The sequence below is a fragment of the Saccopteryx leptura genome, chromosome 13, assembly GCF_036850995.1.
Source record: "Saccopteryx leptura isolate mSacLep1 chromosome 13, mSacLep1_pri_phased_curated, whole genome shotgun sequence".
NCBI classification, from domain to species: domain Eukaryota; kingdom Metazoa; phylum Chordata; class Mammalia; order Chiroptera; family Emballonuridae; genus Saccopteryx; species Saccopteryx leptura.
The window spans coordinates 42,104,326-42,226,221 of record NC_089515.1 but is presented as its reverse complement, the minus strand read 5'-3'; the positions used below and the strand labels follow the sequence as shown (position 1 = coordinate 42,226,221).

The 121,896-nt window shown below is 52.9% G+C and overlaps 1 protein-coding gene and 1 non-coding gene across 8 annotated transcripts; one reads left to right on the top strand and one right to left on the bottom strand.

Annotated features, from left to right (window-relative positions):
- Positions 1–960: 960 nt before the first annotated feature.
- Positions 961–108,916, top strand: ARNT2 (aryl hydrocarbon receptor nuclear translocator 2). Of its 7 annotated transcripts, none has more exons than XM_066355530.1 (19): positions 961–1,445; positions 24,070–24,184; positions 31,229–31,276; positions 34,623–34,836; positions 37,215–37,428; positions 62,564–62,666; positions 65,054–65,119; positions 65,453–65,538; positions 80,422–80,498; positions 82,333–82,467; positions 85,293–85,367; positions 89,316–89,467; positions 92,751–92,823; positions 93,592–93,715; positions 96,945–97,044; positions 99,213–99,351; positions 99,809–99,959; positions 104,542–104,704; positions 106,243–108,916. In XM_066355530.1, the coding sequence occupies exons 1-19, from the start codon at positions 1,415–1,417 to the stop codon at positions 106,547–106,549; spliced, it is 2,373 nt and encodes a 790-aa protein (XP_066211627.1). In that variant the 5' UTR covers positions 961–1,414; the 3' UTR covers positions 106,550–108,916. The 7 variants fall into 7 exon arrangements, with proteins under 7 accessions (XP_066211627.1, XP_066211631.1, XP_066211625.1 ...); XM_066355534.1 differs by having other exon boundaries at positions 104,542–104,708; positions 106,243–106,342; XM_066355528.1 differs by having other exon boundaries at positions 962–1,445; positions 34,635–34,836; positions 99,794–99,959.
- On the bottom strand, positions 87,447–87,522 carry TRNAT-GGU (transfer RNA threonine (anticodon GGU)). Its single transcript has one exon. It is a non-coding gene; the product is annotated as a tRNA-Thr (tRNA).
- Positions 108,917–121,896: the final 12,980 nt, after the last annotated feature.

Below are 121,896 nucleotides of genomic sequence, written 5' to 3'. Positions count from 1 at the left end.
TCTCAACATCCTGTCTATTTCTTCAAAGCCTCGTGCTCATTTCCCCTGATCATGCCAGCTCTCTGCCCTCATTCATTCAGCAGTGACTACAGTGCCCTAAGGCAGCTGTGTGCTTCTTCAGTCCAAGTTCCATATTTGGCTCTTCTCCTCCCCACCCCCAGACTAGAAGCCCAGGGAGGGCTGAGCCAGTAGTTTTCTTTTCCTGGTCCCCCAACACCTAGTTTTGTGCGTGGTACACAGTCTGTCCAATCAATAAAGAAATGAATATCATTAAGCGCCCATTAGTCAGATCAATAATGACAAATGCTGCCCAAAGACAATGCTTATTTGAAAATATATCCCAAGCTTTGTGTTTCTACCCCTCAAAATGCTTCTTTGGAAGGATTTATGACAGCCTGATGTTTTTATATGAAGGTTTACATTAGGGGCCATCTTGTCCTTCTGGGATCCATCTGGGATGTACTCATTCTTCCAGGTAACCTTCTTGGGACACCCACTGTGGTGATGTTTTCTGCCTAAGAGTCATGAATTCTCAAAAAGATTCCCGTGTCTGGCATAAAAACACCCCCTCCAAGCTCTCTGCAGGCCAATATTAGCAAAATTTGCAGATAAAACCATTTTACATGTCTTTTATTTTTTTTAAAAATTAGTTGACTTGAGAGAGACAGAGAGAGAGAGAGAGAGAGAGAGAGAGAGAGATTGAAAGAGAGGAGAAAGAAACGTTGATTTGTTATTCCACTTATTTATGCATTCACTGGTTGATTCTTGTGTGTGCCCAGACTGTAAATCAAACCCACAACCTTGGCATGAGGTCGACGCTCTAACTAACTGAGCTACCCAGCCAGGGCTACAATCTATTAAAATTTAAATTTAGGTGTGTTAATAAGGCAGTTGCAACAAGTATATAGTCCATGGCAGTCCCCAAAGCGAGGAGAGAGCAGCTGAGTGCCTTCCCCCAGGTCCCGGGCCGCTGCCTGTGCGGGCTGGTCTCAGGCGCCCGGGGCCTTAGGGATCCCGCCTGGAGCCGCGGGCCCGGAGGGGCAGTGAGCGCATCCTCAGGGCGAGTCCCCACGATACGCCCCGGACGCAGGCGGGGGACAGCGCCCCAGTGAATACGGGACCCAACCCCCTGGCGTGGGCGTGTGGTGGGCTGAGCAGCGCGTGCGCGAGGGGGCGCCGTGGTCCCGCGCGCAGCACCTGCGCCTCCCCGCAGCCCGGCCCCCAGCGCTGGGGGCCCGCCGCCCGCGGCTCCAAGTCTCGCGGTGCTACGGCCGGACCGGCGCCCCCCGGCGCGCGACAAAGGCGGGACCCGGCGAGGCGGCGGCGCGAGGCCGGGGAGCTGCCGGCCTTTGTGTGGCGCGCCGGCCGCGCCCGCCCGGGCTCCGCGCGCAGGGCCTCCGCGTCCTCCCGCGACATGGCCACCCCAGCGGCCGTCAACCCTCCGGGTGAGTAGCGGGGCCGGAGCGCGGAGCCGGGCGGCGGGGGGCGGCTGTCACCGCGCGGAGCCTCGGCTCGGGCACCGCGTCTCCATCCCCACCGCTGCCCGGTCCGGGCGGCGACCCGGCCTCGCGTACCCGGACCCTGCAAGCTCGGAAAATGCCACCTCCTTCCCCGCCCAGGAGTTCGTTTCGGGCCCCAGCCTCTGCCCTCGAGTGCGCGGACGCGGGGAGGCGCCGGGCGAGGGAAAGTTTGGAGTTGGGACCCAGCAGGGCGGCTCCATTCTCCCCGTCCGCCCGGTCCTGGGCGCCCTCACTACCCGCCGCTGTGTGTCCCCGTCTTCCGCGCGCACAGACCGGAGCGCGCAGCGTCCCGGCCGCCGAGTCACACCCTCGGCCTCCTGGGCGCCTGGCCTCGGATCCACAGGTCTGTGATCACCGCTTCGTTCCCGCAGACTTCGAGAATGGAAAGAGGTCGTGAGCGGGTGGAAATGACCACCTGTTTTGCAGTTGTCCCCGGAAATCCCTTTTCATTTGGGAAATGCCCTGCCTGTGAGGAGGACTGCCGAAACGGGACGGAGAATGGGAGGGGGACACCTAGGCTGACTGATCCAAAGTTTTGAATGCTGTGCGGTGACTGCTGTGGGCATGGCTGGTATCGGGTCCCTGAGGAGGGTGCAGGCCAGCCCTCAGCGTGGGGCGGGGCGGGGTGAACAGCGTGGTCAGAGTCAGGAGTGAAGGATCCATTTCAGCCAGAGTGGTGGGGGAGGCTTTGGGGACTGCACCTGTTAGAACTGGGCTTTGAAGAAAGGGAAGGTGTGAGTATGCGGAGCCAGGGCTGAGGGGGCTTGCGGGTGGAAGGGACGGGAAAATGCAGATGGACCTGCTCTGAGCAGGGATGTCAGGGAGGGGTTGGGGCACTGGGGAGAGGAGAGGGGACAGCTGGGTTCCAGGGACTTGTGTGGCTGTGGCCTGGCTGCAGAGGGCTTGGACGGACCCTGGAAGCATCCTCAGTGGTATTGAACAGGAAGGCGCAGGACCATGGTTCTGGAAGATGACCTTGTCAGCGGTGTGTAGGTAAGGAAGACCAGAGGCAGGTGAGACCTAGCGGCCCTGCGTGGAACAGAAAGGAGAAGCTCAGATGTGGTACTGCTGAGATTGGGGGCAAGGGTTAAGGGGGAGCCCAAGGGAGCACAGAGGTGAGGTGTTCATGGAAACACAAAGGTGGGGTGTCAACAGCGGCACGGAAGTGAGGTGTCCAGGGAGGCACAGAGGTGAGGCGCCTGAGTGGTTCCAAGGAAGAAGCTTCCATAACGGAAATGAATGTCGTGAGAACAGTGTCTAGAACACTGAGTTGGAGCATGACAGGTTTGAAAGCACAGCTGTGCCAGTTTGCATTCAACACCAGCCTACAATTTCAACCTGTTTAGCTGCTTAAAAGTTAATAATAAAAAAAAAAAAGTCAGATTTAAGTGTTGTGGCATTAAGAAAAAGTAAAGCAACTTAATTGAAGATATTTTATATTTTAGTCCAGTACAGGCTTATCTTGGAAATAGGAATCAAGTCAGAGAGTTTCCATAACATGTATACATATATACACCATTCCACCTGTTCAAAGCCATTTTGTCCACTTGGTTGTCCTGTGAACTACAGAATAAATATTGAGTGGCTACTGGCTTGGTGGTACTGTGGGAGACCTGAGCAGTACAGTGCAGGGTGGGATTGTTTTTTGTTTGTTTGTTTTCTTTAAGTCTTTAGGTGAGAGGAGATGAGATAGAGAGATAGACTCTGGCATGTTCCCTGGCCAGGCTCCACCAGCAGCCCTGGTCCGGAGCTGATGCTTGAATCAGCCAAGCTATTCTCAGTGCCTGGGGCCAATGCTAGAACCAGTTGAGCCACTGGCTGCGATAGAAGAGAGATAGAAGGGGAGAGGGAGGGACAGAGAAGCAGATAGTCACTTCTCATGTGTGCTTTGACCAGGGATCGAACCTGGGTCTTCCGCACGCCGGGCTAATGCTCTATCCATTGAGCCAACCAGCCAGGGCTGAGATTCTTTTTATTTATTGGTAAACACCCAGCCTGATTGACAGGCACTGATGTCTGTGTCTTTTCTCTGTTGGCAGAAGTACCAGAGATCTTGAGCTTGGTGACAGCTCCTCCAGTGGAAATCCTTGAGGTGTTGTCACCTTTTCTCTTGTCCATCATCTTCTCTTTGACCAGTCCCCTGTGGTCACACTCAGATCTCGCCGCATAGGAATCTCTCACTTCTTTGGGGAAATGGTAGGGTCTCAAGGGACATGGCTACAGGTTTGTACCCGAGAGAGATTTCAGATTCAGCTGCGGTCAGGGCACCCAAGCTTGTCACCTGAGGCCACGATGTGATTGCCTCTGTGAGCGTGGCCTCCTCTCTCCCCAGATGTTTCCTTACAGAGAACGAGAGCTTGGTAAACACAGGCAAATGGACAGAGAGGCACCAAGATTTGTTTCTGTGATGATTCTGTGCCAGGTACAAAGGTCACAGCCTGTCATCTCTCCACCCCACCCCACCCACTGGTCCCTTTTTCCCCTACTGACTGTCACACACCGGCACTCTGGGTCTCGCTAAGGACACATGAGATTGGAGTTGTCACATTCTCGCGTTGTTCAGCTGATGTGAGCCAGGTTTACACCTAATCTGCCCCTTCTAGGTCCCTGTTTGGGTCTTAGTTTAGGATCCACTGCTTACCCTGGGGAAGGAGAGGCAATTTGGAAAAAGAAGGATTTGGCTTCTAGATGTTTTCCTCATGGCACCTGCCACAGGGTCCTGGGAGTGGGTCCCATCTCCTGGGCCTCTGACATCTTCCTCCTTCCAGGTACATTGGTCATTGATACTGTCGTAGGGGCTGATTTTCTCAGTTCTCTCTTGTTGGGGACCATATATGTCTTCTAGACCAGTGGTCCCCAACCTTTTTTGGGCCACGGACCGGCCTTTAGGGTGGGACAGATAAATGTATCACGTGACTGAGACAAGCGTCTAGAGTGAGTCTTAGATGGATGTAACAGAGGGAATCTGGTCATTTTTTAAATATAAAACATCGTTCAAGGCCCTGGCTGGTTGGCTCAGTGGTAGAGCGTCAGCCTGGCGTGCAGAAGTCCTGGGTTCGATTCCCGGCCAGGGCACACAGGAGAAGCGCCCATCTGCTTCTCCACCCCTCCCCCTCTCCTTCCTCTCTGTCTCTCTCTTCCCCTCCCGCAGCGAGGCTCCATTGGAGCAAAGATGGCCCGGGTGCTGGGGATGGCTCCTTGGCCTCTGCCCCAGGCACTGGAGTGGCTCTGGTCGAAACAGAGCGAAGCCCCGGAGGGGCAGAGCATCGCCCCCTGGTGGGCAGAGCGTCGCCCCCTGGTGGGCGTGCCAGGTGGATCCCGGTCGGGCGCATGCGGGAGTCTGTCTGACTGTCTCTCCCGTTTCCAGCTTCAGAAACACACACACACACACACACACACACACACACACACACAAATAAATAAAACATCGTTCAGACTTAAATATAAATAAGACGGAAATAATGTAAGTTATTTATTCTTTCTCTGTGGACCGGTACCAAATGGCCCACAGACCAGTACCGGTCTGCGGCCCAGGGGTTGGGGACCACTGTTCTAGACCAGTGTTTTTCAACTGCCGGTCCGCAAAAGAGTTGACCGCCCTGATGCTGTATGAAGATAGACCCAATGGCCCGATGATTCTTCATACAACATCAGAGTGGTCAACTCTTTCGCGGACCAGCAGGAGATTTCTGGCAGACCGGCAATTGAAAAACACTGCTCTGGACTAGAGAATGGAGTCGTCAACATTTCCTGTTCTGAGTCTGTGTTACTTATTTCACCTCCTTTTTGGGTGAACTGTAAGCATTTCTGACTTACATGAAATGCTGAAGGTTTGAACTTGAAAGTCAATGTGTGCGGGAGTGTCTGCAGCTGGAGTGACAGCACGGGAGGGGACCACGGTGTTTCCAGTGCCCGGGCTACCTCAGGCTTTTGGGATTCATGCGTGAGGGGATCAGGCACTTCAGACCACTGGCCATTAGGAATTTTGTGTTATCTAGGCGTTCTCTGAAAGGAGTACTTGCTGAGTAATTAACTAGGCTTGCATATTTTAAAGAATTCAAAGGTATGTTTTAAGAGATTTAGAATTTCTACTTTACAGTTTCTAGCTATTAGACTTTTCTGTTTTTTGGCACTTTGATTTGGAATTGGTTGTATAGGACAGGGAGGTTCTCTGGGCACATTGCCTTAGATGGAAGGACATTTGGGTCAGTTCAGCAAATACTGAGCAGGACGGGTAGGCAGCGAGAAGAGGGGGAAGAATGTGCCTTGTCCTCAGGGAGATTGGAGTCTAGCAGGAGGCGTCAGTGCACTGACTTTGTAACAGAAGGTGGAATGAATGAACATTGACTGGGTCTGTGTATATGGTGACAGGAACCCAGAGGAAACCTTTGCAGGAGGCAGCTTCTGAAGAGACAGCGTTCGGCCTGTAAAAATTTAGGAAGGGCCATTTCACGCCGGGGCCATGCGGGCAGACTATGCAAGTTTGAGGACCTCAGTGCACTTGGGGACCCAGATGGCCACCCCAGAACATAGGCTGGGTTTGGAGCTTTGGAGAGATGCTCGCTGTGCTCACAAGGGCCCCCAGGCAGCACTGCTTTGAGTGGAGGTGGAACACCCACCCCAGCTGAACACACAGGTCCAGTTTCCTCACACATCCCATTTCACGGAACCTTGAGGCCATCCATCACAAAACACATTTCTCAGAAAAACTGCTGCTGAGGCAACTCTGCCGTACTATCAAATTATAAAATGCGCCTCCATTTCAGGGAAGCCAGAAAAAACAACAAAAAAATGTTCATTTAGAGTCAGTAAAATACTGCACTTTAAGAAAAAAGTCAACTTTGCTGCCTGATCACCTGTATCTAAAACAGTTGGTCTCCTTTTCTTTTCTTTTCTTTTTATTCATTATAGAGAGGAGAGAGAGAGAGAGAGAGAGAGAGAGAGAGAGAGAGAAAAGGGGGAGGAGCAGGAAGCATCAACTCCCATATGTGCCTTGAGCAGGCAAGCCCAGGGTTTTGAACCAGCAACCTCAGCGTTTCCAGGTTGACACTTTATCCACTGCGCCACCGCAGGTCAGGCCTGGTCTCCTTTTCAATAAAAAACTATAAAATTTTCCCTTTAGGCATGTGCCAGGGAGCCCAATGGTGAACCTTTTGGCTTCTGCCAAAAGAAAAGAATGATATCTGAAAAAAGGTTTTATTTGTTCCTTAGCCATTATTTATTGAGCAACTACTGGGGGGCAGCTACTGAGCGAGGTTCTGGAGATAGTGTGGTGAGGAAAAGAAATCCAGCCCCTGCCGTGAGGCTGCTTGCAGCCTAGTGGCGCAAATAATCATAAGAAATCATACCAACCTGACCAGGCAGTGGCGCAGTGGATAGAAGTCGACTGGGACGTGGAGGACCCAGGTTTGAAACCCCAAGATTGCTGGCTTGAGTGTGGGATCATAGACATGACCCCATGGTTGCTGGTTTGAGTCCAAAGGTCACTGGCTTGAAGCCCAAGGTCGCTGGCTTGAGCAAGAAGGAGTCACTCGCTCTGCTGTGTAGCCCTGTGGTCAAGACACATATGAGAAAGCAATCAATGAACAATTAAGGTGCCTCAATGAAGAATTGATGCTTTTCATCTCACTCCCTTCCTGTCTGTCTGTCCCTACCTGTCCCTCTCTCTCTCAAAAAAAAATATATATGTATATCACACCAATATGTTAGCTATAAGATGTGTAAATGCTATGAAGAAATGAAGGCCCCTTTGAGGAGGCAGCCTTTAATAAAGTAGAGGTCTGAGGAATGGAGAGGAACATGCGAGGAGCAGCATGCCACACGCAGGGAACAACGTCCACGAACGCCCAGAGGTTGGGGAGAGCCAGGTGGTTCCAGGGACCAGGAAAGGCCTGAGTGGGTGGGGCACGTTGAGCAAGGGGAAGGCAGTGTAGGAGCTGAGGTGTGGGCGGAGCCTGCTCTCAGAGGCCAGGGGCTTGGGTAGGGGTACAGGTTTAATTCCAAGAGCGATGGAGAGCTCCTGAGGGGTCTTGAGCGCTGCAGAGAGGTGGTCCCATCTGAACGTGATGATGCTCCTCTGGCTGCAGTTTGGGGAGCAGGTTGGAAGGAAGCAAGAGGAGAAGCAGGACCCCGGTGAGGTGTTGCTGACGTGGCTGGAGGGGGCAGTGGAGATGGGGAGAAGTAAACGGAGCTGAAGTATATTTCGGCGCTGGGATGCCATGCTGAACAGCTCCAGGGGCACCAGTTGCATCCTTGTCCTTTCTTGCAAGTGGGCAAGGCACCTCCTGCATGGTCCCACGCAGCACTCTTTTTTTGAGGGTAGAACCATCAGGACTTCCATGGCAGGGGGTGCAGAGAGGGTGTCAGGAGAAGAAAGAGTAAGTAGGACCCAGCTTTCTGTCCTGACACCCGGGTGATTGGAGGGGATGCGTAGAGAAGGAGGCACACATGGCGGGGGGTGTGCCGGGGCCTCAGCCCGGGACAGCTAGGTGCTTGCCTGTGAGACGTGGAGGAGGGGTCAGCAGGAAGGCAGCGGGCCATGTGGGCTACAGGGGTCTGAGCTGGAGAAATACATGAAGAGGATGCTACCGGCCTCTCGCCAGGTTTCCTGGGGGACAGTGAGATCTCAGAGAGCGGGATGCCGACGCCATTATGGCTTTATTGTCAGTCTTTGCCAAGATTCACTCAGATGCATAGCACTATCATTTCTGCATGTCTGTCACTCAGTTCTCTGTGTGTGCATGCATGTATGTGTGTGTATATACTATACATGTCAGAACTTTGCTGGGCTGTAGTGTGAGAAAGGAAGGGCCAGCAGAGTTGCCCAGTAACAGAAGACGCTGTGTGGGGAGGGGTGAGGTATCCACGCAGAAGCTGGTAGGAGCTGATGCTAGGCAGGCTGTGGGGCTCGTTCACCCCACGGACCTTTTTGTTCAGTGACTAAAAATGGTTTCCCCCTCGCAGTCAAGCTGCTTCCCACTTGAGGGCTTTCACTTTTGCTGGGGGCCCGTTCTTAGAAGGGTTACTAGCTCCCCTGTCCCTCCTTCCCCGTCCACTCCTTCTGTTCCCTTCTGTCTTGGCTTGCATTCTTGACCATTTTCCAGGCAAATCCACCAACAAGCAACAGTGTGTCCAAGTAGGTAGCTCCTGCTTTTGTGTATGGGATGAAACACAGGGCATCTGTCCTGCTTTGCTTGTGTCGTGAGAGGCACCCGGCAGAGCTCGGGGTCCCTCAGCCCCTGCTTCTTCCTCCGGGAACCTCTTTCCCCCTGAACACAACAGGAAAAAACACACGTTGACTAGAAGAAAACTTGGAAATATGGAAAACTGCTAGTTCTACCATCAACTGTTAACATTTTTGCATACATTGTTACTAAAATTTGTCTACATGTCTAGAATGTTCTGAACATATTTTGTGACTTTTCCCTTCATTAATAGTAACAATGGGTCCTCCCAGGGTGACTCTCTCTGTTTCACAGTCATTGTCATAAGTTACTGACTCAGGCTCTTCTCTTTGGGCATGTCACATTTGGGATGCTTTTCCATTTGTCGGAATTATACACAACATTGTAGTGAACATGCTTGTATGAAAATATGTAATTAGGTGATTTTCCCCCTTACCGTAACTTCCCAGAAGTGGAGTTGAACAGTCAGCTGGGTTTACGTGCCTTTATGTTACTTTCTACAGAAGTGAGTCTGGAGGCTTCATTTACCTGGAGTCCCCAGTGTGTAAGTAGGTGACAAGGTGACAAGGGCACGAGCCCAGACGTTCCTCCCTTAGTACCCGGGCTCTGTATGCGCCCATGCTTGTCCCTCCACCCTCCCTTACCAGCTCACCCCATGCATGTGGCGTTCCCCACTGCAGGTGCCACTGACTGTCCCAGACACCTTGGACCTCTGTCCATTGTGCACACATCCTCCTTGGACCGAGGACACATTTCCAAGCGGAGCCCTGGGTTGACCAGTCCCCAGGGCTGTGGTACTTCATGCCTGTGTTCTGCGGCCACAGACAGGTGATGGTGGTTATTCCTGCCGCAGACGCAGTGCCAGGAGGGTGGGTCTGCTTCTGGTCATGTGGGCCCTGGCTCTCTCCCACAGCTCTGAAAGCAGAGTGCCGTGGCAGGGGGCACTCCAGGCTCAGGTGACAAAGGACAGACTCGGGTGTAGAGCAGCCGGGGAGGGTCCGGGGGTGCGTGTACAGGTGGGGAGGAGAGTCCAGGGGAGTCGGCTGGCGCTGAAACCAAGCTCCGTGGGTGGACCCAGGGCCTCCACGAGGAGGACCAGGGCTCAGCGGAGGGCCTGGTGGGAGCTGAGCCGGGGCCCCAGGAGAGGAGGGTCATCTTCATACACCAGACACTCCCTGGGGCCCCGCAGTGACCCGGTCTGGCCTGCAGAGTCTCTGCCTGTTGAATAAGGCCACTTCCTGCCTGTGTTTGCCTGGCCCGCCAGCCTGCACGCACAGCATCTAAGGAAAAAGCCACTGAAATTGATAAGTAACTGAAGGGAGGCCCAGACTCTGAGGCAACAGGAAGTCCAAAGTTAAGTTAGGCCTCACTGTCTTGTGTTCATAGCTACACCCAGAGGGTGCTTGCTTTCTTACCTCGGGAGACCGCTGAGTCGGAGGCGGAGCACCTGAGAACCTGGCGCAGGTGGGTGGCCTCTTGGAGGTGGAGACAGCGGCAGGGTGGCTGCTGAGCATCTCCGTGCACACGGCAGCCCCACCACAGACTCCTCCGCCCTGGCATCACTAGGGCCCCAGTCTGCGGGATGAGGACTTCTTGACCTCTGGGTTGTGGCAGCTAGACAGGAGCTCTCTGGGGGGGTGGTGGCTGGCAGAGAATGAAGGGGTGACCCCCTTGACCATCAACCACTTCAGAAAGCCACCTGGTGGCTTTAAAAACAAGATGAGACTTGCCCGACCAGGTAGTAGCATAGTGGATAGAACACTGACTCAGGATGCTGAGGACCCAGGTTTGAAACCCCGAGGTTGCCCGCTTGAGTGTGCAGGTTCATCCGGTTTGAGCGGCACAGGCTCACCAGTTTGAGCACGGGGTGGCCAGCTTGAGCGTGGGATTGTAGACACGACCCCAAGGTCGCCGGGTTGAATGTAGGATCATAGACATGACCTCATGGTTGCTGGCTTGAGCCTAAAGGTCGCTGGCTTGCGCCCAAGGTCCCTGGCTCGGCTTGAGCTCCTTGGTCAACAACTAAGGTGCCACAACGAAGAATTGATGCTTCTCATCTCTGTCCTTTCCTTTCTCTCTGTCCTTGTCTGTCCCTCTCTTCCTCCCTCCCTCGCTCCCTCTCTCTCTCATTAAAAAATAAATAAAATATAAAATAAAATAAAAACAAGATGAGACTTTACAGATAATTATGATATCCGTGATGGAAGTTCATTTGGATGTGATAGAACTGTGAGTTCTTTTTTATTATTATTTTTAGAGCAGCGTTGATGTTTCTTTCACATCAGCAGTTTGAAATGAGGCCGAGTCTGGAATCATTTGCCATCATTTGCTATGCTTGATGGATTACAAGTCCCGCAAAGAATAAAATGAATGAATGTGATCAAGGCTCACAGCTGCGTTCTCCTTTTCTGAAACTGTTTCACACCGGAGAACTTCTGATTGAGTTCAGCCACCCTTCCTGAGCACCCCCTGGGCCCACCGTCCTGACAGAGCTGCCGTGCTCAGTGCTGGGGGTTAGGAGGATGCTGAGTAGCTGAGTCGATAGGTGGGTTCAGCCAGTGTGTGACGCAGGCAGTGTGGGGACAACTTTATGCAGATGACTGCTACAGAGAGGACAACAGTGTAGACCCCCACCAGTTCTTTCTGATAGGCAGAGCAAGGGTGCAGAAGGAATGGTTCAGGTCCTACAGCGCATTTCAGGACAAGCCAGCCTCACAAAACATGGCTCTCCATCTCCAGCTGCTGCCGGGCACATGTGTGTCCCCCCACACCCCTGCCCCGTGTCCCACAGATTCTGCAAAGCCACGCCTCCTGCTCTTCCTCCTCCCCGTCGGTCCCTGTGGCAGTGAGTGGCACCACTCCATTCATTGGCCCAAGCCAGACATTAATTATTTTAATTGCTTATCCACCTAATTAAACAAATATTAATTGAATGCCGACTGTGTGCACAGTGGTGTGCAAAGCCAGGCGGGGTTTCTGCTTTCAGGGCGCTTGCTATGTGGCTGGAGAGTCAGCCATTTACTAAATAATCACGTGTGTGAGGGTATCCTCCGAGTAAGTGTTATGGAAGAAAGGAGTCTTTGTTTCCAAATGCAACAGGACGCCATTGAAGTGTTGGAAGCAGGAGTGTGATGTGAGGGGAGGCGGGTTTTGAAAAGCTCTCTGGCTGCTGTGTGAGGCCAGCCAGGCACGGACAGTGGGCGCAGAGAGAAGAACAGGAGTCCCTGAGCTGGTCAGGAGGTAAAGCCAGCGCATCCAGCCGAGAGCTTGCACTTGGTAAATAGGAGGCGCAGTGGCACGGTCCGCGACTCAGTCACGGGGATTACAGTGCTGAGACCGAGCACTGATGAGGTCCGGGTTGTGGGAGGATTTGAGAGGAAGTGGTGGGAAGATTGTGATGAGTTTGGTCTTGGACATGTTGAGTTTAAGGCATCTTTGAGTTCAAGACGTCCCAGTGAGATGGGACCAGCAGCCTCTGAGCTACTGCATCTCTCCTCGAGCTGGGACGTTTATTTTCACTGTGGTATCCCCAGTACCTTCAGCGGTGCCTGGCTCATCACTAGTGCTTAGTAAATATCTATTGAGGCCTGACCTGTGGGGCGCAGTGGATAAAGCGTTGACCTAGAACACTGAGGTTGCCAGTTCGAAACCCTGGGCTTGCCCGGTCAAGGCACATATCAGAGTTGATGCTTCCTGCTCCTCCCCCCTTCTCTCTCTCTCTTTTCCCTCTTTAAAATGAGTAAATAAAATCTTAAAAAAAATCTATTGAAGGAGTGAATGAGTTGGACGGTGAGTCTCCAAACCGCAAACCAATGAAGAGGTTTGTCTGCCACAAGGTTATTATTTTGTTCTTGGTAACTTTTTATGCTGAAGTAATCTCAGGCTTACAGAAGAGTGGCAAGAACGTAGAAGCTCTCCTGTGGACCCGTCATCCAGGTTCCCAAGTGTTAACCCGAGCGCATGCGCCTTTTACCCATGCCGCCAGCTTTCTTCTCGGGAGGGACGGAGGATGAGTGGTGCACACGATGCCCCCGTTCATTCTAAACACTTGGCTGTGTGTTTCCTCAGAATAAGTACATTCTCCTACAAAACTGCAATTCATGACCCAAATCAGGAAGTGAGCATAAATAACATAGTATCAATTATTCTCAGAGCCAAAACCACTTTTTTTTCCCTTTTTTTTAATGCCTCTGGGTTTAATCCACGACTGCAAATTACATTTAGTTGTGATGCCTCTTTAATCCCTCTTAATTCTGAAATAATTTCTTGGTCTTTTTATTTTTCTTTTATGGCCTTAGCATTTTTGCCAAGTGTAGGCAAGTCATTTTGTAGAATATCTCTCAGTTTGGTTTTAATTGAAGTATAGCTGACATGCACAGTATATTAGTTTCAGGTGTACAACACAGTGGGTTGACATTTACCTGTCTTGCAGTGTGATCACCACGGTAAGTCTAGTCCTCACCGACCACTGTGCAGTCATTGTGATATTACTGACTCCATTCCCTGTGCTGTACTTACTTTATAACTGGAGGTTGGTGCCTCTGAATCCCTTCATGTCTCTCAGTTGGTTTCCTTTTTTGATTTTTGATGTTTCCTCATGATTACATGGGGACTGTGCTTTTTAATTTTCTCTTTGTCAAAAACACCACAAAAGTGATGTTAATCACAAGACCGCTTCTAGCAGCCGTTACTTCGGAGCGAGCGTCTCAGTCAGTGAGGTCAGGGTCCTGGGCCGACCCGGCTAAAGGGAGGTGGTGTGATTTCAGGACCCGTCCCCAGATGCTGGTAACCTCTCCCTGTGTTCAGTACGTCATGGTTAGCAGTGTTTTCAGCCACCGGTCTGTGGGCCGGTCCGCGAAAGAGTTAACCACCCTGGTGTTGCATGAAGATTATAGTTGCAGTGATTTTGGTTGAATTCGCTTATGCTCAGGGTGATTTCTGCCTTAGCGATCCTGAAATCTATTTTCACCCGTCCCCAAGTGTAAAAGGTGGAGACCCACTCACAGAGAGGTAGCTCAGATGTTCTTTGTCAACTATAGGTTTCAAGGGATTTTTGGTTTTTAAAGATGGTAAAGCTAACACTTTCCTAAACTAAACATCAACTTCATTTGATAAATAAGATAGTTATAATCCAGTTATGTAAGGATGATCATATCTTTAATAAAGCCAGTAGGGAGTTGAAGTGGCGAATTACCAACTTTCCTGACATACAGATCGAAGGTTTTCAGGAGTTGCTCACCGGGAATGCCAGCAGCGCACTGCAGGTAGCTCACTGGCCCTCCTCACAGCTCTGGGGAGCCCCCTCCCCCACCCTACTCGTGCAGGCTGCTTCCTCCTGCCCTGTTGTGACCCTCCTCACCACCCATCCCCATTCATGAGGCTTTCTGCACCGGTCCTGCCCTGGGTGCAGGCCGTGATGCCCTGTCACCATTCAGTCCTCTGTCTCCTGTCCTCACTGGCAGAGAGGGAGGGAAGGGTCCCATCACCCAAGGACAGTTCCCCATCCCAGATCCTCCTATCCTCTGGACAGACCAAGTGGGTCACCATTGATGGCCTAGGTCTGCTGCGATCTCGGGCACTGTGCTGGATGCGTGGACCTTGCCTCTCAGATGACAGCTCAGTGCCCCATCTCCTCCCTCTTTAGCTGACCCATTGGGCCTCAGGCTACGTCCCAAGACTGGACAGCATTGGAGTAAGGACATGTGCCTTCTCTGTTCAGAATCATTTATTTGGCTCTATCCATTCATCCATCCATCCACTCAACAAATGTTTACCACCTGTCTGCCCTCACTACTTACGGTCCTTGGTGCTGGGAATGCACTGGTTAGAAAGAACGGCACGGTCTGTGCTTCCTGCATTTATCTGAAGGGCAGCTTCTTCCCTAGGTCACCCAGGGTGGGAACAGAGAAGAAGTCTGTTAGGCCTGCTTACCACCAGGTGGCGCCCTCATACAGGTAGTTCAGCTGGTGAAACCTCACCTGCATCAGAATAACCAGGAGGGCTGTGTGTCCCAGAGGCTCCTTCAGCAGGTGTTCTGAGGGGACTGAGACTTGCATTTCTGACACATTCCCAGGTGACGCTAATGCCGCTGGTCCCTGGGCCACCCTTCAGATCCACAGAGGCAGCTAAGCAATCCTCTGCCCACTCACCTGGTTCAGGGCTTCTGGGCTCATGAACTCATTGTCTTCCTGATGGTTGGGCCTAGTAGCCCCATTTCACAGATGAGGAAATGGAGGCTTAAATGATCAGCAGGGGTGAGTGCCGAGCTGAGACCCCCCCATTCTCATCCTGGTGCCTCCTCTTTCCACTGTCCTGGGGAGACGTGAACCAGGTATTAATGAGACATCCCTATTCTACAAGGATGGCTCCCTAAATGGCTGTTAGTGTGAAATCCTAATGGGTTCGTTTCTCTGCCACTGTCTTCCATGAAGGTTGCTATTTCAGTGCGTCTTACAAGATAATCTTAGGGTCCTATCCATAATCAGGTTCCCGAGTCTGTGTACTGGGCTTGATGGAGTTAAGTACTGTTTAGAACTGGAGAAAAAAAAAAGAAAAAGACAAGAATACCATCTGTGGGGCACATGGATGAAAGAGAAAAGATACGTGATTTGTTGCCTAGCTCCGTCTGGGGCTGGTGGAGAAGATTTTTGTGATCTGTACTTGTGTTACAAATCACAATGTCAGTGTGATATGTAATAGCATAGATGCGGGCTATTGTTAGCTCCTCCACGAGATAAAGTAAGAGATGAAGGAGGTGAGAGTCTAGCAAAGAAATACTGCAAAAGTAGTTATTCAAGGTGGGGGGACCATGCCACCTGCTTGGAGGTGGGGGCAAAGGATGACAGCCAGAAGAACGTGCATGTTGGTTCCTCCTGAGGCGACCCTGTGTCTCTGCTCCCGTCTCATGACTGCTTGGTGCGAGCGGCCGGTGGGGAGCCAAGGCTCACGTCCCTCCAGAGAGGGGACTGTCTTCCACCAGGTGCTGGGCAGAGACCCAGCCTGGTCGGGACCTCCTCCTGCCTTCCTCTGCCTTCCTGTCCCCGCCGTCACCTAGCACTTCCCAGGTACCAGGCACAGAGGAGCCAGCTGAGGCCAGAGAAGAGGGGCTGGCACCATCCTGGTGGTTTACTGTAGCTCACCTCATACTTAATCACGGAGGTTCCCCTTGTGGGTTTTTGAGGTAGCAGAGCCAACAAAGTGGGTTATTAATTCATCCTGGTAAACATAGGAAAACTTGTCAATAAGACTTTCTCTTGCAAGTTGCTTTGCCTAAACAGAAATAAAAAAAAAAAATTTTAATCCCAGTGAGTTATTTTTACAAATGCCGGTATCACAAACAATGCCACCAAAATATTAACTGCAACATACTCTGATAATCTCTTTTATTCTGCTTGGTATTATTGTTTATGGTTCTGTACACATCTTGGTTCAAAAAGGATATAATGATCTTCCTAAAGGTAGCAAGCTCATGAATTCTCTCTTAATATTTGTATCATTTCCCCACTTCCTTTGACATTTAGATATATGAAACTTCTTAATAATTTGTTTTGCACATACAAGTAATAGCTTTTGCTGTATGGCCATGGCTTATCTCAGATTGCACTCCCACAATAATCTGTTTATATTAGTGGATCACTGATTGGGTGAATTGAGACCTATTATGCACAGAAGGAAGTTTTCAATCCGACCTCATCCAGAATGCGTGTTCACGTTGGAAAGGGAACGTTGAGACTTGAGCAGGAAGATCAATCACATGGCACATCTGATTTGTGGAGTTGACATTGACATTCTGTAGGTGTAGGTATAATGGTGTCCAGTGTGATCATACAGTCCAAGGGGGCCAAGAAACTATCTTATAAAAAAGAATTTCAAAATCAGTTTTATTGAAGTTCCATTTGCACACAGTAGAAGAGCAGCAGAAACAATCTTGAAATAGGTGTTTCCCAGCGTGTCGGACGAGGCCACACGTGAGCTCTGGGGTACGTACTGTGGCTACAGCTGGACAGATCCCAGAGGAAGATAGGCCTGCACGTGACTTTCATGTCTGGGATTTCGTGTCTTGCTCCGCCCATTTGCCCTCAGCATTTTCCTGTAATGTTATTCTATGAAATGGTGTTATTTAATGGCCCAGTGAGTCTCATCGCTGTGGGTTTTCCATAATTTATTGGCTTTTCTCTTCATGTCAGATATTTTCGTTTATTCGGTTCCTGCTCAACTTTAAACTGTATTTGGACCAACGACATACCTCTGAGTCATTCATTTCTTTCCTACTCTTCACTCCTTCACCGCCAGTCTGGCCTGTGGAGTGACCAAGAGCCGGCCTCCCCTGTCCGAGGAGGGCGCCCGCGGGGCGGCGTGTGCCGGCCTCCCGTGTCCGAGGAGGGCGCCCATGGGGCGGCGTGTGCCGGCCTCCCCTGTCCGAGGAGGGCGCCCACGGGGCGGCGTGTGCCGGCCTCCCCTGTCCGAGGAGGGCGCCCACGGGGCGGCGTGTGCCGGCCTCCCCTGTCCCAGGAGGGCGCCCACGGGGCGGCGTGTGCCGGCCTCCCCTGTCCGAGGAGGGCGCCCACGGGGTGGCGTGTGCCGGCCTCCCCTGTCCCAGGAGGGCGCCCACGGGGCGGCGTGTGCCGGCCTCCCCTGTCCGAGGAGGGCGCCCACGGGGCGGCGTGTGCCGGCCTCCCCTGTCCGAGGAGGGCGCCCACGGGGCGGCGTCTGCCGGCCTCCCCTGTCCGAGGAGGGCGCCCACGGGGCGGCGTGTGCCGGCCTCCCCTGTCCGAGGAGGGCGCTCACGGGGCGGCGTGTGCCGGCCTCCCCTGTCCCAGGAGGGCGCCCACGGGGCGGCGTGTGCCGGCCTCCCCTGTCCGAGGAGGGCGCTCACAGGGTGGCGTTTCCTCCCTGCTGCCGCAGGACTCTTCCAAGCAAATGCGTTTTGTGTCATCAGCAGGTTCTCAAGTGTTGCTTTCACTCTACCATCCTCTGTCCCCTTTTTTGTATTTTTAAAGGTGGAAAATTAGAGCTCTGAGCCCGTCGCTAGCTCTCGCACCAGCAGCCCACACCAGCACGTTCTCCTGCGAGGTCCACCCTGCTGCCGGTGGGCTTCTGATCGTGAAGCCGCAGGCGGTGAGGCCGGACAGACCCCGCGCTCCCAGCCCCGGGGCCCTGGCCTGTCATCTGTGTGGTTGAAGGAACCCACGGTGCTCAGACGGTCTCTGGCTGGTGGTGGCTTGGACTCAGGCAGGAGGCAGGTGGTGAGGGCATGGCCCACTGCCTGCTTAGCTGTGTCGGCTTCTTCGTCATCTCTCTCAGAGGGGCCAGGTCGAGTGTGGAGTTCATGCTTGTCCTGCCCCAGGTTCGTCACCTCAGCAGGAGCCTCTCTCCCTTCTTCTGCTGGAACAGCTGGTTGCCCATCTTCTTACAGGCTCTGCGTTTTCTTACCCTTTTTATACAGTTCAGTGCAGGGGTGCCGGGGCTTGAGATGAGTGGGAGTTTGGTGCCAGCACCGTAGTGGGCTCCGGTGTAGTGCCCATGTTCCAGAGGACACCGCACATGCCCCCTCGGGCCTGGGAGCCAGGGCTCTGCCGAAGCCAGCGTTGTTCACGGAGCTGGGTGGCCTCTGGTTCCAGTTCCCTATTGCCTGACCTGCTGGGGTAGCTCAGTGTCCAGGCTGGAGGCACCGGCTGGTGGAATCAGGACCTGGCCTCTTCCTCCTCCCCATGTCTGCCATCTCCTCCCTGCAGAGACCCCCCCCCACACACACACAGAGCCCAGCCTGCTGTACAGATGACACAGCCAGTTAGAGTCTAGCAAGGACCTGGTCAGAGCCCCCTGGCCCTCCATCTAATGGTTTTTCTGCACACTGTGCTACAGAAAGTCTTCCCCGCGGAGCGCCCTGGGGAACCCTGTACCCTGCTTTCCTTCCCGAGGGAAAGTGGCCCTCCCTCCCGTGCACGTCAGGAGGATTCCGATTCCTCTCCCACCGCTCCCTGAAGTGTTTTGATAATCTAGATAGTTCAAATGTGTATCGTGATTGCACCAAAAACCCAAGTCACCAATTTTTCAGAGCCTAAGCAGTTAACATTAGAAATTCTGCTGCAAATAAATTGATCAGTATGCAAGACAGTTGTCACGGCTGAATCATGGTCCACAGTTAAGGTAAACAGATCTGTGATGACATTTTCTGAGCTGAATACAAATGCAGCTTGTTTCCGCCCAGAGGTTCCTGACAGTTCTTCTACGGGGATAACAGATCCTACCAAGAAGGTGTTGGTCACAGGGAAGAAAGATCTCTCTTTAATCTCTCGGGAAAGGTAGGGCTGTGATATTTGATGGGCTTTCTGTAAAAGGAATGGTTGTAAGGGAGGGAATGTTTGAGGAGAGAGGGTTGTTGGGTTCCTGCCTCTTTCTCTCCTCCCACCCGGAGAGAACCTTTCCTTTTTTCCCCATTCATTTGAATCATCCTTAAAACACTCCATGTTATTGTATGTGAAAGTTTGCATGCCATTAATTGTTTTTTCCAATGAGGAGATAAAGGGATGTCTTTCTTATTTAGATTAGAGTGAGGGGATAGTATGTGTTTTCATTTCCTCCCGCTCCTTTCAGTCCCCTCAAGTTTCATGGTCCCCCCGGCTCGCTGCCTGTGCTGCTGTGTCATAGAAATTCTGCACAGTATGTCTGCATCCACTGTGTGAGGCCGCCCTAGCTGGGCGCTGCACCATAGCTGGATGTCTCCCGTTGTGTGAAGCTTTCAAAGCCCTCAGCTTGTAGTAAGGTTACAAGGAGCTGGAAACCTCATTGCAACTTTGTGGGGAGCCTGTGGCTCCTGGGGAGCTGTTTCCGGGGGCGTGGGGGGGGACATTTGCGTTTGGGGTTGGGCTGCTGTGGATGGAGAGATTTCAGTGCATTTGTCATTGGTTGTGATCAGGGCCCCTGAGCAGGGCTCTGAACAAGAGAGTGGCACTTGAGGTGGGGGATGCTTCTAGATCTTGTTGAGTTGCATTGAGGGTAAAAGGCCAGAAAGCTCCAGTGACTGGACGTGGACAAGAGAGCGTGAAGGGAGTCTACTCGGAAATCCTGGAGCCATCTGAGGAATACCTTTAGGAAAACGGCACCTTTAATATCATGCTGGGATCCTCCCAATGCATTTCTGCACTGCACTGCTAGGATAGCACAGGGTGGCCTCCTCCAGGAAGCCTTCTCGGATGCTCTCCGTGGTTCCCAGTCTCTGACACAGCTCTCAGTATGAAATTACACAGCCATGTGTCTCCATCACACTGAAGACTGAACCTGTCAAAGGCAGGATGGGGTCCTTTCACCTCTTGACTATCCAGTTTCTAGCACAACTCCCAACTCTAAACAAGAGCTTGCCAGTGTGCTGGTAATTGAAATGGCCCCATTTTTTTAGAGCAACCTCTCTGGGAGGAAGGAATGTCACAATTAGCCCGATTGGCCCCATTTCTTCCCTGCAGCACAGAGGGAGACACTGAGTCCCATAGTGATGAAGCCAGAACTAGCAGGAGGCTCCCGTGAGCTGCGGCCCTCTGAAGAAGCAGGGAGGGAGGGGTCCGTGCCCTGCCTCCGCTCTGCGGCAGTCCCCAGGATCAAGCACACGGTGTGGCAGATCTCATATGCAACCTACCCAACCATATTTTTCTTCCTCTTCTAGAATATTTTTGCCCCTGCAGTGTCAGTGTGGGAGGATCAGGTGACCAGGATTTTTAGTCTTCCCTTTTCGGCTCTGACGATGACACGTGGTGTGTTTGAGGCAGTGACATCATCTCTTTCCTCCTGAATGTCCTCTTTTCGGCTTTATTATTCAGGCCCTGTCATCTTCCTCCTGAACTGCTGTACCCTTCATTCATTCAGAGCAGACATACAGGTACAATACAAATGGATACCTGGGGGCCAGCCCTAGATGGGGTGGGGAAGGGGCTAGCCAGGGAGAGGCTTCTTTGGGACAGTGATGTTTGACCTGAATCTAATAGACTAAGAGTTAATTTGGTGAAGAGAGGGAAGGGAGCTTTATTGCCACAGGGCATAGCATGTGCAAAGGCCCTGGGGTGGGAGGGAATGTGGTGTGTCCAAGGGAGTGCAGCTGGAACTGGAGAGGTGGGCCGTAGTCTGATCACACAAGAGCTGTTTGATCATGGCAGGGAACTCCCCTTTGTGCTGACAGCAAATAGTAGTCATAGAACATCAGCAAGGGCCAACTGGTCAGATGTGGCTTCTGTGTGAGAATGAATGGAAGGGAAGTAGCGGATGCAGGGAGACCAGGGAGGCCCTGGGAATGGCCAGCAGCAGAAGCCAGAGGGTGGAAAGACCTTTAGGAGATGACAGTAGGATTTGGTGCTTGGGTTTGGGAATCAGCAAAGAAATGGTATTAATGCCAAGTTCCTGGATGAGATCACCAGCACAGAGACTAGATGGAGGAGAGGAAGCTGTAAGACGCCTGAGGTCTGGTGCAGTGGGAGCTGGCCTGGGGAGGCAGGGCCTGTGAGACGGGCGGGAGGGAGGGGCACTGCCCCTGGAAACCAGGAGAGGATGCTCAGGATGGGGCAGTGGGGGCTGCACCTACAGAGAGGGTGGGGGCCAAGAAGGGACTATTTGCCCTCATAAGAAGTGACCTCTGTGACAGTGGCAGCTTGCTGGTGGGGGGACGGGACAAAGGTCTGACGACAGACGGTTGTGGGGAGAATGGGAGGTGAGGAGACCTCGAGGTGAGATGGAGGGGGCACAGATGACATTGCCCCACGCAGCAGATGTTTTCTGACGGTTGGAAATTTCATACCTGTTTTGGAGACCGGTGTGTTCTTGCTCGGTGGTCTTCTTGTCAACAGAACCCCTCTCCTTTTTACGTGTGGTCAGCCCTCAGCTGCAAGGGGGTCAGGGTGAAGATCATGGACTCTCCTTACCAGGGGACAGCGTAAGATGCTGATGTGACGGGGCTGGGCCTGGCCCGGCCCGGCCCACGTGGGCACCTGCGCTTGTCACATAACCTCTTTGTCCCCCTTCCCTCCTCTGAGGAAAGGACGGGGCTTCCAGTACTCCTCAGCCCTTGCCCATAGCCCTGGTTTCTTAACTCATATCACAACACAATCTCTATCTTTGTTTTCTCCAAATAAAACTGGATGAGTATCATTTCTTCCTGACGACACATTCCCCTGCATTGGCCCTCTCCCTCTGAGCTGGAGGGAAATGGGGTGGTGCGGGGGACGGGGCAGCTTTCTAGGTCTGCATCCATGGCCGATCTCTGCCACCCTGAAATGTCCTTAACTCAAAGGCTGGCGTGAAGTAGTGGCTTTAAAATACTTAAATGTGTTGCATGGTCCATTATCTGTGCAGATAATAAATTTCACTCGCGTCCACACTGAGGCCCTCTATGCTGTGCCGGGTTCATCAGAGTTAAGGAACTTCCTTACCTAGGACTCCCAGGAGGTTTTTAGTGGACACTGGAATCCCCAACAGGAGGGCGGACTTGTTGACCACAGAACTCTTTCCTTGTAGCATCTTGAGAACGTTCTGTGGGACTTGTTTTGGGAAGTGGTGACTTTTGGGGGCTTAATGAACTTATTAACACGCTTTAGCTTACATTTCAGGAAAAAATACAGATTTCTTATCAGAAGGCAGCTGATGATAAGTTTATGAGTTCATCATGGTTATTTCTGTCTAGCTGTCTAGTACAGTAATTATCTAAGGGGGAGAGGATTACTTTAAGGATTTTTTTCTTGAATATTTTCAATGTGTACATTGGTTAAAAAACAAACAAACAAACAAAAAACCCTGGCCCCGGCTGGGTAGCTCAGTTGGTTAGAGTGTCATCCTGACAATGCTGAGTTTGTGGGTTCGATCCCCAGTCAGGGCATATACAAGAATCAACCAGTGGTGGCATGAATAAGTGGAACAACAAATCAGTGTTTCTCTCTCTTTCTTTCTAAAAAAAAAAAAACAATAAATAAAAAATTTAAGAACCACCCAGCTGTAGTTTAGCTCTCAAACTTTTGTGAACGTCATAGAGTAGCTAAGTTCAGATTTTGTTTATGAGTATTGTAAAATTCTTCGGAAGTTTTGAGTGGGATAGTTCAAATTGACCTTAGAATGTGTTTATTAAATACAATGTCTGCAGGCATAACTGTGGGTCAGCAGCCAGAGGCCTCCCTGGTTTCCGGGGGGAGATCTGAGAGCAAACCCCTGCCTGGTCTGAGAGCCCTGGCCCGCTCTCCACTCACAAGGGCCCAGAGCCCCGTGATTATCCCACTCTGACTCTTTCAAAACTGTAGACTGTTGTTTCCTTTCGGCTCCAAGTAAGAGTTGAGCTAAGAAAGGCCAGCACTCTGGAAGTCATCCCCAAGGACAATGACCAGACCCAGAGAGGCTATTTGAGTACTGACCTTGACTTGTCATGACCCGAGTAAGGGTGCCCACGTTGAGAAACCCTCCACACAATGGGAAGAAGAAACTCTTTAACTGCGGTTGCTGTGAAATTGGGGGTGCTTGCATTAACATTGCCTCCATGAACTTTCAAAAGTGTGTAGCTTACAAGAAATAACATAGAGGCCCTGGCCGGTAAGCTCAGTCAGTTAAAGAGTATTGTCCCAAAATGACAGGGTTGTGGGTTAGATTGCCCGGTCAGGGCACATACAGGAGCAGTTCGACGTTGCAGTGTCTCGCTCTCCCCACCTCCTTTGAAATAAAAAGAAAAGAAAAAAAACATATAAGGTAATGGAGAAGTACTTCATCTAATACCAGAGTGTCTTATTCTTTATGTTAGTGGTTCTTCCTGGCAAGGCCCGGCTGTAGCACCGTTATCACTGGCTCAGCGTGCAGCCTGAGGAGGTGCTGTCACGGCCCCTGGGCCTCACTGTCCTTGCCATGAACGCAGGGGCCAGAGGGCTCTATGTTTGAGTCCAAATTTAGGGAACAGCCTTTCTGCTTGACCACACATGCCCAGGGTGAGGGCAGAGCATCTGCGGACACTGCCGAGGGGACTGACTGTGGGTTCTTGATGGACTTGCCCATCTGGGTGACCAGGAGTGGGTACCCGTGGTGGTTCTTGCATGTGCCTGGATCTCTGGGTGCCTGATCTGCCTCCAGGTGACCGGGAGACAGGAGTTCCTCATGAAAACTGCTAAGCTCCGCGAACTCCTTTTAGCCCCCAGAACTAAGTGCAGGTGTACTTCTTGGGATGTACTTTTCCCGAGGAGAGAGGCAGAGCCCAGATGGAAGGGCTTACCTCAGTCACACTAGTGACAGTGGCCAGGGCAGCCCAGGCCCCCGGCCCCTGGGCTCTCCTCCCAGGTGTGCTTTTGGTGCCATTGGGCAGTTTTCTTGCTTTTCTATGCTTGACAAAAGCTCTCATCTTTGCTGAATTCCAGAAATGGCTTCAGACATCCCCGGGTCGGTGACATTGCCCGTCGCGCCCATGGCGGCCACTGGACAGGTGCGGATGGCTGGGGCCATGCCCGCCCGCGGAGGAAAGCGGCGTTCCGGGTAAGCAGCCTCGCGTGTTCGGGAATCGGGCTAGCGCATGTTGAGCAACACCCTTGACTCACGAGGAAGTGTGGTCTCTCCCTGCTCTGTAGAAAGAAAGCTAAGCAGTTGGCATCCTGGTTAGCTTTTGCATGGTCCCTAACTGTGCGTGTGATGGGCTTGTAAGCATTTTGGGCTTCAGCACCCAGCTGGGGACTCTGGTTGCCTGTCCTTGTGGGGCGAATGAGCGCTGGGATCCCGCTGTGTCTCGCTCAGGCCATCTCCCTGGGGAGGGACCCCCGTCTGCCTGAGCCCCTGGCGCCGCCACCCTCCTCTGGGGCGGCCAGTCTGCTCGCTGGGGTGCAGAAATCACTCCTTTGGGCATCTTGGCCTCTAGAGGCTGGGCGGCTTGTGCGGTGTGCCGCTCTATAGCCGTGCTGATAGCGTGAACAGTTCAAGCAGGGTCAGACAGATCTTCCCTCTTGAACTGATGGAACCCAAACTGCATCTACTCAAGGGTACTGTGTTTGGAGCTGTGCTTAGAGCTCAAAACTTAAACCAGCTGACAAAAACCCCTGTAGGAACAGCAGAGCTGGCATTTGCAGGCTCCGTAAATGACCCGGATCCTTTCCCTCGCTGACTTAATTTTATTTTCAGCGAGATGTCTGATAAAACGTTTCTCTTGAAGTAGGGTCAGTTTGTCCTACTCACGCAGTTTCTGACAGCACAGGGCGAGATGAGGGCAGGCTCCTCAGGCCTGAGGCCGCAGGGCTGGTGGGCGGGGCCCCCCGGGTGAAGGTCAGGCAGGAGCTGAGTCGGGGTGAAGAAGTATACTCAGCATTGGGGTGTGAACAGTGTGTTGTGTGTGGAGTGCAGTCTTCAAAGGAGGCCCCGGAATTCAAAGTGATCACTGGGAGGGCGAGAAGCTAAGCTCAGTGGTTACACCGGCTTCCCTGAGTCAGCGGCTCCCTCCTGGGTGCTGAGGCAGCCTTGTTCTCCGCCCACGCTGCCCTTTTCTTCAGGAGCCTGACTGGTGGAGCTGTAACGAGCAGGGTGGGTGCCTGGGGCAAGTCCTCAGATCCCAGGGCCTTAAGCAGCAGCCTGCCTGCCCCTGGGGCCACCACAAACACAGCCATGCCATTTAACCAGCTCCTCCTGCCTACTGGCCGCTGAGCTTGGTAGACGCTGGACTGCCGTCAGTCAACATATCAACTTACTGAGGTTTTTAAGAAAGATTCCAGGTCTTTTAAAATCGTTTTTAAATGTCTAGGCTCTCTAACCTCCGTCCACACGAGTGCCCAGTTCTCTTTTAGGAGAGGCCAGCCTGGGGCTCTTTGATGAGGGAGGTGGGCTGGGTCGGGGCCAAGGACAGGCGGAGACGCTCAGGCCTGGCCCGTGTGTGCAGGGCCAGGAGCACCTGCTGCTCCTGCCGCACATCCGGGTCTGTGCCCTGCTCAGGGCCACGCTGCAGGGCTGAGCTCCTGCCGGCGGGTCTGGGTCTGTGCCCTGCTCAGGGCCACGCTGCAGGGCTGAGCTCCTGCCGGCGCGTCCGGGTCTGTGCCCTGCTCAGGGCCACGCTGCAGGGCTGAGCTCCTGCAGGCACCTCCGTCCGGGTCTGTGCCCTGCTCAGGGCCACGCTGCAGGGCTGAGCTCCTGCAGGCACCTCCGTCCGGGTCTGTGCCCTGCTCAGGGCCACGCTGCAGGGCTGAGCTCCTGCAGGCACCTCCGTCCGGGTCTGTGCCCTGCTCAGGGCCACGCTGCAGGGCTGAGCTCCTGCCGGCGCGTCCGGGTCTGTGCCCTGCTCAGGGCCACGCTGCAGGGCTGAGGCCCCTTCCTCCTGGCCTTCGTGTTCTGACCCCGTCTGGCATCCAGACCCTGATTTCCACTGATTGCATGGTGGGGTCTGTCTCCTTTCTGCAGAGTCCTCCCAGCTGTCCCTTTCTGTACTGATCACAGCATGACACTGGCTGCAGAGGGGACAGGAGCAGGCTGAGATAGGGCCAGGGAAGCAAAGCGCTGAGAAAAGGGATTCCGAAGGATGAATGGTCGCTGGGGACACGCCCCCCACCCAGGAGGCCCTGCAGACAGACTCACAGGCTGACCTCCTGCAGGGGCTCTTCCTCACTTGTCCTCATGTGCCTGCTTCCTTTTCCCCCTCAGGAGGGAGCCACCCAGCCGTGGTCCCTCCTGCTGAGCCCCAATGACGCAGGGACGTCTCTGTGTCTAAACACCAGAAGCCTCCATTTTTCCTGGGCTGTTTCCATAGTAAATCTTGCAGCAGATATTTCTGCATGTTTTGCTGAAATCCTGTGATTGAGGCCACCGCTGTTCTAGAACTTTGATGTGTTCCTCCAACCGCAGCCCACACACGTGGCTGAGTACAGAGGGGACCCCACTGGAGGTCACAGGCATCAAAAGGCCAGTGACGCCACAGCGGGGCCACGCTTCTGCACCGGGGAACGTTCCCCACGGTCCCCCACACTGCACGGGGCTCTTCTGCCTCCTTCTCCCCTAGAACGTGGGCACAGCTGGAGAGCCGCAGGTCAGGGGAAAGGAGGAAGGGAATGGGGTGCAATGCTGGGACTGGGGACACGGCAACAGGCAAGGGCCTTCTGGCCCCTATTCCTTGCTTGGTCCTCCCACTCTGACCTGTTATTCTGTTAAAAGGAAGTGTCCTAAATTCCCAGGGTATCCACCCATTTCACCCTAGTATTTCAGAGCCGAGCAGAGCTGACCCCTGAGGGCTTGGGCTCCTCCCAGCATGTGCCTGCCCAGTGCCCGGTGCTGCGGAGGCTTCAGGCCGGCCGCTCTCCCTGACGGCCTGCCCCGCTGAGTGTCTCAGCGGCCGCGGGCCCTGCCAGGGGTGGGGACACAAGGTGAGGGTTCAGAAGTTTTGGATTCTTTGAAAAGTGGTTCCACGTGTGGGGACAGGAGCTGAAGCAAGTTACCTGAACTGTGTTTTTGCAGAGACCTCTCCTGATGTCGGCGACGGGGAGGTTAGGGGAGGGGCTCCCACAGGGCGCACTGGGTGCTGCTGAAGTTAGAGGGGAGCAGCAGGGATTGGATCAGGGGTCCCCAAACTACGGCCCGCGGGCCGCATGTGGCCCCCTGAGGCCATTTATCTGGCCCCCGCCGCACTTCCGGAAGGGGCACCTCTTTCATTGGTGGTCAGTGAGAGGAGCATAGTTCCCATTGAAATACTGGTCAGTTTGTTGATTTAAATTTACTTGTTCTTTATTTTAAATATTATATTTGTTCCCGTTTTTTTTTTTTTTTTACTTTAAAATAAGATATGTGCAGTATGCATAGGGATTTGTTCATAGTTTTTTTTATAGTCCGGCCCTCCAATGGTCTGAGGGCCAGTGAACTGGCCCCCTGTGTAAAAAGTTTGGGGACCCCTGGATTAGATGGCTGTGCCCGCCCGGAGCCAGCCCTGGTAGCGATGGCGGGTGGAGGCTGTGGGCAGGGATGTGCCAGGCCCTTCCCACTGCCTTGGAGTCCAGTGCTAGGCTTCTGAAATGTCATCACCGAGGAAAACTATTTCTAAATTGTCTACAGCCTCTTAGACCAGCGTCCCACCCCACAACTGCTGGACTGTGGTCAAATACAGGACATGTTTACGCAAGCAGATGCTTTGCTTGGTTACTTAGCGTTTCTGCACTGGTGTCGCGGGAGCCCGGCCGGTCCGGGTCTGAAGGAAGAGCACATGCTGGCGCCATGCCGCGCCTCCTTTGCTCAGGGAAGCCTCCGGCTGGCCCATGGTGGCCCCAGTGCCACCCTTCTAGGACCAGCCCTATTGGCATGGCCTCTTTGAAGAGCATAATATGTGAATTCTCTTTGGTGACTCATATTTGATGAAGCGTTATTGCTATTACACAATCTGTGTTACGGAGATTCACAACCCTCACTCTTAACTAATTGCAGGATCAGAAAGAAATGCATTTTACGACTCTTTACTGAGGTAAGAATTTGTGCTGATTGACAGGAGAGTGAAGGGACCGCATTTGCAGCCCACCCTTTGAGGCCGCTTACATCGCCTGCTCCTTGGTCCACATTCTTTCAAGTGAACACAGGAGCACTTAAAAGTCATATATTTTGGTTTCTCTCCTTTATTATCCAGATGTTTCAGTATACGAGAGGCAATAAAGGATGTCAAACAAAGGGTGGTTTTGCTAGAGTTTCCGTAGCAGAAGAAAGAAGCATACCTCTTGTAGTCCTATTAAAAGTGGTGACAAAGACACACGGGGTCATGGTGAGCACTGCTCTTGAGGTACCATGTCCTCGAGAGTTGTGTGTTTTTCTGTGTTGCCGATGAGCGGTGAGACTTGTGGGGTCCGGTGGGCTCTCCTGAGGACGTGAACCGTCGTTCGTGTCCTGAGGTCTCCTGGGCTCAGCCCACACGTGCTGTTCTGATGACTAAGTCTGACTGCTGCCCGCATGCCATCACGTGCACAGGTCGGGGCACAGGCTCTGGGGCCTGTACTTTTTGTAAACAAATCCTGGTTCCCAGAGGCCTTGAGAAACCTGTAGTGCTGCCCCTTCCTACTGGGTTGGGTGGGCCCGGCCCAAGCTGGGACCTCGTGGGGACCATGGCCACAGTGTAGCTTTCTTCCCCACCACTCCGCTCCGTGGGGGTCTGGGCAAAGGATAGGACTGTTTTTGAAAACTAGAATAACCACCATCCTGGTGGGCCTGGGGCTTACCCAGTTTTAGCTCTGAAGTCCTGTACACGGGAATCCTCTCAGTCCAGGAAAATCAGGACAGTTGGATACCCTAAATCCCCCAAAAGGTCGTGCAGGCCCAGGAGGGAGGGCTGGCTAATTGTGTATCGCAGGAGCTGATGATCACACTCATCTCACATAGAGATAAAAGGAATTTTAAAGATAACTGAACCTCCCACATCCACTAGCAGTTTGGCTCAATGCTTGCCTAGACCACTGGAGTTTGGAAAAGGCAATCTCTTTTTTTTCTGAACCCTGAAATGTCTTTGACAGTGGAAGGGCATTAGATAACATTATTGCTTGTTCCCGAGATGAACACCAGGTGGCAGTGTGGCTCTGCGGCTCTGCAGAACCCGGCCCTACCTCCCAGATGTAACTTTCAGGAAAGGCTAGGGGGTAGCTTAGCAATTATGCAGGTTACTGATGGCTTTTCTTCATTTAGAAAGTCATGCATTTGGACCTCATTTTCCCATAACGTAGGCTCTCTGCAGCTGCTGGCTGGTGCCTGGATGCCCAGATGCCCAAACTGCATCGTCGGGGGCATGTCTGGCCCTCCTGGTAGTGGGTCTGTGGTCTTCAGCTCCACTTCCTCCTTCTTGTCACTTTTCCCCGCCTCCCCTTCTCTCTGCACAGGTATCTTGGCCACCATGACCGCCATCTCTCCCAGGTGTCTGACTCCTTTGTTCTTTGATTCCCAGAGGCCGGTGCAGCCCTTCAGTCTGGAAGGCAGCGATCCCAGCAGGCCAGCCACGCAGGCTGAAGCCCAGATGAGAACTCTGGCCACACTGTACACAGAACAAAGCAAAAGCAAACCCATGCTACCATTTTAAAGAATAACATGCTCTTTTGCCCTAGCTAATCGTGGTCCCTGCGTCCCTCAGTTTCCCCAAAGCCTAGAGAGCATGATTCATCTCATCAGGGATGTGCTTGCACAGAGTGGCCCTTCCTAGCAGCCCGGCCATTTCCTGGTGGCCTGTGTGCACTGTCCTCCCCAAGTCACCATTACCCTCGGAGCCCGCCCTCAGGACCAAGGTGGGGGTCATGTCCCTGTGAGGCCACAGCTCTGAGCTGCTCCGCCAGGACCTTCTTGGTCCTGGCTGCCACACCACCTTCGTTCTGCTCGGGACTCGAGGGGACTGTGCCCCATTTCGTCCCTCAGGGCACTGAGGACGAGACAGGCGTGCAGTGGCTCTGAGACACTCTTCTGCAGCAGCCCCCGAAGACGCCGGGTGCACTCGAAACTGATCGAGTACCCTTCTGCCCCGACCTCTCCAGGGGCAACTCAGCTGACAGCAGAGAAAACTAGATTCTCTTTTCCCCTAAATTTTTTATTGAATTTATTGGGATGACATTGGTTAATAAAATTATACAGGTTTCAGATGCACAGTTCTACAGCACATCATCTGTATTTTGTATTGTATGTTCACCCAAGTCAGGACTGGCTGGATTCTTAAGGAGTGTTTGGGATATTATTTAAACAACTCTCTATCAAGACTTTTTGTTTTATGTTTATACTGACAGGCCCAGCAAAGTGGGGATCCGAGTGTTTATTTAGTGAGTTTCAACAGAGAGCCACAGTTGATTAGCGGAGGCTCCACACGACCACTTCTCCCTCCACATCCGTTTATCTGGGCCCAGACTTCACAGCTTCATGGCCTTAAATGTCCTTTTCACGTGGACTCCCAAGACCGCACAGCGCATAGTTCTCACATAGCACAAACAGCAGTAGGTCTTCTTGTTCTCAGAATCCCTTCATCATCTTTAAAGCTTCCTGTTTTTCAAATCCCCTTGTGCTTTTTTTTTTAACTTTATTAATATGCCACAAAATAAAGTAGGAAAGGAAATCTCACTACAGAACAAGTGCTGTGGGGGGACTGGCCGCCCCATGGTGGGGTGGGGGTATGGGGTGGGGGTATGGGGTGGGGGTACGGGGTGGGGGTACGGTGTAGGGTACGGGGTGGGGGTACGGTGTGGGGGTACGGGGTGGGGGTACGGGTGGGTATGGGGTGGGGTACGGTGTGGGGGTACGGTGTGGACCGTCTCGACACAGGCTGAGGGGTCGGTGGCCGCCCACGTGGGGGTCTGGTCAGAGCTTCAGCACTTTTACAGACGAGCCCAGCCACATAATCAGTGCTGCTCACACTGGAGACCTTTCATTTGGCCTTTTCTTGTCCTGAGCCTGTTTGATGACCATGTAGAGATACCGGTTTCTGCTCTGCCCGGGGGTGGGTCGGTTGGACAGCCTTCTGACCGAATAAAGCCCTTCCCTTCGGTGCCTGCTGCTCGTATTGCCAGTTAAATATCCTGCCTGTCATAATGCTCACTTGTGGCCTTGACTTTTCAGAATGGACTTTGATGATGAAGACGGTGAGGGTCCCAGCAAATTTTCAAGGTGAGTTTACTTTATGTTCCTTGGATTTAAAGAAGCCAGTAACCAGCCATCACTTTATTGGGATGCACGTGGATTTAAATGTCTTCGGTCATTGACAAAGCCACGCCTTGTAGTTTGACCCCCATGCTTGTCCCTCATTCTATGCCAGTGATTGAGGAAACTAGTAGCAACCCTGCCACATCCCAGCCTAGATCAGCAACAGTTAAGTAGCAAGTTCGTAACTCTATTGGCTTTTCAAAACAGGAACTGCCAGTTTGAATGGACTTCTTTTTTTTTTTTTTTTTTTTTTTTACTGAAGCTGGAAACGGGAGAGACAGTCAGACAGACTCCTGCATGAGCCCGACCGGGATCCACCCGGAACGCCCACCAGGGGCGACGCTCTGCCCACCAGGGGGCGATGCTCTGCCCATCCTGGGCGTCGCCATGTCGCGACCAGAGCCACTCTAGCGCCTGAGGCAGAGGCCACAAAGCCATCCCCAGCGCCTGGGCCATATTTGCTCCAATGGAGCCTTAGCTGCGGGAGGGGAAGAGAGAGACAGAGAGGAAGGAGAGGGGGAGGGGTGGAGAAGCAGACGGGCGCCTCTCCTGTGTGCCCTGGCCGGGAATCGAACCTGGGACTTCTGCACGCCAGGCCAACGCTCTACCACTGAGCCAACCGGCCAGGGCCAAATGGACTTCTTTTAAAGACATACCTAGGGTTCAAGTGTAGATAAACAGTCAAGATGAGGCTTCTTTTTCCTATCACAGAAAGTGAGGAGAAATATAAGAAACCCGGGGGCTGTTCTGGATGCAGAAAATTAAATTCAGCTGAGTTCCTAGGTGCTGTGTGACTCATGGGCCACATGACGGTCTGTAACTGGGCTCCGTCCTGAGTACAGACCACCTCACAGACAGGAGCCTGGATCGTAGGTGCTGGTGGCGGTCCGTATGTTGCACACATGAAGGAGAAGGTGGGCCCAGCCCGCCTTTTTAATTTTCTTTCTTCTTTTTAATTTTTTCTGGTTTTATTCTGTAAGTTACAGTAGGAAGTTTGGCCATGTTGAGAAAAAGGCACAAACCATTCCATCAATCTCCGCAAAATTCCCGCCTGTACTCAGTTTACATGTGCAAGGGCCTGGATATTCATCCCCGTCATTTGCACGCTCCTAACTCTTGCATGTGGATGAACTTGGAAACCTGCCCCAGGGGAGGGGTGCCTTCCTCCCACATCCTCCCACATCCACATCCACATCCACATCCACCCACATCCTCCCACATCCACATCCACATCCACATCCACATCCTCCCACATCCTCCCACATCCTCCCACATCCACATCCACATCCACATCCACCCACATCCTCCCACATCCTCCCACATCCACATCCACATCCACATCCACATCCACATCCACCCACATCCTCCCCCATCCTCCCACATCCACATCCACATCCACATCCACATCCACCCACATCCTCCCACATCCTCCCACATCCACATCCACATCCACATCCACCCACATCCACCCACATCCTCCCACATCCTCCCACATCCACATCCACATCCACATCCACCCACATCCTCCCACATCCTCCCACATCCACATCCACATCCACATCCACATCCACATCCACCCACATCCTCCCCCATCCTCCCACATCCACATCCACATCCACATCCACATCCACCCACATCCTCCCACATCCTCCCACATCCACATCCACATCCACATCCTCCCACATCCACATCCACATCCACATCCACATCCACAGTCTGGATTGGCAGCCTCACTCCTTTTTGAAACGTTTATTAGAGAGCGACCTCCGTGTTGAGCCCGGGGCGCAGTGCCCTCCCCCCCCGAGCTGGCTCGTCCCCATAGCAGTCATCTTCGATTATGGTTCCTTCTATGCGCGTTGTGCTTGTGGCCTGAGCACACTTCCCTGAACCCGAGAGGAATGTGCATCTCTGCACAGTCTGGGGGCTTCGGGGGTTTCCCGGTCCACAGTAAACGTCTCGTCTTTGGACACACTTTGCTTCCCGAGTGTCTCCTCCACCCTCCGGCTTCCGCTCTGGGAGAGGGAGGACAGAGGATGGAGGGCACCTGACCTCTGACAGCTCCGGTTTCTGTTCAGAACCAGGCGTGACCTTAACGACAGAGGTGTGTGCTGTTTCCCCTCCGTGCAGGTAGAGCCCCAGCTCGGATGTTCACCCGTTTTTTAGGGCAGGCTGCAGTAGCAGAGCGCGCTTTGTTCTGACGTAGAGCCAGCCTCGGCCTCCCGCGCCCCGGACTCTAGCTCACACGGCCCCCCTCTGTGAGGAAACAAGGGCTTTTCATTTCTCTGGGGCAAAATGCTCCTGGACCTAACAGTCCAGGCCGCGTGGACTCAGGAAACGACGGCTCCTGGGTCTCGGAGTAGGGAGAGGAAGAGGAAGATAGATGAGGAGTGACATTTGTTTGACACTGAAGGGCAGTGTCAGGGATGAAATAACCGTGCAGGGTGCCAAAGAGCTCGCTGTGGTAGGTCCCATCAGGAAGGAACCAGGAACCCTGGGCTCCGTGCCCTTATCTTATAAGCCTGTCAGAGTCAGCTTTTACGTAGAGCGTAGATCAGAGGTCCCCAAACTTTTTACACAGGGGGCCAGTTCACTGTCCCTCAGACTGTTGGAGGGCCGCCACATACAGTGCTCCTCTCACTGACCACCAATGAAAGAGGTGCCCCTTCCGGGAGTGTGGTTGGGGGCCGGATAAATGGCCTCAGGGGGCCACATGCGGCCCGCAGGCTGTAGTTTGGGGACGCCTGGTGTAGATGTTTGCTCTGTCTTTCCTCCTCTGCTCATTAAAAATAAGAGAGATGAAAAAAAATGAGAGACGGATGGGCTTCCCATATGTTGAGTTTGGAGGAGCTGGGGCCACATAACTGCATCACGTAAGATAGGTGATGGGCCCACCAGTTGGGTCCGTTGGGGCGTCTCTGAGTTGGGGGACATGCCTGAGGCCGCCCCTACCTGCTGGCTGTGGTCAGTGTCTGGGGAGGCTTCAGGTCGTCTCTCGCCAAGAGCAGGGGAATGTCTGAATTCTTGCTCCTATTACAAAGTCCCAAGGTTCATGGGAACAGTGAGACGATTGCAGGACTTGTAGAAATGAGACCAGCACAGCTGCAGAAGCCTGTGTCCCCCACACAGAGACCAGAGCTCTCAGGTGTTGGGGAGCCGCTCTGCCCAGCGTGTGTCCAGAGCGCCCAGCCGCCGCATGTTGGTCCCTGCTCCTGGGCTGCGTGGTGTTGCCCACGTGTGCTTCAGCCTGTCCGCTGGTAGCCTGGTCTGACGCCTCTCTTCCCTCCCCCCTCCACGGCGTGCTTCTGGGAAGAGAGAACCACAGTGAGATCGAGCGGCGCCGGCGGAACAAGATGACCCAGTACATCACCGAGCTGTCCGACATGGTCCCCACCTGCAGCGCGCTGGCCCGCAAGCCGGACAAGCTCACCATCCTGCGCATGGCGGTGTCGCACATGAAGTCCATGCGGGGCACGGGGAACAAGTCCACGGACGGTGCCTACAAGCCTTCCTTCCTGACCGAGCAGGTGCTGTCTCTCCCACGTCGTCATGGCAGGGTCACCGAGATAAGCTCCATGGGGAGGACATTTTCACAAGGACGTTACCCACTTGGTCCCATTTTTAATCACCCCGGGGGCCTCCTGGTGCCCCCCTCACAGGTGTCAGGGAGGCGCCGCGGGGCAGTGCCGTGGCTGGGAGGACCTGGAGCCTGGTGGCTCAGCGTGCGGCTGGCTCCCACCTCGTGTATTTGTGGTGACAGGCAAGGAAGGTGACGGGAAAAGAAAGCTTAGAGTGTAGCGAGGGGTGAACAGCAGGCAGATGACCAGACAGACATATGTCATATGCCTGCTCACTGCTAGGATTTGTAAAAAACGTTTTCTCTCCAGTTCCTTATTTTTTTACAAAAACCCTGCTGGGTCAGTATTTGAAATTTCTGTATCTGTAGTAAGCGAGGATTAGGGAGGTAGGCTAGAGAGAGAAGGTGGGTGTGAGTTCCAACCACCTCCCTCAATTACCCGGCGTGTTGTTGGGGACACAGCAGCCACGTTTGTTGAGTACCGACTGTGTCCCTCACATGCAGGAGCTCGTCCAGCCTCACAAACTCTCACTGAAAAGAAAGTGTGAGGAGACAAACTGAGGCTGTTGAGTCAGGAAGGGGCCCTCAGTCACTCCGGGTGTTAGCGCAGAGGAGGGTGTCCTTACTCCCAGGTCGTGCCCTTCGGCCTCACTGTCAGTGGAACTAGAAAATGGAGGCAAGGTTGGTTTGATTTCCAGGCACAGAAATCCGTAAGACAGAAATTGGGGAGGAGGGTGGTAGAAAGAGGGGTCAGTGATGAGCGTGAGGCTCTGCCCTATAAGACCTTCCCACCGCCCAGCACACTGGGGGAAACCAGGAAACCAAAAATGAAGTCACCAGCCCCCACCTTTTCTCCTTCGGTGACAGAATCCTCTACTTTCCCAGACATCCGTGCCATTTTCCACACTCCTTCCTGTAGGGAAGATCTTCCCAATACTGAGAACAGAAGTGCTGATCCAGTTCTCTGACTTGAGTAAGCGTCTAGGACACACAGAAAACGGAAGTGAAATGAACCAAAAACCTTTCCTTAAAAGTCCACTTCTGCCCTCACTTCCCAGGAAGAGAATGTCAGAATGGCACGGGCTCAGCGGCCCTTACTAAGCTCCCCAGGTCCCGCTCCCCAGCAGGTCCCCGTTTTCTGATCCTCAGGGAGGAACACAGGGCAAGGCTCCGTGCACGGGTGCCCGGCGTCCGCCCCGTGCGGCGGCCCTTCCCCTGTGCCGCAGAGGCTTCCACATCAGGGCGTCTTGGAACAGAGGATTCCCACCACGAACATTAGCCAACCACTGACCCAGAAGGGTGGCTCTGTTCTCTGGGGCCTGAGCGCTGTGCAGGGTGGTGGGAGGTGAACCTGTGGAGTCAGGTGCACGCGCCAGTTAATGCCTCAGCCCCAGCGGGAACGGAGCCCATGTCATGAGCGGGAAAGGGCTCCTTGGCTTGATGTGACAATGACATGGGTAGGCTACTCTTGCGCCGCCTCCAGGCACAGCAGAGAAAAGACATCCAGTGTTAACCAAGGTGATTGGGCCCCATCCATGCCCCTCCCGGATTGATGGCAGGGCTTCCTGCTGCCCATTCCCTGGTCCCAAGCAGCTTCCTTCCTGCCTTCACTGCCAGGTACGAGCCCGGTGAGTCAGGGTGGCCCCGGTGCTGGCCCACAAACCCCTCTTCTTGCTGTGGAGCGACGTGGTCAGTGCTCTGTGCTCTGCCACCTCCTGAGGTTATGTTGAGAGTCTGTCGAGATGTTGCCTGTGAGATTGTTCTAGAAGTTTGCCCAACCTGCAGGCGTGAGGTGATGCTCTGACACCCAGTGCCAGCATTGCTCAGAAAGCACAGGAAGAGAGAGGATGGGGCGCCCTGGTAGTGTGGTGTGCATGGGGGAGTCACGTGGTTCTTGTCCTTTTGTTTGTCCCTCACTTCCCCATCCTCCTTCCCTTCCTTCTCTGAGCACCTTGTACCAGGTCCTTCTTCTGCTCCGATGGCATGACTGTAGGTGAGGCGTTCGCACTTGTGACAACCCCGTACCTTCTGCTGACATTGCTTGTTCTTTTCATCCCCCAGTGCCGGATGTCTCCTCTCTGCCCAGGAGGGGACTAGGTAGGACAGGGACAACAGGCTGTAGAGTAGCTGTATCTTACAGCTGGGACAAATTCTGTGCATTTTTTAAATTGCATTTTGCTATTAGAAAAAATAAAAGCGATCCAAGCTTTCAGAATTACGTGTGTATCACAACAAGTGTCTGAATGAAAGGTGAAGGTTGCCAATAGGAGAACTGAACTGGCTGGGGCCTGCCAGCATGTTTTTCTAATGGCGATCTTTTCCTCCCAGGAACTGAAGCATCTCATCCTGGAAGCGGCTGATGGGTTTCTGTTCGTGGTGGCGGCCGAGACAGGGCGGGTGATCTACGTGTCTGACTCCGTCACCCCTGTCCTGAACCAGCCCCAGTCGGAGTGGTTCGGGAGCACACTGTACGAGCAGGTGCACCCTGACGACGTGGAGAAGCTGAGGGAACAGCTGTGCACCTCAGAGAACTCCATGACAGGTCAGTGTGGCCCCCCTGGGGGCTGTGTGACCCTCAAGACAGGTTCCTTTCAGTAAACAGATCGGGAAGCTGCAGGTCGTGCACCTCGGAGAACTCCCTGACAGGTCAGTGTGGCCCCTCTGCGGGCTGTGTGACCCTCAAGACAGGTTCCTTTAAGTAAACAGATCGGGAAGCTGCAGGTCGTGCACCTCAGAGAACTCCATGACAGGTCAGTGTGGCCCCTCTGGGGGCTGTGTGACCCTCAAGACAGGTTCCTTTAAGTAAACAGATCGGGAAGCTGCAGGTCAGAAGAAGCTGCCGGAAGGTGAGGGGGTATATTTGATGTCACTTTTGTAATGGTTTTATTTATCCCATCACGTTATAAAAACCCACTTTTAGTTCAACCCCCCCCCCACTATATTTTAGCTGAAATTAGAGTTATTGCCACAGGCCCTGGCTGGTTGGCTTAGTGGTAGAGCATTGGCCCTGCATGTGGATGTCCCAGGTTCGATTCCCAGTCAGGGCACACAGGAGAAGCACCTATCTGCTGCATCTCCACATCTCCCCCTTTCGCTTCTCTCTCTCTCTCTCTCTCTCCCTCTCTCTCTCCCCCCTCCCCCCTGTAGCCTTGGCTTGATTGGAGCAAGTTGACCCCAGGCGCTGAGGAGGGCTCTGTGGCCTCTGCCTCAGGCACTAGGAAGAGCTTGGTTGCTGAGCAACAGAGCAACACCCCATATAGGCAGAGCATCGCCCCCTAGTGGGCTTGCCAGGTGGATCCTGGTTGGGGCACAGAAAGGAGTCTGTCTCTGCCTCCCCTCCTCTTACTGAATTAAAAAAAAAAAGTTATTAGCACAGGTAGGTGCTATCAGTATATTAGCCAGAACTACATACTCTGTCATGAGGTTTATTATGCCTCATGTGTGTGACAATTTGTGATCCTGATCAGAGGCTTTTATTACTCAGGCCTTAGTTACCTAATATGAAGTTGCCTCCCGAAACATTTAAGTGTAGTCGGTTCTGCTATAACAACATACATGTTATTTAAAAAACTTATTTAAAAAAATCCCTGCAGAATACAAAATTGTGAGGTGAAAACCATAGGGCTTATGGGGAAAAGTGGGGAAACACTCACATAAATGTGAGTGACTGATAAAAACAAAAACAAGGCCTGACCTGTGGTGGCGCAGTGGATCAAGCGTCGTCCTAGAACACTGAGGGCGCCGGTTCAAAACCCTGGGCTTGCCTGATCAAGGCACATATGGGAGTTGATGCTTCCTGCTCCTTCCCCTGTTCTCTTTCCCCCATCTCTCTCTCTTTCTCTCTCTCCAATAAAAATGGATAAATAAAACCTTAAAAAAAAAAAAAATACCTTTAAAAAAATAAACAAAAAACAAGAATCCAGTGACAACAGGAGCACAGCTTTAACCTTAACCACCTCTGTAAAGAAGCCCCAGGTCCAAGTACAGTCCCATTCTAAGGTCCTGGGGGTTAAAGGTTCCACATATGGCTTTGGGGGGACATAGTCCATTCCAGCCCTTAGAGTAAGACTGAGACACATGTGGTCTGAAGTGGCAAGTGTCCACCTGTTTCTGAACGATACTAGTGACTTTCTCAGTGTATAAAATGGAGGAAGAGGAGAGAGGGGGCCGGTTCGAGGACAGAGTATGTGTCTTTTTGCCTCTGTGTCTCCTGTGACGGTGACATGACCTGGCCCTGAGCTCCGTGTGCATGTAAAACGATGACACTAAAACAGATCAGAGAGCTGTGCCTTGGACTGCGTTGAGAAGCCCACACAGAAGTGCTGAGGTCACACCCTACAAAGTGAAATGTATGGGAGGGACGGGGAAGGGAAGTTAGCTCACCCAGGAACTGTTGGCCTATTTGCCATATTCTGTATCTGACCACAGGATGTGGCCTTTGACACCCAGTTAGGAGACCCAGCTGGGGCAGATGGCCAGGGTGGTGATGGCGAAGGGCTGGTCAGGCTGCAGCCAGAGGCTCAGCTCAGCAGCTCACCAGAGTTGTGTGGGCACTTCTGTCCGTGGGAAGCCTTCGTGTGTCTGGCAGTTTAAAGGGACAGTGTGGCCTGCATTTGGACAGTAGTGTCCTTGGAGTGGACAGTGGATGGTGGCCGTGGCAGGCAGAGCTGGTGGAGTGGAGGGAAGACCTGGTGAAGAGTGGACAGCCAGGCCTTAGAGAGAACAGCGTGGACTGCAGAAGTCAGTCCTTGTCCTCATGGTGGACAAGGAGCCAGGCCTCTCGGAGCCATTGAGATGCGAGGTGACTTTCCCTGGACGCGCACGGATCACGGCAGCCGGGCCCCTTGAGGGCGGGCCTCAGGGTTTTGTTTAGCACTCAGCACAGGACTTCATAACCAGCCAAGCGTAATAAAAACTTGCATAATAAAAAAAATGTAATAAAAACATAATAAAGGCCCTGGCCGGTTGGCTCAGTGGTAGGAGTGCACATGCAGGCCTGGCGTGCAGGAGTCCTGGGTTCGATTCCCGGCCAGGGCACACAGGAGAAGCGCCCATCTGCTTCTCCACCCCTCCCCCTCTCCTTCCTCTCTGTCTCTCTCTTCCCCTCCGGCAGCCAAGGCTCCATTGGAGCAAAGTTGGCCCGGGCGCTGAGGATGGCTCCATGGCCCCTGTCTCAGGTGCATGAATGGCTCCAGTTGCAGCAGAGCAACACCCCATATGGACAGAGCCTCACCCCCTGGTGGGCATGCCAGGTGGATCCCGGTCGGGCACATGTGGGAGTCTGTCTACTGCCTCCCCGTTTCCAACTTCAGATAAATACAAACAAACAAACAAAAAACATAATAAAAAACCTCAGCAATGACTTGAAGCCTTTGATTATGGGACTAGAGTGTCTCAGACCCTCCTGTCCCTGGGCATATTTTCTTTCAGGCCCAGAAGGAGGTGGCGTTATCCACCACAATTAAGATACAACCATAGCTGTCACCTCCCAAAACTTCCTTGTGTTTTTTTTGAAAGGCTCTTTTCTTCTTTCTTTCTCTTGTTTTTTTGTTTATTTGTTTGTTTTGGGGGGGGGGTTGTGGTAAGAATATGAGATCTGTCCTCTTAACACATTTTGAAGTGCACATTACTGAATTGTTAACTATAGGTACAGCGCTATACCTTGGGACTCGAGAACTTACTCATTCTGGTGACTGGAACTTTATACTTAGTAAGCACCAACTCTTCACCATCCCTCCCCCAGTCCCTGGCACCCACCGATCTGTTCTCTGCTCCTGTGAGTTTGGCTGCTTTTGGTCCCTCATGTTACTAGAATCATGTAGCATTTGCCTTTCTGTGACTGGCTTACTTCACTGTGCATAGTGGCATCTAAGTCCATTGATATTGTCAGAAATTACAGGATTTCCTTCTTTTTTAAGGCTGAATAGTATTCCCTTATATTTATATGTATACACCACATTTTCTTTATCCGTTCCTCGGTCAGTCGGCATTAGGGTCGTCTCTGTGTCTTGGCTACTGGGAGTAGTACTGTAGTACTGCAGTGAACGTGGGTGCAGACGTCTCTCCGAGACCCTGCTTTCTTTCTGTAAGGTGCCTGCTGCACCCTCCCAGGCAGGCTGATTCTCTGGCAGGCTCTCCTCGTGACAGCAAAGGTTGATTAGCAGCTCTGGGCTTATAATTACAGCAGAAACAAAGCGTCTTCCCCTGTGCTTCCAGCAAGTGTCCCAGGATGGGCTCCCTGGGTTCACTCAGGCCACCAACCCGGCCCAGTTCCAGTGGCTAGGGCATCCGAGCAGGGTGTGAGGGCAGCCTCTCCACACAGGTGAGTGGACCCATGGGCGGGGGAGAGGTGCTTCCCCAGAGGCAGTCAGGGCCCAGTCACTGAACGGAGGCAGGGACGTGGGCAGGCACGTCCAGTGGCCCTGGCTGGCTGGTTGGAGGGGCAGCTGCAGTGGTCTGAGAGGTGGTCCTTAAGGGGAAGGGTGGGTGTTCTCCTATCCCTGGGAATGCCAAGGATATTTGGGTCACATGATTGTGAATGAAAAACAGAGCCAGAGGCAGGAATGGAGGAGGCCAGGGATCAGATAAAAGTGTGGTGAGGAGAGAGGCTGCAGAGATAATTATTGTGGATCTCAGAGTGACCTGAGCACAGCTCCCTGTGGGGACAGAGGGGAGCTGGGGCAACAGCCAAGGCTTTGCAGGTGGTAGCAGAGCCTCTGAGCGTAACTGGATATGCCCAAGATGTGGGGCCAGAGGGCAAGCGCACAGCCAGCCCCCCAGGGAGCACAGAGGAGCAGATTCTCTGTGTCCTCATGACCTCTCCCAAGTCCCCCCTGGGGCTCCTGAACTCTGGAAAGCCTTGACCCCAGTGGGCAGGAACTAGAAATACCTTGCCGGTGACCACAGGTGCTGCACAGCACAGGAAGTGCCCAGAGTCCCTGGCCAGGACGCAGATGTGGGAAAGGTGAACCACGGACACTTCCACACAAGGTTTTCTGGGCTATACCCCCCCCCCCCCCCACACACACACACTGCAGTTCTGAGGCTGTTTCCACTGCATTTCCTCCCTGCAGCCAGTTGGGTCGGCATTTTGGTTCAGTTCAATGAGTAGAACTGTCCGGTGGTGGAAAGGGTGCATGCTGAGGCCGAATTCCTCCCTCTGTCTTATCCATTATCCACTCATTACCTCGTTTACTCACTTACTCATTCATTCAACAAATACCTGTTTGCACGGCCGTAGGAAGGTCAGCTGGATGTACCGTTCCCCTTATCACTGCCAAGGGTTCCCAGCGGCTGTGGGATGAGTGGGGCCTGTTTCCTAACCGTTCCAGCCCGGATTCTTTGTGATAATTTGGGGAGAGCCCGAGCCAGGTCAGTCTCCAAGGGCTTTGGCCAGAAAGCCCCCACGCATGACTCACACGTCCCAGTCAGCTGTGGTCCCCTATCTCCCCAAGAGCTTCGCCCAAGTGCAGAGATACTCGGGGCCTTGGATCACAGGGTTTGGCCGGGCCATGGTCTGGGCACAGATAACCATTCACGAAATCAGGTCACCAGGGAGCCTGGCCAGCCAGCTCTGCCCAGTAGCCTGTCGCCGTGCCGGCTTGCTGTGAGAGGTCGAGATGGTGCATTCTCTTCGCAGCCTCTCTCCTGGTCCAAGACAGAGGACACCCGTGGGATGCTGGCACATTTTGCTTTTATTTCCTCGTTCGATCATGACAGTGAACTATAAATAACTCCAGTGAACTCTTCCATTTGTACAGTGTGTGTTTTTTAACCACTTTAGTGGCTGTGAAGGCTGGCTGCTGGTTAGAATCGTTCCCAGCGGAGCTGTGACAGGGACACCTGCCCAGGATTTGGGGAGGGCGGGCACTGCTAGTGAAGCTCCCCGGTGATTCCGACGGGCGCTGTGAGAGCCTCCCTTCCCTGGGCCTCGTCACAGTCCTGTGCATGGAGCGGGGTGGTCCATTTCACAGGGGAGGAGCATGCTGGGAGGCCCCAGGGCCACCATAGCTAAGCCCTAACAGCCGCTACAGAGTGGAGGGCATCACTGACGCGGATGAAGCAGGGTACATAGAAGCTCGAATGGCTCGCATGGCCCAGCAGAGCAAGTCCAGTCAGATTAGCTCAACCCAAGGCTTTGGGGCCCAACTCACAGAGGGCACACCGAGCAGCGGTCAGTGGGGTGCAGGGCCATGTGAGTGGTATCAAGGTTCTGAGACAGAGGTGAATGTTCCAGGGGTCCCAGGGTCCTGCACGGTCCAGGTTCTCAAAGTGTGGGCCCCGGGCCAGCGGCATGAGCCTAACTCAGCTCGCCAGAGAGGAAATTCTCGGCTCTACCCCAGACCTACTTGACCAAGAGCTCTGGGGGCCCAGTGATCCTCCTCTGTGCCCACCCTCCGGGTCTTCTGGTGCATGAAGTTTGAGAGCCAGGGGCTCAGGGAGCCCCGTGACCCTCCTCTGTGCCCACCCTCAGGGTCTTCTGGTGCATGAAGTTTGAGAGCCAGGGGCTCAGGGAGCCCCGTGACCCTCCTCTGTGCCCACCCTCCGGGTCTTCTGGATGCATGAAGTTTGAGAGCCAGGGGCTCTGGGGGCCCAGTGACCCCCCTCTGTGCCCACCCTCCAGGTCTTCTGGATGCATGAAGTTTGAGAGCCAGGGGCTCAGGGAACCCAATGATCCTCCTCTGTGCCCACCCTCCGGGTCTTCTGGATGCATGAAGTTTGAGAGGCAGGGGCTCAGGGAACCCAATGATCCTCCTCTGTGCCCACCCTCCGGGTCTTCTGGATGCATGAAGTTTGAGAGCCAGGGGGTCTGGGAGCCCAGTGACCCTCCTCTGTGCCCACCCTCCGGGTCTTCTGAATGCATGAAGTTTGAGAGCCAAGGGCTCAGGGAGCCCAGTGACCCTCCTCTGTGCCCACCCTCCGGGTCTTCTAGATGCATGAAGTTTGAGAGCCAGGGGGTCTGGGAGCCCAGTGACCCTCCTCTGTGCCCACCTCCAGGTCTTCTGGATGCATGAAGTTTGAGAGCCAGGGGGTCTGGGAGCCCAGTGACCCTCCTCTGTGCCCACCCTCCGGGTCTTCTGGATGCACGAAGTTTGAGAGCCAGGGGCTCAGGGACCCTCCTGGGACTTGATAGCAGGCACCTGGGCTGCGTCCGTCTCAGCTTTGAGTGTGTCAGGCTCTTCGATCTCTGAATTTAACTCCCGCCTTCTGAAAGATGGGCACCATACGGTTTTGTGAGATGTCTCGTCAGCTGTGAAACTGAAGGCAAATATGAATGTGCTTGGGAAGGAACCCTGGCGACCTCGGGTGGGTATGCTCTACGGGCCAGCACCTCAGAAATGCAGCCTCACAGGCCCGTCCCGGGCCTGCTCACTCAGGAGCCACGTTTGAATAGATCCCCAGGGGTTTCTCTGCATGTGGAAGTTGGAGATGCTCTGAGTAAAGGATTTAGCACGTTGTGATTGGGGGAGGGGGTGCCATCCTTGGGCTGCTGAGACCCGCAAGGAGAGGTGAGGTTGGCCACAGTAAGCTCTGCTGTCCAGCTTGTGTTTTCCCAGCTCTGGGTCCAGAGCAGGCCTTTGGAGCCAGCAGTAGAAGGAGCCTCTCAGAAGGTCGCTGCCTCCCTGCTGCCCAGGGCACAGGGCGACCAGCACAGGGAAGAGACACGGCCTTGGAACCTCGCTCTGCAGGTCCAACATTGCAGGCTCTGCGCTAGGCGACCAGCACAGGGAAGATGCACGGCCTTGGAACCTCGCTCTGCAAGTCCAACATCGCAGGCTCTGCGCTAGGGTCCGCAGGGGGTGGCAGGGGCCCCAGGCAGCACCCTTCGCTGCAGAATAGGACGAGAATGAGGACCTGAGTGCCCCACACTGACACCCTGTGAGGACCAGGCCATCGCAGACGCCCAGGCTAGTGGTACATGGTAACACGGACAGCCAGCACGCATGTCATGGAGCATGTGGAAGAAGGTCGGGCAGATAACTAGTCCCCCAGGGGTCCTGTGAACTCACGTCCTCCCCCCCCCCCCCCGGTGGCATCAGTGCTGAGAAAGGATGGTCTGTTTCCAAGTGTCAATCAAGAAGGTAACTTCATGAAAACCATACTTGCAAGTCTATAGTTTATTTTCTTTGGAATGCCCGTGCTCAGTCCTTGGGTTGAGGCCAGCAGCTGGAATCCCAGCACACTCAGCGGTCCATTTCTTGCCATATTAGGTAACAGATAAAGGTGGCAACCCCCCCCCCCCCAAATGCTGATTTTTATCTCAGTCAACTATTGTAACACTGTTAATGGGGTTTCTGTTGTTTGACACATAAAGTATTTAGTGGCAAGAGAAGCATGTTTATGGGATTCGGGCCCCTTGGAAGTGGTGCAGCTGTGTAGTCAACACTCGGGCAGCAGAGAGAAGCACGTGGAGTTGGGCCGCCAGAGGTGCTGGGTGAGCACACAAGAGCGTGCAACCCGAGAGGCACGGCTGCTTGTTCCTCGCACCCGCACTGCGACTTGCCCGCTGGAAGCTGCAGCCTACATCGATCTGTTGTTCCAGATGTTTCCTTGGCACCCGTTCCATTCCCGTGAAATATTTATACAGCCTGCCTTGTTTTGCTTTGCTGCACGCGTAGCATGCCCCTGCCGCCGCGTGGCTTGCGTTTTTCTCTCATATTTTACGTTGAAAGATATCTCATGAATGTGGACAGCGTGCCAGCTCGGGCTGCTGGGTTCATTATCTCTGGGGTGCGCTGGCAGAGGAGGGAGTCAGAGCAGGGTTCTCACGCGTGGCAGACGCCGCTGAGGGCTGCTCGTCTGCAGGTAGAGAGAGCTCACAGCCGCCGTGTGTGCATGTGTGTCCCTGCAGTTGAAGTCAGAAGAACGTGGTTAGTTACAGTTCATGACCTTGGGCAAATGGCTGACCTCCCAGGCCTTGGTTTCCCCTCATGGAGGTGCAGATTGACATATATCCCCTAGAGCAGTGGTCCCCAACCCCGGGCCGCGGACTGGTACCTGTCCATGGGCCATTTAGTACCGGTCCTCAGAGAAAGAATACATAACTTACATTCTTTCCATTTTATTTATATTTAAGTCTGAATGATGTTTTATTTTTTAAAAAATGACCAGATTCCTTCTGTTACATCCGTCTAAGACTCACTCTTGACGCTTGTCTTGGTCACATGATACATATATGCATCCCACCCTAAAGGCCGGTCCATGAAAATATTTTCTGACATTAAACCGATCCGTGGCCCAAAAACGGTTGGGACCACTGCCCTATAGGACTGCAATGAAGCCTGAGGTGACATACGGGATATTAATCATAGTGCTCAGGAATTGTAAAGATTTTATTCAGTTTTTAATAGTTGAAAGGCATATAGAAACATTGGTGTAGATGGTGGGTTTCCTAACTGCCTATCCTGTCTGCTTTATTTCTCCTCTCCTCCCTCTGAGATGTGTCTTAGGATTTGGGCACTGCTGACAAGGAAGGTCTTGTATTTTTGGCTGTGACAGGGACCTGGTCATCTTCAGGGTATAGAATCAGGTTCCAGATGCAGGGCTCCGGTGGTTGGTGCTGGTCCCTGAGCCTGTGTTTCCAGAGGCTGCCGTTGTAGCTGGACTCAGAAGCGAGGGCAGGGCACCCCCGTTCCCTTGCCAGTCCCAGGCTCGAAGGGTGTGTAACGGAGGCGTACCCAGGCTCGGCGGGACTTGAAGAGGCAGTGCCCAATCACGGCACTGAGTGATGGGTGTTCCATCCATGTGGGCATTCTTTCTGCAGAGAAGGAACAGAGATGCCTCCGCCACTAAGGGGCTTCGGGGGCCAGGGGGGCAGCCAGCACCATGAGTCCTGCGTTCACAGCATTTATGCACAACTGCTGGACTCCCGTCTTGGGCTAGAGGACGAGCTTCTTCCTTTTCAAATGAGAGCCTTGTGGCTGAGAGGAGAGCCCTGCAGCCTCTGCCCAGCCAAGCTGTTGCCGAGTCAGGAGGTGGGTTCCGGAAGCTGAGGGCAGGGCTCTCCAGGGGGGAGTAGTCTTTCCCAGGTCCCAAGGCAGCTAGTCTGTCCTGACAACAGTAGAGAATGAGCCTCAAGTTCTCTTCAGTTAGTCATACACATTTCCCATCCCGTTAGATACGGGAGTTAGACTTGAGAACTCTAGTTCTTGCTTTAAATCCACGTGGATACATCCATGTAAAAGTTCTTGGGTGTGTTTTTTGTCAAGCTATGACTCACCTTCAAAGATCTGTTCTCTGCATTCTCATTTATGTATCATGCTTTTCTTGAAAGGAAGAATATCCAGCCTGACCAGGTGGTGGCGTGGTGGATAGAACATTGCCTGGGATGCTGAGGACCCAGGTTCGAAACCCCGAGGTTACCAGCTTGAGCGCAGGCTCATCCGGCTTGAGCACAGGGTTGTTGGCTTGAGCCAGGGGTCACTAGCTTGGCTTGAGCCCCCCACTTCCCCGTCAAGCCACGTAAGAGAAAGCAATCAGTGAACAACTAAGGTGCCGCAACCACGAGTTGATGTTTTTCATCTCTCCGCGTTCCTGTCTGTCTGTCCCTGTCTGTCCCGCTTTCTCTCTCTCTCTCAAAAAAAAAAGGAACATCCAAATAGAGTTTCAAAAACAGCAGCTTTGTAAATAAGCTGTTAAAATTTCTAGTCCTCCAGGTTTGGTGGGGTATGAAGATTATATAATGGGGAGTCTTTTTATTTTTTATTTTTTTTAAAGAAGAATATAATAAGTATAAAATGATAAAAGACTAGTCCCTAAAAACAGTGCAGTGCACGTCAGAACGTCAGTGGAGCTTTCAAATACGCCGACGCTGGGGGCTCCAGCCCATCTCTCTGAGTTCCACAGTGTCGTGGTGAAACTCGGACATCTGCGTTCTTTAACGCAGCCCGGGCGAGTCCAGTGTGACCCAGAGGTTGAGAAGGACTGCATCCCCATAAAAGAGCACAGCCCAGTCTATTTAGAAATTTCAGCAAGATAAAAATAAAAGAAGAAACAAAATGTTAAAAATGTAATCAATCAGTTAGCAGCACAGTTGAAAAATGAGCAGCTACAGAGCATTAAACCCTTTTTGCAACACTCTTGATTTCTTAATCTTTTGTCCTAACTTTGATGCTGAAGAAGTAAATAGAGTTTTTTGCCCTCTGGCTATAAAAAGCAACTGTAACAAAAATAACCCAATAGTGTTGTTTTTTAGGTGATATTTGGAGTTACTTTAGAATGCTTCAGAAGACCCATAGAATCATCACTTCCTGCTGGTGTGATTTGGGTTTCAGGAATATTCTCACGTGATGGTCGTATTTTGTAATGCTTTTGGTTAAAAACAACTTGATTGCAAAAACCTCAGCATGATCAGGAAAATTAAAATAGTTTCCTTTGGTGTCACTAAAAAAAGAGACATTTCTTTTTGAAATGTCATGACTCATGCCAAATGGTTAAATGAAAATGCATGCATAGCACTGATCTTTCCTGTTTATTGCTTTCTCAGTAGAAGCTAATTGAGCAAAACATGTGCATTCCGTTTTCCCTTTATTTCTGTGGATTCCTTATTACCCTAAGGCACACAGCCTGGCCTCCAGCCTTCACCAGGGCGGTGATCCAATCACGGGTTATAGTCCTGTTTCTGGTGATGACATTCATTACTCTCCAGTGAGCTATTTACAGTGTAATTCTTTGACCTTGAATGCCCATATTTTGAGGACCTAGAGACACAAGAGCCTCATATTGTGAGGGCCTCAGAGTTGACCCAGGCCAACCCTTCTCGTGGTCATGCAGTTCCCTCTGTAACACACCCAGTAAGTGGGCGCATGGTGCCTTTTTGAACATCCGCAGGCCGGACTGGCTGCGTCCACTTTGAAGTTGTGTACTTGTACTCAGTGTGAAGTCCCTTCCTGCTGCCCCAGCGCGGTTCTAAGCAGCGTAGCTGACATTGTTCAGTAGAACTGGGAATCCGCTCACACACTCATGCACGTGCACACACACACACACTCACTCACACACTCACTCACAGCCAGGCAGTGAGTCAAGAGCATGGACTTTGGAGACAGGTCAGGAAGCCCCTGGTGGGTGATGACCCTCAGGCTGGCCCACAAGAACAGCTCAGGTTGGTCCAGGACCGTCCGGCAAAGCACGTATCTGGAGCCCAGGGCCAGAGCTGGACCCTCCACCGCCCCATCTCCCCGGGACTGGCAGCAGCCTAGCCTCGACTGAGGTGGCTCCCAGGGCCTGACCACCAAATCTTCCTGACGTACACTGCGTGTCTTTGTCTAACCCAACACACGTCACTGTGCTGGGACCTGAGACTACGGCAGTGTGGGAACAAGCCTGCTGACCACCCATGATGGCACTTTTGCTGTCTCTGGGAAATGAACAAGGGGTCATACAGTGCCTATGGAATTAAAGTGGTCCTAAGGGGAAAACACAGGAGGCTGAAAACACGGAAACGGGGACCCTAATCCCCATGTCAGAAATGGTGGGGAGGTGCAGCCGGAAGGCCTCTTTGAGGAAGCGGTTGTGGAGCTGGGGTCTGAAGGTATGAGTGGAGCGAGCAGTCGTAGCGCTGGGGTGCCAGGCACAAGGCCCCTGGCAGGGAAGGAATTATTGAGTGTGGGGGATGGATAAGGCCATGGAGTGTAGTAAGGGGAAGAGGCCAGGCCAGTGATAGTCCCACCGAGGACTGTTATGCATCTAAAATGGACTCAGATTGCAAGAAGCAGCCCCTGATAATTGGATCCGGTTTGCACTTTTATGCTTGAAGACTGGTCTTGTGCTGGGAAGGAAATGGTTTTGCTTGGAATGCAAGAAGACGGGGCAACTCCTATTTACATACTGCACGAGATGCCATGTGAAGTGCCTGCACAAGTATTTCTCATTTAATCCTCATGACAAGCCTTTTGGGGGGACATCCAGTTGTTCGCCAGCACCTCTTGAAAGATTATCCTTTCTCCCTTGGATTGCCTCTACCCCTTTATCACAAATCAGTCACCTCTCCTGTGAAAGGGTCTGTGTCTGGAGGCCAAGCTGTTCTGCTGATGGCCTTGTTCAGGCCCCCGTTCTGCACTGGGCGGACTGCTGTGGGCTCTTCACAAGTCAGGGAGTGCTGGTCTTCCTCTGTGTTACGCTTGGTTCTCTGCGTTTCCTAATGCATTTTAGGGTGGGGTTGCCTACTTCTGTAAAAGACTTGATAAAGTTTTGTCATTCTATATATACGGTTGTATAGACCTTGCATGTCTGTCAGATTTATCTCTAAGCATCTTGTATTTTTCAGCTATTGTAAATGGTTTTGGGTTTTTGTTTTTTTTTTCATTTCAATCTAATTGTTCACTGGTAGAAAATATAGAAATAGGTTGTTTTCTTGCCTGATTGCACTGGCTAGAACAGGGGTCTCAAACTTGCGGCCCGCCGAACAATTTTGTGCGGCCCGCAGACTAATCCACGAAGTTCAAAATATTTTGGATAAAATTAAGTAAGCCTAGGGGCCTACTTGTATTTTTCATTTCTCTAGCATCCTAGCTAGATATTAGTTTAGTTAACAGCAGTTGTGATGCGAACTACAGTTTCTGGTCGTTTTGTGACACTGAGTAAACTGCATGTACGATTGTGCTTGTTGTACTGATTTTTTTTTGTTTTCAACTGCAGTGAGAAAAGTGTTGTGTAACAGTTGCCTTTTGTAAAAGGCGAAAGATTTATGCGATCTGAAGAGAAACCAGAGTATAACAGTTGCCTTTTGTAGACCTAGTGCGGCCTGCCGAACGGCTGTGATCTTGCTCTGCGGCCCACATGCTGAGTTGAGTTTGAGACCCCTGGGCTAGAACCTCCTGTATTTGTAGACTAGAAGTGGTGAAAGTGGACATTGTCTTTTTCTTGATCATACAAAGAAGTCAGTCTTTCATCATTGGGTATTGTGTTAGCTTAAGTTTTCATAGAGTTCCTTTACCAGCTTGAGTACGTTCCCTTCTATTCTAACTTTATTCAGTGTCTTTAGTAGGAGGGGATATTGGAATCTGTCAGATACTTTTATGGCATCAGTTTGACTATAGTAAGGTTTTCCTTTCCAGTTTGCACATATGGTGAATTACATTGTTTGATTATCAATAGTTAAGTGGGATAAACCCCATTTGGATACATATACTTTTTAATGTATTGTTGGATGTGACTGGCTAATATTTTATTTTAAAAAAATTTGCATCTGTGTTCCTGAGAGATACTGGTCTGGAGTTCCCTCTTTGCTCCACTGTCTTCTCATTCACATGGACTCCTGTGAGAAACGGGCGTCGTCTTTCCCACGCAGATTACCTCTGTTTCTCTGGCCGATGTTAAGGCTTTTCTCTTTGTCATTGGTATTGAGCAATTTCATTATGATTTGCCTTATTGTAGTTTTCTCATGTTTATTATGCTTGGTGTTTATTCAGCTTCTTTATAACAAATATCAGCTATTCATTTTTCAGCAATTTTTTTCTGTCCCCATCTTTCCTGTTTTAGAGACTCCCATCACTGACTAAAATTGTCCCACAGCCCATTGAAGCTAATTTTATATATATACGTATATATATATATAAATATAGATATATGTATATATATATAGACCTATATGTATAAATTTATACACACACATAAATATACACACACATAAACACACTTATACATGTAACTTTTCCATTGATTTGGGAAGGGATAGCATCAACTCGCTGTTCCACTTAATTGTTCCATTTAGTTGTGTACTCATTAGGCCTGACCTGTGGTGGCGCAGTGGATAAAGCATCGACCTGGAAATGCTGAGGTCGCCGGTTCGAAACTCTGGGCTTGCCTGGTCAAGGCACATATGGGAGTTGATGCTTCCAGCTCCTCCCCCCTTCTCTCTCTCTGTTTCTCTCTCTGTCTCCTCTCTTAAAATGAATAAATAAAATTTAAAAAAAAAAAAAATACCTTAGTTGTGTACTCATTAACTGCTTCTCCTACATGCTATGATCCAGGATTGAACCCACAACCTTGATGCACAGGGACAAGGATTTATTCACTGATCCACCCACCCAGGGCCAAGCTCTTTTTATATTTAAAAATCCTTTTTATCTCAGTGTATTTCATTTTAAATAGCTTGTTCTGCTCTGTCTTCAAGTTTACTCATCTTTTTTATGAGGTACTTATTCTGCCATTAATTCCACCCTGTGAATTTTTCATCTCAGATGTTGTGGTTCTCCTGTTCAGAATTTCAGTTTTTCATTGTCTTCTCTGATCTTTCTGCCATGCTTTCTGGTACTGATTTGAGGGGGACCAGCGGGGAGAGACAGGCACAGACCTCTGGGGTACTCTGTGCCTGTCTCTCCCCTCTGGTACTCTGTCCTGTTCTAGAATTCTAGGTGGCTGGTTTCCCTGATCTCTCTGCCCCATTTTCTCAACCCAGGGAGTCAGCTGGGTTCTGAGTGGGCCCCTTTGCCTGTAGTGCAGCTGGCGTGCTCTCTAGGTGGAGTGGCAGGAGACTATGGGGCTCAGCCTGTCTGTTCCCCATCACTTAGGGGTCACTGTCCTTCACTGCCGGAATTGCGATGTTTTGTGCACCATTGTTCCATATACTTTGTAGGTTGTTTTGATTATTCGAGAAGGGAAGGTAAATCTGGTCCCTGTTACTCCATCCTGGTTAGAAACAGAGGTCCTTGTCATGTTTCTGTAATGGCCTTGCCTGCGTCTCCTGTGTCAGCTCCACTCCACAGCCCTGTGACAGATCTCCTGCCCCTGTCCTCCTGGAATGGGAGCTGTCTGCTTATCACACTCACCTCCCTGCTCTTCTTCTGTGATTTCTGGGAGAATTTCTCCAAGGTTTCTTCGTACTCAGTGGTGGAGCTTTCAGCATGTCACTATCGACTGCCTTCCCTGGGTTTTCAGTTCCAAAGTTGTGTTTTTCATCTAAAAGCAATCTTTCCTGATCTCAGATTATATTTAATTCAGGAAGAATCTTCTCAAATGTCTCTGAGATTTTGTATTTCAGACACTGTCTTCTCTCCTGGAATGTGTTATGTGGCGTGGGGTGGCATCGACCCTGATGTCCCAGGTCACTTCCTTTCTTTTTTGGGTAAACAGGATCTTTTCACACACTGAGCTAACCTCCCCCCTCCCTCGCCTTTTTAGTCATCCTATGGGCCTGACATTTATTAAGATTTGTGTTAGTTTTTGTCAGAGTGTAATTTTGAAATAGAATTTTTCTAGATGGCGGGGTCCTGTTTTCTGGGCGTAGATGAGGGTGCCGCAGGTTATGGGGTGCGTGCACCGGGCAAGGCAGCGTGTGCTGCGGGCGAGGCAGCCTGAGGTCGGCAGGGACCCAACTCACTGCTCTGACTGCATCTCACCCCCCAGAAGCAGCTGTTCTATTCTCCACGGGACAGGCTGGCTTCTGTAAGTCAAGGTGACCTGAGAGCTGGGCCCCTGGCCTCTGTGTATCCAGACCTTGGGTCTTCTTGCTCACAGTTCTGGAGGCTTCTGTGAGGGCCCCTCTCATTCCTCCCTGGCATTCCTGTGTATTTGTTGCACCCTGGGATTGCTGGTGCTCACTCCCATCCCACCCATCCCATCGTCGGGGCACTGTTTCTTGCACACATCCACCAGCATTTCTGATCTAGTGGAGCCCCTCCCACTATTTTTCTGCATGGATGCAGATTATTCCTGCTACTTGTGTATTTTTTGATCATTTCATTACCTATTTGCAGGCGAGGTGAGGCCAGGGGAGGCAAGGCATGGCCTCAGCTTGCCTTCTTGAACTCCATGTCAGCCTGGCCCCTTTCCAGAGACAGCGGAGGAGGGAGAGGAGGGTTAATCGGTTACTCTTAAAATGAAAGCCCTCAGGCTTGCATTGCTGGCATTCTTATAGCATGATCCTCGAGGAGGAATGTATTTCTTTAAATCACACTCCAGCATATTTTAAACAGGATGGAGAATTTGTACTTTTGTCTACAGATTAAATAGCAGAAGAGGTGCCGGCTGCAGGGGGGACTGTGGGGTGACGATTTTTTAATGAATAGCAGAGCAGCAGACTCGGTACACAGCACTCCTGTGACTGTGTGTCACGACTGGAATGTGAGTGCTGGAGGCAGTTGTGGAGAGCTGGGGGTAGGCGTCGTTGGGGTGGGAGAGAGCACGTGGCCTGTCGCCCATGTTGGGGCTCTTTGCCCTTGGCTGCCCCCACTGGTCCCAGGGCCCAGTCTTAGTCTTGTAATCATGCCTGAGATGATTATCTCCAGTGCTCGTGCAGCTCCCCCGGGCTGGCCTCCTCCTTGCCTAGTTAGCATCTCGTTAGCACGTTCCCCAGATGGCAGGGTGGAGAGACAAAGGATTGACGCGGGAACCAGACTGCTTGGCAGAAAGGCTCCTTCGGAGTGTCTGCACGGCCTGTTAGCCACCCCACTCAGTCCCTTCTGCCAGCCCTGTCAGTGAACCCATGAGCCTTGACTTTCTTTTGTTACTCCGTGGCCATAGGTCCAGTCCTCACCCAAACCCCAGCCGCCATCTTCATTGGTCAGAAAAGCGAGAGGGTATAGAGGAGGGATGGTGCCCTCAGACCTTCCCTGCTCTCGAAGGGCAGCTGAGCCAGGGGCGCCGTTCGCTCAGTGGACACGACTGCTGTCTCCGACGACGGTCACTTCTTCTCCACACAGGTTTTGTGGCAGACTGGCACTTCCCTGGATAGCGGGGACATGCACTCCCCAAGGGTGGGCACCATCCTCCCCTGAGTGTCAGAGACGGGCAGCACTCAGTGTGAACACTAATCGTACAAGGCTCTGCTTCTGAAACCTAAATAAGGGATAGTCTCACATTTAAAACACAGGTCATGAATGTCCCAGGCAGCTGTGGGGCAGCCAGGAGCCCCGCTCTCAGTGTGACGGTGCTCTCTGCACAACACAGTCAGCACTTGTTGCCATCGTGCGAAGGGTTGGTTGGCTCTGCCGGAAGCACATGTCCTCGGCATGTGGAAACTGGTGCTCCTGCCTCTGTTGAGAGACTGTGGAGCAGGCCCGCAGGCTTGACCGTGTGTGCCTCTGCTCACATCCCTCTGGCCTTCTTGGCCTGGGCTGGTGCCCCACTAGCCCTCCTCACCAGCCCGTGAGCTCCAGCCGGACAGGACTTGGCCACTCTCAGACCGCCCCGTCCACTGTCCCGCACCCTTCCCCTGCAGCTCCGTCTCCCTGCTCTTCCAGGTTCCTTTCTCACCGCCTGTGCCGGAAGCTTTACCCCTTGGTTCCCTTGATAGGAAGCATGCTCTCTCTGCTCCGGGCCTCCTTTGCACTTTGTCCAGACTTCTCCAGCCTCAGTTGAGCGGGTTGAACAGTTAGGTGGGGACAGTGTCCAGTTTACTCCTCACTGTGAGCCCGCTGTCTACACTGGAAGTTTCTGCTGAATGAAGCCAACAGAGTCTTGCTCCACATCAGCCTCTAGATGTCCATGAGCTTCTGTGCACCCTTTTGTCAATATTTTTTTGAGAACAGAAAAACTCTATTGCTCCATGTGGCTCTTTCCTATCCCGGGTGGCTGGGCTGTCGTAGTCCTCAGTTCACTACACAGCCACCACCCTTTCCTCCCCTTCCAGCCTGAGTTGTGAGCATTGTAAGTGAGGTGGAGAGCCCTGCCCAGCCTGTGGCCTCGGCAGGTGGTTTCACACAGCTGTGAGTTGAGCTGGGTTAGGAAGGTCCCTCGACTGCTGTCACTAAACTGTGTGTCCTCTTTACAAAACCCTTTCCAGACACAAGTGCCAATGTCCTTAGAATTGTTGTGAGTTGGCCAGTGGGACACAGATAGCCTGTCATTCTCTGGAGGTCACCAGCTTTTCCCTACCTGCATATCCACACCAGACCAGAAAAGAGATGTGTTAGTTGATCGGGCCCAGGTAATGAGCAGAGGGCCTGTGTTTCCTGCCTCGTGGTTGTTGAGAAGATGTCTGAAGGTCGGTTCCCAGTAGCTACTCAGGGTTCCTGCTGACCAAGGAATGTGCTCTGTTTGGCATGAGGCAGGGCAGGGGTGCTTATAGAGAGAAGCCGTAGTCCTAAATTGTCAGGAATCCTTTATAAAACGGGGGGTCGGCGGGGGCAACAGATGGGAGCACACGAGGATTGTAATATGGTCACCAACCAGTCATGGAAGAGAGGTAGGTTGTTTGCTCAGGTGCCAGTCATGCTGGGGACCATGCAGTCAGTGTGTTCCAAAGGTCCCTCCCCCAGGTTGTTCAGTCAAACACTAGGTTCTGGTGGGAAGGGATTTTACTGATGGGATTAAAACCCTAAATTGGTTGACCTTGAAAAAATGAGATTATTAATGTAGGTCTGACCCAATCAGATAAGCCATTTAAAAGCAGAGTCTGGCGATGGAAGGGAAAGTCAGAGAGATTTCCTTCACAAGTACCTTGCCCTTAGTAAAATCCTCTGTAAATTTAAAATTAGTCCCTTGTACTTCCTCTGTCAAAGGCCAGAGACTGTTGTAATAGTCCAGGTTATTAGGTTGCAATGGTCAGAAACTAACGTTGAACCAGTTTCAGCATTAAAAGGGGGACTTTAGGCCCTGGCTGGTGGTTCAGTGGATAGAATGTTGGCCTGGCGTGTGGATGTCCCAGGTTTGACTCCTAGTCAGGGAACACAGGAAAAGCAATCATCTGCTTCTCTCCCTCTCCCTCTCCTTCTTCTCTCCCTCTTCTCCTCCCACAGCCAGGGTTCATTTGGTTAGAGCGTGGCCCCAGGTGCTAAGGATAGCTCGGTTAGTCCAAACATGTCAGCCTCAGGTGCTAAAAATAGCTCGGTACTTGAGTATCATCCCCAGACAGGGTTGTTGAGTGGATCCTGGTTGGGGCACATGCAGGAAGGAATCTGTCTCACTGTCTCCTCTCTTTTCAGTTAAGAAAAAAAAAAAAGAGGGCCTTTATTGGCACTAATGGTTTCAACATTGTAAGGATTCTCTTTCATCAGTTTTCCCTGTTTTCTTAGAGTTAGTTTCATTGTCTCAGATCCAATTCTCCATGAAGCTGGACTCATTGCTTTTGAAAAAGCCACACTCAGATGCTTAAAGAAAAAAGAATGGAGGGTAGAATGGTCACAATTTGTCTGTGGAGGACTCTGGTTGTCCTGTCTGGATCACCTCCTAATCTTGGGGCCAATCATTGTGGACAGAGGAGGAGTGAAGTACTATGATTGGCCCAGCCCTCAACCAATCACTATGCACAGAGGGTAGATGAGGTAGTATGATTAGTTCACCTTATATGTCAGATGGCCAGCCCTGAACCAATCACTATGGCCTGGGAACTGGGCTCTTGTGAGAAGGTAGCCCTTTTTGGTGTTCATCATAAAGGAGTAGCACACAAGCATTGTGGTAGGGAGGTTCTGGATGGACAGAGTAGCACATGTCTCTAGGGAACTTTACCGTCCATCCAGAGGCCTTCTATTCTGGTTTGAGAAAAAAATAGTTAAGCTACAACTTGAGAATTGATGTATTTGTATCTCAGCCATATCCAAGCCCTTGCTAGAGATAATGAAGCATGAGGAACATGGTCCCACCATGCAGCAGAAGGCCTGTCCCCTCCTGGGCTCCGTGGATGCAGCTCGTACTCTGGACCTGGTTCTGTAACGGACCTCAGGACGCGGTGTGGGTGCCGTGCTGCTGGGGTGTTTGTTCCTGTGTGCACAGCTGCTCCGATGGCTGGGCTCAGCCTTTTGGGAAGAGAACACTTTGTCACTGGAACAGCAACCAGCGTCTCCTCCGGCCTCGAGGCCGCCTTTCAGGGGGCCACATGTTTTTGGAACACCCTCAGATATTGTCCATCTTGGGGCCATCACTTTGCTTTTGTTGCTAATCATTTTCTCTTGCTTTTCTTCCTTGCTATCTTGGTTCTCCTCCTTTCTAAACCAAGATAAGATGTTTCCTGTTTTCTTAAGGATTCCTTTGATGAAATAATTCTAATTTCTATTTGTATTTCTGCGATAGCCCGGGGAGACGTTTTATGAGCACAAAGCCTTCCTTTGTGATTTTATCCAAGACAAATTTCTGATTCTTCTGTTTTTTAAAAAGTTACCGCTGACCAAGATAATACTTAAAAAACCAGCCCACTGAGAGGAGTTCCAGGAGGGCCCTCTGCACACAGGGGAAGGTGCTGTGTTACAGCTGGACTCTTGACAGTCGTTCTTCTCAAGTATGAGTCAGCAAATACTTTCTGTAAAGGGCCCGATAGCAAGTATTCTTGGCTTTGGGGGCTATACCATCTTTTTCACACCGACTCAGCTCTGCCACTGTGTCCTGAGAGCAGCCATAGACAATAGAATGGCCAGAGCTGTGTTCCAACAGATATTTAAAGAACAATTGTCAGCCAGGTTGGGATCATCCATCACTGTTTGCTAACTTCTGGGCTGTTTTAATTTTTTTAATATTTAAGGCCCTGGCCGGTTGGCTCAGCGGTAGAGCGTCGGCCTGGCGTGCGGGGGACCCGGGTTCGATTCCCGGCCAGGGCACATAGGAGAAGCGCCCATTTGCTTCTCCACCCCCCCCCCCTTTCTCTCTATCTCTCTCTTCCCCTCCCGCAGCCAAGGCTCCATTGGAGCAAAGATGACCCGGGTGCTGGGGATGGCTCCTTGGCCTCTGCCTCAGGCGCTAGAGTGGCTCTGGTTGCGGCAGAGCGACGCCCCGGAGGGGCAGAGCATCGCCCCCTGGTGGGCAGAGCGTTGCCCCTGGTGGGCGTGCCGGGTGGATCCCAGTCTGGCGCATGCGGGAGTCTGTCTGACTGTCTCTCCCCGTTTCCAGCTTCAGAAAAATAAAAATTAAAAAATTAATATTTAAAATTTTTTTTCCATTGATTTGGGAGAGAGAGAGAGAGAGAGAGAGAGGGAGAGAGGAAGGAAGGAAGAGAAGAGAGGTGGGAGGGAGAGAAAGAGAGAGAAGCATCAACTCATTTTACTTAGTTCCGTTTAGTTGTGTACTCATTGCTTCTTGTATGTGCCTTGACTGGGGGTTGAACTTGTGACCTCTGTCACACCAGGTTGACGCTTATCTACTGACCCACTTGGCTAAGGCCTAAATTTTTTTTGTAATTTATTGATTTTTAGAGAAAGAGAAAGGGGGAGAGACAGAGAGTGAAACATCAATTTGTTGTTTCACCTATTTATGCCATCACTGGTGGATTCCTGTATGTGCTGTGACGGGGGATCAAGCCTGCAATCTCGGTCTCTTGGGACAGCGCTCCAACCACCTAAGCTACCGAGCCATGGCTTGTTTGCCAACTTCTGTTCTAAAGCATTTCATGCTTTTCAACTGTCTTTAAAAAATTATAGTTAAAAACCCTGAGATGTGTTATAATTTTGTCTATTTCATGGAGTGGAAACATTGACTGTTGGTCAGTGTGTTGAGTGGAGGTTCACTGGAGCTTCAGAGGTAGACTGGGTGTTGGGATTAACAGCTTAAGAATGTTCTTCTCGGCCCTGGCCAGTTGACTTAGTGGATAGAGTGCCGGCCTGGCGTGCAGACATCCCGGGTTCGATCCCCGGTCAGGGCACCCGTGAGAAGCGACCATCTGCTTCTCTCCTGTCCCTCTACCCCTCTCTCTCTCTTCCCCTCTCACAGTCAGTGGCTCGATTGTTTTGATCATTGGCCCTGGATACTGAGGATAGCTTGGTTGATTCAAGCATCAGCCTCAGCCAGGGGTTTGCCAGGTAGATCCTGGTTGGGACACATGTGGGAGTCTGTCTCACTATCTTCCCTCCTCTCACTTTAAAAAAAAAAAATAGAATGTTCTTATTGAATGCAGTAATTTTGTTTTGAGGACTCTATCCTAAGATGGTATGGATAATTTTTCTACAGTTACTTACCCCCAGTTATTTACCTTAGCATTAGTTGCCATCTGAAAACCTGGGAACAGTCAAGCATCCAACAGTAAACTGTCTGCTCAGAATAACAGTGCAGACGCCATGAGTCTGGAGGAGCCAGGGCACCTGAGGGGAGGGCTGGCTGGGGAGGCACCAGGGCGGAGGACGGTGCGGCCGGCCGCCGGCCCAGCCGTGGGGCGTGGGAGCAAGGGCTTCCTCCCAGAAGTACGGTAGGTCAGGCTGGTGTGGTAGCTCAGGGGTTCAGGGAACTTCTGTAAGGATCTGATGGGGTAGGAGTGTAATTCCAGAGCGCACTCTGGGAAGGCGGGAGTAGGGAGCTAAGAGGACAGAGCAGAGGTGACCAGGATGGTGGTGGTTTCGGCCCTAGCCAGGAAGAGCAGGATGGGGGTTGTGGTGGGGCCAGCCCCCACCACAGCTGGGGAGGCTCTGGAGGAGTCTGTGTTGGCCTCGACTGAAGGTGCTTTTCAGGCCCGCTGGGAACCAGGCCTAGGATGCCAGACCCACATTTCTAACAGACCCAAGGTTCTGTGGCTTCAATAGCAACACTTCTGTGCTTGGTTGGCTATCTGGAGCCCCTCTTGTAGGTAAACTCAACACCCACCGGGATGGAGAGTGACTCCGAGCCCATCACACTGGGACTTACAGCCCGGGGCCAGGGGATGGCCAAGGGCTCACTGTCTCAGCTGCCGAAACCCAGTTACACACAGCCTTTCGGGAACACGCCTGCTGTGTAAAGTAAAGTGGGCTTCCATCCCGAGGAGCCTGGGGAGGGACTCGCTGTGCCCAAGGAAACTGGAGGAGCACGCAGAGAAATAAACCCGAAGCACTTGCCCCCCGGGGCCATGGCAGCAGATGAGGGAAGCGTGCTTTTCCATTTCTGTGTTCCCAGCTCATGTGTTCTGCAGCTGTGGCTGTGTCTTCAGGGCACACTTCGGAATCCGACAGACTCTCCTACCGGCTCACTTTACAGCTGACACCCTTTGCTGTTTGGTAGAGGATAACGCAAGTGACAGTTTACACTAAAGCAGCGTGAAAAGGAGCTGTCTGTGAGTGAGACAGACGGGTGTCAAACCTGGGGCAGCAGGCGGCACACAGAGTGACAGGCGCCTCGGCCCCTCCCTGGCCGAGTGGAGCTGTGCCCCCAGCAGAGCCCTGGGCCACGTGGGAAGTGAGGTTGCTGCTGTGGGTGCGAGGTGGCCGCTGGCAGGGCAGGGCGGGGAGGGCAGAGAGAGCCGGGCTCAGGAGGAGCCGGGAGCTACGGGAGTGGAGGCCGGAGCTGGCACCTGTGCTGCACACCTGCACCGCCTGCTCCCTGTCCTGCATGTGGAGTCACGGCAGCTGGGGCTAGTGGATAGATCTCCTTTAAGACCCCTTGGATTTCAAGTGACCGAAACCCATTTATCTACTTACTGCAAAGGGGTGGGATCGCCGGTCACTTTCTTCCTCTGCTTTATTTTTGTACCCAGAATGTACCTCCACCTGACAGTGTGCCCCCTTCCATTCTGTGGCTTTTGTTACCTGTTCTTTGACTAGAGTAGAATGGCCTTTGTCTTGTTAGCTTTTTGTGCTTAGACCAGTGCCTAGCATATCCTGGGTGCTTAATAAACGTTTATGGAAAGATGGCAAGGTGACACGTTGAGTAACTTGTGACAATAAGTAGGAGTTAGTAAGGCAAAAGGAAGGGTTTCCCAAGGCAGAGGCATCAGCAGGTGAGGGAGGCACGAGCAGCACCAGGAAGGACGAGCTATGTGACAGGTGGACCGAGGAGGAAGGACACTGGAGTTGGGGGCGGGTGGGTCTGCATCGGGGAATGACGAGTGGACAGTGATGACCAGGGCAGAGGACACGGAGAGTCAGAGCCGCTGCAGGGGGTGAGGGAGAAGACGACTCCGAGGCGACGTCTAGGATTCTGGCGTACGTTCCCCGATGATGGCGCTGCCTCTGCTGATACCTGAGGTGTGTGCCTTCGGCCACTGGTGGTTAGGTCTGCGCTGAGGGGAGGGGCGGGTGGGGCTGGAGGTGACGATGCAGAGTCAGCAGCACTCAGGTGATCCCCCAAACCCGAGTGGATGAAGTCACCGAGGGCAGTGGTCCCCAACCCCCAGGCCGCGGACCGGTACCGTGGTCCACAGAGAAAGAATAACTTACATTATTTCCGTTTTATTTATATTTAAGTCTGAACGATGTTTTATTTTTAAAAAATGACCAGATTCCCTCTGTTACATCCGTCTAAGACTCACTCTTGACGCTTGTCTCATAAGTTCGACAATTATATTTAAAAATACCACAGTTTTTACGCCGGTCGCATAATTTTATTTTGTGCATTTATCCCTCCCACCCTAAAGGCCAATCTGTGAAAACATTTTCTGACATTAAACCGGTCCGTGGCCCAAAAAAGGTTGGGGACCACTGATCTAGGGGATGCAGAGGATGAGAAGAGGAGGGGGCCACGCGAGACTCTGGGGCAGACAGGAGGTTCAGCAAAGCTGTCAGATAAGATGGAGGGGAAATGTCTTTTGGATTTAGCAATAAGGAAGTTGTTGATGACTTTGGTAGACGTCGGGATGCCACTTCCATGAAGTAGTAGGGAGAAGGCCAGATTGAAGCGACTTGAGGTGAGACGGTGAGTGTAGACAGCCCCGTGAAGAACACAGGCATGTGGAATTGCATGGATGTCATTGCCCCACATGTTTCCTGCCACAGAATGTTGGGAATTCCAAAGAGCAAACAGTCTACGTGGCCCTGCCTGTCCTCGTGTGCAGGACGTTTGCGGAGAGCTTCCCCGACACCTGCACCCCCGAAAGGCTGAGGCTTATGCACTTGTTCTGCTCTCTCTCTTAGGCCGGATCTTGGACCTGAAGACGGGGACAGTCAAGAAGGAGGGGCAGCAGTCGTCCATGCGGATGTGCATGGGCTCACGCAGGTCCTTCATCTGCAGGATGAGGTCTGTCTGGGTGCAGGGTGGGTGGTGGCTCTGGTGGGTTCACGCCTTTCTGATTCACTAGGAAGAGCCTCAGCGGGCTCGGCTAGGGTCCCTCACGCCGCCTCAGGTTCTCTCAGTCTTATGAGTACAACCTGTGAGCCTATAGACTCCCCGCTCTGTCTTGGAAGCACCTCTTCCCTCTTTCCTTCCATTTCAAGATGTCTGATTCCCTACAGTTTTCTGCCCATGTGTCTCAACTTTCTGCCTGTTCCTCAAAGCTCTTTTCAACCCCTACCTCACCAAGCTCTATTTCTCAACATATTTACATAAGACCTACTGGTTTCATACTTACTCTTGTATTTCCTTGTGCCAACTCACACCCTTCCTCCTCCCCCTCCTCCTCCTCCTCCTCCTCCTCCTCCTCCTCCTCCTTCTCCTCCTCCTCCTCCTCCTTCCCCTCCCCCTCCCCCTCCCCCTCCTCCCCCCCCTCCTCCTCCCCCCCCTCCTCCTCCTCCACCACCACCACCACCACCAGAGGACATGCCTATCCAGTCACCACCACCTGCCACATGGTCTCCCAGGCGACCTGATCAGCAGGCATTCCGCACTTGCTGATTTAGCCCCAGGGTCGCCTCCTTCCTGCTGAGCGTCCTGACATAGTGGATGCTCCTGTCTCAGGCCAGGAGAGGCAGAGCCACTCACTCCTGTCACTGTCCTCCAGTTGTTGCTGGAGCTGTGACTTCATACTAAGTATCTGTTGTGTCCTGTGAAGTTCCAAACAACTGATCCTTTGAAATAAGTATGTATTATACTTCTTAAAATCTGTTCATCTGCAAGCTGCTTAGTCCATCTTGGTGACTAGGGTTATGTGTTGAGGGGACACCTGCCTCTCTGACCTCTAGCTGGGCCTGTAGAGGCAGCAGAGGACTTGAGCCTGGCCATCCAAGTCAACCCCTGTCCAGGCTGAGCATCCAGAAGACATGGATGGGCCCCCGCCCCTGTCCTACCACCTACCTCAGATGACACTGAGGGGACAGAAGACACAGCTGTCCCCCTTGGATGTAGGGTTGGGGTGCAGAGACAGCCTGCCCTCTGCCCAGCTGATGGAGCAAGCTGGGCTCAGGATTAGCAGTCTTAGTGTCCGCCCGGGGACAGAATGCCATCAGTTAGTGTCCAGTCTGAGGGCCGTTCCTCGGGGCTTCAGCCAGTAGATGCCCACTGGCCTACTGAGCGTTCAGCGAAGTGTGATGTCTCCATTGTGCCATCTCAGCAGTTTGCTTATGAATGAACTTACCAGAGGCATCAGGTGCGCCATTTCTGTGCGCCACGCCATTGTCACTGCTCTACAGCCACGTTCAGGCAGTCCCTTCCCTGCCCTGGTGCCCCCTCGGGGACACGCTTCTGGGGCTTTTCCAAGTGCTTGATCCACACCACCTGGACTTACCTGTGACATGAGCAGCACCGCCATCTACTGAGAGCATGAGCTTCCCGTCCAACTAAAGCTGCTCAGTGCCAGGTCAGCAAGACGCTGGGCACAGTCGGGCAGAGGGCAGAGGGCCATGCCGGCGGCCTGGGCAGCAGCGTCTGGGATGCCCCTGCTGCCGAAACCACGCCAGTGCCGGCTGCGGTCCCCGCTCTGAGAGTTTAATTGACTCGTATCTTTGCTATGTTGAATATCATGACATCCAGGGTACTAGTTGTCATAGAATTGGGAGTGGGCACATCAAGTGGCGATCAGAGCCGGGATGCTGAGCAGGTAGGTCACTGAGAAGCAAGACAGAAAGGGACCTTCCAGAGTAGGCAGTGGTCCACCTCCCACCTGCTGTGTCCCCGAGGAGGGTCCACAGAACGACCTGATTCTCTACCCGCTCCTCCGTGTCCCCAGTCTGTCCTTTGCTGTCAGCAGGCTCGCAGCTGCCTGGTTATTCCCGGAGCCAGGACACCGCGGGCGGGAGGGTTTCCTCAGCTGTGATTAAAGCCTGAGACAAAGCTTCTGTTCACCAACTGGCAACATCTGTTTTGCGTTGATGTGTCTGCTCAGGCCCGAAGACACTGTTGCTGTCATCACCCCCTTCCCCTGTTGCCTGAGAGCCACCAGTTGCACTGCCGTGATGCGCAGGCCTGGGCTTGGCCAGGACCTCCTCGAGTCCTTCTGCGGGTCTCCAGCTTCTGGGCTGGGCCCCACAGCCCTTTGGCCGAGCCTCACACACTGCCACTCTCCTCACCTTCAGTGATCGTCATGCTTCAGAGGTGTGCAGGCCTGCTTCTACACTCTGGAAGCAAATTGGCGTTAGGCCTCACCTGGACATGTGTGTTAGCCTCAAAGAGGGCCCGCCCCCTTGTCTGCAGCCCTCTGTGTTCTCTAAGCTTACCTGGTCTTCACTCCTGCTAATGTATTTGCTGCTCAGGTGTGGAAATGCTCCGCTGGACCACCTCCCTCTAAACAGAATAACCACCATGAGGAAGAGGTTCAGGTCAGTGGGGCTTTTGGATGGATGTGTTTGGGCTGTGCTGAGAGGCAGTGGGGTGGCCATGGCCGAAGTGTGGCTAAACGTGTAGAGGAGCTGAGTGTAGAGGACCAGGAGAGCTGTCTCTGGTTTCCGGGACTGAGGTGAGAAAGGGAGGTGGGTGGAATTGATTTTGGACTTTCAGACCGTGGTGGAAGAAGGGGAAACAGGGTGGTGGGGAGTCCCGGTTCAAACTCTCCAGCTGGACAACTGACCCTGTAGCTTCAAAGTAGAAGGAGCCGTTGGACATCCTTGCTCCCCCAGGGACTGAACGCAATTTCACCAACATTCTTCCTGCAGGAACGGCCTTGGCCCTGTGAAAGAAGGGGAAGCCCAGTACGCTGTGGTCCACTGCACAGGATACATCAAGGCCTGGCCTCCGGCCGGTAAGTGGAACCTGCGCTTGTATTGCAGGGAACCGGATGCCCAGCAAGGTGTTTCTGTGGTCTGTCACCCAGAGCGCTCTGTAGTCTGACTGACATTTGAAATGTTAGCTGTGTCCAAATCATTAGAGAAATGCAAATCAAAGCCACAAGGAGGTACCTCTTATGCTTACTCGGATGGTTAAAATAAATGATAACGAGTGTGGGTGGGAATGCGGCGTGACTGGAACCCTGCTGTATTGCTGGTGGGAATGTAAAATGGTGCACTGCAGTTTCTCTGGAAAACAGTCTTGAGTTACGCAAAATGCTAAGCAAAGAGTTACCATGTGGCTGACCCAGCAGCCTCACTCCTAGTTATGTACCTAAGGAAGTTGAAAATGTGTCCACACAGAAAGGTGTACATGGTTGTTTGTGGCAGCATTATTAATCTTGGCCATAATGAAAACAGCCCAAATGTGTCCATCAACCGATGAATGGCTGAATAAAGAGTGGTCCACCCATGCAATGAAATAGTACTCAGCAATAAAAAGAGTGAAATCTGGGTGAACCTTGAAAATATCAGGCTAAGCAAAGAAAGCCAGACTCAAAAGGCCACATCATGTGATTTTATTTATGCAAAACACCCAGAACGGGGAAATCCACCGAGACAAAAAGTAGGTTTGTGATTTCCAGGCACTGAGGGAGAGAAAAACGGAGAGTGAGTGCTAATGGGGACAGTTTTTCTCTTTGAGGTGACAAAAATGTTCTAAAATTTTATAGAGATGAGAGTTGTACAACTCTACAACTAAAAACCACTGAAGTGTACACATTGAGATGGCAGATTTTGGCTCTGGCCGGTTGGCTAAGTGGATAGAGTGTCAGCCCAGTGTGCTGACATCCCAGGTTCATACATGGATGAACCAGTCGGAACATACATGAGAAGTGACCATCTGCATCTCTTCCCTTCCCCCTCCCCCTTCTCTCCCTATTACCCTCTCACAGCCAGTGATTTGTTTGGTTTGAGCATCGGCCCCAGGTGCTGAGGATAGCTCAGTTGACTCTAGCATTGGCTCTAGACTGGGGTTGCTGGGTGGATCCCAGTTGGGGCACATGAGGGAGTCTGTCTCCTGTCTCACTATCTCCCCTCCTCTCACTTAAAGAAAAAAAGATGGTGGGTTTTATGACATGTGAATTACGTCTCAGCAAATCTATTATGGAACAAAAGAATATATACAGTGTTAGTCACCTGTGGACACTCTGTGGCCCAGAAAGTGGTCTGTTTTCGAGCTCACTGGTTCTTTCCTTGGCTATGCTCACTCAGTCTTCCGATGCGTTTGTCACAGGCATTCTGTATATCGAAGACATTGCTTTTTATTTCAAGCATTTTCCTTTTGATTCTCCCCCCCATCACACTGCCCATCTGTTCTCTCCATTGTCCCTTCTTCCATGAGAGACCTCGTGTAGTAATCACAGCCACATTCCCTGTCTAGTAGTTTTAGAGTCTCAGATCCGAGTCTGGCTCTGGCTCTGGCTTTGGTGCTTACTTTGTCTGGGTTTTTTCTTGCCTTTTGACATGCCATGTAATTCTTTGTGGAAATCCAGACGTGATGTGTCAGGTAATAGGAACTGAGGTAGATGGGCCTGTAGTGGGAGCTTTTATGGTTATTTTGCTCGGCGTGGCCTGTATTTAATGTTTGCTGTACTGTATGTATCTATCAGTTTGACCTATATACATATTTATGTGTAGATGTATGTTTTTTAACTTGTGTATAATTTCCTATGTAAATTATAGTGGACAAAATGATCAGAGTGTTGCTTGCCTAAAGGCCGGCACCCCAGATGCCAGGGCAGGACCTCATAGGCAGTGTTGCCTCACAGTGTTTGCAGTCTGGACTCAGCTTTGCAGACCCAGGGAGAGTGGGAGAGTTCTCAGAAGCAGATGTTTACAATTCAGAAATGACCTGGGACCTCCTCATGACTGACACGGATGCTCATGTCCACTATCCAGTGAACCTGTGGGGTTCTGGAGTGCATGAGAAACCAGATTTGTATCAGAAGTTGTTTGATGAGAGGCAAATGCGAGCCAAGGGACTCACTGCCTGTACCCCTGATGGGTGGGCAGCGTGAAGAGAAGTCCCAGGCGGCTCAGTGGACGTGCACACGTGGAGAAGTGGGCAATGTGGAGAGAGTCCCAGCGGTGGCTCAGTCACGCGCATACACCGTGCCTGGCATGTGCCAGGTTAAGTGAGGCTATTGGGGCACAGACGTAGGCTGCCCCGCCCTGTCCACAAGGATGTGTTGTGGGGCACTGGCGCACAGACGACTACAGGAGAGTGTGAGACAGCACTGGGGACAGAGGGAAGGTCCCTGCCTGCCCCCCGGGTCCAAGGAGGCCCATGACCATGCTGGATCGGCACTTCCTCTCAGGACCCGTTCCAAGCTGACCATCTCCTTAATGCTTCCTCGTTTGAATGAGGTCATCACTGCCCTCACACCGGGCAGAGTCCTCGTCCTGTTTCTGGCCTCAACATGCTCTCTTCTTACCACTTTATTTGGGCTCCAGGCCTACAATATCCCACGAGACATGCCATGATTATTGTAAGATTAATGCATGGTGTCCTGTGGGTGGGCAGGAAGAGGCAGCTGGGGCCCGGGTACAGGCAGAGAGGCCTCCAGAGAGTCTGCAGCGATGGGCCGGGCAGCTTCCTGACCTGCCCGTGAGCGCTGAGTGCACAGGGCGGTAGGCCGTGGGACTTATGCATTCAGTCTTCAACAGCCGGCCTGGAAACTTGGCCTCGTGAGAAGTGGTAGAAGGAGCCTCGGGTGTTTATCTTGGAGAAAGAGAGACATGATTTCTGTCTTTAAGTATTTGAGGGGGTGAACATAAAGGAGGAATCAATCTTAGGCTATTACCAGAAGGCACAATTTGGACCACAAGTGACTGAAAGGCAGATTTTTAACTCAATAGGGAAAAATGAGCAAAGGATAAGAAAAGGGTATTAAAGTGTGTGTGTGTGTGTGTGTGTGTGTGTGTGTGTACACACACACACACACACACACCTATATACACACACTAAGCATTTGGGGGGAAAAATCAGTCTATTAACAAATTAAAATAACTTGATACCATTTCCTCTTACCTATCAAGTAGCAAAATGTAAATGGACAAAATGCAGTGTTGGTCAGGTTCAGAGAAATGGACACTTCCATGTACTGCTGGTAGGACTATCATCAGCATAAGCCATCTGTAGAATAGTTTTATTATGTGTATTAAATGTCTTAAGATGTGCATTCCTTAACACAACAAGAATTCCATGCATAGGAATTTATTCTAAGGAAAATTTTGGATTAGTCTAAACTTCAGTGATAGAGAATTGATTTAAAACAGCCTGGACCATCCATCTTATAGAGCACTGGACAACCATCAGATATGCATGCTTCGGAGGACTCTCAGGAATGAGGCGAAGTACCAAGAAGTGTTCAAAAATTTAAAAAAGGAGGAGCCAGTTATACAACAGAAACACTATGAAGCCAGTTTTATCTTTAAATTATAAATGGTAGTGACCTACACACTGAAACATTGTATATAGAATACTGGTCATTGTTACTTTTTGTGAAGTAGATTATCGGTTACTTTTTTCTTGTCTATTCTCGCATTTTCCAAATTCTAACATGACTTTCGTAATCAGAGACAATGACCTTGGTATGAAATCAATCTAAATTTTCTAAAGAGCATGCCAGACAGTCGGATTAAAGGGTTGGCACTGAACTCAGAAGTTGTGTGTGTGTGAGGGGAAGAGGGGTCGTTTGTGTCCCGGTTTTGTTCTGTGGTGGCGGTTAGTTGTTGCATTTCTACAAAGGCAGAGGTTCTGGGAAGCACCATGTGTCCACACAGGATGCTTTTGGCGTGCCTACAGGGTCGGGGCTGTGTTCCCCACTCTGTGGCCGCTCACTCTCTGTTTCTGGGTTGGTAAGTACATTCTCAGCACACAGAACATTCCTTGTACTTGTCAGACCCTCCTGCTTCGTTCATTTCCTGGGCCCAGTTCTTCGCTTGACCTGGAACATAGTATCTGTTTCACGAAGACTGGAGGGATAGAGAGGGATGGATGGATAGATGGAAGGAAGGAGAGAATGAGGGAAGGGGCTCTTGCCCAGACAGAAGAAATAGTTGACCTAGGGGGAGTGGATCAGTAAAAAAATTTCTTGCCAGAATTTCTAAAGGTATTTACAGAATCCACTTTCCCAGAAAGCTTTTAAGATGGTGGAGTCAGTCATCTAGCCTAGCTGAGGGGGCTGAAATGAGGTCATTGGCACTGTCACCCTATCATAAGGTCATGGCACTGGAGCATTGGGGCGGTAACTCCCTTAGTGCTCCAGCGATGGCTTGTAAATGTCCACGAGGAATGCTGGCCCTGCCTGCTCATGAGCTCAGGCTCCCTAATTATAAACAATGACTTGCTTCGGAAGCATGAAGTTTCCTAAGCACCAAAGTTGCTAAAAATATCCACAGGCGACCTTGGACATCTCTAAAGGTGAGCAGAAGAGTCAGGCTTTATGGAGCAAACAAGGGCCTTATAAAAAGATTTTTTGACAACCCACATGCAATATGTTCACTTATTCCTTAGTCTGATAGCCGCACACTCACAGTTTTACCCGATCCTGCTGCCGCCAGGTTAAACGTAAACATGGTAGAGTATTCTGATACATTCTAGAAGTCCTTCCTGTTACATGCGGCTTTCCCAATTAGCCTTACAGCATTTTTCTAGGGTTCATTTTCTAGGGTTCATTACATAGGTTTCATTCTAAGCATTTGGGTTGGGAGTCTGGGTTAAAGAAGACTTCCAAAGACAATTCGTTCCTTTGTTGAATCCTTAATGTGTTTAGTCTGAAGAAACAGATACTCTATGCTCGACATGCTAGCAAAGAAATCACCCATGCTGGGCTGTGTTTTATATTTTGGTGGTGCATTCAGCCATGAGGAGACTTGGAAGTTCTGGAGCTGTTCATGGTCTCATAGTCATCACCCAGCACTTTGCACTGCACAGACCTTCAGCTTTGAGCTGGAAGCCGCTTCTGTGACAGAGGCCTCTTTTCCGGTAACCGTCATCTGGTGTGCTTGGTTCGCCACCTCGCAGTTCGCGGGAAACGGCTGATGAACCGGTGGTGGGTCTGCACAGGAGGGCCAGCCTCTGACCCAGGGGAGGAGTGTGGACCCAAGACCTCATTACCTCCCACTGGGACCGTCTCGGTCAGGAGTGGACCCAGCTGTTGGCGCCCTTGTGTACCTTCTCATCGGGGAGGTGGATGCTTTTCTTCTCTCTGCTTTGGACTTTCAGGAAGCCTTGGCCACAGCGTGCCAGAGCCCCGAGGTTATTGTGGGGTTGAGGCTAGAATCCGCAGTGGCCAGGCCGGCGGTCCCGGTGCCCCAGACAGCTCAGCTCTGCCATGAGCTCATCTGGTGCAGCCCTGCACTTGGAGTTTGCTTGTTGAACACAGTTATGTTTGTTTCTTCTTCATTTAAAAACCACCAGAAGCTGCTTGTCTGTGTGGAGGCCACCGACCCGCAGCCTGGCTGTCTCCAACCCTCAGCCCACGTTCCAGGTGCCCAGTAGGTCTCCTGCCCAGGACCCCACGGTGATGCCCTGATGAGACACCACAGCCGTGACCTTAGTGTGAGGTGGAGAACGGAGAGTTTTCTGGCCTTGTTCTCAGGCGGGGCAAAGCCATCCTAACTTGTCCTTCAGTAAATGTTTCTAAGCGCTTGTCATGGTCCAGGTTCCTCCTAAGGCCCTGGGAGTCCCAGGGCAAGTCTGGCGTGGTTCCTGCCCATACTAAGGAGCTCACAGTCCACTGGAAGAGACAGGTAGCTGTGCGGGCCATGGCTGGTCCCTGGATGGGGTCATAACAGAGGCACGCAGTCGTGGGGGGGCACACGGGAGGGAGATTCCATCTGCTGGGAGTGTCCAGGCCACCATCTCTCCCACACTGCAGCCGACCCGCACTGACAGCCTAACGGGCAGAGGGAGAGGAGCGTTCAAGCTGAACCATAAATATAAAAAAGAGGTAGGAATTTGCTGTCCGAAAAAGAATGCTTTACAGGCAGAGGGAACAGTGTGGACAAGGGCAAGGGAGTGTGAGAGTAATTACAGTTTTCATTTGTGAGTGTTCACCATGTGCAGGGCTCTCTGACAAATCCTTTACGTGCATTGTGCTCGGTAGTTTCACAACAGCCCTATTAAGGTGGAGGCACTGTCGATGCCCCCATGCTCCAGTGAGGCCCCGGAGCTCGAGTGGAAGTAGCCCCGTTCACACAGGAAGTAGCAGACTTGAGCTCTGCACTGTCGATGCCCCCGTGCTCCAGGGAGGCCCCGGAGCTCTGGTGGAAGTAGCCCCGTTCACACAGGAAGTAGCAGACTTGAGCTCTGCACTGTCGATGCCCCCGTGCTCCAGTGAGGCCCCGGAGCTCTGGTGGAAGTAGCCCCGTTCACACAGGAAGTAGCAGACTTGAGTTCTGCACTGTCGATGCCCCCGTGCTCCAGGGAGGCCCCGGAGCTCGGGTGGAAGTAGCCCCGTTCACACAGGAAGTAGCAGACTTGAGTTCTGCACTGTCGATGCCCCCGTGCTCCAGGGAGGCCCCGGAGCTCGGGTGGAAGTAGCCCCGTTCACACAGGAAGTAGCAGACTTGAGTTCTGCACTGTCGATGCCCCCGTGCTCCAGGGAGGCCCCGGAGCTCTGGTGGAAGTAGCCCCGTTCACACAGGAAGTAGCAGACTTGAGTTCTGCACTGTCGATGCCCCCGTGCTCCAGGGAGGCCCCGGAGCTCGGGTGGAAGTAGCCCCGTTCACACAGGAAGTAGCAGACTTGAGTTCTGCACTGTCGATGCCCCCGTGCTCCAGGGAGGCCCCGGAGCTCGGGTGGAAGTAGCCCCGTTCACACAGGAAGTAGCAGACTTGAGTTCTGCACTGTCGATGCCCCCGTGCTCCAGTGAGGCCCCGGAGCTCGGGTGGAAGTAGCCCCGTTCACACAGGAAGTAGCAGACTTGAGTTCTGCACTGTCGATGCCCCCGTGCTCCAGTGAGGCCCCGGAGCTCGGGTGGAAGTAGCCCCGTTCACACAGGAAGTAGCAGACTTGAGTTCTGCACTGTCGATGCCCCCATGCTCCAGGGAGGCCCCGGAGCTCGGGTGGAAGTAGCCCCGTTCACACAGGAAGTAGCAGACTTGAGTTCTGCACTGTCGATGCCCCCATGCTCCAGGGAGGCCCCGGAGCTCGGGTGGAAGTAGCCCCGTTCACACAGGAAGTAGTAGACTTGGGTTCTGCACTGTCGATGCCCCCATGCTCCAGGGAGGCCCCGGAGCTCTAGTGGAAGTAGCCCCGTTCACACAGGAAGTAGCAGACTTGGGTTCTGCACTGTCGATGCCCCCGTGCTCCGGTGAGGCCCCGGAGCTCGAGTGGAAGTAGCCCCGTTCACACAGGAAGTAGTAGACTTGAGTTCTGCACTGTCGATGCCCCCGTGCTCTGGTGAGGCCCCGGAGCGCGGGTGGAAGTAGCCCTGTTCACACAAGGAAGTAGTAGACTTGGGTTCTGCCACAGGCCTTCCTCTGCTTTCCGAGTGGGAGAAAGACACGTGCTGGAACCGTATGTGACGCTCTGTGGCAGGTGGGGAAGGTGCCTGGACGGGGGCAGGTGGACCCTGGGGTGGGGCCTTGAGCGCTAAACCTGGGAGTCCGGCTCTGTGCAGAGTCACTGAAAGTCACTGGAGGTCTTGAGAGATTATTCTGGAAGTTGCAGTGAGAGGAGGGGCTGGGATAAGGTGTGAAGGTCAGGGGATCAGAGAGGACCATCCCAGGGGGCAATGAGGACAGAGGCCTTGCAGGAGTCGATGGGGTCAAGTTGGGGCAGTGCTGGGCCAAAACCATAGCTGGGGTTCCAACCCACGGAGACCAAATCCAGTCACTAGATCACCTCCCATTAGTATGGGAATACTTCAGGGCTCTAGATCCATAGTGAGGTTTTAGAAATATGGTCACCATCATTTGATATTTTCCATCTCAGAGGAAGTCGAGCTGCCGTTTGCAGTGAAGTCCATGGCCACCTTCCCTGCGGTTACTGGCCTCCCTGGTCTCCTGCTCCCTTCTCCTGCCGTCCAGCCGGGCTCCCTCCCCATGTCGGTTCCTGTCTTGGTGTCGGGGCGATCCCTTCAAACATTCCTTTCAGGAAGGGCAAGTGGGCATGTTTGGTGCATTCCTCCTGCCGTTTTCGTGCAGCTGCTGGAGAACGCGAGTGAGGGGGTCACCATCCAGACCCTGGGGCGAGTGAGGGGGTCACCATCCAAACCCCGGGCGCTGCTCTGTTGTCACAGGAAGTCTGTGCAGTGGGATGTGTTCCCTCTCCTTTTCCCCACTGTGACTCTCGCAGGTGGTTTTGAGTTCATCCTTGGAATTCAGACATTGGCTCAGGTGTGTCTTAAGGTGAGTCTGTTCCCTGCACTCTACCTGGTGCTGGTTGGGCCCCTCCGTTTGCAGGCTCGAGCCTTTCTTTGCCATGGGGCAATTTGTCTAGATTTTTCCCGAGCGGCTGTTGCTTCCCGGCCTGCTTTGCTCACGCTCAGAAGCGCCGTCCTGATTTCTCAGATCTGTTCTTTCTGCCGCTGAGACCTTGGCTTTCGTTTCCTTATTCTTTTCTTCCAAACCTTTGGAGAATTTCTCAATCCCAATCAGTGTTCCCATTTCATTTGTAGAGAATTTGGCAATGACCTTTCCATCTGAACACATTCCTTGCTTGATAAAAAGTTGTGCCTTTTTCGTAAATACTGTGTCCATACTGTATCACTGAATTTAGATATTTTTCTCCCTTGAATTCTTTCTTACAAAGAAAGTCTTTTATTTTAGTGGGAATAGTTGCTGTGACTCCGTAACTCAGTCGTCTCTTTTTCATACATTTGTGATTGTTTTCCACGTGGCTCACCTTCGAGAGGTCACCGTGTGGTTGTCCCTTGTTGAGAGTTGAGGACAGTTCCATCATTGGTCATGTGGGGTCTTTCTTATAAGACCTTTCAGGCTAAGATAGGGGTGGAAGAGGAATGTTTGGCTTTATTGTTACCGAAGGTGACATTTACTTGTCTGTGCATGAGGCCAGTGGTGGGGTGGGGAGATGACAGAGGTCACAAGCAGACTGAAGGGACACACAAGCATTCTGCCACCAAACCCCTCCTGGAAGGCATGAGGCCGAGGCTTGCTCTCAGGACTCGCCCCCACTCTGTGCTAAGTCCAAGCCACAGTCGCTCTAAGCTCATTGGCTGGCCCACCTGGGGGCCTTTCCCTTCAAACACAGGGAATTGCAACTTCCTTAGCCGCTTTTCCTGAGTCCCGGGTTGTCCACTGCTGGCCTGCTGGTGGTCACCCTCCCTGGTCTGTGGGCTGACCTGTGCTCCTCTCCCCCCAGGCCTTCACTGCTCCAGGGACACATGGGGACAGGTGCTGACTCAGGGTCTCCGTTGGCTCTTTTGAGACAAAGGCACCTTCTGTACTTCAGAGCTCTGCGTTGGACAGTGTTGGGTCGTTTCTTCAGGGTCACCTGCAGGAAACTTGAAATGCAAGATACCTGTAGTGCAGCATTTCTCTGAATACCGTATTTCCCCATGTATAAGAAGCACCTGTTTCGAAAAATTTGGGGTCTAAAAACTGGGTGCGTCTTATACAGTGGTTGTAGTTTTTACTTGCATTTCCCGCCTTTTCTCATGGATGAGGAATTGTATGAATTTTATGATGAATAAAACTTGAATTCAGTAACTTTATGTAGTACATTTGTTTTTTCAAATTTTAGGCCCCAAAATTAAGGTACATCTTATACATGGGGACATACGGTACCTTCCCAGCGCACAGCCCCCAGAGAGGCAGTGAAGGAGGAGTTCATGGTCCACCGTGTGGGACTTGGCCTCCTGGACTCCCCTGCGAGAGCATCCTGCTCCCAAGTCGCGAGTTTAATTCTCTGCAAAGGCCTGTGGTGATGAAACCTCTTTCTCTTTGTGTAAACTATGCTTCCCAAATGTGTTTGGCCAAAGAAACATTTTATTTCCCGCCTAACACTTATTAATATTCCCCAGGGAGGACTTTGGAAGTGTGCTGTGAACAAGTGGCCTGAATTGCTTGCAGCAGAAGGTGGTGGGGTTTTTCTCCGCCTGCATTTGGCGGAATACAGAGAAACTTGTCTTAATTCACATATGAGGCGGCCGGTGCCAGGACAGGCTCCACCCTGCACGCTGCACAGCAGCCCGCTTTCCACCAGTGTCTGCACAGTGCGCACGCGCCCCCTCGTAAGGGGAAGAGGCATTCTGGCGGTTGCTGCGTTCCCTCCCAAACAGCGGTATCTGGTTACCCTACATCTGAGTGTTGTTTCTATTGCTTGGGTTTCTTTAGACTGGCCCAGGAAGAGTGTTTCCAGAGAAAAGGTAATTAAAGAAAGGGCAGAATGAGCTTGTGAAACCGATCAGGGAATTGTTGAAATCTACTAAACTGGCTGGCACGATCCTGTTCCTATTAAAAACCACTTTGATAAACGTCGCTATCCCTGCCAGGAAGTGTCCCCTCCCGAACCACTGCTCCCACCCTGGCGTCCAGCCCTGGCCGCGTGCCCTGCCTCAGAGTGGTGCGCTCTTTCCGTGGCCCTGATGCTGACCACACAGCATCGTGAGGGTCCTTCCCCAGCTGCCGTGAGGGTCCTTCCCCAGCGGCCGTGAGGGTCCTTCCCCAGCGGCCATGAGGGTCCTTCCCCAGCGGCCATGAGGGTCCTTCCCCAGCGGCCATGAGGGTCCTTCCCCAGCGGCCCTGAGGGTCCTTCCCCAGCAGCCATGAGGGTCCTTCCCCAGCAGCCATGAGGGTCCTTCCCCAGCAGCCATGAGGGTCCTTCCCCAGCGGCCGTGAGCCCCTCGGGAGGAACAGCCGGGCCTCGTGCGCTGCTGAGTGCCTGCCCCTCGAGAGGAACAGCCGGGCCTCGTGCGCTGCTGAGTGCCTGCCCCTCGGGAGGAACAGCCGGGCCTCGTGCGCTGCTAAGTGCCTGGTCTTCGCTGAAAGGCAGGCGCTTAGTCGGTGCTCAGAAACTGTGTCACACTTCCTGATCTCATGGCCAAACTCTGACCTGGCATTTGTACCCACAGAATGTCAGAGCCGACGAGGATGCTGCCATTCCCTCGGGCCAGCCCTTCTTCTCTGCAGAGGGCAGCTGAAACCCCTGCATGACTCTGTATCTGTCTCGCTGACCCCGGCATCACCCTCTGCCCTTGACCGCAGCCCAGACCCCACACAGGAGCCTGAGGCCAGGTGGAGCTCAGCTGGCACAGGGGCCAGTGTGGCAGTGGGGCGATGCCACCTGTCTTGACCAGGGCCAAGGATGGCACTCCCAGCATCACAGTGGACACAACACTGAGTGTATTGAGCCCCACATGCCAGGCTCGTGCTGGTGCCTAATAGACACTCTGTCCCCTTATAGAGTGGCGACGATGGCTGTTCCCATTTCACAGTGCCTGTCTGTTCTTAGTCCCGACTCCCCAAGCTCACAGGGAAGGTCTGCGGTCAGTCAGGGGTAGAGGCAGGATTTCTGAGTCAGGACTCCTCCGGGCACTTCAAGGCAAGAGCCCTTCCTCATTATCCAGCCGTTCTGTCCACATAGGCTTGTCTTCTCTCAGTGTTGGTTCTGGACATGATGACCATTCTCCTGTGAAGCACTCGTTCGTGGAACCAGAGAAGTCTTGTCATCACCATTTCAAATATATAAAAAACACGTGCCGGCCCTGGCCGGTTGGCTCAGAGGTAGAGTGTCGGCCTGGCATGCGGGGGACCCGGGTTCGACTCCCGGCCAGGGCACATAGGAGAAGCACCCATTTGCTTCTCCACCCCCACCCCTCCTTCCTCTCTGTCTCTCTCTTCCCTTCCCGCAGCCAAGGCTCCATTGGAGCAAAGATGGCCCAGGTGCTGGGGATGGCTCCTTGGCCTCTGCCCCAGGCGCTAGAGTGGCTCTGGTCGCGGCAGAGCGAAGCCCCGGAGGGGCAGAGCATCGCCCCCTGGTGGGCAGAGCGTTGCCCCTGGTGGGCGTGTCGGGTGGATCCCGGTCGGGCGCATGCGGGAGTCTGTCTGACTGTCTCTCCCCGTTTCCAGCTTCAGAAAAAAAAAAAAAAAAAAACCACGTGCCTTCCGGTATGAGAGGTGACCCACAGCGCTCAGCTGGTGTCTCGCGCCATGTGGCTAGGGCTCTGCAACCTGGAACAGAAAGTTTATTCTTCAGTCAACACACCCATTCTTTGTGTCACAGATCCCTTGCTCCCTGGATGAGCTGCTCTCCCAAACTGGTTCTGAAATGTCCTCTCCAGGGAGGATCCACTAGAATCTCAGATGGAATGAATGGCCCTGAGGTTGGTGACCAGAGAGGGCCTTTGGGATTTTTTTTTTAAAGATTTTATTTATTCAGTTTAGAGAGGAAAGATAAAAAGAGGAGAGAGAAAGAAGGGGGAGGAGCAGGAAGCATCAACTCCCATATGTGCCCTGACCAGGCAAGCCCAGGGTTTCGAACCGGCGACCTCAGCATTCCAGGTCAATGCTCTATCCACTGCGCTACCACCAATCAGGCCACATTTGGGGTTTGTTTTTTTTTTTTGAAAAAGTGCTCAAATATGGCCAGGGCTGTGCTTTGGCAAGATGAAAGTAGCAACAGTGCGCCAGTGTCTTTCAGTCGCCGGTCTGCAGACTGCTGCTGGTCTGCCAGAAACTTCGTGCCGGTCTGCAACAGTTAGCCACCTTGATGTTCTGTGAAGATGATACAGTCGTTCTTCACATACTGGTGTAGACCACGGTCCGGGAAGAGGAAAGAGTGGGGGTGGGGGTGGGCGTGGGGAGAAGACACGTGAGCACCAGTAACAGCAGGCTGTGCTGAGGCAGCGCTGGGGAGGGGCCAGGGGTCCGTGACCAGGGACCTTGGAGAGGAGCTGCCAGAGCACAGAGCCCGCGAGAGGTAGGCGGCATGGGCACAGGTCTCCGTCTGCAAACAGGATAGTTCCCAAGGGCTGAGCAGGAAGGCACTGAGCTGGACACCGGTTCGCTTGAGAAGATTACGAGGGCAGTTGGAGGCTGATCTGGAAGAACATGGAGCAGAGAGGAGCCAGATACAATGCTGGTGAGGGCAGATATTGGAGTAACAGCATAAAGCCCCAAAGCAGGGGCGGTTGACAGGTGGACCGCCTTCTGGATGCCCTCTCTTCACAGGGGGAGGGGGAGGGTAGCCAGAAGCTAGAAACAGGGTGAAGCCATCCAATGGAGCCTGTCATTGTATGTGAAATTTTTATCACCGAAAGCTGAAAATAGCAATCAAATCCCACATGAGAGGATTAGAGGATCAATGTTCTGTTTTCCTTGGAAAACTGCCCGTGGCTTTCCGTGGAAAGGCCCCTGCCCTAGCAGGGAAGGTGACTCAGACTCCAGTCCCGCAGTGGACAGGGGCCTGGACGCCTCTGCCCCCTCCTCTCATTACCGGTGGTCAGATGAGGCCGGGGGGGGTGCTGTCCTACCCCCCCATTCCTTCCTGACGCCCCACTGCGCCTCAGTGTGGCTTCCCTGGGACAGCCAGCCCCTCAGCTGACGCTGCTCACAGATCACGATTTATCAGAAGCGAAGTTCTGTCTTCCGAGTCCAAGTTTATACAGAAAATGTTCATTTACCACTTGAGGCAAGAGGAGATGTGTGTTAATTTTTGTGATTTTGTGGCTGTTTTGGGGAAAGACATTGTATCTCTGCCAAATGTTTTAGAATTAAACTTCCTTCTGCCATCGGGTGTGTTTTCTCTCAATTTGGAGATGGGGGGCTGAGCTCTGGAGTCGGAATTTAAGCCAGCACGCTCCCGTTTCAGGCTTGGTTGGAGAACAAGACACAGCCTGGGAGAACCCCCCGGTGGGGAAGCCCGCGGCCTGTGAGTGCCAGAGCGTCATCCGCCTCCTCTTAGAGAAAATGGTCTTTATTATTGTGGTTTTTGCACAAAGTCACTCTTCATTAAAGAGACTCAGAAGACATATACAATCTTGAAAAAGAAAGTAAAAATTGACCCATAAACTCATTTAAAAAGTTTTTTTAAGATTATGTACTAAAAAGTAAGCGTTTCTTTCTACGCTGGTCTTGTCCCCAAGAACCAGTTGATAACAGCGCAGTGAATCTCATGGTTGTTATTTGATTCTTTGTCAACAGATGAATGAAATATTTACATAACTTGAAATGCCCATCTATAGTTCTTTTTCTTTTTTTTTTTTTAAGTGAGAAGAGGGGCGAAAGACTCCAACATGTGCCCCGACTGGGACCACGCGCCACCCAGCAACCCCCTTCTGGGGCCAATGCTTGAATGAACCGAGCTATCCTCAGTGTGCAGGGTCATTCTCGAACCAATTGAGCCACTGGCTCAATTCCTTCCACGAGTGAGGAAGAGAGAGAAAGGGATGAGTCGGGGGGAGAAGCAGATGGTCGCTTCTCGTGTGTGCCCTGACTGGGGATTGAACCCGAACGTCTGCACGCCAGGCTGACAGTCTGTCCACTGACCCAACCAGCCAGGGCCACAGTTCTCACTGAAATTGCTTTTATAACTGAATGTTTCGGCCAAATCTTGCAAACGCATAAATGAATGTTTTGCATTTCACCTTCCTTAGCTTTCTCTGCATCACCTACAAGTGCAGGTGACTGTGCACCATGAAATTACCAAGATGTTAGGCAAAGAGAGGAGCGGGAAGGGGCCCTGGCTCCTTAGCTGGCGCCCCAGGCCCCAAGTAGTCAGCTGTGGGTCTGTATTTCCGATCGCCTGAGGAAAATCACGGCCACCTTTGCCCCTCTCCTGTTCGCCATGGGCATGTTGTGCGTGACGCCGGCATTCCTCGTTTCAGGCATGACGATCCCCGAAGAGGATGCTGACGTGGGGCAAGGCAGTAAGTACTGCCTCGTGGCGATCGGGAGGCTGCAGGTGAGAAACAGCTCGCAACCTTTTCAGTCTCGTTGAGGGCTCAGTGTAGGAAGAGCAGGAGCCCGCAGGGTCGGGAGCCTCTCCTGAGCTGTGCAGTCAGTGTGGCTCCCTGTCCCACGCGGGGAGGAGGTGAGGCTGAACCTGGAGGCAGAGAGGGGGCTGTGAGCTGTGAGCTGCAGAGTTCTCACCTCATCGGAGCCTGAATCGGTGCCCCCCCCACTGTGCCACTCACTGCAAGGTCAGGTCCTGCTCACATCCCCTTGGATGTTTGCCCATGGTCCGCAGGACAGAGCACAAGCTCGTGGTGCAGCCTCTCTCCTCTTGTCCCCTGCCCTGCCCTGTCCCCAGACCACACACAGCCCCGCCGTGTGCCCGTCCCTCCTGTTCCCTTTCTTCTTTCCAGGTCCTGGTTATTTCCTGTTTACCCCCCTTGAGATCCAGCTAAAACGATCCCTCTATCTGCTTAGTCAAAATTCACAGTCCCGCCCCCACGCTGCTGGCATGGGGCTCATCCCTCAGTTATCATTCTCCACGGTCTGTTTTCCTGTACTCAGTTGAGTACCTGCCCCTTTCCCACAGCTCCTAAAGGGCAGGGACCGTGCCTTTAATGTTGGGGAAACATAAATGTGCCGGCTAATGCGTCTACAGTGCACTGGTTCAGTGCCTGGCACACACGGTCGGGGCCTAGTCAGCTGGGCTCCTCCCTGTCCCTGAGGCACTGAGCACCTCTTCGTATGGATGAGCGGGCCATAGAGACACAGCGCACACACAGGACCCTCGCTTCTCCCGTCCCTGGTTCCCTGGGTCTCCCTGTTTTCAGACAGGTGAATAAGCAGTTTCGATCACATATGACAAACATCGGTTATTCCTTGCAGACGGGTGAAGAAAGACAACTTGGATGAATTTGGTCCACAGATGTTGACAAAATATTTAGATGTTTCTAATTATTTTCCCCAGTTCCTTGGACTCCTTTGCCATCCTTGGTAAAGGGAAGGTGGGAGGAGGGAAGGGTGTTGATGTTTCCCAGCACCGACCACGTGCTGGTATTTAATACGCCATCTCTTAGGAGCCTCACACCCACCCTGTGTGATTACAGGCTTTGGTATTCCCACTGACTGAATAGGAAACAGGCGCAGAGATGGAAGGGCAGTGGCCACTGTCACTGTTAGTCTCAGGTGTGATCCGGGCTGTTAGAACCACTGACTGAATAGGAAACAGGTTCAGAGATGGAAGGACAGTGACCACTGTCACTGTTAGTCCCAGGTGTGATCCGGGCTGTTAGAACCACTGACTGAATAGGAAACAGGTTCAGAGATGGAAGGACAGTGGCCACTGTCACTGTTAGTCCCAGGTGTGATCCAGGCTGTTAGAACCACTGACTGAATAGGAAACAGGCTCAGAGGTGGAAGGGCAGTGGCCACTGTCACTGTTAGTCTCAGGTGTGACCCGGGCTGTTAGAACCACTGACTGAATAGGAAACAGGCTCAGAGATGGAAGGGCAGTGGCCACTGTCACTGTTAGTCTCAGGTGTGACCCGGGCTGTTAGAACCACTGACTGAATAGGAAACAGGCTCAGAGGTGGAAGGGCAGTGACCACTGTCACTGTTAGTCTCAGGTGTGATCCGGGCTGTTATTCCCACTGACTGAATAGGAAACAGGCTCAGAGGTGGAAGGGCAGTGGCCACTGTCACTGTTAGTCCCAGGTGTGACCCGGGCTGTTAGAACATTGTGGACCCATTGTGCTAAGAACATGGAGGATCTGTGAACCTCAGTCCACCTGGTCTCTTCCCATTCTCTGTCTCTGTCAAAACCTCACCATGGCTTCCCACTGCAGGTGACCAGCTCTCCTGTGTGCATGGACATGAGCGGGATGTCGGTGCCCGCCGAGTTCCTGTCCCGGCACAACTCGGACGGGATCATCACCTTCGTGGATCCGAGATGCATCAGTGTGATCGGCTACCAACCCCAGGTAGGTCGTTTTGGGCTCATGGCCGTTGGTAAAGATTTAATTTACTTAAAACATACTCATCTCTGTTGTTGGACATACAGCACAATCATATGTAGGACACACGGCACAAAAAGCCACATCCCTGCCAGGATGGAGCATTGTCCTTCAAAACCAAGAATGGGCAGTGTAGGCAGCCACTCCCCTTAAAGGTCACCCTTCTCTCTTCGCCCTGGCCACTGACTTTTTCTACCTTGAACTTTAATGAACTAGAGTGATGGTGCTCCATGAAAGAGAGTTCATTGTGACGAACACCAGACAGGAAGTCTCCTGCTCGGGAACATACAAGCATATTAATGTGAAAGACTCTCAAACATCTTGAAGTGAAGGTGTCCACTTAGTTCCTACCCCCATCTATCACATACATTTGGAACCCACTTTTATTGGGGGCACATACTCGGGTCTTTTTTTTAAGTGAGAGGAGGGAGATAGACTCCCGCATGCACCCCGACTGGGATCCACCTGGCAACCTCCAGTCTGGGTGCTCAAATCAGCTTAGCTATCCTCAGCGCCCTGGACCAGTGCTTGAACCAGTCAAGCCCCACTGGCTGCAGGAAGGGAAGAGAGAGAGAATGGAGAGGGGGGAAGGAAAGAAGATGATTGCTTCTCCTGTGTGTCTTGACCGGGGATCAAATGTGGGATGTTTGTATGCCAGGCTGACACTCTATCCACTGAACTAACTGGCCAGGTTCATTTACAGGTCTTTGTTCCAGAGCTTTCAAAAACAAATTCCGTGTTATGAGACACTCAAAAGGCAGGAGAAGTTATTTTCAATTAAGATAAAGTGAAGAGGCCTGACCAGGCGGTTGCACAGTGGATAGAGCATTGGACTGGGAGACAGAGGACCCAGGTTCAAAACCCTAAGGTTGCTGGCTTGAGCACAGGCTCATATGGCTTGAGTGTGGGCTCACCAGCTTGAATGCGGGGTCGCTGGCTTGAGCGTGGGATCATAGACAACCCCATGGTTGCTGGCTTGAGCCCAAAGGTTGCTCACTGTGCTGTAGCCCCCCAGTCAAGGTACATATGAGAGAGCAATCAATGAACAGCTAGGGTGCTCAGTGAAGAATTTATGCTTCTTATCTCTCTCCCTTCCTGCCTGTCTATCTCTCTCTCTCTCTGTCACACACACACACACACAAAAAAGATAAAGCAAAGAGGTAAAGTAAGAATATGCTGTGTGAGAGCCCTGTAGCCCTCAGCCTGAAGACAGAACAGTAAAACACATCAGGAAGCAGTCGAGGAAGTGTTAATGTGCATGGAACATTGGGTGATTCCACTGCAATTTTAGGTGTAATGTGGCACATTATGGTGTTGTAAGATAATCTCATATTTTTGAGATCGATGCTTCAGGGAGAAGTGTCATGCTATCAGCTTTTCTCTAGATTTAAAAAGTTCTTTCCTGATAAAAAAGCATTTCAAAAAAAAAGAGAAAGAAAGAAAAAGATCTTTGTTCTGAGGAACAAAGTTTAGGATACATTGATATGGGTATTTTAATTACATGTATACTTTAGAACTAGAAACAGTCCAAATGGAAATACTGTCACCACTCATCATTTTAACATCTCCAGAGTCAGGAGAGGCTTGGACGGAACGAGGGGACAGTGAGTCTGTTTACAAGTGCGCCCTCGCCTGCATCGGGGGTGCGTTTCCAGCAGGCCCATCTCCCCACAGCCCCTCCCCGTCCCCCGAGCATAGAGATGGGTTCTGCAGGGAGGTTAACCCTCCTGCCCGCTGTCGCTGAAGCTGTGGGCTCCCCTCAAGGCTGCTTGTTGATTGGGTCCAGATCAATGAGTTAGTCCAAATCCTCTGCTGTTTAAGATACTTCCAATTGGACCACTTTCCTGTAACTCACTCAGAGTGGCCTCTTGACGGTTTATCTGACTCTGGTTGGCATCACTGTGAAACACACTTCTGTTTTGGGTTAGTGCTGGTCCTTTGACTAAAACAAGGATGGATGAAGGTAGATAGTAAACAAGCATTTAACAAGTACAGTTATTTTTTATTTCCTTTTCCAATTGAGAGGAGAGGAGACAGAAAGACAGACTCCCACACGTGCCCTGACCAGGATCCGCCTGGCACACTCTGTCTGGGGCCGATGCTCTGCCCATTTGGGGCCATGCTTGCAACCAAGCTATTTTTAGCTCCTGAGGCGGAGGCTCCACAGAACCATCCTCAGTGCCTGGGGCCAATGCGTTTGAACCAATCAAGCCATGGCTGCAGGAGGAGAAGAGAGAGAAAGGGGAGGGGGGAGGGGGAGAGAAGCAGATGGTCACTTCTCCTATGTGCCCTGACCAGGAATCAAACCCAGGACATCCACATGCGTGGCTGACGCTCTACCACTGAGCCAACCAGCCAGGGCCAAGTACAGTTATTTTAGACAACAGCATCTCTCTAGCCACAAGAGAGCTGTAGTTTCCATGTTTAGACAATTTCAGTTTCCCTAGGCAATGCATCTGCTCTCATGCCATTGTCTTCTTATGTTTATTAACATATGTTTATTGCAGTTTGCCTGTCTAAGGCAAACAAAACTAAAATTGTGTTCTGACGCTGTAGACCTAGGGCTTCAGCAAAATCAGAAGTCAAGGTTGACAGTGCCAAAGGGACTTGGGATGGGGTCCAGTGGCCAGCTCTGTAGTCATGCCTGGGAGAAATTTGCATCTACTCCCCCCTTAAGATGGGGGGTGAGCTAGAGGTGGGGTGAAGGGGATAGAAATGAACAGTCATCTAAGCATGTTATATAAAGTATAAAAATGGGGTTTGGGATTATTAAAGCACCTCTTTTTGTTTAGGACCTTCTAGGAAAGGACATTCTGGAATTCTGCCACTCTGAGGACCAGAGCCACCTGCGTGAGAGCTTTCAGCAGGTACCACCAGCACCGTTGACGGGGGTGTAGAAGCTGGGTCCACGTGGGTGTTGCCAGCAGGGCATCCACTCCACAACGTGCCAGGTGGTCAGGGCCCCTGCCACGAAGGACCTCGCAGCCTCATGGGGAAAGACAGGCCCATTGGGACGAAATTACTGAGTCACAGAGAAGAGCAGAGGACAGAGAGGGTCCCAGAGTGGGGAAGAGGCAGGGACGGTCTCCCAGGATGGGGGACAGTGAGGATGGGTCCTGAAGGAGGAGTGCAGAAGAAGTGACAGGACATTCTGGACTGAAGGGCAGCACCACACGTGCAAAAGAACATGGTTTGTGGGGAGAACAAGTGTTCCCTGATGACTGCAGCGACATCGGCCGGCTCGTGTGGGGAGAACAGGTGTTCCCTGATGACGGCGGTGACACCGGCCGGCTCGTGGAAGGACGTGGGTGGTGATGAGAGTGGGGCTGGTGAGGCCAGGCTGTGAAGGGCCTCAGGTGCCATGCCAAGGAGTTCAGATTCTCTCCTGCATCATTTTAGTGAGGATCCCTCACGTTTAAGTGGCGTGGTGTTTTTGAAAAGCAGTACTGGCAGCCCAGGTATGCAGAAGAGACAGATGTGGGAGGTAACAGGAACCAAAGGCACACTGTGGGCTGTGCTGAGGCCGGGGTGGGCAGGAGCGGTGGGCATCGCAGGGCGAGGCAGATTGAAGAGGCAGCTGTTGGGTTAGTGGTCTCTGGAGAGAGAGTCGAGGATGCCCGTGAACGGCTGAGCGGAAGCCCCCTCTCTCCCCTGGCTGCATCATGGTCGTCGTCATTATTAGCCGCTGTTCACTGAGCACCCACTATGTGTCAGGCACCATGTGTCCTTCTGCATAAACTTTCCTGAATCTTCTGAGGACCTGTTACTTCCTGAGCCCAGGTCAGCTGTGATGAGAGAGACGGCAGGTTCCTCAGGGGGCCACGGTGTTGCGCTTTGGCCCCAGGAAGAAAAGAACTGGCAGTGTGGCAAGAAAAGAAGTCAGTGAATTACTTTTTAAGAGGGAGTAAGAGTTGGTCATTCACCTGAGGAACAAGTCCTTGACACTGGGCTTTACAGCAAGAACTATTACAAGGACCCCTCCAGCAGCCTGGCTCTCCTGCTGAAGGCCTGGTTATGTCTGCGTGGGGGGACCTAGCCCTCCTACTCCCTTCCACGTGCGTGGGTCCAGCTCACCCCTGTCCTGCCCTGCGTGCTCTCTCCTTCCCGAGCACCCCGACACCTGTCTTTCTCCACACATCAGACTCCTTGTCACCTCTCCTCTTCTGCCCGTGTCTCCGAGCTGTGACGCCCTCGGCCTCTGCCCTTGATGAGCTTCTCTGCTTTTTTCCCGGTCTTCTCTCTGTCGGTGGTTTTATCCCCTTGACGACACCAGCCCAGACTGCCCCTCGAGGTGCTCACCTGCACGTATCCAGGCCCCTCGCCTGCACCCGTGCCGGAGTGACCCGGAACCTTCAAACACAGAACCCGGGTCTCCTCTCACAGCCCATCTCCCGGCACCCACCCTCCTGGTTGCACAGGCAGGAGCCGAGAGGCCTCTGCTCTCCCCCCGAGCCCGGTCCCCACATCCAGCCTGGCAAGTCCCGTCACACCCCCAGAAGCCACCTGTCACCATCCCCGTCTCCTTCCCTCATTCCCACCGACTGTGACCAGGCCGCCCCATCTGTCATCTTGTTGCCCCCCTGCTTTCACTCCTGCCCTGGTCCAAGCGGTCAGAAATACAGCCCAGGTTTTTTTTGTTTGTTTGTTTTGTTTTTGTTTTTGTTTTTGTTTTCTGAAGCTAGAAACGGGGAGAGACGGACAGACTCCCGCATGCGCCTGACCGGGATCCACCCGGCACGCCCACCAGGGGGCGATGCTCTGCCCCTCCGGGGTGTCGCTCTGCCGCGACCAGAGCCACTCTAGCGCCTGGGGCAGAGGCCAAGGAGCCATCCCCAGCACCCGGGCCATCTTTGCTCCAATGGAGCCTCGGCTGCGGGAGGGGAAGAGAGAGACAGAGAGAAAGGAGAGGGGGAGGGGTGGAGAAGCAGATGGGCGCTTCTCCTGTGTGCCCTGGCCGGGAATCGAACCCGGGACTTCCGCACACCAGGCCGACGCTCTACCACTGAGCCAACCGGCCAGGGCAGGCCCAGGTTTTGTCACTTTACCCGGAACCTGCCGCTGGCTTTTCCATGGCTGCTGCTCAGCCTGACCTTCGCCCTGTGCGTCTCTTCCTCATTTGTTCACTATACGCACGTCACCTTGTCTTGACCAGGGGGCTCCATTTTTGTAGGAATGTAGACACGAGATGCTGACAGGGGTGCACCCCGTCCCTTAGTCCCTGCGCAGTCCTCACCTTCACCTAGTGTGTGTCATCTCCCCCTTTCACGGTGGACACCAGGACTCAGAGAGGTTCAGTCACCTGCCCCAAGTCACAGATAAAAGAGCTACGGCTGGAGCTTGCCTCCTTCCGAGCTTCCGCCCTCTTCCCACATCCTGCACAGGCCTCCCAGTCCGACAGGCAGCACAGAGGCAGAACCTGGTTGGTTTTGAAAAAAAAAAGGAACGAAGGTAACATCCGGTTCCTCCTGGCCTCCAGCGTTGGTAACTCCCGCTTTGTGAGCGGCCGGCCCATTTCTCGGGGTGGGGGCGGGAGGCAGACGCCAAGTAGAAGCTCCTGAGAGCCAGGCGGAGCCTCTCAGGACCAGCGTGCAGCGCCAAGCGGCCACGGGGCCACCCTGGAGCGCGCTGGCCGGGGCCCCTGCAGTGTTCCGGGCTCCGGCTACGCCACGGGCGGCAGCAGGGTGGGCACAACTGTTGATAAAGGGAAGTGGCTTGTTTTTGCAAAGCGCAGAGGGAGCTGCTGCGTCAGCTCTGGACTTAAAAGCCCTGAATGGCCCAGATCAAGGGTGGGAGGAGTCTGAGTTTGGCAGTGACAGCTTGCTCACCGGGCACCGGAAATCTGAGTCCCGGATTCCCTCTGTGCGTCACGGTTTACCTAGAAGCAGACCTAAGAGTGGGGCCCAGTGAGAGTGACAGCAGGTTCCCTCCCACCCCTGTGCAGTCGAGTGCCTCCCGCCACCACGGTGATGGAGAGCACGCTGTCTTCATGGACAGCATGTGAGGCTGGGCTTGGGCCTGGCCTTGTGGTCTCGGGTCTCAGCATCACACCTGCACCGAGCACCAGCTGGGTCCTGAGGCCTGGGCTGGGATAGTGCACAGCCTCGCAGGTGCAGTCCGATCCCCGTGCCACCTCCAGACGTTCGCTCAGACCGCCTCCCGCCAGGAGAGCCCTCCCACACAGCTTCCTGTGACAGCACCTTACCCCACCGCAGCGTGCACCCAGACCCCACCTCCCCCCAGGGGCCCCTCTGGGTCCCAGGAGCAGCCTGTCTCCCAGCTTCGAGCATTTTCATGACTCGTTTATACAAGCTAAGAACTCTGGATGTGAAACAGTCGTTGACTTGGTTTCTCACACCGCCGTGTGGGCAGAAGGACCCCCACGCAGTGCCGTGTGTCAGCGGAGAGACAGACGGAGCGGTTCCTGTAGCTGGGGTGCCTGCACCCCCTCGCTCTCTCTTCACCTCTCACCGCCTTCTGCTGCAGCGCTCGGCCCCGCCCCCTGCCGGCCTTTGCAGTGACTGCCCGGCCCCGCCCCCGCCCCCCGCCGGCCTTTGCAGTGACTGCCCGGTCCCGCCCCCCGCCGGCCTTTGCAGTGACTGCCCGGCCCCGCCCCCTGCCGGCCTTTGCAGTGACTGCCCGGTCCCGCCCCCCGCCGGCCTTTGCAGTGACTGCCTGGTCCCGCCCCCCGCCGGCCTTTGCAGTGACTGCCCGGCCCCGCCCCCTGCCGGCCTTTGCAGTGACTGCCCCGCTGGCCCTGCCTTTGGTCTGGCGCTGTCCCTCCTCCCGCTGACCTCTGTCTCCGAATGTCCCCACAGGTGGTGAAGCTGAAGGGCCAGGTGCTGTCGGTCATGTACCGGTTCCGCACGAAGAACCGGGAGTGGCTGCTCATTCGCACCAGCAGCTTCACCTTCCAGAACCCCTACTCGGACGAGATAGAGTACGTCATCTGCACCAACACCAATGTCAAGTACGTGCCCCGCCCCCGCGGCGAGCTCCACCTGCAGCTGGAACCCTGAGCAGGACCCTGGGACTGTGCTCCCCACATTGCTTCCCTCTTATCCCCTCCTCGTGGCCCTCCCGATCTGTAGACCCCAGACCGAATGAAGATCCTTCAGTGTAGTGGGTTCAGGGTGCCCGTTCTCGGTTGGGCTGCGCCGGGCAGAGGAGGGAGCAGCTCTGGGGCCTGGGGGCAGACACCCTGGGGACACATGGGCGCTCCACTGCCCAGTTGTTGACACGTTCTCCCACGGTCTCTGCTGCTTCCCCTCGGTGGCCAACACGCAGACCCGGGCTCAGTCTCGACCCCCACTTTTATCTGTGGAGGGGTGGGCCGCCCTTGTAGGACTGCTGGGGCGATGAACTGAGGTCCAGCTCCTAGCTACGGGCAGGTCACCCCTCCTCTGTGCATCTGCTCTTGGGGAAATGCAGGCCCAAGAAACAGCACAGACAAAGCTACAGTGATGCCCAAGTGCACAGAGCATGTGGACCTGTGCCCAGGGTGCTGGGGGCGCAGCCTGCAGGGGCCTGGGAACTGTGCTGCCCCCATCGTGGTCGCTGGCACCGCCGTGTCCCGTTTTCCCAGATTCAACACTGAACCTCTTCCCACCCACCACCTGCCCCTCCTCGTCCACTGGCAGTGTCCCCGTGACTGGGGCCTTCAGGCAGTCACCCTGCCTCCTGGCTGCCATGTCCCAGCCCCTGAGTGGCAGAACTCCCCTCTGGCCCCACGAACAGCGTCCTTCCTGCGCAGCACCACCCTCTGTGACTTGTCTGGGCCTGGCGAGGTTCCTCGGAGGACAAGTGACACTGGGTTTCAGTCCCAGCTCCCTGATGGACAAGTCCCCTTCCCTTTCCTGTGACCTGAAGGGAACAGAGCCTCGCCCTCACCTGCTGCAGGCTGACAATGCGTGGGAAGCCACTTTGCCACCCTCCATAGCTGCTGGCGGTGTCACAGTCGTCCCTCACAGGCTGCCCCAGGCCCTTTGGGCCCTAGAACTACACTGCCCGCTTTCTTCCAGCTCTGGGCAGGCCCTGTGCTCTTCAGGGCGCTGAGAAGCGGCCCCACCGAGGACTACTTCCTGTTCATGGGAGTGTCCGTCCCGGTCCCCTCCTCCCTTCCTTCAGCATGGCTCCTTGCCGGGAAGCCGCTCCCTCTGGGGCCTCGGGGTGCTCACTGACCTGTGTGGCCAGGTGTGGGGTGGGGGCCTCAGGAAGGAGGCTGTGGTGAGGAAGGAAGTGCCAGTGGGCTACTGGGCACTGTACAGGTCACGGTGTGTCACCAGGCTCGTGCCGCCTGTCACAGCCCCTCACTGGCCACACCAGCTGCCCATGCTTGAGCCAAGCACATGGCCAAGCCCACAGCCACACATTCAGAGCCATGGACACTGTTCGAGAACCTTTCCCCTTTGAGGCCGGCATTTTGACTGGTTGTTGGTGAGAGCCACCTCCTCCCGCTGTCCTGTGTCTTCTCTCCCATTCACCCGTCTGCCTCGCTCCTCCCTTCCATGTCTGTGCGCCTGCAGCCTGCTGGGTGCCTGCTGGGGGAGAGGCGTCCAGAGTGTTGTGGGGACAGCTGGTGCCCTGTTCTCAAACCCAAGCCCTCTGGTCACTGAGGCCGCTCCTGAAAGATGGGAGATGTTCGCTGTGGACAGCAGAGGGCAGTGACGTTCATGAATGCGAACAGTCCGGCCCTTTCATGGTCAGTCGTGACTAACTTCCACCAGCAGTGGGCACCTTGTCATGGAAAGTCGCAGGAAGAAATCCAGGCCCCCTGCACTCGCTCATCGGAATGAAACTCCCTGGAGAAGGAGAGTGTTGGATGGTTGGCGCTGGTGGGAAGCTGCTGAAATTAAGGCCTCTTCATCCCGGTGTGACTTCAGGGCTCCCCGCCTTCCATTTTGCCCCCATTGAGCCTACCCAGGTGGCCCAGTCTCTGAAACACCCAAGCTGCTACCTGTCCCTGAGCAAAGCAACTCCAGACCCCTGACAGGCAGCAGAGCCCTTGCCCGGGGCACACAGACGGCGCTCAGTCAGATGGCTGTCACTAGCCGCTCGGCTGACCTTACTGCGCCCCCAGATGTGACTGCAGCTCTGCCGGATGCCCCCCGCACAGCTGCCGGCTCAGCCTCGGCTGACCTTACTGCGCCCCCAGATGTGACTGCAGCTCTGCCGGATGCCCCCCGCACAGCTGCCGGCTCAGCCTCGGCTGACCTTACTGCGCCCCCGGATGTGACTGCAGCTCTGTCGGATGCCCCCCGCACAGCTGCCGGCTCACTGACTCAGGCCCGGTAAAGACCTCCAAGCATCTGCCCAGCATCCTGACCTGGTGTGCAGAGGCCGCCCGGACCAGAAGCCAGGCTAGACACACCTGGTTTGTTACTATTAGCTCCTGTCCCCGGCTTGTTGGGGGGCAGCCCTTGGCTGTGGCAAGAGCCCGGTTCTCACACGTGTGGCATCGGTCAGCTTTCTCTGTGGAATCTGCAAGCACACCAAGGTTTATTTCTATTCTGTTGCCATTAAATGTCCAAGAAACCCTCAGGCCTCCTCCCAGGACAGGATGGCCACGGGTCAGCACTTGTTGACATGTGCTCGTCACCAACACAGCGACCGAGAGCTGTGGGGACAGAGACGCTGGTGTCCAGACGCGGGGCAAGGGCAGCATCCTGGGGTTTGCGGCCAAGGTCATGACTTGTTTCGTTCGTCCCAGTCGAAGGAGCTCAGTCTGGTGGAGGAGTCCCAAGAAGATGAGAGCAGACTCCCTCCCGGTGGCTCTGGCCCTTCCTGTGCCTTCCTGCATGTCAGAGGCACCGCGCAGTGTTAATGTGGGTGGCAGTCACCACAGTGGAGCTCAGTGTAGGGGTCAGAAGAGCTTCGACCAGTTAGCTGTTTATAGGTAAATATTTGCTCAGTGTTCAGCCCAATTGTTCTAATTCTGCCTTACGGTTGTTTCTTTAAGTGTCTTACTACCCTGAATAAAATGAAGTCATAAATCAAAGCTTATTTGCTAGTATCGGCGGCCTAAACTTACAGTTCAGGGCTTGGAATCTGCATTTGGGGAGCATTTTAATTATATATACGTGTATATATATATATATATATATGATAAAATATGAGTGGCATATATATATATATGATAAAATAAGTAAAAATCGCAAGCACCATAGATACCCGTTTGTTGTCACCCACCTGCCTTGAGGACGGGAGGTTCTGGTTTCGCCCTGCCTGGTGACTGGTGACTTCTTGTTCCACAGGCAGCTCCAACAGCAGCAGGCCGAGCTGGAAGTGCATCAGAGAGACGGGCTGTCCTCATACGACTTATCGCAGGTGAGTTTCTGGAACTGTCTCCAGCCCGGAGCACTAAATCCAACCCTCAGCTTGAGCCCCTCAGCCCAGCAGGTGCTATTGCTCCGTTGGCCCACACAGTGTCGAGACTGGGGTCTCCTGGGGGACCTGTCACTCTTCCATGCAGAGCTGAGCCATGGAGGGTATTAGTGTGTGAACCCCGGTATAGAGCAGTGTCTGGGCCACGGTCAGGGCTGAGAGTGCCTCGGGCTAAGGAGGACCTCCAGGCTGTGCGCCCACGCCAGTGCAAGCAGACAGGGCAACTAAGTCGTGTCGGTTTCCCAGTCGTTTCTCCTGCCTCTTGTCTGGGTCCTCGCTGCCTGCCTGCCGGGTCTCCCCATCTCACCTGCACTGTATCCATCGTCCCATCTCCCCAGCCCCCACCCGTCTCTCCTCTCTTCCTCTTCCCGCTGCTGCAGGCCGCACAGAGAAATCGCCATGTGTGGGCGTCTGGCCTTTCTCCTAAATTAAACTTGATGTTCACTTTTCCCAATATTTAGAGTACGTTGATTATTTTTATTTGTCTTAAGTCACCGGTGTGGCCCCATTGTCCTATCTGTGACCTCTAGTTCACACCCACCCCGTCTGTTCTTGGCTTTCATGTATAGAGAGCCCCCCTCCTCCCCACACGGTCAGCCTGCAAGGCTAGCGGTTCCAGAGGGAGGGACCCGGTGACAGAGTCGGGGCAGCTGCCAGCCCGTGGTCAGACCCTCACGCGTGGGACGCTGTTGTGTGTTCATGTGCAAACAGGTTCCAGTCCCTAACCTGCCAGCTGGTGTGCACGAAGCCGGGAAGTCTGTGGAAAAGGCAGATACAATCTTTTCCCAGGAGAGGGACCCCCGGTTTGCTGAGATGTTTGCAGGAATCGGTGCATGTAAGTGTCCAGATGGCACCGGGGTTGTGCCCGTGGGATTCACCGTCGCTGTCCTGGCCCTCTGGAATCAGCCACCCGTGGGGACAGGGTGGGGACAGGGCTCTAGTCAGTGAGGGGCCAGTGACTGCTGCAGGGTGGGGCTCGGGTGGGTGCTGTCTGCCTGCCTTCCTCTTCCTCACCTGTCACCTGGGCCTCTGGCATCTTGTCTTGAGGTATCAGCAGTTTTGGAATAAACAAGCTCTACTGATCCAGGGACACTTTGATTTCATTAAGCTGAAGGCTTGTCCCTGTTTAAAAAATATATATCTCAACTCCTAACATAGAGAAGACCACATTTTAAAATAAAAATATGCATTAAAAAGAAAAGAAATTATCTACTATCCCACCACCTGGATATAATTTTTAAAAGTATGTCTTTTCTCTTTTTTTAGTAATACTTTTTACATATGAAATCCAGCTCACATGATTGAGTAGCTTGCTTTTTTATCACATGACAATTTATTATGAGCTTATTTCCAGATCATTAAACAATGTAAATTGGTGGTAGTGCTTGTGTGGACCAGAGGTCGCCGGTTCCCTCTGGACCTCTGTGGAGGTCAGCAGGGCTGTCTCCCCATGCGGTACCGCTGTGGAGACAGGCGCAGTTCTCAGTGAGGGTGCCCGTGGAACCCTATGAGGAGCAACATAGAAAACTTGGAAATGTCACTGTCGGTTCCAAAGCTCAGAAGGAAGGTGCCATTTTCATGTGGTCACAGCATTTCTGCAAGATACAGTGTGGTCAGGGTCAGCCAAAGTTAGAGAGAACAGCAGGCTCATCCCAAGGGAAATGCTGTCAGTTGGAAGGGAACCTCAGAAATGCCCTGTGAGGATGAACACACTGGGACAGTGTGGGCCGAGGGGAGGACAGAGAGCCCAGTGGTTGGAAGAGAGCAGGTCATCCTCATGCAGCACGTGTGAGGAAGGTGGCAGCAGTTGCAGCGTGGCTGAGGGCCAGATGCAGACATGGAGGGAGACGCAGGGGGCTGCTGCTCACGGAGGGCCGTGGGTGCCAACGCCACACGGTGCCCAGCAGCCACATCAGACACACCTGTCACCAGGTCTCCTGCTGTTGGTCTCCCCCGACCATCCAGATGTGCTGTCTGCCTGCATCAGCATTTCCTCGACTTGTGTAGGGAAATGCAGCTTCACCTAGCGAGAGGAAAAGCCTTAGTTTCTGAGACACCACAGCATCTCTGGGAAATCCATTTAAAAATGTAATGGTGGCCCTGGCCAGTTGGCTCAGTGGTAGAGTGTCGGCCTGGAGTGCAGGAATCCCAGGTTCAATTCCTGGCCAGGGCACACAGGAGAAGCGCCCATCTGCTTCTCCACCCCTCCCCCTCTCCCTCTCCTTCCTCTCTGTCTCTCTCTTCCCCTCCTGCAGCCGAGGCTCCATTGGAGCAAAGATGGCCTGGGCGCTGAGGATGGCTCTGTGGCCTCTGCCTCAGGCGCTAGAATGGCTCTGAATGCAACAGAGCAACGCTCCAGAGGGGCAGAGCATCGCCCCCTGGTGGGCATGCCAGGTGGATCCCGGTCGGGCGCATGCAGGAGTCTGTCGTCTGTCTGACTGCCTCCCTGTTTCCAGCTTTGGAAAAATGCAAAATAAAAATGTAATGGTGTACAAACACAGACACCTTCCCCTAATGATCATAAAATGGGGGAGGGGGGATCGAGAGACAAGAAAAATAAAAGGGGAAGAAAGAATGTGATCCAAACATCTTCTAGCAACCAGGCTGGACGACAGAAAGACGTTCTTGGGTACGCACCATCCGCTTGTACCAGCGTGAGAAACACGACTTGCATTGTGAAATGAATCAACTATGAAAGGCAAGAACAGAAGTGATAGATTAGAAAGCAGTAATTTTAAATGAAGCTACGAACACCTGAAGTCAATGTGAAAATTGTTAGAGATACAACAGATATAAAAAAATAAAAACCAGAAGCAAATCATCTCAGCAAAGATCCAGACGGAGTTTGAGCTCGGGGTAATAAACTGAAATTTTTCATCAGTATACACTGTTTTCTCTCTTGACACGTTTATAGAGAAACCCCAACCCGTGTGTTTAAACATAACCACTGACAGAAAAAAGAAAAGTAGTCTTAATTCCAAAATACTTCTAAGAAAAGACAAGGAGCTTGTTAGCAAATTGCAAAATAGAAGAAAAACTGAGATAGCAGGACAATATATCTATCAACAGTGATAAAAGAAACCGATGTTCAAGGACTCCTGATTGATAATTCCTGGCCCTGGCCCGTGGCTCAGTGGATAGACTGTCAGCCTGGCATGTGGATGTCCTGGGTTCCATTCCCAGTCAGGACACACAGAAAAAGCAACCATCTGCTTCCCCCGCCTTCTTCTTCCCCTTCTCTCTCTCTCTTCTCCTCCCATATCCAGTGGCTCGATTGGTTTGGGCATGGCCCTGGGTGCTGAGGGTAGCTCCATTGGAACACATTAGCCTCAGGTCCTAACAATAGCTCAGCACTCGAGCATCGGCCTCAGAAGGGATTGCCAGGTCGGGGTACATGCAGGAATCTGCCTTACTATCCCCTCCTAACACACACACACACACACACACACACTCTCTCTCTCTCTCTCTCTCTCTTTCCTGTATAGTAAACCTGCCAATGTGATATGCAGGAATCTGCCTTACTATCCCCCCCTAACACACACACACACACACACACACACACACACACACACACACACACACACACACTCCTGTATAGTAAACCTGCCAATGTGATAGAACCAAAACAAAGTGAAGTGAAATCAAAATAATAAAGATATAAAAGCTTTATTTTTACATATCCTTAGCCACCCCCTGGTGGGAGGGGTTCAAACCCAGAGTCAAGCATCAGAGCCCATTGTTCTAACCACTGTTCTGCTTCCTTGCACACAGAGGCTTCCCACGGGGTTGGAAGAATTTGGTAAAATAGTGTCTGAGGAAGAAATTTATTAGTTCTTTTCGTCTTCTTGACTCTTGAAAGGGTCTGCCTTCTGGTGGCTAGTACACTCGCCCAAGAGGTGGGGGCAGCCTGATGCTCTCAGGTGCAGGGAAGGCCCTAGAGATGAGCTGCCCTGCCCAGTGCCCTCCGGTGGGAGCCTACCCCCTCTGCCCGCACTCGGGGTGGCCTGCCCGTGGTCTGTAGGGCAGGGAGCCCTTCAATGTGAGCCTTGGTCTGCTTTTTCCAGCGGAGAAGAAGATGATGAGCTCGGCCTCTGCAGCAGGAACCCAGCAGATGTACTCCCAGGGAAGCCCATTCCCCGCCGGACACTCGGGCAAGGCCTTCAGGTATGTGCTGGGAGGGGCGGAGGGGCGGAGGGAGCCCCTCCCCGGGAAGCCCCGGTCCTGGCCGGGCTCTCTAACTGCGGGGCGTGGTTACTGTCTGCAGGCCCTGGGCCAGCTGAGGCTCCGGTGGCTCTGGTGGCTCTAGTTCTGCCTTGCACCCTCAACGGGTTGCCATAGACACGAGGTGTCAGTTACCCTCTCGGATGTGAAAGGCACCAGCCACCGTATTCTGAAGCTGCGTCTGCCAAGGACAGGGGACTCCGTTGGCCTCCGTCCAGGACCTGGATGGGACAGAGCTGCTGACACCTGACAAGGGAGCAGGAAGGGCCCTGTCCCCTGGTTCCCGAGGCCATGGCCTCGTCCCAGGAGGAGAGGACGACGCGGCCCATCATGCCTGGGGTCTCGGCCTGAAGGGCCGTTCCGGTACAGGCAGGCTCTCACCCTTCCCCGGGTGTGGTTCCTGGCCTCCAAGATCTCTTCAGGTCACTGAGGAAGCCCTGGCGACACCCCCGGAGGCAAAGCCTGGCTCCAGGACCCACTGGGGAAACAGGAGCATGAACTGGGGAGGTCGCAGAAGGCTGACATAGTCCAGGAGACGGGTGACGGGAGGCTTCAGGTCTGGGAGAAACAGCCTGAGACTGCGGGGCCTTGAATTCTGTGCTGAGGAGTTTGGATGTTATCGCTGCCAAGCCTAGCTGAGCGGTTGTCATAGAGACAGAAGAGTGGGGTGGGTTGTGGGGCAGGCACAGAGAAGTTACGGCTGGCTGTGTGGGGAAGGAGTCGGGGGCAGGCACAGAGAAGTTACGGCTGGCGGTGTGGGGAAGGAGTCGGGGGTTCACCGGCTCCTGTACGGAGCATGGCGTAGGAAACGATCCTAGTCTATGACCTGAATGATGGATGGAGGGATGGATGGAGGGAAGGATGGAGGGATGGAGGGATGGAGGGATGCCTGTGAGACCTTAAGCTTAGTGGAACGGATAGAATTCCCTGTATATCTGAGGGCCTGAGCCGGTTTGGGGGGGGGTGCGAATGAAGGCAGAGGTCCCTCCAGTGCACGTCCCCACATGTCTTCACCCAGTTCTCCTTGGTCCCGGTGTCCTTGGCCGTGCACAGCTGTGTGCATCAGGGCAGGCGGCCAGAGCCCAGAGCCCCCTGGATGCTGGGCACAGGGTTCTGCCCGCAGCCTAAAGAAAGCCCTGCCTGCCACGTAAGGCCCCTTTCTCAGGGCCAGCAAGGCTGTATGGCTATCATCAGTCACTGCTGGGAGGGCACAGAGGCTGCAGGGTAGGGCCGTCCCCCCACTGAGGGCCATGATCAGAAAGGCTCTGAGGTCAGACTCTCATGGAGAAGGACAGAGAGAGGAGCCTGACGTTACGTGAGGAACTGATTTTAGGTGATGTCGTGACGTTTTCAATCCTCCCTATTTTAATATCTGCAGCACAGACAAAACATTACAATTCAGTTTGTAAAACTGTGCCCAATCCTCTCTGTGGTCAATAACCAGACTTTCTTCAAACCCAGCTGAGGAGCCACCTGCACCAGTACCTTCTGTGACGGGCTCCCACTTGGCCCGCCCAGCTGTCCCCGGGATACAATAAGCTTGTTAAAGATGGGGTGCTGGCCTGAAACAACCTGGAGGCCTTCCCCCACCCCACCCCCTCTTTGACGAGCTTGCTGTGTACTGGGCACCGCTGGGGAGCAGGTCAGGAAGGACGTGCCTGGTGCGCAGACTCTGCGCGCCCAGAGGCAGGACAGCGGGCAGGGAGGGCGCCTGCGGGAGGACGCGCAGAGCGCGCCGTGCGCACACCGTGGGCGCCTAACAAAGACGCACGGATTCAACCGGAGGTGAACAGAGGGAGGCAGAGAGGTGGCCAGCACTGTGCTTAGGACTAGCTGGCCCAGCAGGCTTCCATTCACAGGCTTGTCTTTCTGCTTCAAGTGAACAAACGGACAGCCCACAACCTATTTCCTAAATCCTTAAGCCCTGCCAGCGCCCCAAAGGAACGAGCTGACCAGAGCACAACGGAGGGAGCCGGTGCTGGGACTGGTTTTTATTCGAAGAGGCTTCTCTGTTCCTGGGTGTCGTCTGTGTGGGGCGGGGGAGGAAGGAGATCCAGGCAGGGTGTGTGCAGGTGGGGTGTCTCCAGACAAACGCATTTTCTTGTCCTCAGCTCTTCGGTGGTTCATGTGCCCGGAGTGAATGATATCCAGTCGTCCTCTTCGACGGGCCAGAACATGTCCCAAATCTCCCGGCAGCTCAACCAGAGCCAGGTGGCGTGGACAGGGAGTCGGCCCCCCTTCCCGGGACAGGTATGGGGCTTCGTCAGGGTACCGCCACGGCTGCCAGGTGGGCAGAGCACCTGCACACAGTGTCTTCGGGTCCTGGCTCTGAGTGGGAGCAGACTGTCCTGAGCACAGCTGGGTGCGCAGGAGCACAAGCCGAAGGAGCTCTTAGTGTTTGAGGTGCCGAGGCCCCATACCGGAAGCCAGAGGACTCAGATCACTGGAGTCCTGGGGGTGATTCTGACCCACCCCAGAGATCCAGGGTTCACGTCCTGCTATCTTGGGCCCATACAATTGGCCTGCTTCCAGGCCTTGCACCCAGAAAGCCAGGAGGGTCACAGGGGTCCTGTCAGTCCAGAGCAGGCACGGCCATGGCTACCACACCTGTAGGTGGTGGTGACCAACCCGGGGTGCAGGGCGGGGGACCTGCCAGTGATGCGCCCATCTCTTCACTTTGTCCTGATTGTAGCAAATGCCCTCTCAGTCCAGCAAAGCGCAGTCGTCCCCCTTTGGGATCGGAACGAGCCACACCTACCCAGCCGACCCCTCCTCCTACAGCCCGCTGTCCAGCCCGGCCACCTCCTCGCCCAGCGGGAACGCCTACTCCAGTCTGGCCAACAGGACTCCAGGGTTCGGTAGGTGGGAAATGCAGGCACAACCTGAGTTTGGGGGGCCGAGCCCCACGCTTCAAGAATCCTGGCACTGGGTCTTCAGGTTTCTAACTCCTCTTCTTTCGGGCCCAGAGGAGGCCAGCGGTTGCCTAAGCGACTGGGCGCTCAGACCTGGGCTTTGTGGATCAGTGGCTGCTGCTACCAGGGTCAAGGCCCGAGGGTTCTCTTCCTCCGCACTGATGTCATTTGAGTGCTGCTTTAACCCTTTGTGGCCCTTGGCAAAGGCTTTCGGGATCTCCGAGTCAGAAACCCTATAGTCTTGTTTCAAAAAGCTAGAAAGCCACCTGACCAGGCGGTGGCGCAGTGGATAGAGCGTCGGACTGGGATGTGAAGGACCCAGGTTCAAGACTCCGAGGTCTCCAGTTGGAGCGCGGGCTCATCTGGTTTGAGCAAAAAGCTCACCAGCTGGACCCAAGGTCTTCTGGCTAGAGCAAGGGGTTACTCGGTTTGCTGTAGCCCCACGGTCAAGGCACATATGAGAAAGCAATCAATGAACAACTAAGGTGTTGCAACGAAAAACTAATGATTGATGCTTCTCATCTCTCTCTCTACTCTCTCTGTCTCTGTTAAAAAAAAAAAAAAAAAAAAAAAAGCTAGAGAGCCGTTACAGGGACGGCCAGCTGTGCGAGTAGTAAACACTGTAGAGTTCTCTCTCCTTTTTATATTAAAAGAGGGATGGGTCCTGTCCCCCGTAAGCACATCTTTCCTAGCTCTGTAAAGGAAACCTCAGGCTATGAAGGGTTAAGGAGCCACCGTCTGGTGTGTGTCCCTTGCCATCACTCACTCCTCCGCTCACTCTTTTTGTTTCATGAGCCCCCTGAGCAGGTCTGGTGCCACCTTCTCCCAGTGCCAACACCAGGGGACATCCAAGAGGGCATTACCTCAGAGGGCATTACCTAGGGAGTGTGAAGCTGAGCCCAGACACCCGAGCTTCCGCTTCAGCCGCCCGTCAGCCACAAGAACGCTGCTGTGCAGAGTCCCAGCCCACCCGTGGAGTGGCCGCTGTGCCCTCCCCCACCCCAGGCAGCATTCTGTCCCTTCAGCCCGGGGTCCTGAGGCCCAGCATTTCCTGACCCCTGTCCGTCCCTCCGAAGGACTCAGCTATCCCTCCAGCATTGACCCTGTCCACTCGGAGTGGGTTCCCGTGTTCAGCATTTGGAAGCCCTTGCTGTGTAACTCAGCGAAGCCGACTCGAGCAGCTCAGAGTGGCAGCTACGCCCTTTCAGTCCTGGGTCTAAGTTTCCAATCCAGTGACTGAGCAGGACAGGCATGTCCACTGCCTCAATCACATTCGCAGTTCCGTTTAATCCGCATGTGATACAGGGCACCGAGGTCACAACAGATAAAACACACTCTGAAGATGAGTGTCCTCTACAGAGTTCGGGAAACGCAGCCGCAACCCCGCGGCATCTCCTGGAAAGAGCCGTGTCCGTCCCAGCCTGCCCCGCCTGGCCTAGCAGGTTTATCCTGGAAGATTGAAAGCATTTGGCATTACAAAAACATCCAAAGATTCTTTTGATGACAAAATAAGATGAATAACTAGAGGCAGGGAGACAGGCAGGGTCAGCCCGGTGAGGAGACGCCCGAAATGTTTGCACACCCCACCGTGCTGCTCTCATCCCCCACCGCGGCCCCGACACTCCGCCCTGAGCACTCCCGCCAGCAAGTCCCAGGGAAATACAGAGCTTCCTGCCCCTGCGAGTTGGGGATGAAAAGATGAGGTCTTAGCCAGAAACTGGGACCTGCATGACCCTTGATGGAAGCATGGTTCTCGGCTGAGGAGTACAGGAGTGCCCCTCGAGGGGCTCCCTGTCGGGGAGGAGCTGCCCTGTGGGCTCTCTGCTGGCTTTACCCAGCAGGCTGCTCAGCCTCCGCTCTGTAGACATTTTGATTAAGATCATTCTTTGTTGTAGGCCTGTGGATCTTCTAGGGCAGAGATCCCCAAACTTTTTACACAGGGGGCCAGTTCACTGTCCCTTAGACCGTTGGAGGGCTGGACTATAAAAAAATCTATGAACAAATTCCTATGCACACTGCACATATCTTATTTTAAAGTAAAAAAACAAAATGGGAACAAATACAATATTTAAAATAAAGAACAAGTAAATTTAAATCAACAAACTGACCGGTATTTCAATGGGAACTATGGGTCTGCTTTTGGCTAATGAGATGGTCAGTGTGCTCCTCTCACTGACTGCCAGTGAAAGAGGTAGCCCTTCCGGAAGTGCGGCGGGGGCCGGATAAATGGCCTCAGGGGGCCGCATGAGGCCTGCGGGCTGAAGTTTGGGGACCCCTGTTCTAAGGTATTAAGCAGTGTCCCTGGCCTCTACCTGCTAACACCCCTCTTGACATCACCAATGTCTCTGGGGAACAAAGTCACCCCTGGTTGAGAACCACTGAGCTAAACCCAACTTGATCAATTTTCAAATAATTTGAATCTCACAGAGTGTTCGTTAGCAAGAGTGAAATGACAGCATCGAGCGCCAATACGAAGGTGTTTTTTAAAAGAATGATGTCATCTGCTTGCCTCCACAAGCTAGGAGCCCACAGGCTCTTCAGATTTCTGACGTTTGGGTCAGTCGGCCACCCAGTTGCTGCAGATGGTGGCAGCCTGTCCCATGATCTGTCTGGACCTCAGGGCTGGCGGTGGCCCGCACATCCGGCCAGGGTGGTAGCAGCCCTTGTCTTGGGAACCCAGAGCCAAAGCAACACGGCGCGGCTGGAGCCCAGCTCATGGTTGTGGCCACCCTCAAGGTCCTGGGAAAACTGGGCAACACAGGGATGTCGGTGACCACCAGGGCTTTTTCCAGAGGAGGCCTGTGGGTGTATCTTGGAGGGTGAGCCACGTGCACCCCCTGTTCAGTGGAGGTCAGACCAGGCCGAGGTTTCAGCTGAGGCCCCTCAGTGCTGTCTCCAGAGAGATTCTGTTGTGATGATTACTCAGGGTTTAGTCAGAGAGGTTACTAATGCAGGTCAGAGAGAAAAGTAGTTCAGTAGCAGGGGACGAAAGGAGGGCTTTCCCCTGCAGCTCCCCGTCACGTGGCCAGTGAACTCACCCCACAGGTCACCGTCACTGGATGTGACTTTCTGGAGGGAGGTAATGCTGCCTGGTCCTCCCACCCCATGTGCTCTCCTTAGACACTGTCTTCATGGTTCCGATTGCCACTCCAGTCCACTGTGTCCCCAGCTCCCTGCTCCGTGTCAGGTACACCGTCAGTATTCAGTGGAAATGCTGTTTATCAAATGAATGCCCCCAGGCTTCTGTGCCCAAAGCATCTAGGTTCCAGCCCTGGCTCTCGGCGTTAGAAGCTAAATGCCTTGGTCAAATATCTCAACATCTTTGAGCCCAAGTTTCTTCATTTGAAAAATGTGGACAGTGGACCTATTTGAGTCAGAGTGAAGAGGAGATGAAATAATGTGCAAACAGCACCCAGCATGATGCCCACACATAGGCTCAAAAATGCCAAGTCCTTCCTCCTCAACTAGTTAGTTCATCATCCAGTTAATGGACTGTTTCCTATTGCATACATGTAACAAGAGCAGTTTCCTTCCCAGACTTTTAAGAAACTTTATTCGACAATCTTGAATCTGTAATTAATAGACTCTCAAGTGTCCCCCCTGATAGAAATAGAGGGCTAATCTCTAATCTTCACCCCCTGTCCCCACTGTCCCTGAGGAAGATGAGAGAATGTGTGTTTGTGTCATATACCAGCCTGGGACGGGGTCAGAGTAGGAACTTGGGAAATATTTGCCAAGCGAGCTCAGGAGCCAAGCAGTTCACAGGTTGCCCCCATCTCGTCTGCCGATAAAAGGCAGGGCCTACCCCCAGTCCCTGCGTTGAGCGCGTGTGAAGGAACACAGCCACACGTGAGAACCAGGGGCACCTGAAGAGGGTGGAGAAGGCTGTGAGGCCACGATCAGAGGTCCTGGGAGTCAGCAGAGCAGGGTCAAGACAGGGCAGTCAGGATGCTGACGCCCAGGAGAGGCCGGGTCTTCCGGGTGGGGCTGGGCTGGGAGCGACAGCAGAGGGGGCTGAGGAGCAGGAAGTGCTGCACGTATAGTGGCTTTCCCAGTCTGATGGCAGAGGGAGGCAGAGGTAGACTTGGGGCTCAAGGGAGTGCATACGCGTGCTGGGGCTGCCGCGGCCACGTTCATGGCTGGCTGGGGCTGCCAGCTCTGCTTCCCGCAGCCCCGGAGGCTGGAGTCGAGATGGAGATGTCGGCAGGGTAGGTTTCTCCTGAGGCCTCTCTCCTTGGCAGGTGGAAGGTTGTTCTCTCTGTGTGTCTTCTCACAGTCGTCCCTCTGCGTCTCGGTCCTAACCTCTTCTCTGGAGGACACTAGTCCTATTGGCTTAGAGCTCACCCTCGTGCCTCATTTTAACTTAATCATGTCTTTGAAAGCCTTGACTCCAAATACAGTTACATGACGAGGTCCTGGGGGTGAGGGCTTCACCATGTGAATTTTGGGGACACGATCCAAGCCCCAGCAGGAAGGAGGGGCTGAGGGAGTTCCTCTATGATGGTGTCCTGTCCCTCGGATCTTTCAGCTGAAAGTGGACAAAGTAGCGGGCAGTTCCAAGGGCGGCCCTCGGAAGTCTGGTCACAGTGGCAAAGCCAGCACCACGGTCAGCAGAGCGGTGAGCAGCACGCACACCAGCAGCCCGGTCAGACTGAAGTGTTCCAGGTAAATCCAGCGACCACCGCCTTCTCGTAGGTACCCGCGCCTTCTCTCTGCTTCCTTTCCCCCCAGGTCACTGCCGCCTTGGTGATTGTGAGTTCTGGGCTGAGTCGTGGCCCTGACGAGAGGGTCCAGGGGTGGAAGTGAAGGCTCAGGTTCTTCCCGGCCAAGTGCAGGGTGTTGCCTGCTGTTTGAGGACACCTGGGCGCCTTGCAGCCTCCATTGTTTGAGACGTCCCTGGCCCATCCGTGGTGTCAGGCGGGCCAGACCTACCTGTGTACCTGCAGTGGGCACGGCCAGCCGCCTACAGAGCAAGACTCGGCCCCCGTGGGGTTTCCTTGGCTCCATATTCAGCCTGAAAAGTTCCCACTGGGGCAAGGCTCCAGATGGGGGCCTGAGCCCACTGCCTGCCACCAGCCCACTGCTTGGTTCCTCTCACCGGTCTGCTTGAGGAGAAGCGCCTCCTACCAAGAGCCTGCATGCCCCTGCCATGTCTAGGGGCTCAGGCCTGCCCTGCAAAGCCAGGAGGGGGCAGGAGGCACATGGTAGGAGGGTGTGAGACAGCCAGGATTGTCCCCGTCTCAAGGCCCAGCTGTCCGTTAACCCCACCCTCATCCCAAGTTCCTCCTCCCGGGTCAGGCAGCATCTTCGCAGACAGAGGTCTAGGACCCGGACGTCAGGCCGGTCTCCAAAGGGCAGAAGCCTTTTAACTATGCAGTGCTTCACCCAGCCCAGCCCGGCAGCCCTGCCCCACAGTGATCACCCCCTTTCCCTCCTGGGGAGCTCAGCCTTGCTCGTTCTTAACGCCTTCCAGCAGCTGGACAGGGTGGAATTCCCTCCCCTGGCTCTCGTGGTCACGATGCTAAAGAGAATTCTTGGTCCAGTAAGTTTGTGAAACACTAGTTAGTCACTCAGTTTCTTGACTGCAGGACTTAGCAGAGCCTTCATTATACTAATGAGCACTGAGTATTTTCAGGAGGAGGTTAGAGTGTGCCCTGTTTCCCAAATTTATTTTGTCTATAGAATTCTTTTCTCACAGAGTATCTCAGGGGCTGAGAAATCAACAGAATGTGCTTTGGGAAGTTTGCCAGAAGGGGTTAGAACCTAGCCACTCCCATTTTCTGGATGGGTAGTCGGAGGCCCAGAGAACTTGAAGGACTTGTTAGGAGGGAAGTCTAACCACGTGGGGCTCTGGCCCTGCCCTCTGCATGCTAGTTCCAATGGTCACAAAGGCCGCCTCTGCCCCGCCCTGCACTGCCTTCCTTCTGCATTTCTGTCATCAGCTGTGTTTATTTGCTTGGAGCCAGGCTGGGTCCCCTCCCCCATGGGGCTCATGTGCACCCTCTGTCCTGGTTTGGCCCTAAACAGACAAAGGTCATGCCTTAAAGTGGCATTTACCTGTGGGAACGACAGCTCCCAGGGTCTCAGACAGTGTGAGGACCCCCGCAGAGCATCCCCGGGGGCTGCGGGCATTCCTGGGCTGCCCCCACTGGAGACGTGGCTGTGAGGGTGAGTGGGGCACGCGTGCAGGTGCCCGACTCCCCTGCGGCTTCCGGTCTCTCTCCTGCAGGACATGCTGCCTATGCCTGGAGACCCGACCCAGGGGACGGGCAACTATAACATTGAAGACTTCGCCGACCTGGGCATGTTCCCGCCATTTTCTGAGTAGCCACGGGCAGAGCGAGGCTTCCACTGCGCAGTGCCACCCAGGCTGTGATGGGGATGCCCACGTGAGTGAGGCCGACTCTCGCCCCGCTTGCCCTGCCGCAGGACCCCCCAGCAGGAGGCACCTCGCCCCCCCTGTGCCGCCAGACACGGCATCCCTCGGCTCTACCCCGCAGCCGCGGCTGACCGGCCGCTGCCTGGAGCCGTGGTAGACACCAGGCGTCAGGTGTATTTATTGTGCTGTGTCTGTGTGTCCTTGGAGGTGAGGCTACTGGGTCCTTAGAGTCTGGTTGTGCATAATCTTGTCATAGACAGTCTTCACTTACATAAAGCTTGCTTACAGCCCCGCGTGCCTAGCGCCCCCACCCTGGGCTGCCCAGGACGTGGGACCAGTTTCTTGCCTTTGTCTCCTGTGGTGGGTGGGGCTTGGGTGCCCGAGACAGGCGAGTGGGAGGCACAGCCTACGTCCTGCGGGCTGGAGCTGAGGTGCATGGAGACGCAGGTGGACGTGGGTCCCCTGCCCCCAGCTCACCGAGCCTGTGCCTCTTGTGCAGTGTGACGTGTACTTTGTGCAGTGTGGCGTGAGTCCCTTGTCCTCGTGGCTGTGTTGTGCCCATGTCTGTTGTGTGTGAACAGAGTGAGTGTCTCGTGTCCAGGGTGTGTCGTGAGTGACCCCCAGTGAGCAGCCGCAACCCGGACGGCGGGAGGGAAGCGTGGCCCAGGGTCGGGGCGCCTGGCTGGGGGACTGAGGCTTCTCCTCCTCGTTCCATTGGAGAGAATCGACCTCATGCAGCCCAGAGCCTGCAGGAGGCATGCCTGGGGTCTCGGAGGCCCTTGTACAGAGAGAGGTCGGAAAGAGAGGGGGGATGCCTAGGCCTCTTGTCTTCTGCCATCAGGTGGCTCCCCAGGATCATCCTCAGGGTGGGGGTGCGTTTGCTCAGTGCCTGGAGATAGTTGTGGGGAGCCCCGTGCCAGCCTGTCTGTCCCCTAGGGCTGTGGGCCCAGTTTGCTTGGGGAGCACCACCTGTAAGGTCCAACACTGTGCGGTGGGATGCCCTTGGTCGGCAGCAGTTCTGTGGCATCCTGGTTCCTAGGCTCAAAATGAACACCAGCCTCAGTTTCCAGGGTGGCCTTCATCCTTCGTAAACAGGGCTGAGGGTCCTGGCGTAGGTCCGGGTGATGCCGTATCCCCTCAGGAGCCTCTGGCTTCAGGGTGAGTGAAAGGTGACAAACAGCGCTCACCCTGACAGTGCCAGACCCAGAGAGGCTTCCCGTGTGGTCCCCGGGGCCACCTCTGCCCCACCGCCTCACCCTGACAGTGCCAGACCCAGAGGGGCTTCCCGTGCGGTGCCCCGGGCCACCTCTGCCCCACCGCCTCACCCTGACAGTGCCAGACCCAGAGGGGCTTCCCGTGCGGCCCCCGGGGCCACCTCTGCCCCACCGCCCACAGTGGGCCCCGACAGTGGACATCATTTCCTGAAAAGGCACAAAAACAGCTTTTGGATCAAAGAATGATTTCTCAGTAAAATGGAAACAGACTGAGGCCTTTAGCCTGTGAGTTTGGAAGTTTGGGGGCTTTTGGGTTTATTTTTCCTTCTGGTTTTTAGCGGGATCTTGGGGGTTTTCTGAGGTGGCTCACAGGTGAGCTGCTGTTTCCCGTGTCTGTGCTGGGCAGAGAAGGCCTTGCTCCCTGGGACCTTTCATCTCCTCGCACTTAAACTCAACCCAGTAGGTTGCAGACAACTCAACTCTTGCTTCTGAGCGGCGAGGATTTGTGGGTGACTGAAAGCCAGGTGTCTTTCTTTGTGGCCATAAGGAGGCTCTGTGTCCCCAGGTTAGAACCCCTGACAACATAAGAGGTCCTGCTCACTGTGACCGATGATGGATGAGGCCCTGGGAAGTGGGTGATGTCAGCACTCGGACCGGGACATGACAGTGGGTTCTTGCCCGCCTGCTTTCTAGCTGTGAGGTCCTGTCCCGTTAGCAGTTAGCAAGGCCAAGCCAGACACACCTAACAGCTGTAAGGCAGTAGAAATGCTCTTTGTTTTACCAGAAAATGTGGGTTTGGTCATTAGGTTGCTATGTCCTGACTGGCCGGGGGTCTTCCCCTCCCCTTCCCTCCACCGTCTCCTGTGTGCGAAGGAGCCGGCTGGTTCCACTTCCTCCACTGCCCGGGACTGGGGGCAACGTGAAGAGCCCCACCTCCGCCCTGCCTTGGTGCAGGCCCCTTGTACATGTGCCTGGGGCTCATGGCTAGAGCTGGTTTTGTGGTCAAGCAACTGGTCAAAGCCCCTGGGGCACGGACTGTAATGGTGGCTGGAACAGGACAACTGCTTCTTATAACAATCTCGTTTTCTTTCTGAGACGAGAGATTTCACCGACGAGCTTCAGTGGACGGTTTAAGCACTTAATCATCTCTCTGCTAATTCTTCTTCTCCTGGATGTGAACTGTGCCGTGGATCAATAATTATTTTTATTTCCTGAATGTTTTCGATGACTAATGGTTATTAAGTCGGTCGTGTATATGTGTAACTAATGTAATGGCCTTTTAAAATTTCATTGCAGTAAAAATGACTTTGCTCTGAACAATGAGTGGCCCAGGCCAACTTTGTGATTGAACAGTCTGTTCGTGGACTATACCCTTGGAGTTTGGGATAGATCTTGTAGAGGAAAAAAATGGAGGGTCAGCCCAGCAGGCCCCTGGGAGCCACACAGTTGAAAGTGTGGAGATAGGCCCTGGCCGGTTGGCTCAGTGGTAGAGCATTGACCCAGCGTGTGGATGTCCCAGGTTCGATTTCTGGTCAAGGCACACAGGAGAGGTGACCATCTGCTCTCCACCCTTCCCCTTCCCCCTTCTCTCTCTTTCTCTCTCTTCATCTCCTGCAGCCATGGCTTGATTGATTCGAGTGCATCTGCCCCAGTTGCTAAGGATGGCTCTGAGGAACCTCCACCTCAGGTGCTAAAAATAGCTCGGTTGTGAGCATGGCCCCAGATGGGCAGAGCATCGGTTCCAGACGGAGGTTGCTGGGTGGATCCTGGTCGGGGTACATGCAGGAGTCTTTTGATCTCCCCTCCTCTCACTTGGGGGTGGGGGCAAAGAAAGTGTGGAGATAGAGAACCAGACCTGTAGGGCCGGCAACGGCAGAGACCCTGGAAATGCACACACATTCGGAAAGGAGGTGGATGTTTGGTGCTGGGGGCAAAGAATACAGGAGAAAAGCAACTATGTCCTGTCTTACAGGATATGCAGAATACAATATACAAAAAAAAAAAAAAAATTCCATGGAGATGGAAACAGCTGAATGTTAAAAAGCCATATCTATAAAACATTTAGGGGAAGAAAAAAACACCTTAGAAAATAAAATCAAGTTAGAGGAGGACTTCTTAAGTGAGGCCCAAAGACCATAAATGCTTAAATAAAATAGCCATACATTCCGAATCACTTAAAAAAGAATTCAGCTAAAAGAAATGGAAAAGACAACCAATAAAGTGGCAGGAAATATTTGCAATTTAGATCCCCCAACAAAGTGGTATTCAGAGAGTGATCAGACTATACGGTGCATTCATAAAAATCAATGAGAACAATACGACTCACTAGATAAAAGTGACCAAGGGATTTGAATTGTTGATTGACAGAAGCTCCAGTGGTATGAGGTGGTCGGAAGAGACTAGACCTCACTACTAATTGAAGCAGGATAACTGTGTCACTCGGATATCCTGTCTGGTGACACAGCCATGACTGCGGATGTGGGGACACGGGGCCTTCTCCTGCTGACGGATGTGGACAGTTGCTCTGCAGAGCGCTAGACAAGATCCCAGAACGTCAAGGATGGACAAGCCCTGTGACTCAGTGGTCCCTGCTCAGAGAGCCCTTCCTAGAGAGCTTTCTGCACGTGCAAAATCCAGGTAAGGGGAGGGACGTGTGCTGTTTGTAATACAGTACCCCCCCTGATCCGCAGGGGCTACCTTCCAGGACCCCCAGTGGATGCCTGAAACTGCAAACCCAGATAGTTCGGAACCCTATAGATAGTTGGTTTCTTCTTATACATACTTTGTTTCTTCCTACACAAAGTATATGTGGGCACCATTGAGACCACACTAAATGCCTTTCTGCATTCACGCCTTTGCTCACTCTGGGCCTCCACCGGGCTGCCCGCTGCCCACTCCCACTCCCACTCCAGGCCGATTTCCACCGGTTCCCTAAGCCTCCTCACACAGGGGATCTCCCTCTTTTCCCCTCCATTGCCATGGGAGCCTCCGAGGATGTGTGTTTTCCGCCTCAGTTCCTGAGATTCACAGGCTGTCGTCTTGCTTCCTCCCTGGTCTGGGAGCGACCTGCAGGAAAGCACACGTTTGACCACATTTTAACCCTCACGGTGCCTGACATTTGTTGCTCAGTAAATATTTGCTGAACATAATCAAAAAGAGAAGCAAATGCTATCACTGAGGATATTTATTCCAAAGAGCGAATGGGTCACTGGTTCCATCAGCCGTTCCTCAGTAGTAAGTTTTTCCAAGGAGATGGGAGCCAGCTGAGCTGGGTTGGAAAATGTGTCCAGGACATCGAGTTTCCCAGGCTGCTGTAACAAATCACTACAAATGGCGTGGCTTAAGTCACAAATGGCGTGGCTTAAGTCATTTATGCTGTTGCAGTTCTGAAGGGCAGATATCCAAAACCCATCTCACGGGGCGAAAACCAAGGTGTCGGCAAGCTGGTTCCTCCAGGGGGCCCGGGGGTGGGGTGGGGGGAGAGTCCTGCCCTGGCCTTTTCCGTGTCTGGAGGCCGCCTGCGTCCTGGGCTCCTTACCCCTCCTCACATCCCGTCTGAAGCTACCAGTAATTCCGATCTTCCTGCCTCCCTTTTGTAGGACTTTGTGATTCCATCGGGCCCATTGAGGTAATCCAGGATAACCTCCTATCTCAGGACCCTGAGCTCCAATCACATTTGCAAAGGGCCTTTTGCCGTGTAAGGGGAACAGTCACGGGTTCTGGGGTTCACAGGTGGACACCCTTGGAGGCCAAGGTTCAACTCCCACACCGGCCAAGAGGACTATGGTCTAGTCCAGTCGGAAGGGCTGTGCTTATGAGAAGCCAGCGCCGTTACAGTGGGATCCGTCTCAGTGTCCTCGTCACAGGCTCGTGGCGTGCGGGCAGACCCCGGAAGGGTAGGAGTGTTGCACATAAGCCTGTAATATGTTCTCTGGTCCGCATCCTTGATCTCCTGTGTTTTCTCCTGTGTGAAAGGGGACCAGGTGTCCATGCTCTGAGGATGCAGGGAGCAGAGGCTATGGGGATCTGCGTCCTGCCTCCCATGTGCATCCTCCCTCTGCAACCCTAGGGTTTAAAACATCCTTGTCTGTACCCTGGCTCGTTGGCTCAGTGGTAGGGCATTGGCCCGGCGTGTGGATGTCCCAGGTTTGATTCCCGGTCAGGGCACACAGGAGAAGCAATCATCTGCTTCTCCCTTCTCCCTCCCCCTTCTCTCTCTCTCTTCCTCTCCTGAAGCCGTGGCTTGATTGGTTCAAGTGCCTTGATTGGCCCGGGCACTGAGGATGGCTCCATGGAGCCTCTGCCTCAGGCACTAAAAATAGCTCAGTTGTCAGCATGGCCCAAGATGGGCAGAGCATTGACCCCAGATAGGGGTTGCTGGGTGGATCCCGGTCCAGGGGCATGCAGGGGTCTCTCTATCTCCCCTCCTCTCACTGGGAAAAGAAGAAAACAAACAAACAAAACATATCCTCCTCTTTCACCTCCAACAGCCACGAGTGCTGAACTTGCCTGTGTTTGAGTGGGCATTGTGGTGGATACATTCTTCCTCCCCGGCAGACTCTAATGGGGACCCTTGAATTCTAAATGCAACCCATTTCACTCTGATGTTCACTTCAGTTCAAGCTGCCCAGTTGCCCTGCCATCTAGGGCAGGGGGCTCCAAGACATACACACACACACATACACACAGAGACACACACACAAACACCTGTACTACAAGCATCCCATCTAGGGCAGGGGGCTCCAAGACACACACACACACACATACACAGAGAGACACACACACAAACACCTTTACTGCCAGCATCCCCCCAGGATACTCGGGCTGCCTACACGACTTCCCACTGCGTTAGCGACATCGAGTGACCTCACATGAGGGCGTGACCCCTGGTGGATGGTGGGGGCTGTGGGGAGAGCAGAGGAGCAGTCCTTACTGAGCTGCTGACTCAGACTCGTCCCTCAGCTCATCCCAACATGAGGGCTCATGAGGGCGTTTTAAAAATGCACATCTGACGGGCTCGTGTCTCTTCCTTGGAGCTTCATGGTCCCCACAGTAGACTCTGTGCTCTTCCGCATGGTTTTAACACCTTCCTGCACGGCCTCAGCTCCATCTCTAGCGCCCGTCCTCGCTCCTGTCCTTACTCGGCGATGCCTGCGGGCACTGCCGTTTCTGAGCTTCATGCTTTTGCCCATGTGGCACCTCTGCTTCTGACGCCCACCCCTTGACTAATGACCCTTCAAAACCCCACATGGGCAGGACCCCTCTGGGGAGCCTTCTCTGGTCCCAGCCTGGGCGAGCAGTTCCTGCTCCTTGCTCCACAAGCTGTGGCTGCCGCTGTGCGAGGAAACAGCCACGGGCATATCTCACGGGGCAGTGACTGTGTCTCACTCACCCCTGAATCTCCAAAGCCTCCCCCGGTGCTCCTCACCCCATAGGAGACCTGTATGGAAATGAAGTCCGGACATCTGCACCCCAGCAGATGCTCTCCCGTGCTTTCCTAACGGTGGGCTCAGCTCCTCAGTGTCGAGAGCAACCCGTCAACCCCACTGCCTGTAAAAATCTCCCTGGGTGGCAGCCTAACTGAGCCAGCCAGTCCTGAACTTCAGAAACTCCCGGAAAAGGGCAAATGTGACGGCAGCTGAGAGTCCTTACTCACCACCGACATTTGTTTTTCAGCCAAACCGTTTCTTGATTAATGGTTCTGTACGATGTTTGGGGAAAATATAAAAACAAATTAATGTGTTCTCTGACTTCCCAAAGCCTCACAAGCCATCATCACTGTCATCTTGGCATCTGACAAGTGTCAGTCTCCTTGCCCAGCCCTGCTGCGTCGTGGGGAGAAATTCAACAATCGGATTTGAGGCTGTCTTTCCGATGAAGTGCACGCATTGATGTCACTGGCCCTGGGAGGACACACAGGACAGTCACCATCTCCTGCCTTGAGGCTGATGTTTAATCCAACTGAGCTATTTTATGTCTTTGTTTTCTCTATTCCTTGGCCTGAAATGGCTTTGAAATTGAGTGAGTTTTTTTTTTTAATGTTTTTCTACCAAGTTTGGAAATCAACCAAACACAAGGCAGTCAGCAACCAATGAAGATTTCTCGTGAGAAAGTCAGTAACTATTGCTGTTGACACAAAATATGCTCCAGCCCTGGCCAGATAGGTCAGTTGGTTAGAATGTCATCCCGATGTGCAGAGGTCACTGGTTCGATCCCCAGTCAGGGCACATACAAGAAGAGATTGATGTATCTTGTCTTTCTCCCTTCTCTCTCCAAAATCAATACATTAAAAAAAAAAAAGTGCTCTAATTCATCCCTCACAGTAGCTCACTGAGGCGGAGACTGTAACTCACACGTTCCAGATGTGGGAGCTGGTGCTGTTCTTCACTGACTTGACCAAGTAAGTGGCTAGGAAGTGACGGAGCCATGATTTGAACTTAGTTCAGCTCTGACTTCAAAGCCCATGCTCTCAGCTACTGTATTCCATGTCCAAGTCCTCCAGCTCTGCCCCCTGGTCCACAAAGTCTTGGGTTCCCATAATCCTCGCACCCAGAGATTAGACACTGCCACCTCCCTGACGCCCTGCAGCAGCTCTGCTAAAGCAGCAAGCTCACTGCCTTTGACACAGCTGCCCAGCACAAACTCGTGAGCAGGTCTCCCCCATGCTGAATTCTAAGCCAGCACACATTCTGAAACTTGGGACCTCACCTTCGAAAGAAGAGAAGTTTTTCTGAAGTCCTGATGCCCAAGCCACACCCTAAACCAATTAAATTGTCATAATAATTTATTGGGTGGGACCCAAGCCTTAGTAGTGTTTAAAGCACCGAGGACGATTATAACATGTAGTCTGGGCTGCAATTGTCTGCTCTATGCACATCCTATTCCATTCTATACCCCCACCCACCCCCAAAGTTAAAGTGCTAGTTTTTTTTTTTTTAAGTGAGGTGGGGAGATAGTGAGAAAGACTCCTGCATGCATACTGACCACCCCCATCTGCGATCTACCCAGCAACCCCTATCTGGGGCTGATGCTTGAATCAACCAAGCTATCCCCGGTGCCTGAGGCTGACACTCGGGCTAACTGAGCCACTGGCTGGGAGAGGGGAAGAGAAAAAGAAGGGGGAGAGGGAGGAGGGGAGAAGCAGATGGTCACTTCTCATGTGTGTCCTGACCAGGGATCGAACCCAGAACATCTGCATGCCTAGCCAGTGCTCCATCCACTGAGCCAACCAGCCAGGGGAAAGTGCTGGTTTTTTTAAGTGGCTCTCAACTGATTTCTTTGGGTGAGCATTTGGTCTTCAAGAAAATAGAGGCGAGGGCTGTGGGCATTGGGGGCCGCACTCTGGGCACTAGGACTGGATTAAAGACGGCTTGACGAGTTTGTACCCTCTGGTACAGCAGAGGTGGCTGGGCTGGACCCGCCGTTCCACTCTGTGGTTCTGGGCTTGGATGAGGATCTCATCGAAGGAACCCCTAATCCAGAGGGAGCTCAGAGGAGGAAAGGGCAGTTTCCAGATTTCCTTTGTTTACTGACCGTAGCTTAAGAAAAAGGTGCCGGGACGGGGGCTTTGCCCGGATCCTTTGTCACCGCAGTTTCCATGACCGTCCCCAGGCTTCCCCCTATATTCTGTAGTTAACGGAAAGGCGGTGAGTCATTCGATCTGACTTGCCGATGACATCAACTGGCACGTCTCCTAAAGGAGCCCGTGTCTGGCGGCTGCCCTTTGGGGGTCTGTTTATATTTATGTCTCATTTACTCTCCACCCCTGTGGATTGCAGTTTTCCGGGGAGAGCAGTAAATTCTGCTTCAGGAAAAAATGGAAAATCCAATTGTTCAATGCATGATAAATCCCGTCTCCTGTCCTTTTGCCAAAGACCAGTTGTTAAATCACACATCAGGGATGCGCTTCCTGTGAGGAATAAGAGGCGTCCCGTCTTCGGGCCTCAGCAGTTTCCCTGGTGACTTTGCCTGTCGTTTTTACCTGTTTGTGGTGGTGGGTTTTTTTTTTCTTCTTTTTTTAAAATTTTAATGACATTAATCTTCTCTGCTATCAGGTTGTAAAAGATTTTGTGACCCCCATTCATCTCTGTCACAGGTGCTTGCTTGAGGACTCCTTGCAGACAAGGACTCCGGCTTCGTCATTCATCATCGTGTCCCCAGGGCCCTCAGACATACAGTGTGTGTGGCACAGAGTCAAGGCTCGGGACATAATGTTATTAAGTTAGGAGTCAATCTGCTAGGTCACCTCCTCTCGGAAGACTTCCTGATCTTTCCAGCCTGGAAGGCATTTCCCCTGTTGCTTCCTTTGGTCTCTCTCTGTGTCTCTCTTTCAACCTTGAGCCCTTTCTCATTTCCCTTTCCATCTGCAAAGTACCGTGGGCTTAGGACCAGTGGTGGGATTCAGATAATGTAACAACCAGTTCTCTTCCCTCATGACCGTTTTAAGTAAAAATGATATACCGAAAGGTAGTTTATCATTTCATGCATGTAATACTTAAATAAGAGCAATAAAAGAAGTATACAAAACTAGATTATAAGAAAGTTTTAAAATATTAATGAAAAATTATTAAATAATATCTGACAAAAAAACCCCAATAAAACTGTTAGATATTTCCATATTGCTTCTTGACTGGCGTCCTCACTTGTAATGGAACGAACATTACTACAGGTGCTTAGAATACGCTGTTGTGCAGATGAATGTCAAAAAAGAGGAAGGAATGTAAATTGGTGATTTCCACATTGGGCAGCTGCCCAGGCGCCCACCTTAGAGAGAGCCCTGATTACAAGTGCCATTTTAACAACTGGTTCACCTAACTCAACAAAAAATGAGGTATCAGTTCTGCTGAACCGGTGTGAACCGGCTGAATCCCACCACTGCTTAGGACGTGTCCACTGAGGGCAGGTTAGTTGAAAATGGAACTGAAGTTGCTCACAGCAGCGAGGACACAATTGCTCTGAAACAGGCTGTGTATCAGGCCTGTTGTTTTGGCCCTTACATTGTAAACCAGTATTGCTAAGAATGGGCATTAATTCACGGCCCAGGTACCTCTCTGTGGAGTATCTTCATCTTCCACGGGTTGTACAGGTTCACAGGGTTTGTTCGAGTTGTTGTTTTGAGGTCCATAGAACTTCAGGCCTAGAATGTGACGGTTGCACTTGAAAGGTTAGCTCATCTTTTCAAGTCAGTGAGTCCTTTGAAAGGTTATCTTTTCAAGCCACCCTCTCTTGTAGATGGGAAAAGAAGGTCTAGCAAACACATTAATTTATCCAGGCTGGTCAGCGGCCACTGTAGCAGGCATCGCCCAGACTCACCCTCTGTACAGTCTGTGTGATCATGGAGCTTGACATGCTGGGAACAGGTGACGGAGCCTTCACGACCGAGTGTTGGATGAAAGCGCTGCTTCTCCCCCCCGGTGGGGCTGAACCAGCCCAGGGTACTGATGCCCTGAACAGGGAGCCAGAAGCCCCGAGAAGCCCTCGGCCTGGTCCTACCCACTCCTCGTCGTATTCTGGCCCGAGGGGGATGAGCCCTCACATGACGAGGGAGCAGGGAGTGCTCAGGAAGGACCCTTCAGAAAGCACGGTGGCACTCAGCGAGCCTCTGTTCTCTCCTCAGGTTAGCAGGGCCCCAAGAGTAGCCAGCTGACCCCACCGTGTCCCCTCAGGCCCGGCACCCAGTATGTACCACCCACGGCACAGTTTTGGAGTTGAAATTACATTAGGGATGCCCATTTTACTACATTGTTTGTCAGAGTTGGAGTTATGCAGAGAGGCTAGCAGGGCCCTGTGCTAGGGTAACCCGCAAATCTGTAGAGGATAAAACAATTTTAAAAACCTAAAGATGAAAAGTTATACCAGCCTTAGAATAGTGATTGTCACAGGGACCAGCACTGGAATGGACTACAAAAAAATATATATATATATATTGATTTTCATCAATTGTTTTATTTCTTAATCCAAAAAGGAAAATCAAGCCCTGGCCAGATGGCTCAGTTGGTTAGCAGTGGTCCCTAACCATTTTTGGGCCACGGACCGGTTTAATGTCAGAAAATATTTTCATGGACCGGCCTTTAGGGTGGGACGGATAAATGCACAAAATAAAATTATGCGACCGGTGTAAAAACTGGTATTTTTAAATATAATTGTTGAATTTACAAGACAAGCGTCAAGAGTGAGTCTTACATGGATGTAACAGAGGAAATCTGGTCATTTTTTTTAAATAAAACATCGTTCAGACTTAAATATAAATAAAACGGAAATAATGTAAGTTATTTATTCTTTCTCTGCGGACCGGTACCAAATGGCCCACGGACCAGTACTGGTCCGTGGCCCGGGGTTGAGGACCACTGGGTTAGAGCATCAGCCCAAAGTGCAGAGGTTGCCAGTTTGGTACCCAGTCAGGACACATACAGAAACAGATCGATGTTCCTGCCTCTCTCTCTCCCCCTTCCTCTCTGGTTAAAATCAATTTTAAAAAAAGAAAGGAAGGGAGGGATAGAGTGGGGGAAGAAAAGAAATAAAGGAAGAAATAGAAAAATGCATTTATTTATTCTATGTGGTAGACACATGGGTGTTTGTTACATTAATCTCTGTAGTTTTCTGGAGGTTTGAAGTTTTTTTAAGTAATACTGTAACAGTGTTACAAAAGTCACTCTTCTAGTTTCATTCTTGGCCCGTGTTGGCTCCCAAGACCACACTCAGGCTCGGGTGGCGGAGGACTCAGGACCCAGGAGAGTGTCCACACGGACCGCTGCAGAGTAGCAGAGCGGAAGAGTGGAGGTGGACATGGGCAGAGGGGACAGTGGGCCCGAGTCTGGGAGACCAGCGCTGTCCTCTCCCAGAGTTGATGTGTGGCAGTCACTCAAGGTGCCTCCAACCAGGGGAGCTGCTCTGGGCCTCAGTGTCCATGCTCTATCGAGGGTCAGTCCGGTGGGCGTGGAGCACCTGCCTGGCTGACTGGAGGGAGCGACATGGTTCAGAGAGACACAGTGTGGCCGGAGGCCCTCATCACACATCACATGCCAGCTTAAGCTCTCTGCTCTCCTCCAAGGCCTCTGGTATTCCGAGACCCTAATCAGGCAGAACATTCCAAAGCTGGGAGCTTATCTCCTAGGAGCCCATCCAGGGCCAGCCCTTTCTGCGGAATGTGCAGCAACCAGATGTCCCAGGCCAGCTGCGTCAGCCCTCAGACGACCTACAGCGCGGCGGAAATGCCCATCTGGGTTGGTGGAACACTTTGTGACTCAGGTAACCGCCTACCTCCAGCCTTCAAAATATTTAAAGAGACGCGGGTGGTGGGGGAGCCTGCTCCTCACTTTAGACCTTGGACAGTGTGTTCCAGAAGGACCACGGGAGACCAGACATGTGTCTCCAGATGTTTCAGACACCAGTGGACTGACTGGTAACTGATCTATCCAAGATGAGCCAACAGGTAGCAGAGGCAGGACTCAGATCCAGCTGTCTGGAATCTAATTCTGTACTGAATTTGCTTTTGTTCTTCCCAAACTGCTCTGCACATTCAGATCACTTGAGGATCTTTTCAAGTTCCCAAAGCCCAGCCCTGGCCAGATAGCTCAGTTGGTTAGAGCATCGTCCTCAAGTGCAGAGGTTGCCGGTTTGATCCTTGGTGAGGAAACATACAGGAACAGATGGATGTTTCTGTCTCTGCCTCTCTCTGTTTTTGTCTGTGTGTCTCTCTCTCCCTCTCTTGCTAAAATCAATGAACAAAAGAATTAAATAAAAAAACAAGTTCCCAAAGCCCAGGCTACAGCCCAGAAGAGTTAAGTCAGAACATCTGGGGGCAAGGCACAGCCATCAGTAGTGTTTGGAGCTCCCTGGTGGTTTCAGTAGGTAGCTGCGTTTGGGCACCACTGGTATACATCCTCAGCGCTCAGGGTGGTCCACGACCAACAGCAGGAGCCTCCAGATGTGTTAGGTCTGACCTTGGCCACACCTGGTCAGGCACATCTACCTTTAACATGACTCCCCAGGTGAGTCCATGGCACCTAAAAACTTGAGGACTTATCAATAACATGACGTTCTACTTTGAGATGGAAGAAAATATGGTCCAGGACATTTTCATCATGGGCTATATTGAAAAGGGCTGTAGCTTCAGGTTGGCAGTCTGTATTTCTCATTAAGTTAATATTATATCACTATAATGCACTTTTCTTGGCTTTATCATGACCGTGGTTCTGAATCACTATTATGAAGTCCCTCTCTGTTACACAGACCTAACTAGAAAAGGCCCTAGAGAAGCTGCCCTAAATCTCTGTCCATCTATTTATCTCACACTTTAAATGACAGTAAACCTTTGTGTAACATTAAATGGTTTTTTCCCCCTCATTTGATCAGCAGACTTCCTGAGAATTGAATACTGTGTGTGATATTGGGGGTTGAGATGGAGAATGGAAAACCACCGTCCACAGGAGACTTCCAGTTTGCAGCAGAGAGCTAAAAGCAGGCACCATGTAGCAAGAGAAGAAAGAGAATGAGTCATGAAACGAAGGTGCTTATAGTAGAGTGCCCCGTGAGTCAGAGATGGGAGAGGTCACTTCCTGCTGCCAGGGCCAGGGACACTGTCATTAGCAGGTGCAGGGGCGGAAGGGAGCTGTTTGTACAGGAGAGGCCCCGATGTCATCAGGTGGATGCTGGTGTGACTTAAGGATGCCTGGTTGTAAGGGACAGAAACTCAGTCTGGTTAAGGCAGGGAGGCAGATTTTTGGCTCATGGAATCTATAGGTTGAACAACCACTGTGGAGAGAGACCTCTGGAACATCAGGAAATATAGGCTCAAAAGCTACCAAGAGGGTGTCCATCTCACCCTCTCGACTGATGTTCTCAACGTGGTAGAAACATGAAATCGCGTTTGTTTACACCCTACACCTCCCAGCATCCAGAGGGTGAATTCCTGGACATCTATCTGGTGTCTGCTTCAAAGTCCTGTGGGAGGGAGGATGTAGAGAAAGGCAGAGCTGAAACAAGATCGGCCCTGAGTGGATTGTTGGTGAAGCATGGGGGTTCCTTATGCTACTCTATCTGCTTCAATATGTTGGAATTTTTCTTTAAATTAAAAAAATAATAATAAGAACAGGTTAAGCTAGCCTGTCTTATCTCCAGATCAAGCAACAGTGACCAGGGGGCGTGTGATGTAAGAACTTGGCGGCTCTACTGAGAACCTCGTGGCTAGGACGTGGGTTCCAAAGGAAAAAGCTGTTTCCAGAAAAAAGAGGGATCGTGGGTCGAGAGGCTCCCCTCCGTGTGGACTTCCTGCTTTCTTTCTTTTTTTTTTTTTTTTTTCTTTTTTTTTCTTTTTTTTTTTCATTTTTCTGAAGCTGGAAACAGGGAGAGACAGACAGACTCCCGCATGCGCCCGACCGGGATCCACCCGGCACACCCACCAGGGGTGGTGCTCTGCCCCCCAGGGGGCGATGCTCTGCCCATCCTGGGCGTCGCCATATTGCGACCAGAGCCACTCTAGCGCCTGAGGCAGAGGCCACAGAGCCATGCCCAGCGCCCGGGCCATCTTTGCTCCAATGGAGCCTTGGCTGCGGGAGGGGAAGAGAGAGACAGAGAGGAAAGTGCGGCGGAGGGGTGGAGAAGCAAATGGGCGCTTCTCCTATGTGCCCTGGCCGGGAATCGAACCCGGGTCCTCCGCACGCTAGGCCGACGCTCTACTGCTGAGCCAACCGGCCAGGGCTGACTTCCTGCTTTCTATCTCCAGCCTCTTCCTCTCTCCTGAGCTCCAGCCCCCGGTGTCTGGGACTTATCAGACTGTCCCCTCTGGCTGTCCTACGGGTTCCTCTGTGCCAGGACCTGCAGGTGTCCATCCTCCACTCATCACTCCAAACAGAAACTCTCAGCCCCATTGACCTGATCCTGCTTCCTTACAGCCCCCATGTCTCCGTTTTGGCAGTTCTATCTCTAGAAGAATTTTCTCCTCCCTCTGTTGACCTCCTCCCAGCTCACTGCCCCAGTTAGTCCCCCAGCCTTGGTTGCTCCAGAGCCCACACCGCTAACTTCATGAGTTTGTGCAGTGCCAGTGCAGTCGGGGCATCTGTTGCTACGTTGTCCCATGACAGTGCCCTTCAACCGGGTCTTGATCTGCTTCTGAAGCTTCTTGCTATTTGTACATTTTTATTTTTTATTTTTCTTCTTTTCCAAGTAAGAGGAGGAGAGATAGAGAGACTCCCACATGCGCCCTGAATGGGATCCACCCAGCAACCCCATCTGGGGCTGATGCTCTGCCCATCTGGGGCCATGTCCGCAACCAAGCTTTTTTTTTTGCACC

What these genes read in the sequence shown, in the direction of transcription:
- ARNT2 (XM_066355527.1), top strand. Translation starts at nt 1,415, where the DNA reads ATGGCCACCCCAGCGGCCGTCAACCCTCCGG. An exon ending in CTTCCTTCCTGACCGAGCAG is followed by an intron (nt 34,837 to 37,214) that starts GTGCTGTCTCTC and finishes TTTTCCTCCCAG; the next exon opens with GAACTGAAGCATCTCATCCT. An exon ending in CTCAGAGAACTCCATGACAG is followed by an intron (nt 37,429 to 62,563) that starts GTCAGTGTGGCC and finishes TCTCTCTCTTAG; the next exon opens with GCCGGATCTTGGACCTGAAG.